At 44.2% G+C, this 116741-nt stretch overlaps 3 protein-coding genes and 2 long non-coding RNA genes across 9 annotated transcripts; 3 read left to right on the top strand and 2 right to left on the bottom strand.

The window, feature by feature from the left end:
• Window positions 1-302: 302 nt before the first annotated feature.
• Window positions 303-21114, top strand: MAPK13 (mitogen-activated protein kinase 13). The gene is made up of 12 exons (XM_081194608.1): window positions 303-734; window positions 7032-7161; window positions 8497-8555; window positions 9038-9146; window positions 9836-9865; window positions 12891-12938; window positions 13814-13928; window positions 15079-15150; window positions 16329-16408; window positions 17073-17151; window positions 19343-19519; window positions 20803-21114. The coding sequence occupies exons 1-12, from the start codon at window positions 616-618 to the stop codon at window positions 20880-20882; spliced, it is 1098 nt and encodes a 365-aa protein (XP_081050734.1). The 5' UTR covers window positions 303-615; the 3' UTR covers window positions 20883-21114.
• Window positions 21115-26293: 5179 nt separating this feature from the next.
• Window positions 26294-61796, top strand: BRPF3 (bromodomain and PHD finger containing 3). Of its 4 annotated transcripts, none has more exons than XM_081194590.1 (13): window positions 26294-26550; window positions 35551-36918; window positions 37577-37733; window positions 38985-39116; window positions 42612-42740; window positions 43139-43451; window positions 44421-44690; window positions 48863-49363; window positions 53310-53406; window positions 54703-54800; window positions 56565-56662; window positions 58746-58900; window positions 59306-61796. In XM_081194590.1, the coding sequence occupies exons 2-13, from the start codon at window positions 35570-35572 to the stop codon at window positions 59487-59489; spliced, it is 3483 nt and encodes a 1160-aa protein (XP_081050716.1). In that variant the 5' UTR covers window positions 26294-26550; window positions 35551-35569; the 3' UTR covers window positions 59490-61796. The 4 variants fall into 4 exon arrangements, with proteins under 4 accessions (XP_081050716.1, XP_081050714.1, XP_081050717.1 ...); XM_081194588.1 differs by having other exon boundaries at window positions 48860-49363; XM_081194589.1 differs by lacking the exon at window positions 26294-26550 and adding an exon at window positions 27193-27413 and having other exon boundaries at window positions 48860-49363.
• A 2268-nt stretch (window positions 61797-64064) lies between these two features.
• LOC308587611 (armadillo repeat-containing protein 12-like) lies at window positions 64065-71521 on the bottom strand. 2 transcript variants are annotated; one of them, XM_081195281.1, is made up of 6 exons: window positions 71311-71520; window positions 69983-70131; window positions 68258-68392; window positions 67643-67816; window positions 67321-67392; window positions 64065-64469 (listed from the first exon to the last, which is right to left on the bottom strand). In XM_081195281.1, the coding sequence occupies exons 1-6, from the start codon at window positions 71447-71449 to the stop codon at window positions 64110-64112; spliced, it is 1029 nt and encodes a 342-aa protein (XP_081051407.1). In that variant the 5' UTR covers window positions 71450-71520; the 3' UTR covers window positions 64065-64109. The 2 variants fall into 2 exon arrangements, with proteins under 2 accessions (XP_081051407.1, XP_081051408.1); XM_081195282.1 differs by lacking the exon at window positions 68258-68392 and having other exon boundaries at window positions 71311-71521.
• A 9053-nt stretch (window positions 71522-80574) lies between these two features.
• LOC308587224 lies at window positions 80575-82417 on the bottom strand. The gene is made up of 2 exons (XR_014008293.1): window positions 82272-82417; window positions 80575-81055 (listed from the first exon to the last, which is right to left on the bottom strand). It is a non-coding gene; the product is annotated as an uncharacterized lncRNA (long non-coding RNA).
• Window positions 82418-83133: 716 nt separating this feature from the next.
• LOC308587223 lies at window positions 83134-93589 on the top strand. The gene is made up of 3 exons (XR_014008292.1): window positions 83134-83239; window positions 84993-85050; window positions 93354-93589. It is a non-coding gene; the product is annotated as an uncharacterized lncRNA (long non-coding RNA).
• Window positions 93590-116741: the final 23152 nt, after the last annotated feature.

The following is a 116741-nucleotide window of genomic DNA, read 5'->3' as shown; positions in this document are numbered from 1 at the left end:
TCAGTTTTAATTGTGTGTAAGTGTTCATTTTATTGTTGTAACCCACTCTGTGCTCTTATTGTGAAGGGCAGTTAAGAAATACACGCTCCTCCCTCCATTTTATATAAATGGCAGCTGGAGTCAAGCAGCTGGAATTTTGACGGCTGTTCTAAGATCTGATTATTCCTTTGCATCAATAATTTTCCAGCCAAGGACAAAGTCTAATCTACACCATGCCTTCTCTAGCTCTTTCTCTCCCTCCCTTTTATCCTTTATGGAAACTGGCAATCAGGGACACGAGGGAAGTGTTTAATTGTAGCAGTAAAAGCCTAATAGCCAAAAATGGTTGTTGTCTCTGCTGCTGGCTACCTTTAAGGTAGAAAAGGTGAGTCCTCTGAAAGTACCGGGAAAGAGGTGTGTCTAATTTGAAACCTGATGCCTCCTTCCTGGGCTGGTGTGTGGGCAGAGGAGGAGGGAAATGTAGCTCATTGAGCACAACAATAGCAGCTGAGACGGAAACCCACAGGTATTCCTTTTCCTAGAGGAGCTTTCAAGGTGGGGAGATTCCGGATTTGGCTCTCAATCTCCTCTTGGGGGCCCTGAGCACTGGAGGGTTCCACTCCAGACACACAGGAGATGAGCTTCCCCAGGAGAAGAGGCTTCTACAAGCAAGAAATAAACAAGACCGTCTGGGAGCTTCCTAGGAGATATACTTCTCTCAGCCCCGTGGGCTCTGGAGCTTATGGCTCTGTCTGGTGAGTGGCTTTTTTATGGATCCCAGGGCCCTTGGCAGATGGCGGCAGGGGGTGGGGTGGAAGAGGGAGAGAGGCTGGGGTACAGGACACTGGAAGCCTGGATTCTTGGGAGGAGTCAAGAGGAGGTCCTTCACTCTCCTCCATTATGGAGTGAAAGCGATTTGCATTTTGGTAAAGGTGCCTTGCTTCCTTCCGGCCATAGCCTGCGTCATTCCAAGTGTCAACAGATCAGCTCGAACGAGCTAGACATGTGGGGAAGGCTGCTTAATGTTCCATTGCTTCACTTCCTGCAAGGCCCCTTGTTGTTAATATTTCAGCTGTTTGGTGCCTTGGTTCATAAAGCACCAGTGCAAACTCTGAGTTTCCACATCGGAGGAAGATCTTTCAGATATGGCAGGTACAGACGCATTTAGACTGCCAGCAGCTTTGCCAGTAGGGATGCATAGCCAATGACCAAGGCTGGTCCAAAGACATTTTGCTGCCTGAGGGGAAACAGCAAATGGTGCCCACTTGCCCACCCAGCACCACCTTCAAGGTGCATAGCGCCCCTGAGCAGACACAGAACTGGCATGTTTTATTTCAGACCAGGAAGTAGACCAAATATAGTCGACCAAATGTAATCTACATCAGCCTATACAGTGACTGATTGTTCTCCAGATACTTTGGACAGCAACACACATGCTGCCCAGTGGTTAGGAATGATGGGAGTTGTAGCCCAAAAGTGCTAGAGGGAATCCAGTTATCAAAGGCTGATCTACGTTGCTAGGCCACTCACCTCAAATTCTTATATGACCAAAAATATTCCACCCATTCCAAATACCAAAGAACTGAGACAGGGCCAAAACTACCAACTAAAATGGAATGGCAGGCAAAATTATTTGACTATGTAGAATTGGCAAAGATGTTAAACCAAAAGTTTAACAAAGAATGGGATATATGCAGATTATATTTAAAAGAACATTTTCCACATATGAAATCTTTGGCATGTTTTGATTAACTTTTGCAATGTCATATGCTACAAAGATCATAGATAATTTATAAGTTAAATGTGATACAATATGCAGTCAACAAGGAAACGAAGGACCCATGCCAAGGAAGACGGAAGTCTCAACGTATGGAAGAACTTTATTTTATATGTAACATTTTCTTTGTATTTGATATGTTTTGTTTTTTGTTTTTTGTTTTTTTGTAGTGAACGGATGCAATATTTAAAACCGATAAAGATTAAATTGGGGGGGGGGGCAGAAACTGAATATTTGTTTCAGGGCAGTTAGGTGACTAAAAGAGGATTAGACAAATTTATGGAGGATAAAGTCATCAGTGGCTACTAACCTTTATGGCTCTGTTCTCCCTCCACTGTCAGAGGCATCTTGCTGGCTACTGTGAGAACATCATGCAGGACAAGATGAGCCACTGGCCTGATGCAGTAGGCTCTTCTTACAGTCTTATGTACCGTATTTTTCGCTCTATAACACGCACCCGACCATAACACGCACGTAGTTTTTAGAGGAGGAAAATCCGTAGGCATGCCACTCGTAGGCATTCCCTCCATAACACACACAGACATTTCCCCTTACTTTTTAGGAGGAAAAAAGTGAGTGTTGTGGTGCAAAAAATACGGTATATGCTTATGTATGTTCATGTGTATGTATATGAATATATATACTACTAGTTTATGCATGCATTTTTGTGCTGCTGCCCTTGACCCTTTGTCATTTGAGGCAACTGCCTCACTTTGCCTAATGGTAGGGAGCATATTAAAAACCATGCCAGACAATTAGAATGCAGGCATTTTATGATGATTTACCCCCAGAACTTTGAGCAGGACAGAACTTGCAGTCAGTAAAGAATGGTGTAAAGTCAGACTCTTTCCATGTTACTTATTTGAAAGGTGGGCACATAAGATAGCCAGAGCATACAGAAAAATATAAAACAAATACAGTGGTACCTCGTGTTATGAACTTAATTCGTTCCAGAGGTCTGTCCTTAACCCGAAACCTTTCTTAACCTGAGGTGCACTTTCACGAATGGGGCCTTCCACTGTTGCTGTGCTACTGGTGCACAATTGCCGTTCTCATCCTGGGGCAAAGTTCGCAACCCGAGGTACTGCTTCCGGGTTAGTGGAGTTCATAACCCGAAGCGTTTGTAACCTAAGGTGTTTGTAACCCGAGGTACCACTGTACATGTTTGAAAATATGCATCGTGCAGGTTAGGGAGCCAGATTTGGTGGTGTCTTCAAGGCAAGCGTACCTCCCATACCCTTGAATGGGTCCTGAGACATAAATCCTCCATTAAGTTTTTAACCCTTGCTGGATCCAGGACCCCAAGAATCACAAGGGACTCAGACATCATGCAGGCTAGCCCCCAAACTCACAACTATATTGTTGCCATCAGCAAATTGGGGAAGGGATTTTTTAAAAAAATTAGACTGAAAAGGTTTAGGCACTAAAAGGAATACAAGATGTGTCTGCTGGATGGCCCATGTAGCCTAACATTCTGTTGTCCCAATGGCCCATGTAGCCTAGCATCCTGTTGTCACAGTGGCTGACCAGATGCCTGTGGCGAAACCACATGCAGGACCAAACACAAGAGCACTCTGTCAAAGCAGCTGGTATCCAAAGGCACAATGGCTTTGACAGCAGAGGCAGAACATGTTTAAAATATCAGAGCAGGCTGCTGAAAAGGACAGATTTCTTGGAGCTCAGCTGCTGCTACAACTTCCTAGAGCCCAAGAATGCCTGCAAAGGGCAGCCATCCTTTTATCACATATACTCATCAGGTGGAATGAATTTGTGTGTGGTATTTTTGCATTTCTGCTGTGTTGGTTAATAAGCAGGCTATAACCAAGGGTGGATTCATGGTATTTGCATAACGATAGCAATTGCCACATGATAACCTAGTAATCGTGTGCTGACTTGCTCTGAGCAACGTCTGGTGTGATATTTTGCAGGCACAGGACAATTCTACAGGCTGCGTACATACAAAAAAGCATTGAATGTATAGACTCAGATTGCTTATAGGCGATTGTCTGTGCTGATTAAAAATTAAAAGGGAGTGATATTAAAACCTTTGTAACTCAGGTTCCAAGTCTACTTAGACATGAGGATTGCTGAGTACAAAATGGATGAGTCCCAAGTAGCATTTCTACTGTGAGGGCTGAGCAATCCAAACTGAATGAAATAGCACAACTCCCAGGCCACCTTATTCTGGAGAGGATCACCCCCCCCCTGCCTCGCTCTGGAGTATCTTTTGGGGGATGGACTGGCAGCAGTGGCTATGGAACTGTAGCCTCAACCAAGTGACTTTACTCTAGCACTTAGCTGCAAGATTGCGAAAAGTATGACATCAGCCTTCAGGAATGGTTTATTAAATGAAGAATGAGTTTATTGCATAGGATAGAGCACGACTGGCTCATTGGCTGATTGAATCCTTCCTGCATTTGGGGCACAATAATTAGTTGACATAGGGACGCGGGTGGTGCTGTGGGTTAAACCACAGAGCCTAGGACTTGCCGATCAGAAGGTCGGCGGTTCAAATCCCCGCGACGGGGTGAGCTCCCGTTGCTCGGTCCCTGCTCCTGCCCTCCTAGCAGTTTGAAAGCACGTCAAAGTGCAAGTAGATAAATAAGTATCGCTCCAGCGGGAAGGTAAATGGCATTTCCGTGTGCTGCTCTGGTTCGCCAGAAGCGGCTTAGTCATTCTGGCCACATGACCTGGAAGCTGTCTGCGGACAAACGCTAGCTCCCTCGGCCAATAAAGCGAGATGAGCGCTGCAACCCCAGAGTCGGTCACGACTGGACCTTACTACCGTATTTTTCGCACCATAGGACGCACTTTTTCCCTCCTAAAAAGCAAGGGAAAATGTGTGTGCGTCCTATGGAGCGAATGCAGGCTTTCGCTGAAGCCTGGAGAGTGAGAGGGGTCGGTGCGCACCGACTCCTCTCGCTCTCCAGGCTTCAGGAAGCTATCTGCTAGCAGAGGGAGACCCAGCTCTCCCACCGCTAGCGGAGCGCTGCATTAATCCCGAAGCTTGGGGCGTGCGGAGCTCAGCACGCCCCAAGCTTCTGGGTGCCGGCAAGGTCTCCGCTAGCCCTGGGAGAGCCCCGCGACGTCGCGCGGCTCTCCCAGGGCTAGCGGACCACTGCGCTAATCCCGAAGTTTGGGGCGTGCGGAGCTGAGCGCGCCCCAAGCTTCTGGGTGCCGGCAAGGTCTCCGCTAGCCCTGGGAGAGCCCCGCGACGTCGCGCGGCTCTCCCAGGGCTAGCGGACCACTGCGCTAATCCCGAAGCTTGGGGCGTGCGGAGCTCAGCACGCCCCAAGCTTCTGGGTGCCGGCAAGGTCTCCGCTAGCCCTGGGAGAGCCCCGCGACGTCGCGCGGCTCTCCCAGGGCTAGCGGACCACTGCGCTAATCCCGAAGCTTGGGGCGTGCGGAGCTCAGCACGCCCCAAGCTTCTGGGTGCCGGCAAGGTCTCCGCTAGCCCTGGGAGAGCCCCGCGACGTCGCGTGGCTCTCCCAGGGCTAGCGGACCACTGCGCTAATCCCGAAGTTTGGGGCGTGCGGAGCTGAGCGCGCCCCAAGCTTCTGGGTGCTGGCAAGGTCTCCGCTAGCCCTGGGAGAGCCCCGCGACGTCGCACGGCTCTCCCAGGGCTAGCGGACCACTGCGCTAATCCCGAAGCTTGGGGCGTGCGGAGCTCAGCGCGCCCTAAGCTTCTGGGTGCTGGCAAGGTCTCCGCTAGCCCTGGGAGAGCCCCGCGACGTCGCGGGGCTCTCCCAGGGCTAGCGGAGACCTTGCCGGCGCCCAGAAGCTTGGGGCACGCTGAGCTCCGCACGCCCCAAGCTTCGGGATTAGCGCTCCGCTAGCCGTGTCTAGGCTGCGGATAGCAGCCTGCTTCCCGGAGCGTCGGGCGCCCTGAAAGCAGAGCTCCCGGCGCTTTGGGAACACATCCGCAGCATGGGGACCCTTGCAGGAGCTCCCCGCAAGCTTCCCCACGCTGCGGATAGCAGCCTGCCGCCCGGCGGGTGGGGCACCCTGAAGCAGAGCGCCCCTCGCGCCAGGCATACATCCGCAGCGTGGGGAGCCCTGCAGCAGTTCCCCACAAGGCTCCCCAAGCTGCGGATAGCAGCCTGCCGCCCGGCGGGTAGGGCGCCCTGAAGCAGAGCGCCCCGCGCGCTAGGCAGACATCAGCCAGCCCCACAAGCTCGGGGGACAGCAGGGAGGCGCAGCGCCACTATCCCGCTGTTCCTCGACCTGGTTCGGTTTCCCTGACCTGCTTTTGGGGGGGAAATAAAGGGAAATTTTTTTTCCTTTATTTCCCCCCCAAAAAACTAGGCGCGTCCTATGGTCCGGTGCGTCCAATCGTGCGAAAAATACGGTAATTAGTTGACATGGAACATTGTTGGAATATCTCTTTTTCCCATACTCATTCACATATTGCTTTGTTTAAAAAACACTTTTCAGTCTTTTTCTTAAAATTCTTAAAATTTCTTAAAATTGTATCCCAACCTTTCTACTGATAGATTGCCAAGATAGTTAATGATAATAGATGATTATGATAAATAAAGATACAGAATAACAATAAAAACATTGGAACCAGAGCAGAGGATACAAACACTTCAATAAAAATGCACATACAATGTGCACATGAACTTTCAGAGACAAAGATGGGTTACTTTGTTATATTGAAAACAGAAAAAGTGTCCCATGGCATCTGACAGACCAGCAGATTTATTGTGGCATAAGCTTTTGAGATGCATGAAATGTTATCCTCAGCTGGCAGATACAGGCACATAATCCTAAACCCACTTTATAGAGATTGGGAAGAAAATTGAGGTGGTTTGCGTAATAATGCAAATCTACTTAAAATCCACACTTCTTGCAGCAATACTCAAAGCTGAAATGCAGCTGTTCTTCAAAATTCACACTTCTGTAAATTTTAGAGTGTGGTCCTCTAACCAAAGAAAGCGTACAAAAATGCATGTTTTAGTGAAAATAAAATAAAATATGTACTAGAGAAAATTGTTTGCACAAAAGTTTGTGATCGTGGCAATGGCTTACAAAAATGTGTTTAATATGAGAAATGTCCACTAAATTGCTGGTGAATTTTTATGAGGACTTAAAAAAACCCACCAAAATTTCAGACTAATGCTGAACTGAAGAAATGAACTAAAGTTAAGTCTGGGAAAATGAGAAACCAGTACTGATGGATTTGCCCTTCCATACTTTCAAGTAAACATGCAGAAGCTCTCATAGCACTCCACCTTCATATCCTTCTGGATTTCTCCTGCCTTATTTGCCACAGCTCAGCAATAGATAAGAAGACAGGTGAGAAAGTGGCAATCAAGAAGCTCTGCCGCCCATTCCAGTCTGAGATCTTTGCCAAGCGAGCATATCGTGAACTGACACTGCTGAAGCACATGCAGCATGAGAATGTGAGTAACTCCTTCCCTTTGCTTGCTTACACACAGTTGTCTATGCCTTTCATGCACAGCCCTGGATAGAAGATGGAATTGAATATTGGAATCTATCTCCACCCAAGTTTTGATAGTCAAAACAAAATCTGACCAAGTATGCAGTGTCAGAATTTGCATGCCCACCAGATTTCAGCCACATTCACACCACGCATGTAAAGCAGTATCATGCTGCTTTGGACAGTCGTGGATTCCCCAAAAGAATTCTGGGAGCTGTAGTTTCTCAAGGGTGCTGAGAGTTGTTAGGAGTCCCCTATTCACCAGCCAGAGCTACAATTCTCAAGAGTGGTTTAACCATCAGTCCCTCTTCACAGGGAACTCTGGACAGCCACAAATTCTTCATCCCTGTATTAAACTTTGCTGCTCTACTAACCACGTTACTAGTTGGCAAAATCTTCATGCAGAGGCTCATAAACTGATATGCCCTAGTCCTTATAGACAATGATGATGGTAGAAGAGCAAGAGCTGATGATAGGTGACATCTAATAATTCTCCACCCCTGAGCCCTTTTCCCCCTGCTTCTCTTCCACATGTCTGATGCACTTAGTTCAAGTGGACAAAAAAGAGGAGCATGGCCTGTGCCAGTTAAATGCATTCTTCAGATCTGCTTAGGATCTCTAGTACAGTTGTACCTTGGTTGACGAACGCCTTAGCAGTCAAATGTTTTGGCTCCTGAACGCTGCAAACCCAGAAATGAGTGTTCCAAACGTTCTTTTGGAAGGCTTCCGCAGCTTCTGATTGGCTGCAGGAAGTCGAATGTTTTGAAAGTCGAAGAGACTTCCGGAACGGATTCCATTTGGCTTCCAATGAACGACTGTATACCAAATGAAGAGGACAGGGAAATTGCAATATTCCACTGCATACAATGCAGAGATGAAAATCCGCTTTCCTTCAGAATTCACACTCTGGTGCGGGCACGGTGCAAGTTCATACTCTGTTTCCCAAAATGGTAAACATTGGCAATCAGCTATGCTGGTGATATTCTAATAATGTGAGTAACTCCTGTTTTCTCAGCTTCAGGAAAGTTTTGGCTGTTGGGCATGTTCCAATCTCTTTTGCAAGTTTTGCAGTATTAGTATTCTAGCATCTGAAAACACACATTCTTTACTATTCCTGGCGTTAGTCCCTAGATTTGGGACTTGCATAAATACTGTACAGCATATAGTATAAAATCTGGGTTTCCACCCAATGCATTAACTGCCATTGAACCATGGCTTTGCTTCTGGTGGGGCACAGAACTCCTCTTCTACAGTGTGTCCTTAATAACATTAAATTCCGTTTCCCCCTTTACTGCAGGTCATTGGGTTACTTGATGTCTTCACTTCAGCTATGACCTTTGACGGATTCCAAGACTTGTAAGTTTGTACTTCCTTCCATAAAATGCTGCAAAGTTCTACTGTAGGATTTGCTTCTGGTACAGTGTGTTAGTCTGTTGCCTGGTACTACAAAAATCAGCTGAATTCAGCCTGATTCCATTCCTCCTGAAGTCAGCGACTGAATCTAAACTATTGCTTGTGTATACTCTGAAAAGAAGCCAATGTGTACTAATTTCCATAGTTTATATACAAGTTGCAGAATTCAGCCTTTTCTGGGTGCAGAATGTTATTTCTTCATTGCTGTTTTTATTTTATTTAAAAGCATATATAAACCACTTAATGTTTTAAAAATACTAAAGTAGTATTAAAAATAGAATATGTGGCACTCCTGTCTTTCTCACTGTGATCAATGTTGCCATTTCTGATCCTGAAATAGAGGATAGTTCTCAGAAATGCAAAGTCTTAGTATGTCAGTGACAGTCTTCCTTTGAGATTCAGGGAATTGTTTTACTGTCTTCTAGCTACCTGGTGATGCCATACATGCGGACAGATTTACAAAAGATAATGGGACATCAGTTCAGTGAAGAGAAGATTCAGTATCTAATCTACCAGGTGTTGAAAGGGTTGAAGGTAAGCATTTGGAAAAAACAGAGTAGGAATTTGATCCTGCTGAATTTTCCTTCATGTCTGTCTTCTGGTCTAAAAAGTAGATTCTGATATACTGGACAAACTAGCTTGCAAGTTCCTACATTTATAAAATGAATGCCTTTACAAGTCTGCTCAGTATAAGAGTTCATAACCTTTCAGTCTCCCCATGTTCTAGCTGATATCTTAGCAAGTGGAATAAGGTACATGGGTTATTGTTTTTTAGGACATAGAGGTTGGTAGTATGTGTGATTATAAGAGGCTTAGTGGAAGTCTAGTATATAGCAGCTGAGTTTCTTAGCTTTTTAGCTCACCATTTCAGTTTGGCAGAAACTATGCAGACTGCTTTGATTTTTCTCAGAGCCACTGGGGGCAACTTAATTCTCATCTAAATTGTAAGTCAGCGATGGAAAACTTGTGGCCATCTAAATGTTGCTGGGCTACAACTCCCATCCTTCCAGACTCTGATCACTGGTCATGCTGGTTAAGGCTGATGTCCAAATAACCTATGGAGACCGACTTGGTTGGCCATCACTGTTATACGAGTACAGCAAGGGACATTTTCCATTACACAAGATCCTGACAGATGATTGACTGTTGGGGGTTGGGTGGGAAAATACTTGTTCACAAATGACCAAACAGACGTTTGTGTGTTTTCTCTTTTTTAATTGCAGTATATTCATTCCGCTGGAATCATTCACAGGGTATGTGTCCCTTAACTTTCTTTAAAGCTGTTTCCCTTACAACTTACAGTGCATTCTCCTGCACATGATACCTTTTCTGCCCTCAACCTTTTCAAATTCTCTTTTGATCTATGTTCTTGCTCAAAACACCAGCGAGTCCCTATTCATACGCCAAAGACTACCAAATGATACCTAATGATATCTGCCTGCCTCTACCAGGGACATTATCCTCTGTCCATAGAAGTTTCTTAGCTATGTGGAAAAGACTGTTGCTGGTTCTGCCCCAGCAGTGTGTTGCAATAAACCCGGAGCCAATACTATCATCCAGTCTGGCCACATTTGAGGTGCCACTATTCTGCCTTAGGGTGGCCTAAGGGATCGCTTCAGTCCATATATCGCTGCCTAGCAACTGTACTCCTCAGATGGGGCAGTACTAAGTGCATCACATGCCCCAGAGCTGATCTTTGCTTGTACTAGAAATTGGGCTTTTAGTGTTGCAGCTCCAGCTCACTGGAATCAGTTGCCAGCCCAGATTAGACAGGCACTTCACTTCGTGACATTTAGGCACCTGCTGAGGTCACTGTTGTTTAAGGAGGCTTTCCCTGAGGTGTGACCCAGTCATTTATGGAATATTAATTGCATATCTGTCAGAATGATTTTATTGTTTTGCTTTGATGGCTTCAGGCTGTGAAGTGCTCAGCACATTTGTAAAATAAAAAAAAGAGAATGCCAGGTTCCTCCACCTTTATAAGAGTTGTGGAGAAGAGGAAACCACAGCAGGCGTGGCTTGTTGTTTAAGCTCCTCCCACTGTGCCGCCTGAAGCAGGTTGCTCGCTTCGCCCTGCTGTGTTGCAGGGTGGCATTTTTCTGCCACTTAGCTGCACTTTCTTCAGCTCTTACCTCACATACTCCCAAGGGCAAGTCCTGGACACAGAGCTGTGAGGGCCTCTAGTTCCTCCCTCGAAAAATATTTTGGAAACTGCCTGAGGAAAATGCATTGCACATCACCTGAAAATACATCACTACACAGAGCCTCTTCCACACCCTGACGCCAGCTTTCAACACAGAACGTTTTTGAAGACAGCATCCCAAAATGCAGAGAAAAAGCAGGCCTAAATTAGAGGGAAGGAGAGCCTTCTGTCACATTAAACAAGGCTAGATACCTGTCTAGTTTTAAGTGTAGAACATAATCTTTTACCTCCCCCAAACCACAAAAGTACCTATGTGTCCCACATCTGGGGAGCATTTACTGAGAACATTAATAAGAGAGTGTAGGGACAGGTTTTCCATCCTTGAAAAAAAGCGAGACAGATTTTTTGTTATTAAATTTTATACAGTGGTACCTCGGGTTACAGACGCTTCAGGTTGCAGACTCTGCTAACCCAGAAATAGTACCTCAGGTTAAGAACTTTGCTTCAGGATGAGAACAGAAATTGTGCAGCGGTGGCGCAGTGACAGTGGGAGGCCCCATTAGCTAAAGTGGTGTCTCAGGTTAAGAACAGTTTCAGGTTAAGAACAGACCTCCAAAATGAATTAAGTTCTTAACCCAAGGTACCACTGTATATATTTTCAAGGATTAAACAGTTTTTTACAGCACAATCCTTTCCATGTTTACTCAGAGCAGAGTGGGACTAACTTCTAGGTCAGTGCATACAGGCTTGCAGCCTTATAGAGCAAACCTATACTCACATTTGGCCAGAGACCAGATATATGCTTCCCCCATACGGTGGAACAGCTGCTATATCCAAAGGGTGCTCAACATGGGAATGGAGTGGGAAAAGGCACCACACAGAAAATATGAAAAGGGATGTAAAGTGATTTACAGGTTTCCATAGAACATGAAAAATGGAACAACAAACATCCTTTTAAATCTGTATCAGCTCATAAGTAAGAAAATTCTATAAAGCGAACATTATGCTGCTACCTGACCCCTGTAAAGTTAAATAGGATCGACTCTTCCATCTCAGATGTGGCCAAAAGAGGACTTATTTCTTATCAGGTGGTCCTGTTCAGAGATCTACCTTTTTTTAGACATAAGCCTTCAATAAAACTAGAGTGATAACACAACAATCACTAAACCATTTCCCACAAATTAGCCTCATTAAATATTTTTGATGATTCAATGAGAAAAATCTTTTGCCCAGAGACTGATAATCTTACTATCAACAGCAGCTACATTAACATGAACAAAATAATTGGAAAAAGTCCCATTTGAATTTATTGTAAGTTTGTTACCAAGAAATCTGGTCAACTGCTTTGATGGAAAAATTAACACGTAAAACGAAAACATTAAGAAAAGCAAAAGAGTCAAGAGAAATATGGTATTGTTTTATTGAATTCGCTTCTAGCAAAAAAAACCTAATTTATTTCACCTTGAACTCATGGTAAATTATGGATAACTGACCTTGGCTGATGGTATTTTCTTCTTTCAGTCTGATTCTCTTCTTCTTTAACTTTCCCTTCTTTGCTGTTGTTGTCCTGATGGTAATTTAACCTGTGTTCTTGACCTTGCATTAATTGTATGGTAACTTATCTGCAGTCTGTTATTGCTCCATTACATTGTTAGCCCATAAAACACAATACATACACTTTAAAAAGGACCTCAGGAGGAAACTGGATACACAGTACGTATAGCTGCTGTGTTCACATTCAGCTGCAACAAGTCAGATCTCTTTTTTCATGCACACAATGAGAGATGGGTTGGGGCAGTTGGGTCTATTTACTTTTCACAACCTGACATTTCCCATGTTATTCTTGGTTTTGTCGCTTATCTGAAAAAGCTGTTACTATTGTAAACTGAAACATTGTATCTTGATTTTTGAAAGTGCCTAATTCATTGATTTTTATTTAAAGACAAGGGATGCCACCAACATGCCTGGAGACTCTGTCTGAGCCCAAAAATCAAGAGTCATGACAATGGGGAGACCAACATGTGGCATGGATGGAGGGAGGTGTTGCAAATCTGCATGTGCCAAGCTGGGTGGGTTTGCGGGTGTCTGTCACATTGACTTGCAGGCTTATTTCCTGGCCTTTCCGTGTTTTGCAGGATCTGAAGCCTGGTAACTTGGCAGTCAATGAAGACTGTGAACTAAAGGTAGGAATACTTTTCAAAAGCAAGAGGCATGTAGCATGTAAGATTGGTTTGATGGCGCTTTTTCTGAATCAGCAACCACATCAGATGTGTGGTTAGTTGGAAGTACATCTGACTGATTTCAGTGGAACTTACCCCAAATATTATATAAAATCGCAGATTAGATAAAGACCCAGTTTTGAATATTTGTTTATGTATGCTGCTGAATTTGAAGCAAGAGGTTCAGAGTGCAAATCCAGGGAGATTCTGATGTAGTTTCATTTATATTCAATCTTTATTGGTTTATAATCAACATAGATATACAAAGAAAACTTAGAAAAAGAAAAACACAGCACATCATGTACAAATAAAATAATAAAGAAGAAAATAGTACAGTACATTGCAAATGCACAAAAATATTTCAGCCCCCAGTTTTAGAGTTGCACAATGGCACCTAAAATTATTCTCCATCATTGGTACTCTCTTTCACTGACAGATGGCTTTGGGATGGTAACAGGGACTTACCATGGTCCATGTCCCTGATTCATATCAGCTAGGTTTGAAAACCATTTGGAATATAGATACTGACTCAGCAAGATACTTGAGAAATATATTTGATCTGGTTTTATGCTGCCAGCTTAAAAAAGAAATCCTGTTAATTCTTATGTGTGATGGAGAAGATGTTTATTATCAATAGGAATAGATTGCTTCTAGTGCAGACAGAGCTTTGTGTCCAAATGACGATGCAAGGTGTTCTGGTAATGCAGAATAGTCCTAGAAAGGTAGAAGTCTTCCCTTTCCTGAAGGGTGAAGGGTGGTCTGTTCTGTGGTTCCTTCATTTTATCTCACTGTGTGTGTGTGTGTGTGTGTGTGTGTGTGTGTGTGTGTGTGTGCTGTAGATCTTGGACTTTGGCTTGGCAAGGCATACAGACTCTGAGATGACAGGCTATGTTGTGACCCGCTGGTACAGAGCCCCAGAAGTGATACTGAACTGGATGCATTACAATCAGACTGGTGGGTGAAATAATTTCCTTGTTTGGCGGCTGGGGGAACTTTTCTCATAGGAATGTGGGTGTTCTTAGACGGCTTTTCATGCTCTTACGATTTCAGTAATAATAATGCCACCTGATAAACAAGTACAATATATTTCCTTTAAACCTCCTCTCAGTGCTTTCTTTTTCTAAAAAAAATGTTTAAGGGGTACTCCCATTTTGACTCAAGAAAATCACCATTTTATAGTTCAAATCAGGAAAAATAAATACAATAAATGGACAAAAGGCCACCATCAGGGGTAGCAACGGAACTAATGATTTACCGTGCTAGAGAAGAAACAATTTTTTTATTTTTTAAAGTTTCTTCTCCCGTTATATTCGCAAAATGTTTAGGGGTATGCGTACCCCCGCGTACCCCCAGGGAAAAAAGCACTGCCTCCTCTGGTTCAAAGATGCATCTGTTTAAAATGTGTACAAACCAGATAGCACAACCCTATATTACCTTGTGAACCGCTCTGAGACCTGTGGGCAAAGGGTAGTATACAAATTTAATAAATAAAATAATAAATAATACTGTACATGTTTACTTAGAAGTCAGCCCCACTCTGTCCAATGGTGCACATTCCTGAATAAATGTGCATAGGATTGCAGCTTGAACTGATTTTCTCCCCTTATATAGCCCATGAGCTAGTGTTCTGGACCTGGAAGAGGGCAGAACAAGAGCGGAACAGGCCATAAAAGGGCCGTAATGGGGAGAGGCGGGTTCATTCGTGCTCCCCAGAGGCACGCAGAGGCCAGGAATGCAACCCACGCACAACTCGGGGGTTGACTGTGTGCCGCTATGCACTGTATTCTCAGAGAAGCTAACAAGAGTGAGTAGCTTCTTAGCCTGAGATATGGCACATAAGCACAGGTGTTTCTGATGCAGCTGCTTCCGCTGCTAATGCTATTAGAAAAAGCTTGTGTTGCATTAATGTGCACTACTCATTGTCTGCAATCGTCCCTGCACACACTCCACTATTTCCTTCAAGAGAGAGGAAGTGAAAATATTCAGTAAGACCCCAGAGGAGGAATATGACATACAAAACATTGTTGCGGGGAATTATTTATTTAAAATAAGGGTTTTTTTGAGCCATTCAGTCTCCTCCTCCTGCGTTTCTTCTCCTCAACAGTGGACATCTGGTCTGTTGGCTGTATCATGGCAGAAATGTTGACTGGGAAAACTCTGTTTAAGGGTAAAGACTGTATCCTTCTCTAACTATGACCTGTAGGGGTGGGTTAAATGTGTTTGTTGAGGGTGTGATGGAGGCTGATACTCTCGGTGTATGGACTAAAAATATAAATAATGGGAAATAGGAATCCCTGCGGCAGGAGGTACAGGCAACTCCCCATTTACGTGAAATCTATTTGAGCGCAACCATGCACACACACAGTGCCGAGACCCTCGAAGTGGGACCCGGAAATGGGGAGCACCCTGGAAAGTTCTCCTGGCCTGCGAGGAGATCTGTCGCAGAGCCTGAAAAGGACATCCTCCTTGGCCTCCAGGGAAGGTCTCATGAGCCAGAGGCATCGAGGGGCTTTGCTGAGGCTGCTCAGTCTTCCCACCTAACAGCTGACATGCAGGGTAGCACAGCCACCACTGCTGCTTCCCTGCACCTGAGCAGCCTCAACAAAGCTCCGCTGCCCCTCCGGCTCATGAGGTGACCCTCCCCAGAGCGCGAACAGAATGTCCACTTCATGCTCTGGGGAGGGTCTCCGCACAATCCGGAGGCTTGGTGGGGCTGCTCAGCTGATATGCAGGAAAGCTTCCCTGCATGTCAGCTGAACATACCCCACTGCCCCTCCAGCTCCTCCGAATCCCACTGCTGGAGGAAGCTGATTATGTGGGGATGGGAGACAGAGCCTTCTCGGTGGTGGCACTACATTAGTGGAATTCCCTCCCTTAGGGAGGCAAGAAGCACAATCCTATTCATGTCTACTCATTTCTGAGTAGTCTCATTGAGTTCAGTCGGGCTTATAATGCATATAGCATTGTAATCAAAGTTGTGTGCTATTACTGTTATTGTTGGTGTCACTGTAAGCACCCCAAAGTAGCCATTGTACAAAAGATAATGCACGATAATGCGGGGGGGAGGGTGTGTGTGTGTGTGGAATTGGGTATTTCAGATATAAGTTGAGGCTCTGAAACTCAACATATTACCCAAATGTTGTAGACTGTAGCCACCGTTACCACTATGAATCAGTAAATGGGAAAGTCTCACCATCTGTTAGTCTAGCAAGGATAAAATCAGGGTGGTGGAGGCGAACCTCTATGGAGAAAGAAAATAGACATAGATACATAAATGTAATTTGTGCAGGTGCTTTGACATTAAGTTCCAAAGTTTGAGCCTTTGTTTTAATAAGCCTTAACTTAGCCTGCCAGATTTAGATCAGCTGACTCAGATCTTGAAAGTGACAGGAAGCCCCGGAGAAGAATTTGTGCAAAAGCTGGAAGACAAAGCGGTAAGAAAATTGCATCAGATGCTTCACTCACTTTTGTGCTTGGCCTCGCCCACTATTGGCATACGGTCCTCAGAATGTGGGGCTTGCTCTGTTCGCCCCCATGTGGACTGGATTTTGTGCTCTCAGAGTTGCAAAGGAACTTACAGAAGACACATGCAAAGATGAAAATGCTTTATTGGAAGATCTCTACACCTGTTTAGGATGCAGTGAAACAAAGATTGGCAACCAGAACTCCTTGGGCTAATCATTTGCTGTGTGACTTAGAACACATTGTATTTCTGTACTTAAGTTTACCTAACAGTGCAGCCCTTTGCATCTTTCTTCAGAGTCTCACTACGTACAGTGTGGCTTACTCCCTCGTAAGCATGTTTAGAACTGCACCAAATTACTTGCTTGAAGAAGGGAAAGATAAACAGGCAATTATTGCATAAAGGGAGCTGCTGGAATTAAGAGCAAAATAGAGGAGGCGTTAATAACTAGTAGAATTACTACTGTGTCCTATTTACAGATATGTTGGCCATTGTAAACTACTGCTCAAGTTAAAAGCTGACTGCATGTGTGAGTCTTTGGTTCCCCGACAATATATCAACTATTTAATATTGCTCCTTACACTTTCCGGTTGTGGGACATTTGTATGCCTGTCTGAAAGTCTTGTTTCTTTCAGGCAAAAAGCTACATCCAGTCGCTTCCCAAGATCCCTAAAATGGATTTATCTCTCCTTTTCCCCAAAGCTAATCCTTTGGGTAAGTAGACACATTTTCCCTGACTCCACAGAACCTGCATTTAATACTTCACTTTTAGTAAGGCTGGCCGAGCAAACATTTTTTTGCAATAGAGGCAATGCAACTCTGCAGTGTCTTCCAGAGAGCTGGAGTAATCATCATTTTCTGTAGTGTTTTGATGGTGATGACAAATGAAGGGGGGAAATCCCTTAAAATAGGGTGGTGGGATGCCAAGGACGACAGTTGTGTTGGATGGGGAAGTTCAGCAGCCAGACCATGTCATGCAAGCTACACCTTCAAAATGCAAGTTAGCGATTGCTCCAAATTGCTCTGTGCGACAAAGGCATCTTATTGTATTCCTGTCATGATTTGGGGGGCAGGATTCTACTAACAGGCTCTGCCAGCACAAGGACTTTCACTAGTGCTGCAGGGCTTCCCCCCCTTGCCTACACACTGCCATTGACTATGGAGTGGTGCCATGAGAACCCCGGAACCAGAGGCGGAGCTAGCTGCTCTGTCATGCACATCCTGTGCACCCGGGGGGCGGGGCTAGCTGCCCCCAGGGGCGGGGCAAGCATCCCAGGTGGGTGCAGCAAGTGGAGTGTCCCAGGGGGACAGCGTGGCGATGTCACTCCCCCTCAGGGATGGCACCCAGGACGGGCCACACCCACCACACACCCCTTCCTGGAACAGCACCTGGGCGAGAAGAGGGCAGGTTGTTCCATCAGGCAACCAGAAATGCTTGCACTAACAGAGCAGTCTGCTTAGCACCACATTGAATTCCTCCCATAATATCAAGACAAGGAAATATTTGTGTACGTAGCTGTGAACTGGAGCTTTTGAACTCTGGAAGAGACGTGTGCGAATTGTCCTTGTTGAATTCCCCCCACTCCTTCTATGTAGGTTGCAGATGAGAAGCAGCACTGCGCTTCGAAAACGGGCTGAAAAGTAAAACTGAGAAGGAAACTGTCTTGACAGATTGGTTAACTTCTGGGTTTCCTGCCTTCCTGTTTTCCAAGCCTAGTGTAGTTTAGCTGTCTTTTTCTGCGTGCAGTTTACCTCTTTTCTGCACAATTTGAGATGAGTGAGGCTGAGAGGGAATTTAAAATGTGTAATAACTCCCTGCTGTAACGTTTTGATTATTTACCTTAACTCTCCCCACTGGTTATGTCTCCCCACCCCCACCCCATTATGCAACACTCCCCAGATATGTGATCACATGGAGAAATATCACACATGATCCAGTGGATCACAGATATAGTCAGCAGAAGAGATGGGGGAGAAATTTATTCTGTTTGCGTTTAGAGGCAAACTTACTTACTCCTCACTTTCCAAAACAATACACTAACTGAAACACAGCAATTTGTCAATACTCACACTTCTCCAAATTTTGAGTGACCGTGAACCAGTCACTGCCTCTCAGCCTCACAGCGTTGGAGATAAATAAATCACCCCACTTCACCTAAATTAAATATGGAGTAAAATGCAAGCATGATTTTTGGGGGGGTGGGGTGGGGGTTGTTTGATCCAAACTACTTGGTGATGCTGTAAATCTCAGAATAGGCTGGGGGCGGGACTGATGCAGTTTCATCACTGAAACTACGTATGTCTGGGACTGTGCAATACTTTGAAGAAGAGAAGACTGAGAGCAGATATGATAGGCAAGTTGTCATATCTGAAGGGCTGTCACGTAGAAATGGCATCAAGCTTGTTTTTTCTACTCTGGGGTAGGACCTGAACCAAGGGGTTCAAATTACAAGAAATGAGATTCTGAATGTTAAGAGTTGTACAACAGTGGAACAGAAGGTTGTGGACTTCCCTTCATTGGAAGCTTTTAAACAGAGGTTGGGTGGCCCTCAGCCAGGGATTCTTTAGCTGCAATTCCTGTGTTATAGGGGGCTGCGGTCCTTTCCTACTCTGCAATTCTGTGAGTCTGTGGATGGGCTACCTCTTTTGGAATATGCATTTTCTCTCCTTTCAGTGATGTATGTGACCACCATCTTCTGTGCTACTTCAGTGGGGGGTGAGATTCAATATAATAATGAAAACAATTTTTGGCTCTGTCTGATGAGCTGATGCAATCAGCCATGGGAAAGTGCCTCAGAGCCCAAGCATCCCTTTTGGTTTTCGGCACATTACTCTCTCGGGCTCATCCTAGTCTTAAGCATTATTGCCCTAATTTACCTAGCCCCGTTTCCCTCCTTTCTTGCAGCAGTGGACTTGCTTGACAAAATGTTGCAGCTGGATGTGGGAAAGCGTCTGACGGCCACCCAAGCTCTGGCTCACACTTACTTTGACCCATACAGAGACATTGAGGAAGAGACAGAGGCGCAGCACTCCTATGATGACTCCACAGAGGGCGAAAAGCTTTCAATCAATGAATGGAGAAGTAAGTTCAGCTCGATAGCTTTGCAACCATGAGTGCAAGAAGTCTCTTGGGGAAAGGTAGGCACCTTCTCCACCCTCACTTGCTATCTGGAGACATCCAGCTGCCATGGAAGTCCAGCAAGCCAGACTCCCCCTCATTTATTTCACGTCCGCCTTTCAACGGGCCTCTGACTCCTTAAACAAGAGGAACCTCCGAAGTTTCTGCTTAGCTTCAGACACAGGCAACAATGACAGCCAACTGCATCTCCTCATCACTGTGAGGCAGAATTCATCTCATCCACCCTTTTGTCCTTCTAGGCCTAAGGTTGTAGTATGAGGAATCAGATTGGCATGAGGGAGGAGAGTGATCCTTGGGCTGTTGTGTCCAAAGGACACAGTCAAAATCCAAGTTCCAAATTAGAAAAGGAAGAAAGAAAAGGCAAATAGCAGGAAATAAACAGCCTAGCCAGACTGTTAAGTTGTGGGTGAACATATCAGACGACACAGCGATTCTTCAAACAGCTCTTGTTTATTCACAGGCCAGAACAGAACTGAACTGAAGGGTTCAGCCAGCCTACTTATATAGAGCTCCACTAGAATGCAACAGTAACCATTTTCTGTAACTATCCAATCACTGAATGTCACTTTCAATCCCTTATTTGCATATGTGGACCTGAGTGAAAACTATCTACAGTATCCCCTTGCTGGCCCAGGGTGAGAACTTCAGTACATAACACAGACCAAAGAATATCAAAAAGGGATTATATGCCATAAACAGAATGGGTCTCTCATATACATCAGACAATAGTTTTCTACAGCATCCTATTGAACTTTAAAATTATTTGAGCCAGGGCATGGGGGCGGGTGCTGGCCATGGGGAGCTCGATATGCCTGTTTGGCATCTTGTGGCATAGTGTGTTCAGCATGTAGGTCAGAAAACCAGAAAAATGTCCAACAGGATTGCAGCCTTAATGAATTTGCTATGCCAAACATGCCTGACTCCATTCACCTATGCTTTTATGCCTTTTATCATCTTTGCAGCTATTTTCATAACACTCAAATGAATTTTTTTCCTGTTCTAAAGCAGAATTTTGAAATGCATCATTCCACATGTTCTCAGGCCTCAAGATTTATGAAAATGCCCCATTATAGAGTCTTGTATACATCTGAGTTTCTTTTATAGTCACCTTCCCTGAGAATCTCAGAGTTTTATGTTGTAAAGTAATGCACTAAGTAACCATTAAAACGTTTTGGTGTACATAGATTGATCACAAATGCAAACATGTCTTTTGCTTCTCTTTCAAGGGCATATTTACAATGATATACTGGCATTCAGTCCAATCGCACGGAAGGACTCCAAGAGGAGAAGTGGTATGACATTGTAAGCTCTGTCCTATCTGATGCTGAGACACCTTTCCTATGAGAAAATGTACATCAATATTTTGACCCCACTAAAGAAAAAATGTCAATCAGCATGGAAAAGCCTGTGTGCGTAGAACACAAGGACAATGAGTGTATAAGGGGAGTTCCAGCTTAGCCGGAAGGCCAAAACTGCACCAGGAACATCTTTCAGTGCCAAAAGTTAATATGCTTCTCATTAAAGCTCTTTGTGATAAATGGTGAGTTGCACATTTCTCTCTTTTCTTATGCATTCTGTAACTGGTTCTTCACTTGATTAAAAATGCATCTGTGGATTCCATTATTCTTTTTCATTACACCTTCTGGAGTCTTCTCAACACCCCGTTGAAAACTCTTCAGCTTCCAGCAAAACTGACAAGGGGTGGTATTCAGTACTAGTCCTACTCAGAATAGACCACTGAAGTTAATGAACACAGATAACTCTGGCTCATTGATTTCAATGGGTCTACTCTGAGTATGACTTAGTAGAAACCATCCCAATGTTTCTAGAAATAAAATAAGGCTTATGTAAGATAGTGACAATTTTTTCCTACTTCTTTGAGGGCACCACAAGGAATACAGGTGAAATATTTTGGAGCTGGAAGTGATTTCTGATTTAGGACACCTCAATTCTCATTTGCCTGATATGAAACCACATTATTAAATGCAATGTGTCAACATATTAAAGTGCTAACATAACATAGAAATAATGTTGTAAGTGTTAACTACATTATGACCATTCTGAACTAGGGGAGGGCTTAGGTCAGAGGTAGAGCATCTCTTTTGTATGCAGAAAGTCCCAGGTTTAATACTTGACATCTTGAGCATCTAGCAATTAGTATCCCAGCCTTTCCACTGCATTTCCATTTCCTCCTCCTTCAGGGGGGGGGTGGATTTATCATGTAAGAGCCCAAATTCACTTCAATTGTGCAATTATATGGCATGTGGCGAAATCCCACCTGCAGAAAAGCAAGTCTGGAAGTTCCCTGAGTCTCTTAGATTTTTCCATGCACATTGGATTCCGATTGCTGTCTATTCATGGGAACTAAGGTAAAGGTAAAGGTACCCCTGCCCGTACGGGCCAGTCTTGCCAGACTCTAGGGTTGTGCGCCCATCTCACTCAAGAGGCCGGGGGCCAGCGCTGTCCGAAGACACTTCCGGGTCACGTGGCCAGCGTGACATCGCTGCTCTGGCGAACCAGGGCCGCACACGGAAACGCTGTTTACCTTCCCGCTTGTAAGCGGTCCCTATTTATCTACTTGCACCCGGGGGTGCTTTCGAACTGCTAGGTTGGCAGGCGCTGGGACCGAATGACGGGAGCGCACCCCGCCGCAGGGATTCGAACCGCCGACCTTTCGATCGGCAAGCCCTAGGCGCTGAGGCTTTTACCCACAGCGCCACCTGCGTCCCTCATGGGAACTAAGAGAGGTGCAAACTCTAGGGAAAATTTTCCTTCTTTGCTAGACAGGACAAAAACATAGGGTATTCAGGAAAGAAAAACAAACCAGTATTGGTTTGCTTTGGGAATCATAGACAAAGGTAACCTGTGGCAGAGAATTCTGGAGAATTCAACCTGTGGGGAATTCTGGGAAAAAGGACATTATGGAAACCCAGAAAAAAGGGGGGATTGTAATCTCTTTCATTCCAGACCCATCATAACCAGTACACAATCTTTTGTCAGAACTTAGCTACTTCCCTCTTCCCTTGACTAACTTAATGCAATGTGAGAAACTGAACTTTAACAGATACTTTTAAAGGGGTGGATGGAAATGACCACAGCCAGCTACCATAACAGATCATCAGTGACTTCCAAAACAGAACAGGCTTTCCTCACGATTCCTCTACCCTGAGAATGGCCCCCTGACACACAGGCATTGAACTGCAACCAATCACTAAGGATGGCTTCCCAGCTCCTCTACCTCCGGAATGGCCCCTGGACATAGGGATTGAATTGCAACAACATTCAAGTTCCTGCACTGGCTAAGTGACCCTTAGAATACCACACAATAAAACAAAATAAAATGTGCTAGCAGCTTTCTGTGCCAGGATGGGCTTTGGTCAGCAGTGAAATATTAGGAATGGCCATAGTGTGTTGGTGCTGCCAACACACACTGGCAGTAGAGCATCAGTCAGATCGAGCACTTACTGTACAAATTCCATTCTTATCTATTGTTCAGAAGACCCCATCATAAGGAATGGAAATATGCGACTTTCCGAAAGCCAAATTGATGTGGCAATAAAAGGAGGCATCTCATTTGCAAGCAGGAGTGTTTGTTTTGAAAATGTCATCTGTTTCCTGTCAGTATCTGACTGAGTCATTTTATCTGCTTATTCCACATAGCTTTTGCCTGCAATGCCACCGTTGCTTTTAGCGCTCCAAAAATCATTTTGATGTGCATTTCCCTCTTCCATTGTTCAATATACTGTTATTTCCAATCCTAGTTTCATGCTGCAAGTTGTGGTACCTTTTCACTCTTTTATATAGGCATGCTGTTAAACCAGCACTTATTCCCATTTGCTGTCCATCAGCAAAGCCCTGCTGTCAGTGAAAATTAAATGCTATGACAGCAATGAATTGAATTGTTGGATGATTAATATGAAAAGTTGGGTACCCTATATTACTTTACTGCTGGCTAACTCAGATGTCTATTCAGGAGCCTATTTTAAAAAAATGATTTTTGGAGGGGTGGGGAAGGATTGCTCTTTTTGAATCTGCAGCTTGTTGTAGTATGAGTGGGACCACCATGCAGCCAGATTATAGGCATATAATCTGCCTATGACAGCTCTAGTTCTAATATTATTTTGCCTTCTAAAAATCCCATTTGCCAACATCCATGATGTAAGAGGGATGTTACCAGAGACACCAACAAACTCAACCCCAGCTTGATTTCACTGCAGTAGTGGTCAGTAAAGCAAGCATGGGTGGGATTTTTCAGGCATCCAGACACCACAGGCCACTGCCACTTACCACAAAGGGGACAAGTGAGGTGCAGAGTTTCCTACCCCACCCCCCCAGTAACAGCCAATGTGACTTGCAGTATTGGAAAGTGACTTGTCCCCTTCATCCCACCCCATACTGTCGACAGAAGGAGCCCTGCATTTTAGTATCACATCCCATAGCAACAGAAGTGCAGTAGAGGGGAGTGAAGGGTAGACAGTGGCAGTGACAGCAGGAGCGTGGGAAGACTTGCAAAGCCCATCTACACTGATCCTTTCAATCTCAGACATCTGAGGTTAGACATCCAAGGTGTGATTATTACTAACTGAAAACGTATTGCTAATTGAAAACCTTTGTGAAATAGGATGCTGTGGTCAGTACAGTACAGTATACAGCAGCCACTAGAATGGAAGTACGGTAATTTCAATCTCAGATATCAGAAGTGCTAGTTGATTTACATGCATCATTTACGGCATGTAGATGCTAGGCGTACATGTAGGTATACACCTTTCAAACACTCTCCATAAACAAAATGAAACTTTTTAATATGAGGTGCCCAACAACTACAGTTCTGAAGTTAGTATAGCTTGCTAGCATTGGAGAATAAGAGTTCTTCAACTGTGTACAGTGGTGCCTCGCAAGACGAAAAGAATCCGTTCTGTGATTCTCTTCGTCTAGCGGTTTTTTCGTCTTGCGAAGCAAGCCCATTGACGGATTAGCGGTTTATCTGCTGATCGGATCACCTGATAAGCGGCTTAGCGGCTTAGAAAAGGGGGGGGGGGAGGAAAAAACCCAGCAGGAACTCGCAAGACATTGTCGTTTTGCGAAGCAAGCCCATAGGAAATTCGTTTTGCGAAGCACCTCCAAAACGGAAAACTCTTTCGTCTAGCGAGTTTTCCGTCTTGCGGGGCACCACTGTATCTGGAAAGGTCACAGTCCCAGGATCCTCCATCAGTGACTTCAGTGTATTTGCTAGGTGCCTTGCTGTAGGTAGTTGTAACTCAGTGACAACTAAAGTTGTGCAAACCAAATAGTATGCCTATTGTTCTTTACTAGGGTAGGATTTGGAATATATAAATATGCCATGTTGGCATAAAGAACAAAAATACACGTCTTTATCTGGCTGTGCTCATACACAGTATGAAAGCGTCACCTATCAGATTACTCAATTTTATACACTAGGGAGAGGTTATAACCCTTAATCTGCTTTCATGCAGTAAATGGTATTACTTTCTCTCCTATTTACTGCCTTGAAATCATAAAGCGGAGCACCCCATTAAGCTGGTAACATTGACAACCAAGTTTTCCTCATAAGGCAGGGACACCCCCTTGGAATAAGATTATTTGAAGGATTACAAAATATTTCATAGTTACATATACTCAGCTGGATACACCACAGAGAGAATAAGACTGGGTGTTTGTACAAAGCCATTTCTCCTACTCTTAGTTAAGCACTTTAGTATGAAACTAGAAACAGGCTGTTACCTGAAAAACATAGCATGTCATGAACCTGCATCACAAGGACTGTACTTCTAATACTGTCCAACTTTTTGTACGGTATCACTTTACTCAAATTTGTTATGTGGTAGCACACAGTTATAGTTTGTGAATTGTTTGCTGCAGCAAAGGAAAACAAAGCTCTCTGCATGTGTGCAATCTATGAAATCGAATAAACCAGCGGCTAAAACAGAAAGCCTGTATTTGGAATGTACTATGTGCGTACAAATATTTTCTTGGCCAGGGTTCCAACCTGAGTCTTCAATAGCAGTGGTACAGTCCGAACATAGTCTCACCACCTCATGTGCTTTTTGGAACTAGGCCTACTTTAGGACTGCTTCACACAAGAGGAGAGCAACTCTGTAACAGGAACCAGCGAAAACACCATGCGATACCCAAACAGTTGTCACTTGCTGACCAGGTTCCCAAAGCCTGCAGCAACTATACACGTGTTAAAAGCTCAACATGCAGCAGTGGGATTCATCTATGCATGCCTACGGGGAAGTGACTTCCTGTAGGAATTTGATCATGGGTGGAAAAAGCCATTAGGACTCTGCACCAGGAGGAACCCATGTAGCCTATGAGCTCGATCGACGTGGGCACCTTTTCCCCATGCCCCCCAGCCTGCTGATCGGTCCCCGAAGTGCTCCCCACAGGGGCCTCCCCCAGGGTCGCCCCCACCCCTAATGCAACCTAGCGAGCCTGGGAGTACTAACCCGCGAAGCTCTGCCCGCCACAGCGGGAAGGCGAGTGGCGACGGCGCTCATTAGCCTATCTCGGTGCCCCCCCAACCTCGCTCCTGACCGCTGTCGCCGGACCTCCACGCTTTGTGTCCAGGGAGGAAAACGCAAGGGGGGGGCGGTCCCTGACCGGGGGGGAGAGAGAAAGAGCGGAGCGCGGTAGCAGCCCCCTCCCTCGCCGCCTCCTTTCCTCCCCCCCCCCTTCTCCCTCTCTCCATCGCTTGGCCGGGCTGCGCTCCTGTCGCCGCCGCCTCCATCTTGCCTTCCCTCGCTCCCTTCCCCCCACCCCGCAACAGGAGCCGGAGCCGCGGCGGAGGAGCTGAAGCGAGCGGGCGGCGGGTCCGAGGCAGGTCGGGAGCCGCGGCTATGAAGGGGAGGCGCTGAGGGGAAGCGCGCCGAGCCGACATCTTGTCTCCCCTCCCCGACGGCGTGAGCCCGTCCGTCCCGCAGAAGACCCGGCGCCGCCACGGAGGAGGACAGGCAAGTAGACCGTAGGACGCGCCCGCCCTCGCCACCACTGCCGCCCGCTTGCCTGCAGCCCCGTTCCTCCCTCCCTCAGCGGCGCCCCCAGGGTCGCGGGAAGGTGACCGGACTAGGCGGTGAGGGGGTGGCGGGACTGAGGAGGCCTCGCGCCCTCCGAGCTGCGGAGCGGGGCTTTCTCCACATCGCTTTATACCGAGGCTGAGAAGGGAGAGAGAGTGGGTGAGAACGCGGGGGGAAAGAGAGGGAAACCGATGCCCGCCATCTTGTTCGCCCTCATAACCGGGACACCATTAGCCACGCCCACCTTCCCCTTCTTCATTGGCTCAGGTAGGGACACGTCGCTCTCGCCAGCGCGCTGTGTGCTGCTATTGGCCGCAGTTCAGGAAGATGGACAGCCATCGTATCCAATGGGAGGGTGATTACAGCTGTTTCCTTTCCCTGCCGTGTAATTAGTCGAGGGATTTCCCCCCTCGGAGGGGCTTGTAGATGTTCGCAAATTTATAGTCAACATTTCCCACCCCCCTCCCGCCGCCTGCGACTTTAATCTTGCTGTGGATGGAAGGAGGGCCGCTAGCATCTGGCAGAGCGAGATTGCTGCGCGCTCTTGTCACGTGGAAAGGGCCTGGATTCTGACACAGCCCAGGCTGCCCCGTCCCCAAGGGAAAGGGTTTCTGCTGTGAGGCCTGGTGTGTTTTTGTTTCCTTGTGCACACTGAAAAGTTACCTGAGAGAGTTTGCATGTGGACTCAAACCTCCTTCAGCGGTCTGCTACTAGAACCCTTTAGTTGCATGGACCACCCTTCCCTAAAAGGCCAAAACACAGTTCAAAGGCAGATTAAAATGTTGTCTGCTGCTGAGAGGGTTACTGAGAGATGTTTTGTTAGTTTATACTGATTGCATGTGATCCATAGACTAGGAGCAAGAAAGTAGTCCACTGGGAACTTATTCCAGTCTTTAAGTTCATAGTGGCAACAGGGTCGTTTTCCCTGAGGCATAAGATACAACTCTTGAACAGGGGCCTCCTCCACTGAAGGATACAAGTTTGTTCACCTTAATGCAAGACATTCCCTTCATTGGCTGTACTTTTCCATTGCTTAGGCTGCTGCTGCTGAAGTGGGAGAAGAGCACAGTACAACAAAGTGCATTTCCCTCTATTATTTTTTGTCTATTGCAGGATGTCCCTGCCCCAGAACTGAAGAGTTAATGTCCAACTTACTGAATATAAACTATAAGTCCACAGCCAAAGAACTGGTTGATTTGTTCAAATCAGTATTGGCAGTTCAGCCCAATTGCTCCCCCCCCTTAATTTTTAAAATTTCCACATCAAGCTGTATTACAAAAGTAAATATAAATATAAACCTAGATTACATCCAACTCCCATGAACACTATTTTGAGATTAGATTACGTTTCTTTAAAACCTAATATATTCTCCAAGAAAGAGTAAGAACCTCCCGTTTAACAGAATATTTTATCTACTGTAATGTTTAATATATTTTTTTCCATTAACAGCATTCATTGATCTCTATAATTGATAATCAAAAGAAATGTCTCCATTAATTAGATCCACATTTTATTTTTCTTAATTCATCTATCAATTCTTTACTTGCCTATTTACCACACTACTTGTTGCTTATTTCTCCCCTCCATTAGGGTTGCCAGATCACAATATTCCATTAACAGTAGAAATCACAACTGGAGGAACCCCCCTGTTAGGCTATAAACCTTGCATTTAACTACTCAATAGTCAAAGACTACAGTATCAGGATTTCCATGAAGGTGAGTGAGTGGCATGGGACATATCACTCTCTCCTTCTTCTGCCAGTCTACCTGGTAGAAAGCACATTTTAAAATAACCCACCAGGAAGCCAATAGCGCTTGTTTTCATATTGGCTTGGGAGGACCTTCCTTCATGGCTACAGCTAACATGGAACTACAGTACTGTACAGGTTTTGAATTTGTTAGCAAGCTAGTAACTTTGTAGACTTATTTATATGGTTCTCCAGGCTCAGCAACCCCATGCCTCCTTAGTTCCTCTCATGCCTGGCCACTTTATTCCAGCTAAGGGAGTACTGCTTCTTCTGCATCTTAGTTCTATGTGTAGTTTTGCCCTAATCTTGTTTTTTCCATGGCTCTGCCTTCTCTTCAGCCAATTGTTTCATCAGGTCCCTGCTTTTCAGCCCAGTTCCTCCTTTGTGCAATTTAATTTAGCTTCCCTGCTTTTTGACCAGCCTTCTTAACACTCCTTTCTCTTTCTTTCTTCTGATAATAAGCACTGTGAATTTTTTTCATAGCTCACTTTTCTGATTAGTCTGTTCCGTTCTTGCCTCATTTCTCTGTCTCATCTGCCCTTTGCCCTCAAGGCTCATTCATTTAGCTTTCCATCATATTCCTATTTCTCCATCTATTGCCTGCCCTTATTGTTTAGATTTCCTATGTTCCTGGCCTTCTCTGTGATCCTCAGTCAACCTGTTTGAAGTCTTAATCCTAGCCAAACTGACAGCTACCTATCCCTTCCCAAAATCTATTCAGCAAACAGTTGGGTTTCTTGAGCAACTGAACATTCTGGGTTATCATACCAGCTTAGCTGTCAGAAGCACAAACTATTATAGATAATGGTGCAATAATCTGTTGAATATAATGATGCTAGTTAAATTTCACTCATCAACATGTGGCCAGAGCTTTGGCATAGTTTTCATTGGATCATGTGTAATGAATTCTTTGTCTTTAATTCAGCATATGCATGATAGGAATAAGGAATAATGGCATGTGGGAAGAGAGGAATTTAGTGTTTTATGAATTGGGGGAAGATTATTGTATTACTGAAACTAGAAAAGACTAACTTGAAGACAAATAGCAAAAGAAATTTGGCAAGATTTCAGCATAAAAATGACATGCATTGTTGTTTAGGGACATTTGGAGATGGTGGCTAGCATGCACAGAAACATGGGTTCCATCTATTTACACTTTAAGCAGTATCATAGCACTTTCATGGCTTCCTCCCAAAAATCCTGATGCTAAGTGTTCTTAGCCTCATGGAGCTACACTTCCCAGAGTCCTCTCAGAAGACAGGTTTATTGTTAAACCACTCCGCAAACTGTAGCTCTGTGAGTAGAATAGGGGTCTCCTAACAACTCTCAGCACACTTAACAACTACAGTGTCCAGGATACTTGAGGGGAGCCATGACTGCTTAAAGTGGCATGATACTGCTTTAAATGTATAGTGCAGATTGGGGCCTTGGTGAAAGTGCTAAAGGAGTCTAGTCTGTTGATAAGTGGCAAATGTTAGCAATAGGCAAGGGTGAAGTCTTGAAAAGTGTGGAGGAAAGGTAAAGCTGTTTTAGGAAGGTGAGATGTTGGATGTACCTTGCGAAGGAAGACACTGCTAGAGTATCATAGAGGGACAGGGGTGGCAACTTGAACAAAATATTTGGGGGCAAGCCCTGCCCCACATAATCGATCACATGACACAGCACACATGCACCATTTGAATGGCCATACCCATCAAGCTTGGGAGTACCAGCCCCCTCAAATATTTTCTTTGGGGTGGGGGCTGAAAGGACCTCAACCCCTAGGAGTTGGCTCCTGTGCAGAGGAATTTGTATTAAGTCCACAAAGTTTATTGCTATAATGTGGCCCTGTAAGAAGAGTGACATAGCATCAGAGGAGAGAGGTGCAAGAAAGAAAATGAAACGATAAAGGGTCTGAAAACCAAGCCTTATGAGGAACGGTTGATGAAAATGGGTATGTTTAGCCTGGTAAGAAGATGATAGCCATCTTCAAATATCTAAAGGGCTGTCACATGGAGGATGGAGCAAGCTTGTTTTCTCCTGCTCCAGTGGCTGGGACCCAAACCAATGGATTTAAGTTACAAGAAAGTAGATCCAACAAAATGCCAAGAAAAAAATTCCTGACAGTAAGAGTTGTTCAGTGAGAGGTGGTGGGCTCTCCTTCCTTGCAGGTTTTGTAGCAGAGATTGACTGGCCATCTGTCATGTGTGATCTAGTAGAGATTCCTGTATTGCAGATGCTTGGACTAGGTGACCCTTGCGGCCCCTTCCAAATCTACAATTCTATGATTCTATGAAATAATTGGTTTATGGTTGTAAACAGTGACTAACATTTATAACAAATCGGGGCGGGGGGGGGGGAATCCAGCAAGTGCTAATTTAGCATAAGGGTTGAATAATTTGAATACTGAAAAGCAAGGGACTGTAAAATAAAGTGGTTTCTGTCTTCTGTAACCAGCTGGCATCTATAGTGTTTTAACATGAGAATAGAAAATATGTCTTCATAGGCAATCCACTAAGCTAAATTTTGCATGGCTAAATTTTGTATTCATTGCGGAGGAGGCACTTTTACAACACAACGGCCTTCTTACAAATATGCAAGTGGAACATAATGGAAGCAGAACATTATGGCATAATACTATGACTTGAGAATCATAGGACATAGTAATAGTAATAATTTTATTATTTATACCCCTCCCATCTGGCTGGGTTTCCCCAGCCGCTCTGGGTGGCTCACAGCATATCTAAAAACATAATAAAAACAACAAACATAAAAAAATCTCCTGATACAGGGCTGCCTTCTGCTTTGCCATTTTAAGGCTGTGCCAATAGAAATAGCACTGGTGCAGTTTCACACCAGCATACTTGAACTGCCAGCAGAACTTTACCAGTGGATTCACCAAAATGGGCCAAGGTTGAGTGCATGACAGAAGAGAATCAGATATACACAAAATGCTATGCTGCTAACTCCAACACACTGTTCTAATGTTACACTGATGTCTGAAGTGGTGTAAGTAAAAAACAGTAATTGAACCCCAAAATCATTGGCTACCCACCCTGTGTCCTCTGCCACGGTGGAGCGTAGTATTCAATCAAACTTTGTACCTAATCACAGTTGTATAGAAACAGTATATAAATCCCTGGGAGGGAGAGTATAACTCAGATGATAAGGGATGCACTATGGGACTATGTCTCTGCCATGCCATTAATTGATTTAATGTGTATAGTTTTGCCTTTCAAAGTAATAGTTTCAGGGGGCCCTGAGGAGGATTGGGAACATGTCAACTGGAGAAGGAGAGTTTAATTATCCCCTCCTCCCTCCACTTTTATGGTCCTGATTAAAATCACCCACAAATGTACTGTTAGCCCTAATAGGGAAATGTCCCCCTGAGGCTAATAGCAGCTTTGGGGGTGGAAATTTTTAACTTGACCCTGGTGAGAGGAATGATTCCCCCCTCCCATTCTAGCTCGCTGCAGTCCCACTTCTGCTTGTGTTTGTTTCTGTAGATGTTACTTTGAAAGGCAAAACCATATGCTAAGTCCACTCTGAACACACAGGGCGAAGCTTAGGAGATCAGAAGCATTGAGAAATGAAATGTTTCATAAAAAGGGGCAATTAAAGCAAGCTATTTAAGGGGCAATTAGCAGGCCCTTTATAACTTGTTTCCCAGCTGGGATCAACAGGAAGCAATAAAACTAGCAGAAACAACAAGCAATAAACTTTGAACTGAAGTTGTCAGGGACCTTTGTTTTAAATAGAACTTAATTGTGATGGAACATAGGAGAATTTGGTTATGGGGAAGGCCATTGCTTGGTAATATAGTGCTATATGCAAGCTCTGTATGGACACTCTGCTTTAATTCCTTTTCCAGCTAATTAGAGGAAACTGTGCACCTAAGGGCTCTAGGGTGAAAGCAGCCCTGAAAAGCAACATGGACTGGGACCTTATTTTCCTTTCACAGATTCCTCATCCCCATTTCCTCCCTCCCCACTCTCTTTCCCTTCCTATTGTCCCTCAAAAAACTCCACATAGACTTGATTCTTTTAAGGAAACTTTCTCCAGGAAACTATCATTGGCCTTCCCTGCTCAAAAAACAATGCTCAGAGTCCTTCAAATCCCTCCATCCCATATAAATGGAATGCTTGCTCCATCCCCTGGAGAAAATAGTGATTTCTCAAGACACATTTCTTTAAAAGGGAAGATGGGATAAATGCATTAGTCAATATTAATACATCATGATGTTGACTGATACATATATTCCATCTCCCCCTTTTCATATGCTAATGCACTTTTTCAATCTAAAATTGGTTCTGCGCAGTATGAAAAAATCTACTGACATGATGATAATAATAATAATATCATGACTATTATTAACTTGTTGATCACTTGTTACTGAAGATCTTCAAGCAGCTTACAATACATTTAAAACATAAATACGTATACCATAACAACAGAGCAAAACAGCCCACATAACAACCACAAGGAGCTTTGATGGCACACTACTTTATATTTATATAATAATTATTTTTATTTTATATTTATATAATAAATGTTTATATTTTTATTTCTATAGAGCAGTGCAGGCCATGTGTACACTACACAACTGAACCAGTGGGCTAGAAGCAGATTGTGGAGTAGCCACATTGACTATTATAATTTGTTTCAATGTTCTTCTATATGTTTGTTTATTTAAAAGTTATTTTTCCAGCCACCTGTCAGTAAACTATCAGAGTCAAACACCGAGAACTTCTTTCTCTTTCTACATGAACTGATTCATTCTCATTAGCATTTTCAAAAGATGATATATGTAGCATTATTTCTCCCGCTAATGTAGCATTGCTCTGTGTTTAAAAGTATTAGGCTCGAACATAAGACTCCAATATTCAAATACAGTATATGCTCAGCTATGAAGCTTACTGGGTAGCCCTAAGCAAGTCACTACCACTTATCCCACTGGTCACCAACATTCAGGGACCAGTGGAGGCATTGGGAGTTTTGAGAAAGTGCAATGCACTAGTCAATAAATGGCTGCCTTGGGGTGGGATATAACAATAAGTGACTGTTGTGATGCATAGCTTAACAAAAAAATAGCTGCCATGTTTAAAGGAGCGGAAGACACAGGACCACAAAATGGTATTGGCATGGCTTCCATTGGCCCCCCATCAATGGAAAAAGGCCACCTACATCAGCCACCACTGTAGTTACAGAGAGAACCTCTTTGTACCTTTTCTCTGTTCAGAACAGAAGACATGGACAATATCCCATCCTCGCATCCAATGAAATCTGGGCATGATTAAGGGTGCTTATTCATTGGAGGAAAGGACCAAACAATGCAAACGGGAACTGAGCAGGAGCGCAACAGTCTCTCTTTTCCCCAGGTTTTAAAAAAAGTAGTTTTAAAGTTGCTTCATCCATGAAGTAGCCTCTCTGACTTAAGTTACATCATCTTAGAACAAGTAGTTTTCGAATTCTCATCCTTCTCAAATGATAGCCTTTGGAAAAAATGTAGCAGATGCAGTCTGAAGGGTCATATTTTGTAACCAAAGGGGAATTGTAGATTCTCAATTATGTCTTTAAGAATACATGTTTATCTTAACTCAAGTATTGTTACTTTGTTCTATGCCACTAAGACCTATACAATAGGTATGAATTTCAATTGTTGCATTTCCATGTTTGGAAAACTGCCATTTGTTAAATTTATTCCTGGCATACAGTTACACAAAGGGCCTAGGAGAAAGGGCCTGGCTTTTTCTCCTTTCTTTAAATGCATTTTTATTGAATGTTTCAAAAATAATTACACAATAGGAGTAAATGTAAAACATTGTCACAGTTTAAGAAGAATATGCAAATGTAGGAAATATAGAGAAAGTTGACCATTGAAGGCATGCATTATAATAGTTATTGGGTTGGGGGGGGGTTAAAAGAATCATGCCAAAAAGAAAATTGGGTGATGGGAGGGCAAAAGGTTTTGTCTTTCGTATTTGCACACATAATACATGTTTGCCTTTTCAAACATTTCCCTCAACTGTAAGTTAAATTCTGTTCAAGAGTGCAATTCCAAATCAATGGTTGGTTTGTACACACTTAGTATCTCACAATCATGTGCCCCCTCCCTCCATGATGTGACTGCAAGGAAACTATGGAAGCTTTTGATTCCATTTTAGGTTAACGTTATGCAGTGACCAATTTCCCTCACTAGAGCTACAGTGTTTCCTGGGGAGAGGGGCCGCTTGTTAAACCACTCTGGGAATTGTAGCTCTGTGAGGGGAATAGGGCTCTCCTAACACCTCTCAGCACCCTTAACATGCTTCACTTCCCAGGATTCTCAGAGGGAAAGCCATGCCTGTTTAAAGTGGTGTGATACAGCTTTAAATGTAAAGTGCAGATGGAGCAGAATGGCTTACAGCAAATTAGGTATCCACTAATTTAAAGTTTCACACACCCAAAAGTGCACTAAGAGATAAGGCTCCAGCCCAAATTTATCTTTTTAGTTTGCATTCATGTGCTGCTTTGCATTCTGTGTTTCAGAATCTTAGTTCATTAGAAGAGACAGGCTGATATTTAGAGCCTTCATTTTAATTCTTTGCTCGGGTTTGAGTTTCCTAATTAAATTCTTCTTTTGATCCACTTCTTCATTTTCAACCTCCTTGTTTGTTATTGTATTTTCTTTGCTTCCAGGTTCTCTTCTACAAGTCTTCTGTGTCCAGCCTTCCTAGCTGCTTGCTTATGATATCTTTGTCTTGTTGGTTCTGTGAATGACTCCTATAATGCTAAAACATTCTAAGACACTTTAGTAGAAAGAGGAAAAGAATCTAAGATTCATATTCAGGATAGCCTAATGTTTAGGGCTAACTATTTCTTAAAGAATTTGTACTTGGTTACAATTTGTTTTTTAACAGAGCAATCAATTCAGTTTAAATACTTTTCAGAATGAACATTACCTAGGTTACCTCAGGATAGGTGCCTTTTTGAGAAACTGAAGTGTGAGATCAGCCAAATCTGTCTACCACTCATTGTTAAAAGGCTTTATTTTCTTTCTTTTTTATTCTCACTAAAAAAGTAGTTGCCAAATAAACAGGTATGCTCTTGTTTCTCAGCCCTTTTAGTTAAAATTAACATTAACCAATTAATCAGTTGAAGTTAGACCTTGTTGCCCTGAAATTTATGCTGCTCATGTTTATGCTATTTTTTCTTTTGGACTATTCTGCAGGGTTTTTTGAGTTGCTGCTATGAGGAAACCTCGGAGGAGGTCCCGACAGACTCTAGAAGGGAGACGTTCTCCTTCACCGTACAGCTTGAAATGCTCACCCACGCGAGAGACTCTGACCTATGCCCAGGCCCAGCGGATAGTCGAAGTTGATATTGATGGGCGTCTCCATCGCATCAGCATTTATGATCCTCTAAAGATCATCACAGAGGATGAGCTGACTGCCCAGGACATCACAGAATGCAACAGTAACAAAGAAAACAGTGAGCAGCCACTGTTTCCTTCAAAATCAAAGAAAACTCAGTGTAAAGGCAAAAAAAGGGAAACATGCACAAAACACGCTCCTGGGACATCATTCCACTTACCACAGCCCAGCTTTCGGATGATTGATTCCTTGAGCCAACCAGATGCTCCAGCCCTGCCTTCCGCATACTATCAGTACATTGAGAAGCCACCTGAGGATGTTGATGCTGAAGTGGAGTATGATATGGATGAGGAAGATTTGGCGTGGCTTGACATGATCAATGAGAAAAGGAAGAACGATGGCTATGGGTCAGTTTCTGCTGAGACTTTTGAGTTGCTAGTAGATCGGTTGGAGAAGGAGTCATACCTGGAGAGCCGCAACAATGGGGCCCAGCAGACTCTAATAGATGAAGATGCCGTTTGCTGTGTTTGCATGGATGATGAATGCCATAACAGCAACGTCATTTTGTTTTGTGACATTTGTAACTTGGCTGTACACCAAGAATGCTATGGAGTGCCCTACATCCCTGAGGGGCAATGGCTTTGTCGCTGCTGCCTACAGTCCCCTTCCCGCCCAGTTGATTGTGTTTTGTGCCCAAACAAGGGTGGAGCCTTCAAGCAGACCAGTGATGGTCACTGGGCCCATGTTGTTTGTGCCATCTGGATCCCAGAAGTCTGTTTTGCAAACACTGTGTTTCTGGAGCCCATTGAGGGGATAGAAAATATCCCACCAGCTCGCTGGAAGCTCACTTGCTACATCTGCAAGCAGAAGGGCATGGGAGCAGCCATCCAGTGTCACAAGGTGAACTGCTACACAGCCTTCCATGTCACCTGTGCCCAGAGGGCTGGTCTCTTCATGAAGATTGAGCCCATGAGGGAGACCAGCCTCAATGGCACAACGTTTACTGTGCGCAAGACTGCTTATTGCGAGTCCCATTCCCCTCCTGGCACAGTGAAGAAGGGGCGCACAACTACTGTTCACAAGGGAGAGGAGGAGGTTTCAAGGAACGAGACAGTAGATGGGGGCACTCCCAAGAGCAAGAACAAAGTGAAATTGAAGCAGAAGGTAAAGAAGGAAGCCTGTTCTTCTGCCCCTTTGCTGATGGTTGCACAGATCCCTTCATACCGGTGAGTGGTGAAACCATTCTAGCATTTGTTTCCATGTTGATCAGTGAACTAGCCCAGCGTTTTTCTCCTGTTTTCCAATTGGGTGGCATCTTTTATGCCCTGCGGCTGTTTCGCCAAATGCTTTGTTTAATTACGTTAGGAAATGAAGTGCAGGCACAAATTATTGAAGGTGGAAAACGAAGAAAATTTGCAATTTATGGTCCGAGTTTAGGCTTATCCCATTGACTTCAATGGGATTGTGACAGTTTAACTTGGAGCGGGATTGTAACCTCTATCTACAGTTGTGTTTGTTGCCTAGTGTTTATATTAGTAATGTGTTTAAGTGATTATATGAAAGTGACTGGAGTAATCACTTATGCTAAACCTCTGAATTAATTTGGTCCATTTGAGCTAAGCTGATGGCTGGGTGTTGCCCATTTTGCTGTTGCTATTGCTTAATTGGAGCTGTAGAGCTGTTTCTTACAGAGCAGCAATTTCACAGTTGAAAAGCCTCTGATGAACTTGAGTTACTTATATAATTCCTAACATGTAATGTGATGTTAGAAAATTAGGCACTGTTTTGCTAAAGTGAGGGTTTCCATGTGTTACACTGGTCTTCCAGAATCTGAAGTTGGGTTTAATATGTGATGAAATCGCTTGATGCTTTTGTTTTCCCTAGACTAAATAAAATCTGCAGTGGTCTCGCCTTCCAGAGAAAGAATCAGTTTATGCAGCGACTGCACAACTACTGGCTTTTAAAGCGTCAGTCAAGAAACGGTGTTCCTCTTATACGGCGTCTGCACTCTCATCTACAGTCCCAAAGAAATGCAGAACAGGTATGATTGTGGCATCATTGACATTTTACTAAACCCTGAAATACCATGAGAGAATAGTGTTACATGAACTAATTAGGGAAGCTTCTGGGATACATGGATGGAAAATGTCCTTGGATGGAGTAGCTACTGCTAGCTAAAAAAAGCAGGAGGGTAGTTCATTTTGGGAATTTCTTATGAAGTATAGAAATGGAACTTCAAAATCTTCCTTTAGTAGTGTTGTCCATGAATAATAACTATTGTGATTGTAATAGAGGTTTTGCAGCATGCAATTTTTGTATTATGCCACAGCGTAAAGCCATGATCTATGCCTCACTCCTGAAAATTCTCTTAACAGTTCCTTCCTTTGAAACCACATCCCATTGTTTTTATCTTGTAGTGTTTTACACAGGAAAGAAAAACAATGTGGATAAAATCCATTAATAACCATCTACATCTGTCTTTACCTTAGAAACAATCAGCACTATGGAGACCACTTTTCCTTAGTTGTCAGGGCCAAAGACTGTACCCACTGATTTACTGTTTGTGGTCTAGTCCTTTTGAGCTAGGCATACACTTTACTATTTTCTTTACACAGAATTGGTATTTGACATTTGCTGTGCCCCATAACTTTTTTTGAGTGACTTTGCTAGAGAGCTGCAGCAGTGTGCGAGTTGGGGGGGGGAGGGGAGAGCAGCAGTGATGCCCTCCTGGTGGTGGTGCCACTGTGTTCACTAGGACAAAGATGGGGTGGGGGCAAGGTCGAGGGAGCACTCTGTTGGCGTCATCATTGTTGTGTATATGTGTCTGCACCAGAGACATGCTTCTGCCATCAACCTGTAGCTCTCCACCCCATAAGTCCTGGTGAACACAGTCCTGGTGAGCACAGTGCTGCCACCACCAGGAGGGTGTCACTGCCATTCTGTGCCTCCTGTGCCACTGATGACACAGTGCAATCCTTTGTCAAAAGGCCAAAAACAATGGAGCCTCGCTCTCAGTTATACCACAGGTATGAAGTTGCAACACATATTTGAGAAGTTAAAGAATGTCAGTGGGTAGGGTTAAAACATTTCCAGAACATACTCAGAACGTTGGTTGGACTTCTTTAGATAGTCAATCTATGCTTAGGACTCATAAGGTGCTTAGATTCTATGATCTAGTTAAAGACTGACTGTGAATAACTGTAAATATGAAGAGATTGGTGAATCAGGAGAGATATGAAGAGAGATCAGGTACCATTAAAAAAGAAAGAAAGAAAAATCTCCCATTTTACAGAAAGAGCATGATGAGAAGACTGGTGCAGTAAAGGAGGAACTGAAGTACTGGCAAAAACTGCGGCATGACTTGGAAAGGGCACGGCTGCTCATTGAATTAATTCGTAAGCGTGAAAAACTCAAACGTGAGCAGGTTGGTATGAGCATGACCTGATGATCTGTACAGCTGTTTACACTCCCAATGAGATGGACATTATTTAATGCCTTTGATTAGAGCTGCTAAGGTGGCCTGGATGTGGAGTGATTGCCATTTTAGTGTTAAAACAAAACAACACACACACACAAACACATTCACTGGCACTTTAAAATTAAATGGCAGCTTTTCCCTGCCCCCTTTCCCCCTAGTGCTGGAGTGAAGTTGAGGGGGAAATGCTATCTCTTAGTATTAAAGAGCTGGAAGACAACTTTCTCTGATTTCAGTGCTGTGGTGCTTAGCACTGCGATTGGAGCTCAAATATTTCTCTGACTGCCAGATTAAACTTTATCTCCATATCTGTATCTAAGATCACAGAGCTAAAGTGCTTAGTGTTGAGATCAGAGAAGAAAGATCCCTTTGCTTGCTCTTTAGAGAAGATCTCTTTAGAAGAGGTCTCTAAAAAGCAGTCAAAGGGATTTTATATTCTGATGAGTAGATATCACATTTATCTCCACTTTAGAGATTACTGTGTAAAGAACAGACAGGGATATTTATCTCCTGACCAGACGTGGGCAATTTTCTATGGCTTGGTGGGCCGTATCTGGCCTGTTGGCCTCAAGTTAGCCATCTCAACTGCAAATGCTACAATTAAACTGCATTCCTATATAGATCAGGTCAGTTTTCTTCATTTCATAACCATTTTTAAAACACATGAATAAATACGGCTGGAGCATTAAAAGAATATATATATATATATATATATATATATATATATATATATATATATATATATGCTTTCGTAGATTTTCACGGGTACAGGAATGTAGGTTTTGGTGTCTTCGGGTGTCTTCCCGTGTAAGAGTTGGGGTGTCTAGGCGACGTTTCGACGAGGTCTCGTCGAAACGTCGCCTAGACACCCCAACTCTTACACGGGAAGACACCCGAAGACACCAAAACCTACATATATATATATATATATATATATATATATATATATATATATATATTATCAAACTTGTAGTTTATCTGGCCCATGATATTGTTATTGAGACATTTGCCACTAGAAGTAATAGATTCAATAACACACTTATTTGTTGTTCATGACGTTCAAAATCATCTGTCTAGTTTTGCCTAATGGTAGGGCCAGCCCTGCTTGTTGTATATCCTGTTATCCTTTTAGCCTCTAGTTAGTTGGTTTTATCAAAACCAGCATTTATAGTTTCTGCAGTTTACAAGGTTTGCCTACAGGAAATGCTATTTTCTATCATTAGTATCTCTGAGGTGTGCTGCTTTTAGCTGTCATTCCTGCATTGCCCGCAGTTAATAATAATAATAATAATAATAATAATAATAATAATAATAATAAATTTTTATTTATATCCCGCCCTCCCCAGCCGAAGCTGGGCTCAGGGCGGCTAACAACAATCCAAATAATCCAACATTCTAAAAACATTCATTATAAAATTAATTAAAATCAAATTGATGGCAACCATTAAGCAAAATTCTGTGCAGATTGTCAGAGGAGGGGGTCAGGCTGCGCCCTGACCAAAGGCCTGGTGGAACAGCCCTGTCTTGCAGGCCCTGCGGAAAGATGTCAGGTCCCGCAGGGCCCTAGTCTCTTGTGACAGAGCGTTCCACCAGATTGGAGCCGCGGCTGAGAAAGCCCTGGCTCTAGTTGAGGCCAGCCTAACCTCTCTGTGGCCTGGGATCTTCAGGATGTTTTTATTTGCAGACCGTAAATTTCTCTGTGGGACATACCAGGAGAGGCGGTCCCGTAGGTACGAGGGTCCTAGGCCGTATAGGGCTTTAAAGGTTAAAACCAGCACCTTAAACCTGATCCTGTACTCCACCGTGAGCCAGTGCAGCTGGTATAGTACCGGATGAATATGATCTCGCAGCGAAGACCCCATAAGGAGTCTCGCCGCTGGAGTTTCTGGGTCAGTCTCAAGGGCAGCCCCACATAGAGCGAGTTACAATAATCCAGTCTGGAGGTGATCGTCGCGTGGATCACAGTGGCTAGGTCAGGGCGAGAGAGATAAGGAGCCAACTGCTTAGCTTGGCAGAGATGAAAAAATGCCGCCTTTGTTATAGCTGTAATCTGCGCCTCCATAGAGAGGGAGGTATCGAAGATTACACCCAAACTCTTAACGGACGATGCTGGCACTAATTGCACCCCCGCAAGAGATGGGAGTTGGCCCCTCAATCCCATATCGCTCCGTCCCAGCCAGAGGACCTCTGTCTTCGAAGGATTTAACTTCAACCGGCTCCCACGTAACCATCCAGCCACAGCTTCCAGACATCTGGTCAGTGTGTCTGGGGCCGAGTCAGGATGGCAATCCATCAACAGATAGAGTTGGGTGTCATCGGCATACTGATGGAAACCCAGCCCAAAACTTTGGACAAGCTGGGCGAGGAGGCGCATAAAGATGTTAAAAAGCATCGGGGAGAGAATCGCACCCTGAGGCACTAGACACACACCAAGGAGTGGCGCGATGACAATTCCCCCCCAAGCGCCACCCTCTGTCCCCGACCAGAGAGAAACGAGCGCTGCTATTGAAGGACTGTGCCCTGGATCCTCACGTCAGCAAGGCGGTGGTCCAGGAGTTCGTGATCGACCATGTCGAAGGCTGCTGACAGGTCTAGAAGAATCAGAAGCCCCGACCCGCCTCGATCCAGCTGCCTGCGGAGATCATCTGTTAGGGCGACCAGAGCCGTCTCGGTCCCATGACCAGCGTGGAAGCCGGACTGGAATGGATCGAGAGCTGATGTTTCATCCAGAAACCTACCAAGCTGTTCAGCAACCGCTCTCTCTATCACCTTACCCAGGAATGGAAGATTCGAAACCTGGCGGTAATTGGATAGATCTAACGGATCTAATGATGTTTTCTTTAAGAGCGGGCGCACCACTGCCTCCTTCAGTTCCCCTGGGAATATCCCGGTGCCAAGGGACAAATTGATGATATCACCCAGGGGGCCCCGCACCTCGTCTGGACACGCTCTAATCAGCCAAGACGGGCACAGGTCAAGAGGACAGGTGGTGGGCTTTCCAGCTCGGAGGAGTCTGTCCACATCGGCTGGGGATATCCGGTCAAAGTGGTCCAATACTGGACCCGAGGACAGTCGAGGGGCCTCCAGTTCCTTTATTGTATCCAAATTGGCAGGGAGGTCATGGCAGAGCAACAGGACGTTCTCCGCAAAAAAGCTCGCAAATGCCTCACAGCTGTGTGTCAAATTGTTACTTAAATTTGGCTGTCCTTCAAGGGACGTTAAAGACCTAATTATACTAAATAATTGCGCCGGGCAAGAGCTAGCGGAGGCAATGGAGGCCGAGAAGTAGGACTTCTTAGCGGCCTTCACTGCCATCTCGTAGGTTTTCATAAAAACCCTATAAGATGTTCTTGAGGCTCCGTCACGGGCACCCCGCCATACTCACATCTAGTTGAATTAGATGACCCTTGGGATCCGTTCCAACTCTGATTCTGTGATTTTCAGGTAAAGGTTCAGCAAGCTGCTATGGAGTTGCAGCTCACACCTTTCAACGTGCTGCTGCGGACAACACTGGATCTTCTACAGGAAAAGGATCCAGCCCAGATCTTTGCAGAACCTGTAAAGCTGAGTGAGGCAAGTACTTTACCTAGAAGTGTAGTTAGATTTGACCTAAAGAACTGCTCATTTGAATGCCTGCAAAATGTAACTCTCAGAAAGCAAGACCAGTCTGGACTGTTCAAGGCATACTTGCTCTGTTCTTGTATAAATTAAGGACTTCCTCTAAGCTTCTTATACAGAGGATTCCCCAACCAGGTAGCCTAGAGCACTTTTTCTGAGGGAGTTTGCTTTTGCTTCTCAGCAGGGTTATTTATTTGCTGGGGCTGAATGGGATAGGACTTAACCGGATGAAATCACTGTGCATTTGTGCACTGCCCCAGTGCCAGTGAGAGGGCATTTAGAGTGCTTGTGATGGATATGCCCTGGTTGGCTAGTAAATGATTTTTGTAATTGTACAGGTTTTATATGTTTAGGTTCCAGATTACCTGGAATTCATTTCCAAGCCAATGGATTTTTCTACCATGAGGCGGAAGCTGGAGTCCCACCAGTACCGGACACTGGATGAGTTTGAGGAGGACTTTAACCTTATTCTTACCAACTGCATGAGGTATAATTCTAAAGACACCATTTTCCATCGAGCGGCTGTCCGGCTGAGAGACCTCGGAGGGGCAATATTGCGCCATGCACGGCGGCAAGCTGAGACTATTGGCTATGATCCCCAAGTGGGGATTCACTTGCCTGAATCGCCAAAGACAGAAGATTTTTATCGTTTTTCTTGGGAGGATGGTGAGTTTCCATTAGGAATTTTTGTATTTAAAAATAAAATACCATTAAGGAGAAAGAAGATTAAAAACCTCCATATGTGCAAAGAAAGACAATAATTTAAGAAACTGCTCTGGAGGCAGTATCTCCTACAATATTTTCTTTTAATTTTTTTTGTTAATATAGACCTCCATTTCCCATTGATCCTATGGAGCAATCCCATTTTGCATCTTCCCCCACTCCCCATCTGACTGATGCTGTAAACAGCTGAGGAGCATGCTAATCAGTGTGTCTATCAGCCAGGGAGGTGCATGCTGTTTGCTGTTTTGCCACTCCTGTCTTCCCTTGCATTTGTTCTTTCATTGCCGTGCTGGGTTCAGTACTGACCTAACCTCCGTACTGTGTCTTCTGCTTCCTGGCCAGATGATCATAGATGCCAACTTGGTGCTGTACCCTGCACTTTCTATATTTGTCTACCAGGAAGCAGGAAATAGTGGGCAGGAGATGTCTGCAGTAAATTTGAGGCCAATGCTGTTTGTGGGAATAGTCAGCATGGGGGACAACTGGAGGAGTGGGCCATACAGGACAACAGTGAGGGGTACATGTGTTCCACGGCCACAGGTTGCCTATGTGTGCTGTGGAGCATGTGATCTCTCTCTCTTTCTCATTGGCTCTGTGGTGTGTTTTTCCTACATATTATTGACATTTCATTTGAAGAATCCTTATGTCCTGTTTATTATATGAAGTTCAAAAACAGGTTTATTAATTGCCTGCCCTTCGCTCAAAAGTTGTAGGATGAGTTACAACAATTAAAACACAATATTCACAACAGTTCAAAACAACTTAAAATTACAGAAATAAGGTATGTTCTAAAAATAACCATCTCAGATGTCAAAAGTGAGAGTGAAGAGGTGCCACAAGCTGTATAATGAAGATGTTAGTCGACGTGAGACCTAAATGGTGGGTTAGTCACATTCTTGCTTCTCATTGCAGTTGATAACCTTCTCCTCCCTGAGAACCGGGCTCACCTTTCATTGGAGGTACAGCTGAAGGAGCTACTGGAAAAGCTGGATATGGTGAGCACAATGAGGTCAAGTGGTGCCCGAACTCGCCGCATTCGACTCTTGAGACGCGAAATCAACTCTATCCGGCAAAAGCTGGCCCAGCAACAGAATAAAACCTTGCCAAATGGAGATCCAGCTCCATGGGAGGAAGGGCTGGAAAAGACGTTACAAGGAGAACATGATGAAGATGGGGAGAAAGGTGAGTTTTTTTCACTAGGTCTCTGAAGGAAGCAGTTCTGGTTGTACTGTAAAGGGCTAGGTAAATGTGAAGACTCAAGGGGATCTGTGCACATTAATTCTACGCAAGTCTGGTAGGCAGAAGTCACTATGTAATTACTGCCTTTGACAACAAACTCAAAAATCATCTTGAGAAATGGAGAGCATCAAGAACAGCCTTTGGTAAACCTTTGGTAAACAGCATTTGGTAAACCTGTACATTTTTGTAACAAGTGCTGAAAAGTTTTGGGGCCGAGAAAGAAGGAGTCAGTGGTAACAAGGGTTGCCATTCTCAAAGCTTTATGGTGATAAGGCAGCCTTAGAGAAATGTGTTTGACAATATTATCCCAGTTTCTAGAGGTCTGCATCACAAAGACACCTACACTTGGAAGTGCTAATTTACCTCCTTGGCAATCTCATCAGGAAGAGGTTAAAAGACTGAGAAGACTGTCAGTCTCATGTCCTACATGTGTCTTCATCTGTAGATACATAGTTGCAACAGTGGGCTGTGAATGTAATAGCAGGAAGGAGATGTGACATAGATTGATCCAAAGGATAGTGGACAAACTTGGGCAAGGAACCTTGGGTTGTGATCCCACCCATGGTCATCTGTGAATCAAAGGTAGTAGAGACACTTACAGAATAGTGCACAAGTGGCTGCAGCCAACCATGATCCTAGTTTGCTATTGAGTAAGTGGCTCTATTTCTTTCTATTTTTTCTTAAAAAGCATCATTTAGTTAGAAAGTTAGCTGTCTAACTTTCCCTTAAAAACAAAATGAGAAGCCAGTAAAGATGGAAGCTGTAGTATATACAAAAAAATAACCATAGAAGCAGTCAGGGTTGGCCTTTACTGTAGGGTGGGTCAGTTCCCCTGGCAGGGAAAAGCGGTTCAACGCTGCCTTGCCTGGTCTTCTAAAAGGCTCAAAATAGTCAGCTGACAGCAGTTTAATGCCATTAATTGTTACTGATAAAAACAGTGTTAGCATGGTCCTGCCATCGTATTCTCAGAAAACGTGCCTGCGTTAACAAGCACTTCTGTTCTCCCCTATACTGTTTCAAAGCTGCAACCATGCTGAATTGTTAAGGAAAACTCTTTTCTCAACTCCTGCATGTTTGCAGAGCTTTACATGCAGCCACAGAGCAGCAAGCCTCACTCAATTCAGAAAGAATAGTGGATGCTGGTGCCACATGGCTGGAAAGTTCAAAGACAGGCAAAAACACGTGGAGTGTGAAGTGGGGCCCATGAGGGGTGTGGCCAAACAGAGTGGTCTGTAGGGGCATGAGGTTCCTCAGCCCTTCTGTACGGTTACACATCCATTCTGAAATCAACCAAATCCTTGCAAAAGTGCAACTTCAGTCATTACCTTTGTATACCACCCTTCATCCAAAGATCACAGGGCAGTTCACAACATTTTGTTAGAATTACTGGAGCAGCATAGTCCTCCACCTATGGGTGGCAGTAGTCCATTGTTGATTGGATAGATATGGTTTGGGTGCTACTCTAGCTACTCAGCCTGTGTCATGCTGTGAGGAAGGAGGGGCCAGCCTTGTTTGAGCATCCAGGAAATGGGGAAGGCTGTTAAGGTGGAACAAATAGTAATTTCCCCTCTCTCTGCTGCTTCTGAGAGTCTGTGAACTGTTGTGTATATATAGATATACACACATGTGTACACACACCCACACACGGGTCCTTTCATTGGACTTCATTTGTGACCTTTTGGTATATAGGTTGCTAAAAGTATATTAAAATCCTTACCCTCCACCCACTGTAAAAATTGAATTAAACACTAATTTTTCAAAATGTAGGTTGAGATTTTGAAACTTTTGTTACACACCTCACTGTTTGGTGCTTTTAGAGCTCTCTAAAAAGAGACAATAGCTGTGAAATCCAAAATTTGTTGACTAACACCAAGTCCTAAGGCTGGAGAGCTATATGGGCCAGTTAATGGTAAGGTCATGGTTCGAGACATAGCATTTCCAGAAAGTTTGAAGCCATGAGGTGTGTGTGAATATATATATATATATATATACACATACATACACAGAGATGAGAAAGAGATCACATTTTCAGTTTAATTACAATTTGAATTTACTTTTTACTTTTTTTGCTGTTGTTTTTTTTTAAGTTACAAATGAAAGTACAAGCTGGTGAGCAGTAAGGAATCTCTTTGGTTTTGCCAGTTTATGAGGACCAGGCAAATGCTAATAATAAAAAGAAGAAGAAGCAATTAATATTTGTGAAACAAAGAACATTATTATGTCTCCTCCAGTTCTCCATTGTGAAATTTAATGTCTCATTTTCTGAGCTATTGCTATGAATTTCAGTTCCTGCGTCTTCTGCTTCTTCATATTTGTCATCACCATACTTATAATGAACTTCTAAAATCTGAAGGTTTGCTTGTATTGAAACAAACATCTCTACCCTTTCACAAGCAAATGAGGCACTGAAATCATCTTCCTTCTCTTGTGACAATAGCAGTGCCCTCAGAGGCAGAAATGCATCTTGCTGTTGCATTTGAGAGTTGAAGTCTCAGTTTATAACTCAGGACTTGATTGTCCTCAATGTACAGGAATTGTAATCGTCTGATACTGCACATAGTCTTAACATAAAAGTCTTCCCATTACATAATTATTAGAAATCATTTGCGGGGAGTAAATATATGAGCACTTTATCTTAAACATTGTATTTGTCATTCAAACATAATCTATTTTTTTGAACAAAACAAAAAGCTTTTTGGGGGGAGGAATGATTGGGAGGGATTCACCCTTGAAAAGTTTCTGGCTTTTCCTAGGCCATCACATCTTTTGTCATGGTTGCAGCAGATGAGAATCTGTTTTGACTTTTGCTGAATGGATCTCAGAAATCTTAATTTCTCTTCTGGATTGCTTTCAGGAATATTTAAAGGGACGTTTTGAAAAGTTCCTTGAGACACCCCCTCTCCTGATGACATACAAATAGGGTACACCAATGGTCTGCTGTCTCTTGGTGGGGGATTAAAGTATTCTCAACTAGTGGCCAAAAAACTTAAAAGGATATCAGTATTCCCAATTGAGATTTAGGGAAGAGCTTCAGTATGAACAAATTACCTCATGATTATTGTTTTAGTTAAATCTACAATAATCTTTAGTTTATAAGCGTACCAGTCTCTGATTTTGAACCGCACTAAATAGGACAAAAGGCTTCTTAATATACTTTGAATTCAGAGATGCTCTGTGCTCTATTTATGAGGTTCTTACGAAATTCCTGAATGGTGACATTCCTTCTTAAGGAGTTGTAGTCATCTTAGCAGCCATGCTTTCCCACAGTGCTTGCAATCCATGCAGTTTAGCTAGTCGAGGGAATAACTTGTTTTCCCCTGCTGACAACCAGAACGTTGCACAGATAGCAAATAGTGCTTGAACAGGAACAGAACCTTAAAAGGGGGAAGAATGAGTGCTAATATGTGACCTCATTGCATCATGAATTGTAATGAAATGCTTAGACACAGAATTTAAGAGGAAGGAAGGCTCACTGGAGAGAAAGCTGAGCTTGGATTTGGTAGTTTAATGATCTCTGGGTGTTTTTGGTGACCTTAGTACACGGGACAATGACGTAGTTTAAAAGGAAAAGAATACACATTTGACTGTTTTCCATTATTTGCAATATGATTGAGGTCCTTAAGAGACTTTTTTGCATTTGAAACTCCTCCTTTGATGTTTTCTAGTTCTCCCATATCTCTTTACCCTCTTAGGTTAAACATGGCTATGTAGAGTTTAAAATACCTGAGGAATGAGGGTCTGAAAAAAAGAGTTAAGAAGGTTGGGGAGTTAAGCGTCATGCAGCCTGAACTTCAGCATGTAAACTTATAAGCAAATTCCATTAAATTCAGTGGGATTTGCATGCTTGTAACGATGCATAGAACTGTCACCATAAATAACATTGTTGGTTAAATGACAAGCGTGTTGACTGGCTCTCAAGAGGGTGAATATTTTTTCTGCAGAGTGCCATAGTTATTATTTTTTTCACCTCTGAGTGTCTTTCTTTAGGCTATTCAACAAAAGTTAGTTACTACCTGCCACTTACTTTCAAGCATAGAAAGGGGCAGAAAGGTGTGATCCGTACTTTGGGAAATACTTTCTAAAATGTTCAAGCAGATTCTCTTTCTCTTTAGCAGATGACACCAAGCCCCCACTTCCCCCCACCCTGGAGCCCACAGGACCTGCACCCCCCCTATCGGAGCTGGACTCTCTGCAGGACCCTCCAACTCTCAAACCCATTAGCGAAAGCAAGTCCTTGAACAGACTACATAAGCGGCTGAAGTCCGAGGGCGAGCTCTTTGATAAGAAGACACTGCAGAGGGAGAGCCACGCCTTCCAGCGCTTGCTCAGCGACAACGGCCTGAACGGATTGGCCCTTCAGGCCACAGGCACCTCTGCCAGCCCCCCGTTTAGTGGAGTGGGCAGGCGGACATCTGTCCTTTTTAAAAAAGCCAAGAACGGGGTGAAACTGCAAAGAGGTCTGGACTGCCCCCTTGAGAATGGAGAGGACCACAGCCAGAGTGGGCAGCTTTCCCCCTCCAGCATAGAGGGTGAGCGGCCAACCCGGAAACGGCCACAGAGTGGGAGCTGCAGCGAGAGCGATGGCGAGAAATCCCCCAGGCAGGCAGGAGTGACAGGTGACTCCCCTGAGCTTTCATTCCTCTGATGTCTTGGAAAGCCAGAGATCCCCAGAGTAGAGGTGTCTTGTAGCTGCGCTGCTTGCCTGCTGGCAAGAAGTCTCCACGCCTTCGCAGCATTTCTCTGAGTCCCTTTGGGAATTGAGTTCTGCCAAATGTCTGTTGCATGAATCCCAAAACTAGCATCCAGTTTTATTGTACTAAAGGATGAGAGGAAGCTATGGGCTCTGGAGCAGAAAAGAATTTTATATTGCAGAGGAAGGCATATTAACCAGCCTATAAATCTGTGACTAATTTGGGAGTTTTCTTCCCTGATGCCTTTACCATGCTAGGCTGCTTTTGGGAGAAGTGTAATACCTGATTGTTTGAGTTGCAGGGGAAGAGTAGGTCTCTCTCTTTTTCTTTGCACCTTTTTCAACCTTCAGCTGAATCAGATACACATCTCTCTCCATTTTTAATGTATGTATGTGTGAACTATTTATAGTGTAGTGAACCTTAACACTATTGAGAATTTTTCAGTGAAATCAAGTGATGTGAAAAGCTTACACCATATTCTTCTCCACTGTTTCTTGTTCCTGGATCTTGTGCAGTCATGTGCCAGAATTGGACAAATGGATATGCAGAGGGATAGTAATGGTTCTGTGGTGACTTATAGGTCTGGAGGATCTGGAAGGAAGCAGACAGTGTTAGGGAGACTTTTTATAAAGGCAAGCAGCAGGGTCATAGTATTGATCTGAATGTGTCCCTGAGCTCAGGCTGCTTTGCACATGCTTACACATCATTGGAATAATCTTCACACGATTACTCACAAGTGAATATGTGATTTGATGCTATTGAAAAGCATACTGTTATGTTGATTTATTTATCAAAATTATGTCCCATCTTTCCATCAAATGTTGCTCAAGGCAGCTAACAGACATAATAAAAATACCATAGCATGTAATTAAAGGCAATAGAATAAGTTTTAAAATATGTAAAGACAAAGCAAGTGTGCTCGCTTCTGCTTTCTTCTTTCAGAGTAAGCAACTAGCACATATCTTTTCTTAGTCATTAAAAACAGGCCCAGTTCTGAAGCTCTTTAGAGCAATCGGATGGGATTTTTGAGCCATTCTCAAAAAGTTGAATGAGTAACTATTTCTAAAGCAGTATTTGTGCATGTGCTCATAGTGATCCTGTGATTTATCTTTGAAAGGGGCACAGAGAATCAAGGAAGTGTTTGGTAAAATAGTGCCGTGTAATCTTATACTGAGCACCTGTCAGAGGTATGCAACACCTTTTTAGCTAGCAGTTACTGATGTTAAAGTAGTAGGTGGAATCATCCACTTAGCTACAACCCAAACTTAGGAATGCATGCTAGCTTACACTTCTCTATTTTATGGTTTGTGTGCTTCACACTGTTTCATTTATTTAACTTTATATAACAAAGACTGATAGTGGGTTACAATTTTAAAAATAAAAGCATGAAGTCCAAATGCAAATCCTAATAAAAACATCTCCACAGGCCTTAACACTTTTGGAAGAGTCTCATGCTGAGCCTTAGCACATCCATAGGGGGAGACAAGTTCATAAGTTTGGAACCACCACTGATAAACCTTATTGTATGCAGTTTGCTCACAGAGGAAATGAGGGTGCTCCTTAGTTTATTACAGAGCTGGTGATGGGGTAGAAGAAATAAGACTGTCTCTTTGATTTCTCAGGTGCCTTTATAGGTCAAGTGTAGCACCTTGAAGTCTCTTGTATAGGGACCCAGTGCATGCTATGGAATACAGGTTTAACGTGCTCCCAGGGACCAAATTGTACAGCAGTATTAAGGCTTAGGTTACACTGATAATAGTTGATTCTTTGTTGGCTAAAATGCCTTTAAGATGGGCTGTGAAGGTGAGTTGTCCCCACTAGCTCCCCTCTCTACTTTATTCTGTGCTATGCAGCAGCTTTGTGTGGTATCGCTTAACTTGTGTGTTACCAGTTATGAGAGTGATAACCTATTCTGTTGGGATACTGCTGTGTCCTAGTTGGCTTGTGATGCTAGTACAGCTTGATAAGGTGCAACAGTCATTGCTCCCCATCTTAAACACTTGTTTGACAGCTCAGTGACTTGTGAACTGAGCTACAGGATGGGTAAAAGAGATGTAGGTGAAATTAGAGGAAATTCATTACCAAATGTTTCTAATAGTTGTTGTTTTTTCAATTTGATTTTCCACTGATAGTGTACATTAGTCAGCAGGGGACCCATGGATGGAATATTATACAGCTTTCTCACCTGCTTCCAAATCTCATATATCATATTCTCTAAGTCTGGGGCTACAGTGAATTTTACCTGTGCCTGGGTTAAACTTCATTGGTGGAGTAAAGGATTTTTTCCATAACCAATATGTGGAAACTCAAGTCAAAAAATTAAGAGATATCTACACATGCAGCCCTTGTTTCATCACTTATTATTTCTCTTTGTCTCTCCTTGTCCTCTGATATTGTAATACTTTTATGTATGTACTTTCTCCTCCCAGAGTTGAGGCCTGCTCTTTAATTTCTTTATTTCTAAATCCAGTGTCACTTGAATATGGAAAGGCTGTTAAGCAGATTGCACTCTTGCCATGAGTGAGGGCATTAAAAAAAAATCAAATAAGGAAGGAGAACAGACCTCTGTGGGTGACCAAACTTTCTGGGATTATGCAAGAGCAGAAACAAACACATTCACACATCCCCAAAGGAAAGTAATGAGGTCTCTAGGGGATTGCTGTGTAGTGGATATGAGCCCAGTCTGTGTTTAAAACAAACAGTTAAAAAGAAAAAAAGGAGTTCGTTGTGAAGTCTTGAGCTGATGACTGGGATGAGGGGCATTCCCAATGCTAGCATACCTGACCATAAGGGACAATGCATGAAAAGTAGTACTTCTTTCACAAGGCACTAATGCCAAACGCCCCCCCCCCCCAAAGCACTAATCAGGAACATCTCATTATATGAAAAACTTGGCATGCCCAAAGCTCAAGTTTCCTTCCTATCAATAATCATAACCAGGTTGCAGATGACATGCAGAATCAAATCCAGGCTAACTATACATTTAAGTGCAGACCTCTGGAATTGAAAATGGTTTTTAGAGTGCAGGGGGAGAAGCTTGGCAGATATACAGATGGAAAATGTGTCTTGTGAACATTTGTTCAGGCTGAATTTTGACTTTGTAGACAAGGCAGTGCTTACCATAATTCGCCAGTTATCAGTGGGGTTAAGGAGGTAGCAGTTTCTGGACTAAAGGGAGGTGGATGAGGAACATTTCCTTGCTAATGGGTAAGAGTTGGTAAGGACTGTTCTACGAACATAAGAACATGGTGGGGGAGAACTCGCTTTGAACAAGTTCTTTGAACATAGTTGTTGCAAGATGCCTCTTGACTCCAACTGTGCACAGACATTGGGAATGAGAATTTAATGCATTCTTTAAACTCTTAAATGCATTTTTTCCTAACAAAATTTTGACATGATTCAAATAGTCTTGTTAGCTGCATTGTAGAATTGTGGTGTATGTAGTCTGGTTTCTTTCATAAGTGTCTAAAGTGGGGACGGGGAGCAAGTTGGCCAAGTTGGATATTTTTTTACCTGCGTGTTAAATCACACAGGTAAAAAAGTGGGTTCAGCACTTTTCTAGCAGCAACTGTTCAACTGATAGTTGGTGTTTAGGAAGCACTGTGCAAGGGGCTTTGCAGGCACTCTCAATCAGCTGGTTGGGGGTACCTCCAAAGCTTTGCCCAAGCGTCACCTTTACCTGCCCTACACCTTATGCCAGATGTAGGGCAGATAGAAGTGACTTGGCTGTAATGGCCTCACAGACCAAATGGGGAGGCGTAGTGGGCCTAATTAGGTCTGCGGGCTGGACGTTCCACATCTGTGGTCTAAGGAACTTTTAAAATAGCATTGTATATACAGTTAGACTCATTCTCACATGCATTCTTCTCAGCACCAGTGACAAATGGCTTCAGGAAGCATATGGAAAGCGGGTCTGACTCAGAGTGCAGTTCTGGCCTCGGAAGTGGTCTCTCATCTGACATCTGCAGGTAAGTCTTCTTCCAGGTGCTTTCACCCAGAAAAAACATTATTCTCTTGGTAATTTTCCAGTCTTTTCTTTCCATTTATACTTTTAGGTGCCTCTTACATCCATATCAGAGGCCAGCGGTTTTTTAATAAAAAAATCAGCATTCCAGAGGAATTATGGCTCTAATCTTGATTTAGCTGCATGTGTGCTGTTTAGCACGTGGCAGCTGAGGGGTGATAAGTTCCAACCCTTGTATTCTAGGCAGTATAATTCTAAGCAGTATATTGTAAATTGGTGACACTGATGCCTGCATTATTTTTTCATTCTTTAGCATAAGTGTTTTCTATTATTTTGTGTTTTGTTACCAGTCTATTGATGAGATAAGCTACCTTTTGATCCCAAGATGGCTATAGGGTCAAGAGTAGACCCCAGTCCCTTAATAATAATTAAGTAGTCCCTAATACTTAGCACAGGGACGCAGGTGGCACTTTGGGTTAAACCACAGAGCCTAGGACTTGCCGATCAGAAGGTCGGCGGTTCGAATCTCTGCGATGGGGTGAGTTCCCGTTGCTCGGTCCCTACTCCTGCCAACCTAGCAGTTCGAAAGCACGTCAAAGTTCAAGTAGATAAATAGGTACCACTCTGGCGGGAAGGTAAACGGCATTTCTGTGCGCTGCTCTGGTTCGCCAGAAGTGGCTTAGTCATGCTGGCCACATGACTGGAAACTGTACGCCGGCTCCCTTGGCCAATAAAGTGAGATGAGCGCCGCAACCCCAGAATCAGTCACGACTGGACCTAATGGTCAGGGGTCCCTTTATCTTTACCTTTAATACTTAGCACAGTCTTGCCATTAGCTTGCCTATCTCAAGTGAGCATCACTGCCAATACCATTCTCCCTCTGGCTTTACATCCGAACTTTTGTCTGCAGAACAGTTGATTGAGAACCAGCTTCCTTGCAATGTTGGTTTGCTTCTGCCCTATCACATCCTGCTTCCAATGTCCGCAGCAATGCACAGCCTGCCTGAATTAGCTTGTTTCCCATCTTCCCTGTCCTTTGCATCAGATCCAACTCTCCTAGGAGCAGCTGATCAGATCTATGATTCATATGAATTTCTGCCTTTCACAGTAAGGTTTTAATTGCTGCTCTGGCTGCCCACTTCTGCTTATTTACCAAAAGAAAGGCTGCAGAAGTCCCTTATCAGGTCCAGATGTTATTGCCTACAACGGCATTCTATCCACTCCTCTTCCTTCACTCCATGAAGCTCAAGCTGTATTTTGGAGCTAAGCATTGTTTTATCACTTGGCTCTCTTTTCACAGTGGTCTGACTCCGCACAAACGTAGCCGAGGAAAGCCTGCTCTTGCACGGGTCCCTTTTTTGGATGGTGTAAATGGAGACTTAGAATACAGTAGCTCAGGTAAGAAAAACAGTGTTGGTGTTTCTTAAGCACAACGTGTAGCTATAATTTGTACAGCTAGGTTATGGGTGTTATTTTTCCCTGTGGATTGTGCCAAAGGAGACTAAGGTTGCAATTCTTCCAACGCAGGCAAAATAAGCATTGTTTAACTCTGAAACATATTTCCAAGTAAGCATGCATAGGATAAGTTTCTAAGCATGCTCTTTACATTTGTTGCCAGTCTTATAGCTTGCCATTTCTATAACTTAAGAAATGGCAGGGTCAGTTCCGCTGTAAAGATGTAGGTAAAAGAGTTTGGGCAAGTTCTATAATGAGGCTTTCATTTCCCCCCCCCCCCCGCCCCCAAGATGTTATAGCTGTAGAGAGAACCTTGAAAATGTGTTGTCAATATATGGAGAAGGCTCAGACCACAGAGTGGGGCTAATCAGGGGTTAAATCGAAGGAGCAATATGCATTTGCCATGATTAGTGTTATGGTTCCCTGCTTCCTAGTCCTTCTCCAGCTGACAGTCAAGTCTCCAAGCCTACTTCCTAAATGACCTGTGTCAATCAAGTTTTAGCATTCTAAATTGAAGTGTGTGTGATAAGGGGAAGTTCATAATTTGGGGAATAGAATAAATTTGGCAATGTTGCCTAAAATATATTTTCAGATTTAATTTCCATAATTTATTCTGGGCACAGAAATATTTTTGCATGTTTCAGAATTCAGTCTTTGTGGAAGTAGCTTAGTATGGCAACAGTCAATGGTAGATTTTACCTGTATTTTTCTCTGTGGTTGGGTCTTGAACCTTGTTCCAGAAAGTCTATGTATGCTCTCATCAGTCCCCTAAACAATGTATACATTGCCTAATTACAATTGCCTCCAAGTGGTATAGAAGAATACTATGTTGCTGCATGTGGTGTTCATAAAACAGGGATTGTGAGGAGCATAAGGGAATTTCAGCCTTTGCCTGGCCCTGGGGGGATGACTGGGCACTGACCTCAGTGGGATTGTTGTTGGCTTTGCCATTGATGGCATGGGAGTGTTAGGGTGGCAGCTTGCATATGATGTGTATTGTGATGCAGGGGCTGTGTTCCCATTGTTATAAGTCTATTGGTTCCTCCTTTATGTGTGTGGCATGGCATGCACAGTCCCCATTAGGTGAGTATTCCCCTTGCTTCTAGAATGTTGTGGGCATGTCTGTTTTTACGCTGTTTGGGGATTTTCTTGTGTGTTTTTCTCCTTGTGAGCTGAGCACACATTGGATGTGGCAGCTATTCTCCTGACATAATGGTAGCTTGCCTTTGGTACTGGGTCAATGTGAGTATAAGATTGCACTGCCTGGTGTGCAATGTATTGCCTTTATACCAGATCCATTCTTACAAAACATTTTATCTACTTATAAAAGGAGGATGGTAGGATAAGTCTTTGCCAACCTGGCATCTTCCAGGTTTTCTGGACTGCAGCTCCCATCAGCTATGCTAGCAGAGGTTGATGGGAGTTGCAGTCCAAAGCTTCCTGAGGGCACCAGGTTGGCAAAGGTTGCCTTAGATATTGTTTTCTTATGTGAAATAGTTGCTTGTTTTTTATTAACATGTTTGGCCTGATTTCATTTTTCAACCTGCAAGTTTTATCAGAAGTGATATTTAAGATGCAGGATATGTTTCCTCAACTTCGTATTCATAAGAGCAGCCTTCATCTATAGCTCTGCAATTGCTTTCAATGAAAAATGTTATTGTCATGGTAGACTATGATTCTAAGGCAGTTCATATTGCGATTCCTTAGGTACAAACCTACTGATGCCCTTTGAGGAGCACACAGAACTAGAACCTCTGGAACTTGTATGGGCAAAATGTCGTGGCTACCCTTCTTACCCGGCGTTGGTATGTATACCTGGTTCAGTGCTACCTTCTTTCCATGGAGGACATCTTGGTGGCGTATAATACAGTGCTAAGTTTGAAATGTAGTTTCAGCTGAGGAGGGAGGAGAAGATGTCCTCTGGAAGAACCCTACACAACACTGAAGCTTTCGTCGTGAAAACGTGGGGGCCTCTGAGCTTATTGTTTCATGGCTAGCCATATTGTTACTTTGTTCCTTCTAATAATCTTTAATGTTCTTTATGCATGCTCCATATTCTTTTTGTTAGCTGCCTTCCAGTGCTTTGGTGGAAAATAAATATACAAATAAATGACTCAGAATAGGTAGTAATCAACAATCCTCTATCACCATATGTTTAGCCATATGCCTAGTAACATCCACATTTCGAAACATGGAAGGATAAACAGTGATAAAAATATAATAAACAATTTTAACTAGAAAGATGCCATCTCGGTGCTAGGAAACCTGGGATGATTTCTTCTTAACAAAAAAGAAACAGACACCATAAATAGCATTATTGTTAAATATTTAAAAACACCTGTGCAATATAAATACTTCATATGCCTACACAGTAGAAAGCCTCACTGATTTCAGTGGGACTGATTCCCAGGTACAGGTGTGTAGCAGAGGTGGGGAACTGGATCTTCCTAGCAGGCCAGATCATTATCTCCCTCACCCTCAGTGGGCCAAATTTGACAGGTGGGTGGGGAGCCCATCTGCCAATCACCTGATGTCACTGTAATGTAAGGTGACTCTCTTTTGCCTTCACGGTTTTGAATCATACTGTGTAGGCAAATGCACAACTCACAAAGCACCTTTCAGAGTGCTCCTCAGGAATGAATAAAAGCCCACTGCAAAGTGCTCACAATATCGTCGTGTCTTGGATTTGTGTGTGTGTGCACAACTTTGCAGATGCTTTCAGTCAGCTGATCGGGGGTGTTTACAAACCCCTTTCAGCTGAGCCGGGTCTTTATCTGCTGCACACCTGAAGTCAGGGGCAGGGCAGGGTGAGTGTAGCTTGGCTGAAATGTCCTGTGGGCCAAATGGGGAGGCTTTGCAGACTTAATTGGGGCCGCAGGCCTGAGAGTCCCCACCACTGTTAAAAGCTAATAACAAAATCCACTTAGAATAAAACATTCAAAAATTAGGTTTCAAGTTAGTTGAATGAGATGTAAGGCACACAACCCACATAAGTGTGATAGGCATCATGTGTATGAATATATAACAAGTAACTTGCTTGTGCTTTACAATAGTCATAATTTAAAATATCAAAAAAAGTTAAGGAGCACATATAGCATACAGCACAGTCATTCTGTAAACATGTATTTATGCAACAGAAAACTCAAGTGAAAACTCCAACAATGAATCCCCCACCTATGCCCAAATGTCAACAATGCTGAGTCTAATTATCAGCCAATAAAAGCAAATTAACTGATAGCCAGCTTGAATCAATAGACTTGTACCATAATGAAACTGGTGTGAGTGAGAGTAAACTGGGACAGCTGGATATTGGGTCAGCAGGGATGGTGTACCGTCTCTTGAATAAAGTTATTTAGAAATCTAATTTGCCAAAAATTACACAAGTTTCTGCTTACTTGTTCACCTATCGAATTCTTTGGTACGGAATAAGAGAGAAACGCTTACTAAGTTTTCTCTAGACTGGAAAGCGTAGATGAATGGTGGTTATTCATCTTGCATTAAAGTACTTAATTCTGACCAATTGAAATACAGAGTGAAAATAAGCTGTGTTTTCTGAACCTTTTAGCTAAAACAGCTTCCAGCCTTATCACCTCTAGGCTCTGCCCTGCTTCACATAATTCTTTGCCCTTGCTAACTTCTTCTTCACAATTTTCTTGGATCCATGCTGCTTCCACCTAAATGCTCAGATGGTTGTGAAGCTTGTTCCTTTAATTGCAATCAAGAATTCACGTTCAACTACCATAGATGAGATTTCTTCACTACCCACTCATCCTTTCCCTGGTTTCCTTGGGTGCTACAGAAGAGGGCTTTTATCTTCAGGCAGAATTTCTAAGCTCGGTGATGAGTTTCCGTAATATAAGCTGTGTATTTTGCTTTGTGTGTTTTTAGATAATTGACCCTGACATGCCTCGTGAGGGCCTCCTTCACAATGGAGTCCCAATTCCCGTCCCTCCTCTGGAGGTGTTGAAGTTAGGGGAGCAGAGGCAAGCAGAAGTTGGAGAAAAGCTTTTCCTTGTCCTTTTCTTTGACAACAAGAGGACATGGTGAGTAAATGTAAACAGGTTAAGAAAAGAACATTTTTTTGACTGCAGAGTATCAAGAAGTTATACTGATGAATTTGCAGCTTAAAATTTAAGCACCCAGAAGGTAGAAGGGAAGACCTGCCATTTCTTCCTTCCTCTTTTGGCACCAAGCAGAGTCGTTACACATCTTCCTTCTTTTGGAGGGTGTACATGTCACAATGTTATTCATCAGACTTAGTTGACATTCCTTGAGGGTTTTGTTTCCAGTTAAAATGAACAGCAACAAACATGTCTGTAAATTTGGAAATAAATCTTTGCAGTCTGGGAGAAAACTAAGGCTCAGGATCATTGGAAATAGATTTCCTTGTGTTTTCTTATGCGTTCTCATCCATAATTTTTGCCTCTTTATGTGCTCTTGAACTGCAGGCAGTGGCTTCCACAGGAAAAAGTTATTCCTCTTGGAGTAGATGACACAGTGGATAAACTTAAAATGATGGAGGGACGAAAAACCAGCATCCGCAAGTCTGTCCAGGTGGCATATGACCGGGCCATGATCCATATGAGTCGAGTTCGGGGAGACCACCCTTTTGTCACACCAAATTATCTGTAGGGACTGAAAGAGCCTGCTCTGCCCGTCCTGCTCTTTCTGGAAATAATGCCTGCATCTATAGGCACAGTGGGTCTCGGGTCACTGATCAGTAGGGGATTCTCCCCTGCTTGGAGGACGGTGTGAATGCTGTGTCTGTTTGCGTTCATAACAGAGATGCACTATTCCTAGTAGTAGGGAAAGCAGCTGTAAAGTATGTGATATGTGCCATAAAACCTGTCTGGATTCTTTCTGAATCTGTCTCAATGAAGAGCCAGCAGGAAATGAAGTGATGTAATAGTCTGACTAGGAAGAGGATGTCAGGAGCAGCTGCACTGTCCTGCTGTGGCCTTGGTTATAGGGCAAGGGAGAAGCTGAACTCATTTGGCGGTTGGACTGCAAGTCTCACGAGTCTCTTGTGTTTCATTCTTCAGCTAGTCCCGAGTTCAGCTAACGAAGAATTATCTGGAGCCTGCCACTGCTATAAATAATCCTTTATCCTTTAGATGACTCTTGTGTGCCAAATTTAATATTCAACATACTTTTTCATGTTATTTTAAAAAGCACTGGTTTGCCCCACTGCATTTATACATTTAAAGGCTAGTCTAGAAGCCTCATGCCTAGGTTTATATAGCCTTTTATGTTAGATCTTACTGACAGGAAGGATAGAGATAATATTTTGGTGGGTTTTCCCTCCTCCCTCATGCACATTTAAATGCACAGAGCTTTAAATATGAAGATGAAATCACTTGTGAAATATTTTGTGTGATTACGTTTATGAAGTAGTTCTTACATTTCAACTTCAGGTTAATAACATGTTTGAAATGGGGCAAAACAGTGTTTTAAATCTTCTTTTGGGAAGCACCTAGTCCGCTGGAGCAATGCTGTCAAGTACCAAGATTTACTAGGACACGACAAAAAAAGAACCTTGTTGGTTTTAAAAACTTCTAGCACATAGCTTCATTTTAGGGGCGCCGCATACAGAAGTTCTGTCCGAGTAAGAGCTGCCTCATTCGCTTCTGTACATCATCACCCTGACCCATAAAGCCGCATGATTGCTGGATGTCTATAGAGGAGGTTGGCTGTATGCAGAAACAGGTTTCCATGTGGCCATTGTGCACCTTGTGGCAGATGCAGAGATTTCTCCCCCTTTAAATGGTGCAGTACCTGCTTGCATAGAGTGCCATGTGTGTATTGCCGTGTGGAGCTTTGGGTCAGGGCATTAGTGTCAAACTGCAGTTCCCCTTTGCCCTCAAAATTCCCCCCATCTTATTTTGGGTTGAATTTGGAATGGTGTCTGTTTTCTTGCTCACCAGAACACCTTGCAGTTTCACCCTTAGCTTCCCCCATAAATATTTCTTTCGCTATGAACCTTCATTACTGGAATCCGTTAAAGTCAAGTGTGCAACTCCTCCGAGAATCCTAGCTTTTAACTTGCATGCGCTGGAAAAACAGGGAAAGCTGAAGTTTGCAAGTTGACAAAGCATTTCACATTTGAATTCTGATTTGTCTAGATTTCTCTATGTCTTTTTAAGCGTTACAAACCAAAGGTGCAAAGCAAGATTGTAATTTTAAAATATAATTGTTTCTTTTCTTTTTAACTCAGTATTTTTTATTATTTTAATTTTTCTTCATACTAAAGAGATTGTGGAACAAAATGTTAATAATAAGGGGGAAATCACTGCCATTTCTATGTGGTCTACTTTTTTATGACGTACCACATCTTATATATTGGGGACATAAAACCACACTTTATGGAAAATATCTGTAACATATAAAGAATAAGAATAGGATTTTTAAAAAATAAGTTGATAATGCCTAAAGAGTGTGGCTGTGGAAGGAACTTCTGTACATAGTTGTAAAATACCATTCTAAATTATTCAGGCCGATTGTTACCATTCTTGAAGTCCTCGGTTGTGTTGCTGGGTCTTTTGTATGCACACAGTGTAATTAATTTAAAGCAACATACACTTTTCCCAGGTTGTAGCTCAGCTGTGGACTTGTGACTTATGTATAACTGTTTTAAGATCTTGCATTTTACTTTTTTCATTTTTTAAAAATTACATTTTAAGGATTTGAATTGGCTAATATCCTGCTGTTGCTATGGGACCTAAACGTGACTTGTCAGTCTGCTGTAAAGCACAGATGGCTCTATTTATTATAGAAAGTGAGTTTATTTGCTTTCTAGAACTGTTTATATCAGATGGTATAAAAGAGGTAATAAAATTCTATGCTTGTAAAGAAAAAAAATATGCTAATTTTACCTACTATAATCTGACTGTCTGAAGCTATATTTTCTCTCTGAGAAATAAATGTTCTAATGTAAAATAACTAATTGAATTGTCTTGGGAAATCCTTGACCTGACATCTGGACTTCGAAATATAATGTGAATTTTCCTAAGTCCCAAGCATTCAGCAGTTTTCACATACAGTACCTCCTTTCCTGGAAACCTGTGTGCTCCCAAAGCTTTTCCTCAATTATATTTAAGTGTCAGATTTCGTAGAATGTTGAAAAGTTGACAAGTATTCATTTCTTTAAGGAAAATGTGGACCATTTTCAAGAAAAAAACTTCCCAAAATGACATGTCAAAAACACATCTGTAAAACAGCACAAAAATCTCAAAACAGGATTTGAAATCTTTACCAAAAGCCATGAGGATCAGCACTAATCCAGCATAAATATCAAAACTGGGCAAAAAATTGGTAGTAGTATCAGGAAATGGGAAGGTTTAAAATGCGAGGACACTAAACACATAAACCTGGAAAATACCTAAAAGGTGATGTTTTTAGCTGTCACATGTGTAGTTTGTCCCCACTCCAGCCCTGCCAGTCCCAAACTTTCATGATTTTAGGCTTGCAAGGAAGAGCTCTCAGGCTACTGTGGTAAATTGAACTTATCGGTAAGCAGCTTGTGCAATGTTATCCACAACAAATCTTTTTCCAGCCATGGAAGCATATTTCCAATGCTTGTGGAGTATATGCTGCAGCAATCTCATGGTGATTTTCTGCCCGTTGCAAATGCTGTGTGAATCCACATAACACATAATCAGTGTGTCAAACTGGATTGTATGAATTGGTTTACAGAACTGGGAACAGGCCACTTTATGGCATAGAATTAAATTAGTTCAGCAGTGGCTTTTGTCATTGGGTCTGCTCATATGAGAAGGACTTTGGAGAGATGTTTCTCCTCTGGTTCTTGGAGGGCATTCTGGATTATCCATGGTAGAAATTCCTCTTGCCGAGAGGGAAGTGACTCATGTTTCTTGACATAGCTCCTTTAAGGAGGGACATCTCTCCTTTCCCCAGCTACCCTACCTAGTGGCAGATTAATTATTGGGGCTTGTATCCCTTTGTGACCAGTTGGTTTTAACAAGGCAGCACAACCCCAAAGAAACATGTGGACCAATGAAAGCCATTCATCAAGGCTTTATTGAATCCTGGATGCATAATCAGAGAGATCAAGTGATAATAGCAATATTTCTCTTTGGTTTGGTCCCAACAGAATGAAGAGTTTGATCACATAGCCAGCTCATATTCTGGTAGCTCCCATGAAGGAGCATCTTTCTCACTCCATGCTCAGTACTTGGCTGGCACAGACCATAGTCTGCTGTAGGGACTGGGTGCCATTCCACCCATCCATGTACAAAACAAGAGTTTAGATGGAAGAATCTGAAGTTTGTATTGATTGATTCTGTGTTTGTAGAGCAGTGGCTAATAATCAAGTTTCACGAACATCCAAAATATTGTGACAGAAGTGAAGAAAGGAGCCTGATTGCTTCATAGGGCACATTTGGTAATTGGGTGTTAAGTATTTTATTTGTGATTTGATGTCTTGAAGTCATGCAGGAAGCAAAAGAGAAAGTCAACAAGTTCACGCCTTGTTAATTTGATTTATCCTCCATTGTCCCTTCCCCCACTTACCACCTTCTCAGTCCACTTGGTGCATCTGTTGCCTATGAAAAATCAGACTATAATATGCCATTTAAGGGTACAAGCCTGTATTTAGGCCTATACTGGCTGGGAAGCCAAAAGGTATAAGGTGGGAGTGGAAAAATGCCGGATACAACTCAACCAGTGAACATACGCCAGCACAACTTTGTGGATATGCCAGTGGAACTCCATGCAACTCTGCACTGCCAGGACAACACTGCTGGTGGAATGACCAAAAAGGAGTAAAGACATGGGAGTGTTGAATGAGTAGAAAGATGACAGCTCCTGTACTATCAACCCTACTAACATCAGCACAATACCATTTCCAGAACTCAGTAAGGACTGGCTCCTTGTATGGCTGGCTGAGATTATGTCAGCCCATGATTGGTCGGTACCAGTAGTGTTGCCATGGGCACTGGGGGTGTTGCTGTTGCTCCATTCCATGTTACTTGCTCCTCAAATTTGTGCTGGGCTTTGCTAGATACTGTCGATAAGTTACCCCAAGCTTGTGGTGGTGCAACAAGACTAAGATTGCACTCTGCTTGTTTCTTAGGAGCACAACAGTAGTCTGCCGCAGACTTCACCTCACAGCTGTTTCTCTGAGAACAGCTTAGGCAGGTCACACCTCACCACATCACTTCTCCCCCAAACCATTACTTCGCTCCATGGTTTCTGTTTAAAATAATTTAATTATCTCTTAAATCCTACAAGGAATTAACAGCCCGATTTAATGAGTGAGCTGCCAATTTTGGAGTCAGAAAAAAAGGTAGAATCATAGTTGTGGAGGAAAGCCATCTCCCCTTCCTCGTTGAGCTGGAGCTTCAGGATGACCCTGCAGGCCTGGATCTGCACCTCTTCCTCGGGGTGAATGATGAGCGAGAGGAGGCGGTCAGCTAGGCGGGAATCGTCCCCAAAAAGGACCTCATGAAGGGACGACTCATTGTACTGCCAGCTCACTGACTGGTACTGGGGAGTCAGGCGACCCTCACAAAGCCGTTCCACAAATACCAGCAGCTCAAAGAGAAGGTTTCCAGGTCGTGAAGGTTGGAAGAGGTGGAGGAAATCTGGATGGACCTTTAAAAAAGAAGAGCATAAGGTCAGCCAAGAGCATAAGGTCAAACAGATTCCTCACTGGCCTTGCAGACAACTTCATTGTCCAGAAAGTGGGAGAAGCAACAAGAGGAACAGCCATTTTAGATCTGGTCCTAAGCAATGTTGATGACCTGGTTAGTGGGGTAGAAGTGGAAGGATCATTAGGCGCGAGTGATCATGCTCTTCTGAAGTTTACTATACAGCGGAAAGGAGCAGCCAAGCATACCAGGACTCAATTTCTTGACTTTAAGAAAGCCGACTTCATAAAACTTAGGGAAGTGCTGGGTGAGATCCCATGGACAGTAATACTAAAAGGAAAGGGAGTTCATGATGGCTGGGAGTTTGTTAAGAGGGAGATAGTAAAAGCAGAACTTCAGGCAATACCAATGAGACGGAAACATGGAAGGTGCCTAAAGAAGCCAGGGTGGCTATCTAAAGAACTTTTAACTGAGTTAAGATTAAAAAAGGATGTGTACAAAAAATGGAAAAGGGGGGAAACCACCAAAGAGGAATTCAAACAAATAGCCAGCACATGTAGACACAAAGTCAGAAAAGCTAAAGCACAGAATGAACTCAGGCTTGCTAGAGAGGTTAAAAGCAACAAAAAAGGCTTTTATGGGTATGTCCGTAGCAAAAGGAAGAACAAAGAAACAGTGGGGTTACTCAGAGGAGAAGATGGTGAAATGCAAACAGGGGACACAGAAAGGGCTGAACTCCTCAATGCCTTCTTTGCCTCAGTCTTCTCCGATAAAGAAAACAATGCCCGACCTGAAGAATTTGGAGCAAATGGTTCAGCAGAGAAAACACAGCCCAGAATAACTAAGGAGATAGTACAAGAATACTTGGCTAGTTTAGATGTATTCAAGTCTCCAGGGCCAGATGAACTGCATCCAAGAGTATTAAAAGAACTGGCAGATGTGATCTCAGAACCACTGGCAGTCATCTTTGAGAATTCCTGGAGAACAGGCGAAGTCCCGGCAGACTGGAGGAGGGCAAATGTTGTCCCTATTTTCAAAAAGGGGAAAAGAGAGGACCCAAATAATTATCGCCCAGTCAGTCTGACATCAATACCAGGGAAGATTCTGGAGCAGATCATTAAGCAAACAGTCTGCGAGCACCTAGAAAGGAATGCTGTGATCACCAATAGTCAGCATGGATTTCTGAAAAATAAGTCATGTCAGACTAACCTGATCTCGTTTTTTGACAGAATTACAAGCCTGGTAGATGAAGGGAACGCAGTGGATGTAGCCTACCTTGATTTCAGCAAGGCATTTGACAAGGTGCCCCATGATATTCTTGTAAATAAGCTGGTAAAATGCGGTCTTGACTATGCTACCACTCAGTGGATTTGTAACTGGCTGACTGACCGAACCCAAAGGGTGCTCATCAATGGTTCCTTTTCATCCTGGAGAAGAGTGACCAGTGGGGTGCCACAGGGTTCTGTCTTGGGCCCGGTCTTATTCAACATCTTTATCAACGACTTGGATGATGGACTTAAGGGCATCCTGATCAAATTTGCAGATGACACCAAACTGGGAGGGGTGGCTAACACCCCAGAGGACAGGATCACACTTCAAAACAACCTTGACAGATTAGAGAACTGGGCCAAAACAAACAAGATGAACTTTAACAGGGAGAAATGTAAAGTATTGCACTTGGGCAAAAAAAATGAGAGGCACAAATACAAGATGGGTGACACCTGGCTTGAGAGCAGTACATGTGAAAAGGATCTAGGAGTCTTGGTTGACCACAAACTTGACATGAGCCAACAGTGTGACGCGGCAGCTAAAAAAGCCAATGCAATTCTGGGCTGCATCAATAGGAGTATAGCATCTAGATCAAGGGAAGTAATAGTGCCACTGTATTCTGCTCTGGTCAGACCTGACCTGGAGTACTGTGTCCAGTTCTGGGCACCACAGTTCAAGAAGGACACTGACAAACTGGAACGTGTCTAGAGGAGGGCAACCAAAATAGTCAAAGGCCTGGAAACGATGCCTTATGAGGAACGGCTAAGGGAGCTGGGCATGTTTAGCCTGGAGAAGAGGAGGTTAAGGGGTGATATGATAGCCATGTTCAAATATATAAAAGGATGTCATATAGAGGAGGGAGAAAGGTTGTTTTCTGCTGCTCCAGAGAAGCGGACACGGAGCAATGGATCCAAACTACAAGAAAGAAGATTCCACCTAAACATTAGGAAGAACTTCCTGACAGTAAGAGCTGTTCGACAGTGGAATTTGCTGCCAAGGAGTGTGGTGGAGTCTCCTTCTTTGGAGGTCTTTAAGCAGAGGCTTGACAACCATATGTCAGGAGTGCTCTGATGGTGTTTCCTGCTTGGCAGGGGGTTGGACTCGATGGCCGTTGTGGTCTATTCCAACTCTATGATTCTATGATTCAGACCAGGTTGATTTTGTCTTAAAGGACAAGGCTTGGGCCTGCAGGTCCTACCCATCTGGATGACTAACTCCAGATTCTTGAGGCGGAAACTAGATGCCACCCTCCAGATCTTTCTATCTGGCCCTTTGAACTCCCCCTGGGCCACACCCTCCCCAGCCACATTCTGCCCATTTTTGCCTCCGACTCCACTCACTGCTGGTATGTGGTTCTCAGTAGGTTGCCCAGAAAGGAAGGCAGCCCTCAGGCTAAAAATGACTGTATCCCTGTTCTACTAGGAAAACATCCCAGGCAGCAGGAAGGCAATGCACTTTTCTCTGCTCTGTTAATGCCGCTGCATTAAGCTGCAGCAGACATGGAAGTCTAGGATTGCTGCCTTCTGGCACCTTTTGCTTCCTTCCTCTCCCAGGTTTCCCAACAAAGACAGGACTGAAATCCTTACCTGGCAGTTCATGATGTCAAATAACAGAGCTTCCTTTTGGGCTAGCGTGCCAAGGAATTTTAGAACCTGCACCTGAAAAAGACAGTTGCAAGTATATCAACAGGTGAAGTGTCTCACTCTTGTTTTATGGCTTCCACTTAATGCCCTCACAGGATTTAGGACAGGGATGAGGGACCTGTGGTTGTCCAGATGTTTTTTGAGCTACAACTTCCATCATCCCTTGATGATTGGCCATGTTGGCTGGGGCTGTTTGGAGTCCCACAACATCAGGAGTTCTCCATCCCTGATTTAGGAGTTGGGTACAAGGGATAAGACTTGGTACCTGACACAAAGTGTTTCCCATCTGCAGAATTTCCATGAAGGCCGGCATAAGCTTCTTCACCAGTGGAAATGTGTGATCTGACAATGGCAGCCCATTCAGCAGCCTCAGTCCAGCAGCATGTAAGTCGTGGTCCCAGATGCTGGCGACCATTTCCAGAACCTTGGGGAAAAACTCCTGCAGAAAACATAGTGATTTATGGTTATTGTGGGTTACTTTCCGTGACTGAATTGTCCCCTCTAGTGATGCATAAATTCCTCTTCCTTGCAGTTGTACGCTGAAGCAAGAAGACCACCCATTTTCTTCTTCTTATGGAATGATGTGGTAGGAAACATACTTAACAGATCAGATGGCCACAGCTAACAACATTCAAATGTGCTGTTCATAGCTCAAGTACTGTCATGGATCTAACCCCATGAGCAGAGTTTTCATAGGACTTTCCATTACTTTAGATTCTTTCATAGCTTCTCAAAGAAGTCCGTTCACTTGTTCAAACCACAAACCATAGAATGATGAGACACCGAATGATGTCAAATGGCAAGCATTCTTGTGGGAATCAGTCGAGATCCACTGCATGTAGCCTGATACAGAAAAGCACTGTGGGGTACAAGCAATCACCTGAATCCTAATTCTAAACTTCCAAATGCCAGTGAATGCCTTGAGGGCATGCAGAGTCTGAATCTTGATGCCAATGTCTGGATCATCTAGGAAGGAGGCCACCAGTTTGATATCCTCATATGTACAGGCAGAAGCCTGGAAAAATAGAGCACGCAAAGTCAGAGGGATGTTAGGTTAGGTTTATTACATTTATCTGTTGCTTCCCACTAAATAAAGTTCTAAGCCAGGCTTCCTCAACCTCGGCCCTCCAGATGTTTTGAGACTACAATTCCCATCACCCCTGACCACTGGTCCTGCTAACTAGGGATCATGGGAGTTGTAGGCCAAAACATGTAGAGGGCCAAGGCTGAGGAAGCCTGTTCTATGCAATTTACATCCCAGGTAAAAAAATGCCCTAATAAAATCACATATGAATTGAAAACATATTTAACAATACAATAACACAATAACACTCAGGCAAACAAAAGCACATTTGCTACTGAAAAATGAGAAGGTTAGTTCCAGGCAGGCCTTCTTGGAGAGGCTCTGTGGGGTGGGGTGGGGGGCTACTATGGAGAAGGCCCATCTCTCATTGCCACCCTCTTAACTGTCCTCAGAGGGGGCACACAGAGAAGGGCCTCATGTGATGGTCTCAGGATCCAGACAGGTTCGTAAAGGTAAAGGGACCCTGACCATTAGGTCCAGTCGTGACTGACTCTGGGGTTGCGGCGCTCATCTCACTTGGACAAAACCATTCATTCATTCATTCATTCATTCATTCATTCATTCTTTCATTCTTTCATTCATAGCACTTATACTCCACCTTTGTAGCTCCAGGCCAAAACCACTCAAGGCAGCTAATGGGAGATAATTGAAAAGACCATCGCAAGAAACAGCAAAATGCAAGCAAACAAGTGGCAGATAAAATTAACAAAAGAAAAGAAAAATATGGGGAGAGGAAAGGAAAAGAACCAAAACAAAAAAGAAGCGAGCCAGCAGAATTAACCCACATTCACACCAAAGGCCCACCAAAATTCCAGGTAGCAGCCAAAGGAGCCAGGTGGATTTCTTGAGGCAGGGAGTTTCATAGGGTTGGTGAAACAACTGAGACATCCCTTTTACATTCTAAGTCCCCCCAAAATGTGCATTCTTCTGAGGGATTTGCCTCTCACTTTGCAGCAGCTAGCCAGAAGGCAAGACTGTTGGCCAAAATATGCCACCTTTGAATATGGCTTTGCCCCAATCAGTCGAAAAATAGGTGGGTGGGTGTAAAACTCTCCCCCATCACCATTTCTCCCCTTGTAATCCACTATCCTCTCTCTCTCACACAGCTCTTTTTGCCTTAAAGCAGACTCCAGTAATGAGAGTCCTGCTGGGAGATAAGTGGCTGGTGGGAGGGATTGCCAGTGGAGGATAGGAGGAGAGTTTAAATCAAAGACCCATTTTTAGATGCACAGGCTGCCATCATCAGGTGTAGCTTTAGTCATGAACAGTGGCGGACTTTGGGCTCTCAAATTTCAGCAGCACCATGTGTGATGCTAAAGTTCGGTGCCCCCTCACCTCTCCACTCCATTCTACAGCATTGCTGTGGTGCCCAGTGCACCCCAACCGGTTGTGCTACCTTAAAACTGCCTCTGTCCTGAACTTGGTTACATGGGTGAAACCTGGCTGGCCAACCCTCACTTGATTTCCTTGGACTTGCTCTTCCACCACTGTACTTTACATCATGCAGTTCTGGAGTCTCACCTCATTGTCCAGTAGATAAACACACCGGGTGATGCCATGGAGTAGCATATTCTTGGAGTAGTCATCTAGCTTTGGATTGAGGGTGTTCAGGAGTCCCCTGAGTTCTCCAGAGTCCAGCACAGTTTGACTCTGGTGCTCTATAGCGAGTTCTAAACACAGGAAAGGGGGCAAGGAGGCAAAAAAGCAGCGATAGGTGAGCTGAATGGAGCATGTCGTACTAAATGGAATAACGTGTTTCGACATGGGAAGCATCAGAGCTCAGTGGGAGAGCATCTGCTTTTCTGGTGGGCAGGTTCCAGGGTCAACCCTTGATATGTCCAGGTAGGGGTGGGGAAAACCCATGTTTGAAATGCTGGATGGCCGCTGCCCAACATTATGGACAACACTGAGCTAAACAGACCAAATACTGTCAGTATATGGCAGCTTCTGACAGTGTGTTGTCTTCTTCAAAGGTCATATGTTTATGCTATCTCCTATTTCAGCAAAGTCCTCTCTCAGAGCTGTCCTCCTCAGGAGGAGGATGTTGCCATTGCAAGGAGCGCAGCCAGTCAGAGGGACCTGATATTTAATTCATGGCAGTTCACATTTCATTAAGCAGATTGCTTCAGCCCAGAGAGATGCACAAAGCTAAGATGTCTACAACCGGCACTTGCAAGGTGGGGATTAGAAGACAACACAGACCCAAAAGAAGCAACTCTACAAGTATTTCTAAATCAGAGATGCAAATTTAAGAGCAAATATATTCCTTTGCTGCACGCTTTCAGAGATCATGTATGAGATTTAAATTTTAAAAACTGTGCCCAATCTGGCTGGGAGAAAGGCCTTGGGTGTGGCCTTTCTGCCTGAACTCTATTGGCCATTGGTAGATATCTGAGAGCCTGTTTTATGGCTGGTTAGCAGAACATGGCACCATGCAATAGTGCATATGGCATTTGTTTCAGCAAATGTCTATACCATTCTCACATATTCAGCGGGAGCCTATCCAAAAGACCAATTCCCTCCATACTGTTTGCTTGGAGAGCCAGTGTGGTGTAGTGGTTAGAGCATTGGACTAGGACCCGGGAAACCAGAGTTTGAATCCCTACTCAGCCATGAAGCTCACTGGGTGAATTTCGGCCAGTCACTGCCTCTCATCCTAACCTACCTCATAGGGTTGTTGTAGGGATTAAAAATGGGGTGGGCGGGGGGTGGGGGAGAGAATCATGTACGCTACTTGGAACTCCAAGAATAGCTGGGATATAAATGTGATAGATAGATAGGCAAATGGTTGTTGAGAGTTAAACCAGGGCTTGTGAAAACTGCCATGCTGGGAGCATTACATAACTCACTGGCTAAGGTAAGTGGCTCTGGGTTGTAGGGAGGGCTCTTGATCCCTGCCATGATGGTCTTGGCCATTAGGAAGATAGCTCCAGCTCCTGTTGCCGCAGATACCACGTTTTTTGTTGTCACCAGCTCAAAATACTTCATCTCCTTTCCTCGAACTCCCAGGGATGTAGATAGAGCCCTGGGCGCTGACCTCAAGCAGGCCCACCAATGGAAATACTAGATTGCTCTTGCCATGGTTTGTGATGTCACCAGATTCCACCAGGACATCTGTGACACACCGTCCGAGAAGGTGCAGGAAGCAGGTCCCCCCAGGTTCTCCGATATCAGTGCAGGAGGACATGGAAGCCTGTGCTGAGCTATGCAAAGGGAGCTGCATAATAATAATAATAATAATAATAATAATAATAATAATAATAATAATTAATAATTGTATCCCTACTATCTGGCTGGATTGCTCTAGCTAGCCACTCTGGGCTGCTTCCAGCATATTCAAAAACATAATAGAACATTAAACATTAAAAATGTACCTATACAGGGCTGCCTTCAGATGTCTTTTAAAGGTTGTATAGTTACTTATCTCCTTGACATCTGATGAGAGGGCATTCACAGGGCAGGTGCCACTAGTGAGAAGGCCCTCTGCCTGATTCCCTGCAACCTCACTTCTCACATTGAAGGAACCACCAGAAGGCTCTCAGAGCTGGACCTCAGCATCTAGGCTGAATGGCAGGGGTGGCTGGTGAATGTTTCCCCACTGAATTTTATAGACCAAGTTGTCATAGGGGCCACAGCAGGGGAGGAGGGAACCTGCCCCAGTTCCAGACAGCGGGGTCAGCAAGGACAGGGGACTTTGCTCCCTCCTCAACAGCGTCCCCAAGTCCACCCCTTTATTTTTCTCCCACAGAAGTGAATGGTAGTGGAGTGAGGGAAGTGCACCACTTGAAAACAACTCTTCAGCCCAACTGATGCCCTCCCCCAAAAAAGAGATCCCATAGGAGGAGTACAATAAATCAGTCAATCTGAGACTTCTGTTCTTAGAGACACCTTGCAGCCCCTGCAGTTTATAGGCTCACCTTCCCATCCTATCGATGGCCAATCATGGATGCAAATGGCAATATGCCAACTTTTCTGTACATGTTGTCGTGATGCCACTGCTTTCCCACACCCCACCACCCCTCCATCAGTTGCTCACAATCACTCACAGAGAGAAGCCCTTTGCACCTCTCCTCACCTCAGCAGAGAAAGGAGGGTGACCAACCACTCCTCACATCTAATGAAATGTGGGCATGGCTGAGGAGTTGGAGAGGCAGAGCCAGTAGAAAGAGGAACTGAGCAGGAACAGAAATATATGGGAGGACCCAATGATAAGCCCACATTTCCCCTATTTTTTATGGCCTCAAAGGCCAGAAACAAACCTTTATGTGCAATGTAATGATAGGTAAAGGGACCCCTGACCATTAGGTCCAGTCGTGGCCGACTCTGGGGTTGCGGCGCTCATCTCGCTTTACTGGCCGAGGGAGCCGGCGTACAGCTTCCGGGTCATGTGGCCAGCATGACTAAGCCACTTTTGGCAAACCAGAGCAGCGCACGGAAACGCCATTTTCCTTCCCGCCGGAGCAGTACCTATTTATCTACTTGCAATTTGACGTGCTTTCAAACTGCTAGGTTGGCAGGAGAAGGGACCGAGCAACGGGAGCTCACCACGTCGCAGGGATTCAAACCGCTGACCTTCTGATTGGCAAGTCCTAGACTCTGTGGTTTAACCCACAGTGCCACCCACGTCCCAATGTAATGATAGGGACATGTTTATTTATGTTAAGTGTTGTATCTTCAATTCTTCTAGTTTTGCCCTGCTCCTACTCCCAGGCTGTCTTCTTTTCTTATTTCTTGGGATGAAACTTCTCTTTTTCCTGTTCTGACCCCACAGCCTGAGTGTGCTGGAGTTTTCTGACAGATCCTGCAGCTTATAGGCTCACAGGGCAACAGATCAAATCATGCTCACATCTCTGCCTAAAAGAGATCTCAGGCAAGTATGGTGGGGACCCAGTTTTTGCCTTACTTCTGCTGGAGTAACTGAACTGAACTCAAAGGGTATAGATCTGACGTGGAACGAGAACGAATAAAAGGAGAATGTGAACATCTTGGGTTATGCTTATGTTGCTGGGTGAACAACAGGACTTCCTGCCAGAAGATGGCGACAGCAACCAAATATTATGTGGCTTTATTCCTTAGCACTGGAACTCTACCAGCAGTGTGGGCCAAGTATTGCCTATGTCAAACTTACCAGGTAGATATGAGCATCAAAGGCTTGATTTCCTTTCTGTACTTTCTTTGTTTTTAGTTCAGGGTAAGCTAGGCTTCAGGCTTGCAGGAACTATTTTGTTGCATTTTTTACTAGATCCCCCAAAGGCTCTCAACTGGAGCCAGTTGCCAAACAGTGGTGGGAGAAGGGGGGGGCAACATATCCAGAATTAAGGAGCAGAGCGTCTCTGAAGACATGCCCAGGGATTTGTTTTCAGTACTCACAGGCCTGTCACACCAAAACCCACTCCTGCTTATCCCCACCTCCCAGCTTTCCTTATCCCAGCAGCCTAATAAATCAATCCTTCTTGAACTACTGCAGGGATGGTGAACCTTCTGGAGGCTGTTGGACTCCATTTCCCGTCTGCCGCAGCCAGCATGGTCAATGGTCAAGGATTATGGGAGTTGTAGTCCAGCAACATTCAAAGGTCCATGGGTTCCCCAACCCTCACCACCTGCAAATCACTTAGAGATCTACCAGTAGTTCCCAATCTACCTTCTGCTCATCTCTGATTTAGAACACATGTTTTAGTAATTCTCTCTTTTTTTGCCCAGGGAACCTTATTAATTTACTTTATGGAAGATTTTGATGCTTTCAGATAATAAAAAAGCCTTGCATTCTGCTTGCCAAGAGATATGGGCATGTAGGTCTGGAGATGCTTCAAAACCACCTGTGTGATGCTAGGTACACACACACACACACACACACACAGAGAGAGAGAGAGAGAGAGAGAGAGAGAGAGAGAGAGAGAGAGAGAGAGAGATGTGTGTATACAAATTTCAAAAAGTTAAATGATCTTGGAAAAAGCAAACTGGAGAAATTCTCATGATGATACTTTAGTTAGTCAAATGAATAGCCCCACACTAGCCCAAAGGCACAAACTGGTAAGAAAACATTACAAATCAAATATAAATTATATAGTTGAAACTCATTTAAGCAGATAATGCTTCACAAAACCTTTTCAGAAACACACACTCACACACTCCAACACACCCACCCACACAACACTGTATTCACTTGGGTACCCAAAGCCAGACATATAGAAATTCTGGCATATCTCCGGGGGGGGGGGGATGGGAGTTCTATAGAGAATGCTTTTTTGCGTGGTGAAGCTGTTCTCGTTTGATGCAAGGACAGTAGCCTCAAGGGGGCACTCTCTTTCAAAGTTAGAAATCACAAGAGGGCATTACAGAAGAGGCAGGTACGTTGGGCTAAGCTGTACAGTGCCTGGAATTGTTCCTGAAAGAATATGAGGAATAATGCAGACGCTGCAACATTGGGGTAACATGCTCCCAGCTGCGCTTTGCTCCAGGGCCGGCCATCTGTCTTGCTGGCACAGCAGGCAGGAAGACCAAAAAATGCACAATACAGACTTGCCTAATGTATCGTATCCTGCCCGATGGGGACAAACGCCTCCCCATGCCTCTTATGTTTAGGGGCAGATCTTCATCTGGTGGCTGGTGCAATGGAAATATGTTTGCATTCACAGAGCAGACCTTTTGTGACATATATGTACATGCACTACACATCAGGTCACAATTCCCCAAGTGAAGTGAAGACTCCGTGTGTGCTGCTGCTTTCTGTAACGCAGTTGTAAAAATGTACATTGGTGGAAAACGCACAGTTTGCAGTGTCATCTGCATGTTTTTTGCCCTGACAAGAATTGAAAGAGAGAGAAATAGTCAAGAGAGCCTCAAATGTGTTTTCCCCCAATGTTTCACATTAAACTGTGCAGCCATGACAGGTGATGCCTACAGACTGAATGGGCTGAAGGGTTCCAGTTGTACAGCCACAGGTAGCAACTCTGCACACCTGCATAAAGAGCAAGCAACCAAGCAACTGAAGGGGAAAAAATCAAACCAAGTTAAAAGTAACGCAGACCAGCCTTACAGCTGAAATTAAGTAAAGGTAAATCGTACTCGTCGGAAGGGATAAATCTGTCCATTTCAGTTGTTTCTGTTTATCACTTTCAAATTAAATCCAGTTACAGATAGGTAGCCGTGTTGGTCTGCCATAGTCAAAATAATGTCAAAATGTATCTGAAGAAGTGTGCATGCACACGAAAGCTCATACCAAGAACTAACTTAGTTGGTCTTTAAGGTGCTACTGGAAGGAATTTTTTTAAATTAAATCCAGTTCTCCACATTTCTGCAGCAATTTGTGAATTAAAAACACAAAATCGTTGCAAAACTTAAATCGGCATTTTAGTGTGAATTTCTTCTAATAAACACATTTTTGTATGTAGTTTTGATTAACACACACTGTTTTGCAAGCAGCTATCCCTAATTTAATGCATGGTTGTAAGTTATTTCCATGACGCGTTCATTTTTATGCCTATTTTCTTTGGAGAATTTCATCACAAAATTTAGTTAAGTGCAAACTTCAAAGGGTAGCTATGTTTTGGTTTGTGTATTGGTTCACAAAGTGTGAAATGGGTCATTTCTCATTAAGATGCAAGCAAAATAGAGTTAGTTCCCCATCCCTATATGCTTGTGTAGTGAGATATAAGAGTTTTAGCAGCAATACCAATAGGTGTTTCCCCACTTCTGACCTCTACAAGTGCGCTGGCATCAAGAGCACACCAGTGTGCAGCAAGATGACTTCAAGTGTGCCATGAAAAAGGAAACCATCAAGGTGGAAGCATCCAACACTTTATGCCTGTCACAGTGGGTAAACCCCTGGTAGTATTGATTCCCCTTTTAGCTCATATATGGGCAGTGATGTCACATACCCTCCAACATGTCCAGGCTCAAAACCAGGCCGTGAGTCTTCCAGGGTGATTTATTTGATCTGCGCAGTGCCAGATTACCAAATAGGCTGAGTAGGCACCGGTTTAAGGGCCCCATGCCTTTTAGGTTTTTTGGTTTCTATGGAAGCCGCCCAGAGTGGCTGGGGAAACCCAGCCAGATGGGCGGGGTACAAATAATAAATTATTATTATTATTATCAAAATAATATTGTGTAACAAATAATAAATTATTATTATTATTATTATTATCAAAATAATATTGTGTAATAAAATTGGTTTATTAGAATTGTCGATTGGTAAAATCAAGAACGTATTAGGAGATAACGTGTGTGGGGGGGGAGCCCTTGAGATTTCGACTGCCTAGGGGTCTCCACAGGGTTTAATCTGGCACTGGAGCTACCTTTTCAGGGTGAGGTTGTGGCATCCAAAATGGCCGCTGTGCTCTTGCATGGTAAAACAGGATGTCCTGGTTTACCCGGGACAGTTGAGAGGCATGACATCATCTCAGGGAGGGAGTAACAGAGGATCAAAGTATTGCCACTGAAAAGTGTGGGGAATTCCAGACACACCCCATTGTCTGGAAAGCATGGGTCCCATCCTTGTGAACTCTGACTCAGAGGCGATATTAGCGCAGCAATCTTACAGTTGTGAGGAAGATGCCAGCCCATTGTTCTGGGAGCTGGCTGTGGAAATATATGTATAATGTTTTGGAGTTCAGGAGTGAAGTGAGCCCATTTCAATGCCTCAAACCCTGTGGCCTGGATATTAAAGGTTTAGGAAACACTGCATCAAGGTGAGGGACCAGGACTAAAACATGGGACTCAAGCACAAACCTTGCACACCCTCTGATTCGACTGCTGCCCTTACCATTCCAGGTCTCCCTGACAGACAGTAAACAAGCTCTGCTTCCTACCCCCTTTCTTTGAAATCACCTCCCTTTGTCCCTCTTATCTGTTACTTCCACAGCTTCCCAGCCCTCTCATCAGAGAGCAAGGAGCCTCCTTCTCTGGGTTCCCACAGCTGTCAGTCTGATTCGTGAAGAAGCCTAATTTCTGGTAATCTGCCTTCCTTGATGGCCCTTCTGCTGTTGTGCTTCTTGATCCTCAACTCAAACTGCTGATAAAATACCCTGTAATTAAATTCCTGTTCCTCCTAATGGACTTGTCCTTTTTTGGATGGCACTGCATCTCATTTGAAGCATCTGCAGGTGGTTTCGGTTTGAGGGCGGAGGTGGGAGCTGCCTGTTGCAGGAATCAATTTGGCTTTCATTGACGAGCACTTTTGTCAGAAGGATACCTCGCTTCTTTATTGCACCTTTTGGAAGTGAGGAAAGTGACGCGATGTCATGGGGAGTTTCTCCCCGTGTGGAGTTTGATTAATGCCAACGCCAGAGAGCCTCGTCCATCTCCTGGCACAGAAACTCATCTCCCCATGCACAGCCCTTTGGGCTCAAAACTGCCTTGTTGGAATGATAATAGCTGAATATAAACATACTAGCAGTAAAATCATCCTTTTTACCTACCAGAGCTGAATGTGATAAGACATCCCAGCCCAGCTGTCATTAAATGGGCAGCCTGTCCATTTTCATTCACTTGTACTGTACATGTTAAATGCTCTGCTCTGGGGAGAAGGATTGCTAAAGAGGTCTTTGTTCTCCTGTATTCTGAAGACTCTGAGCGACAGCCATATGTTTGAAAAAGGGAAATTGTACACCAACTGACCCAAATTCAGCACTGAGAAAAGTGGGAGTCTCTTAATTGTATACAATGCATTATGCCAGGGTGCGTTATAGTCTGCAAAATTTATTTTGCTGCTGCTGATCATGGGAGGTCTGTCAAAGGAATAAACTGAAGCTTTAGAGTTCTTCAGAACTGTTCAGGAGGCTAGATGGTAAACAAAAGGGGGAGGATGTGGTGCGGGGTGGGGGGAAGAGTGAGTGACGTAATCTGAGGCTGCATCTGGTATGAGTGTTAAGGTCGAACATCAAATGCTGCCTTATACTGAGTCAGAGCATTGGGCCCTTGTTAATGGGCATCTAGGTCAGTCCTGCACTGATTTTCAGCATCCCTGCAGGGTTTTAGACAAGGGACCTTTCCAGTCCTATCTGCAGATGTGACATTCAAATGAGACTATTTAGGTGCTATGCAGGTTTCTGGTTGCACTGAGATGAGAAGGAGAAACATACAATAGCATACTCTCCAACCGTCCCTATTTTTATTTTTTTAAAAAACATATTTTTATTAATGATTTCTTGGTTTACAAAAGTATGTGCAATGTCTGTTTTTTCAAGTTACATTTTCTACAGATCAGTTTCATTTCTTGAGACATTAGTGTTACCTTCATAGCTGTCAACTTACAGATTTGAAAATAAGGGACCAGCAGCCTTGAAAATGAGGGACCAGCAGCCAAAATAAGGGACCTGCAGCTTCACCTGTTCCAGGCACTCCAGTCTTCCTGGCCTCCTGCAGTCTGGTCAAACTCATGCTGGTAGCTTTGAGAACACTGTCCAACCAACTTTGTAACCAGAGGTTCAACTGAATAGAATCTGAATCACATGCACCACAAGGCCTATGCAGCCTTAACTTAAGATGTCTCCCCGGCCTGGCTTTGCACTGCAAAGTTTGCAGCAGCACGTGCAACAAAATGGCATCCAGCATTCAAAAACCTCCTCAGCTTGCATTAACTAGCCACACACAAGGCATGCAAGCTCCACCCCCCAGTCGTTCTTAGACTTCTTATTGGGTGAGCAACACAGCCAAGCAACACAGTTGGAGCCTCCCTCCTCCCTGGCCGACAGGGAGGGAGGGAGAGGAGCTGCTTCCTTTGAAATTTAAGGGACATCATTTAAGGGACATCCATCAATAAGGGACAGCAGGGGGACATGGCGCTGGAATAAGGGACTGTCCCTTCAAATAAGGGACACGTGACAGCTATGGTTACCTTAGGAAGAAAAGGGGGGGGGAAGAGGTGGAGGGGGGCATGGTGAGTGGGGTTGGGGTCGGGTGGCAATGCTTCTATTCTGCTTAATGTATATGTGGGGTTTTGTGTCACTGTCGCTTGTGCAGGTTCTCTTTACTATTCGCTTGTGTTCCTTTGGTGGTGAGAGAGGTTGGGGTTGGCCTAGGGTGTGGTTGGTTGTCTTTGATTGGCTGTAGTGAACTTTGTTTTCATGTGTGAGTGGAGTGGGTGGGTGTTTTTGTATCAGGTTAGCCATATTGATTCATATGCTGTCTGCGGATGCTTGTCGTTGTCTTGTTGGGCTGTGTATGTGATAAAGGGGAGGTGTCTTCTTCTATTTGTCCCCGTGTCAGTTTCAGTTTGTTGGTTAGTTTTTCTAATAAGGCTGTTTCCCATACTATTTGGTACCATTGGTCAACCGTCCCTATTTTACTGGGACATTCCCAGAATTACAGAAGCCATCTTGGCTTCTGATTTGATCCCAGAATGTCTTTGGAATGAGCCGGTGACCACAGCTGATGCTGTCCTCTCACGCGAGTCAGATGATTTGGGTGAGAGTGCAGTGCCAAAAGACACACATCTCCTGGTGTCGCACAAGTAAACTGACTCACACAACAGCATGGTAACAAAAAATGTGTGTCTTTTGATGCCACGCTCTCGTGTCCCGATTTTCACCAGGGGAATGTTGCAGCTGATTCCATGTTGTCAGTTTTTGTATTTCCGCAGATGGGGAATAAGTCGCTGTATATTTCTCCTTCCCCCACAGGGTAGTGGAGAGTGTAAAGCACTATGATAGTGTCTCTGCTAAATTTTTATCTGAAAATAGGTAGTTTGCAATACACTTTGTTTCTCTCCAAACTGGGGTGTTTCCATGAAACTGAATCTGAAAGTGTGAAGTCAGAAGGGACTGCTGAGCTAATGGGTTATTCAGCACTCAAATGGTACCACTCAGTGCCAGTTGGTTTCCAGAACTCTTACTTAAAAATACTCCCTCTTGCCTGGAGGCTCCCTTCCTTTGGCAGAGGAAGTTTGGCCTGAGTGCTTCCTGGGGGAGAAGAACAGGAGTGTTTCTAGAACCACAGTCCCGACTAGCGTGAGTGATGATTATACACTCAAACGTGGCCAGATTTGGCTATAGACTGAGCACTGATTACATAAATACATATTTAAAACCAGAATCTTACAGCAGTGAATCTAATTGTCCGTAGACTCGTATATGTGTGCCTAATTAGCATCACATAAATAAATCAACAGTGGATAATTATACAGTGAATCAGCATTTATTTTAGCAAGCACTGCAGCTAACGGCAAAGTTGTGCCTCCGCTGTTGTGAGTTCCTGTTGTGTTATATAAGAAAGGCTCTGAACACAAGCACCTGCTGCCCCCGAAGGATGGCAAAGCCTTGGAGGAAGGCAGAGGAGAGGCCCTTGCCAGGAGCTGCAGCCAATCATCTGCAGCAGAAGCAGCCAAACAGGTTTCCCTCAGCTGCATGACGATGTTTCCATGCTGCCTTTTGAATTGCAAGGCTTGGGTGGATGGTTTGACACAGTGGCAGCAGCAGCAGCATCGTCTGCTCACTCGCCCACTGCATCCAGTTGGAGTCCTGGAGAGGAGGATGACCTGTGGGTCAGTTGGTCTGCTGTGTAGTGGCGGCAGGCTTTAAGCTTTCTGGCCAGGTGTCTTCTGTTGTGCACACACACACATTTGCACAATGGCCCTTCCAAGCTGTCCTAGCCGTCCACCTGAATAGAAGAGGACGAGGGAGGCAAAGCTGCATTTATTTGACCTGTACCAGAAACAGGGATGATCCCCAAACCAGCTAGGGAGACAACTTACCGTAGCTTTTAGCATCTCCGTGTGTGGTTGAACATGGCTGTTGTCAAACCAGCATCTGTTCTGGGCTGCCCCAAGTAGCCCTGTAACTTACTGTAACAACAATAGGTGAGTTCCGTCGCCTATTTTTCTGGGGGAAAGGCACCGACTATGGCAATCTGCAAAGAGTCGAAGGAGGAGGATCGCTCTCATCCCCCACTGTCTTCCACATGTGAAGAACACTCATTGCTATTCCTATGGCACCCTGCCTCTAAGAATGCTTCCACTTCTTTGTCACCCAGCACTGATTTAATAGCCATAAATTCTTCAGGATTTTCTTACCTGAAGGCCCCTGTTGAACATCAATCTTGGGGAATTCCACAATATGGTCCCCAGCCGTGGCCCATTGAGATGGACTGACCTCAGGCTCATCTGCCCGTGACAAAATAAGAGAGCGCAGTGCAGAATGAGCACTTTACGGGCAGATGGATAGCAGGTGACAAAACTTAATGGTGCTTGCTGTTGGGATAAGGATTAACTCCTCATTCCTGATGATGTGCAATTGTGGCTTGCTGCCATCTCAAGGCCTCCCGTCACCGAATGACCTCCATAATGTGCAGGTGCCAGGCTGAAATGCCACCTCTATTGTCGGGTCAAGCAAGAAGCCCAGGTCTTAAGAAATCCAAGAAAACAATGATGTGTTGTTGTTGTTAGAAGCGCAAAGGGAATAACAGAATGGTGGAATCTGTGGAAAGGATTTTCCCTCTCTGCGGAAATTGGATGTGGGTTTACGCCCCAGTAATTCTGCCCCCAACAAGCAGATATGCCAGGGGTCAGCAAACTTTTTCAGCTGGGGGCCAGTCCACTGTCCTTCAGACCTTGTGGGAGGGCCGGACTATATTTTGAAAAAAAATAATGAACGAATTCCTATGCCCCACAAATAACCCAGAGATGCATTTTAAATAAAAGGACACATTCTACTCATGTGAAAACACACTGATTCCTGGACTGTCCATGGGCTGGATTTAGAAGGCAATTGGGCCGGATCCAGCCCCCAGGCCTTAGTTTGCCTACCCATGAGATATGCTGTGCTGAAAATACTCCAGATTCAGGGGGGTGAGGAGAGAGCAATATTGAGCTCCTTACTGAGTAGGAAAGGAGTAGGACTTAGTTTCTTGCTGAGCGATGCAGCAACAGACTGGTTTCCAGTACTCCTGTTTGCTGTCCCCCCACCATGGATCCACAGGTTGGTTGCACCAGATGTCACAAAGAGATTGATGCTACCCTGTATGAACCTGCCTGAACTCTGTGCTCTGCTCTGGAGGATCAGCTCTCAGGTCCATCAATATGAGAACTTAGACTGACAGGTATTAGGAACAGGGCCTTTTCAGTGGTGACCCCATACTTATGGAATATGATCCCCTATGAAGTACATATGGCCCCCTCATTGCTGGCATTAAAAAAACAACCCTCAAAGCATTTTTAGTTCAATCTGCTTTTTAGTAATAATTTTAATTCCCATGCCTTGTTGGTGTTTCTTCTGCCAGTTTCAAAGGGGTGCAATTGGAGATTATAAATGGCTGATTTATATGCTTTGCGACTGATATTGTACACTATCTTGTGAGGACACTTGTCATATAAATCTTTTACTGATTAAAAAAATAATAATTTATTTTGCCAGCAAAATTATTTTACTATTGATGGGGGTCATCACGAGAGGTTTGACTATATGTATGGTTGCTTTTTCTGCATGTTCCCAGTATTAACGCAGCAGATTTCTGCATCCCCCTCAGAGTTCTGCATTAAATATACATTCCCTCCAAATAAGAACAAGTGGGGCTTTCTCCTTCTGCTTTCTGTTTTAAATATGCCGTGCTGTAATACTGTAATCGTGCTTCTAATGATGTTCCCTGGGCTATGGACATGGAATGTTTCTTTGTTGATGCTCTTGGATTTCTTAGCAACTGGGGTGCGGGGGAGGACTCTGCAGTAATTCTGGCCCTATCTAGGGGTAGATTCCAGAAAGTGGTGCAGATCCTCCCCTTGGCCTTCTGCTTGTGGAGTGTCACAGGATTCAATCGGGTCTTGACACTGCTGGTGGAAGTCATCCAGAGGTGCTGTTGTGCTGGTGACAGCCAACTCTCTCTCCCTCTCTCTGCCACCCATTTCCCACCAAGGCAGTGAATGTTCTGAACTGGGGCTTGGAGACATTTATTCTGATTTGCTTGCACAAAACTTGCACAGTGGTTAGAATATGTCCGGTCTTTATTGAGTATTTGTTTGTATTCATTCATGGGTTGATTATATAACAAGGATCATTCATCCTGATAGGCTTTGTTTGCACATGTTCCTCTTCATCATTTGTTCCTCCCACACTTTTCAGTGAACTTCCCAGTCACTTTCCAAACTGCAAAAAGGTTATTTAAAAAACACACACGAAGCGGATTTGTTGCACTAGGGCTACAGAGTGCTTTAAACTGCTTGAATTGCACAAACCTAATGTTCTGTTAGGGACGTGGGTGGCACTGTGTATTAAACCACAGAGCCTAGGACTTGCAGATCAGAAGGTTGGCGGTTCAAATCCCCGTGATGGGGTGAGCTCCCATTGCTCGGTCCCAGCTCCTGCCAACCTACCAGTTCAAAAGCACGTCAAAGTGCAAGTAGATAAATAGGTACCACTCCAGCAGGAAGGTAAACAGTGTTTCCGTGTGCTGCTCAGGTTCACCAGAAGTGGCTTAGTCATGCTGGCCACATGACCCGGAAGCTGTATGCCGGCTCCCTCGGCCAATAAAGCGAGATGAGCGCCGCAACCCCAGAGTCGGCCATGACTGGACCTAATGGTCAGGCGTCCCTTTACCTTTGCCTAATGTTCTGGTAAGCAACTGAATCCCTCCTGCAAAATAGTGACAATCAGGAGGCACCCAATGATGATAAGAGTGATCAAAACAATGCTTAATCAAGACATAGGGAGGTCCTGTTGCTTGAAGGTATCTCTGATCTAGAGATAGGTATATAACTGGTGGTAGACCGGGTGGCTTAGGCTTTTTCTTGGAGAGGAATGGCCCAGCCAAGTGATGCCTCACTTGTACTACTATAAAGAGCTGCACACGACTGCTTTCAAAAAGTGCTTATAAACCACAGCTGCTTCAGAATGCAGCTCTTAGGATTTTGAGTGGAGCAGTCCACGGAGGCCTGTAATGCCATATTTACAGCAACTTTACTGACTTACAGTTAGTTTCTGATCCCAACTGAAAGGTCACGCACAGCCTTAAATCTACTGGGTCCAGGATATATTTTTAGGGCCACCTGATATTGTATAAGCTTACTTTGAAGTCCTCCTCTGCATGCTCCTGATCATTTGAAATTGTGTGTGTGTGTGTGTGTGTGTGTGTGTGTGTGTGTGTGTGTGTGTAAAATAGGAAACACACATGCACACAGTGCTTTTTTCTAAAAAATTGTTTAGGGGTACTCTCATTCCACCTGAGACTCAGGAAACACTGTGACAGGAAATGAGGTCGCCATAGGGGGTAGCAATGGAACTGACAATTCACCGTGCTACAGAAGAAACGATTTTTTTTAAAAAAAAGTTTCTTCTTCCGTTAGATTCACAAAATATTTAGGGGTATGCGTCCCCCCAGAAAAAAGGATTGTAGATAGATAGAGTGTGTGTGTGTTTTTATTGAAAGTTTTCAGCATACAATAAAAAATAAACTAATTTAAATGAAAAAGAAAGAAAGAAAACAGAGAAAATAGAAGGAAAAAGAAAGAGAGAGAAATAAAATACAGAACCCTCTTAACCATTATCTTACAAAAAAAGGGGGTGGACCCTCCCAGCTCTCAGCTGGAAACTTCCATTTTTTCTTCCAGCCTCCCACCCTGGGAGTTCTTCCCTTGCCTGCCTCCATCAGTCCTCCATCACCTTCCTGTGAGTATCCTCATCAACCAGAATAGGACCTTCTCAGTGATGATTCCAAAGTTATAGAACTCCCTTCCTAGGCCAAGTTGGGGTATTCTGAATTTTTATGAGAACTGTATGCTGCCTCCCCGCCCCCTTGTTTCTGCTATTTGATGTTTCTTTTGGGTTTTATTGCATTTCCTCTTCTGCACTGTGTTACCCTCACTCTGAATGGGTGTCCAGGGATTGGGGAGATGGGGAAAGCACCAAAGGATGCTGGGAAGGAAAGCACAGGTGTTGGCTATGCTGGTGCTTTCCTGCCTATTGTGCTATGATAATTGGATGGTCTTGGTTGGGAAGCCCGACATATTGCTTCCCCACCTCCTGGTAGATTCTGCCCCTGGACACTTTGGCACCTCGGGGTGGTGGGAAATCACACCAAAAAGGATGGGTGCTTTTTAGATCAGGTGAAAGGGTTCGCACACAGTCACAAACACTTGTGGTTTCTGCTCAGATGTACATGAAATGCTTTGTCCTTGAGATGACTGCTGTATTGCAACACTCTTCATGCTTCAGGGGTCATTAATAGCACCATGGCAGCACTTGGTGACAAAACAGAGCATTAACCTGATTAGCTCATATTTGAGCACATCCTTTGCAAACAGCCTGGTCTTCCTTAGGATGAGACAAATGTCTCCAGTTTTGTGGAATGAGACTATATATGGGTTTTTACACAAGCACACCTGGGGGGAAGGCTGGGAGACTTCATGTCAGGGACATGAACTGGAAAAGAACCTACTTCACAATGTGGTTTGGAGGGATTCCCAACCATGGCGGCTTGCATCCAAATATGCAGGGACCAAGGATACAGATAATGGGTTGTGGGTGTGAGATCATGTGGGTCTTTGATAGTTTAATTTGTTCCCAGGTTATTTCTCAGCTAGAAATCAATGTAGTCATCCAGTGGCTTGGGATACTTGAGAGAAAAATGAGTTCTGGAGTCATCATTACTGTGGGATGAAGGAGTCATGGCGAAACAACACTAAATACATTTGTAACTTGACAAGGTTTGAAATGCTTAGGAGGGGTACAGTTGCACTGGGCTTCAAGTTTCACAAACAGCTGCTGAAGTGAAATGGGCATAGGAGATTCCATGGCAACAAATGGGACCCATGTAGTATCGCTATAGCCCTAGTCCAAAGGAGAGGAAACGCCATCCTTTGGGCAAATCTTGCTCTGCCAGGAGTTCCAACCTGGAAGGCCATTTTTCACCTGTCAATCATCTAACAATCTGTTGAGCAGAGGAGTAAATCCTGCTCATTTGGGTAGGGTTCAATGCAAAACTGTTCCCAATCAGGGGACTTGGGCACTTCAGAGCACCAAGTCACTTGTTGGCCACCAACTTGGATGGCTTTCAAAGAGGACAAATTCATGAAGGATAAAGCTATCCCTGTCTGCTAGCCATGGGGTGACTCTGTCTTGCATCCCCTGTTGGAGGCAGTGTCCTTCTGCATGTCAGTTGTTGGGAATGACAAGTGGAGAGAGTGCTGCTGTCCTCAGGCCCTTCCTTCAGGCTTCCCACAGGTTGTTCGTTGTGAGAAGAGGATGCTGAAGTAATTGGGCCTTTGGCCTGATCCAGCAGGACTCTTCTGCTCAAGCAAAATCTTACTGGCAAAACGGAACGATCCTTCTCCTGACTCTAAGAACTACTGTCACGTTGCCACTTTCTAACAGCAAAGACAATGCCAATTTCTTAAACTAATCTCTGGAGCAAAGAGGCACTTGCAGGAGCAGCCCAATGCTGCGGTAGTTCGTTTACTGCTCTGCTGCTTGCAATGGGATGAAAATGGAGCCCTGCTTAAACTTCATTGATGGTAGGTGGCAGAAATTCTTCAGGAGAAGCCAGCAGGTGACAGCTGTACTGTATGTGGCACTGCCATGTTGCCCTACAGGATGCCATTTTGTGAGTTCCAGCTGCAGCCTTGGAATGGCTCCTCCTAGTGGTGATGAGGGCAAGTGGGGTGTATTTGTGGTCCACACACCATCCAGTTCCCCTGTTGCTGACACTCTGCCTGCGTTGCTATCTCTCGCAGAGGGAACCTCCCCCCCTGCTGTCTGTGCCTCGACAATAGTGTCAGCAGGCTCAAAGTAAATAGTTATTTTATAATCTTATGTTTCTATCAGTCAACTAATGGGCTCTCTCAAACACCAGGGCTGCAGGAGTTCTGTGCCATTAAGCTGTATAATGCCATATTTCTCAGCTGACAGTCCTGTGCTCTCATCAGCATTGCTTACAGTGGCAGAATCATAATCAAAGCAGGTGGAAAGAAAAGAGGAACAGCAGACTCCTTTACAGAGCAGTGTGATGTGAAGGGCAGGCTGGATGCCTTGGGGAAGGAGCTTGGGGGCAACTGCTGGACCAGCAGCTTAAATCCCAGTAGCATTTCAGAGGGAGAATTCAGGCAACGCAGCATATTTGGCTCCCAGATGCTCAATCCCCACAGCATCTCTCTGCAGCCTGCTTGACCTTCCTTGCAATGCAAGATGTCAGCCTCAGATGCTTTGCCTTTAGGAGTCACTACATGCCAGGGTGGACCTGCCCTAAAAGCTGGCTTGAATGCAGACAGACTCCATGGAAAGGGAGTCTACAAATCATCTTCTTCTTCTTCTTCTTCTTCTTCTTCTTCTTCTTCTTCTTCTTCTTCTTCTCCTCCTCCTCCTCCTCCTCCTCCTCCTCCTCCTCCTCCTTCTCCTCCTCACCACTCGTAGCCGAGTAAGATTGTCTTCCATAAACACGGTTTTAACAATGAGTCCTTAAGTGACTGTGGAGGCCAACTCTGGATCCACACGTCCTTCCACAGTGGGGACATTGGTTTCCTGGCAGGAGTTGATAACAGAGTGGATTTGCCAAGCGTGCCTTCCTCTTAGCATGTTTCTCCCTTGCTTCCTGAGTTTGAGTGTCTTCAAAGCCCATGACACCTTTGGTAAAGGCTGTTCTCCAATTGGAGTGCTCACAGGCAAGTGTTTCCCAGTTGTCAGTGCTTATACTACATTATTTTAGATTTGCCTTGAGACAGTCTTTAAACCTCTTTTGTTGACCACCAGCATTACGCTTTCCATTTTTAAGTTCGGAATAGAGTAGTTGCTTTGGAAGACGATCATCAGGCATCCGCACAACATGACTAGTCCAATGAAGTTGTTGTTGAAGAATCATTGCTTCAACACTGGTGATCTTTGTTTGTTCCAGTACACTGGTATTAGTTCACCTGTCTTCCCAAGTGATGTGTAAATTTTTTTGGAGACACCATTGATGGAATCTTTCGAGGAGCTGGAGCTGGCGTTTATAAGTAGTCCATGTTTCACAAGCATACAGTAAGGTTGGTAGTACAATAGCTTTGTAAACAAGCATTTTGGTTTCCCTGCAAATGTCCTGGTCCTCAAGCACTCTGCACTTCAATCAGGAGAAAGCTGCAGTCACAGAGCTCAGGTGATGCTGGATTTTGGCATCAGTGTCGGCTCTTGTGGAAAGATAACCAGGTAGGAGAAATGCTTGACATTTTCCAACATTACATCATTGAGTTGGATTTGTGGCACTGCAGATGGGTTATTTTGTACTTGGTTTCATTTGGGAGTTCCAACAGTATCTGAATGGCCACTGATTCCCCATTCCAGCTTTAGGGAAGCAATAGGGGGAGCTTTTTGCTGAACCACGGGAGTGGAGTGAGAGTGGCACTGCAAAAAACTATGAGAGGGAAAACCAGAGCATTGTAGAGTGGGGACAGAGATTCTTTATATCAATGACTGTAGCTTCTATGCAGCAGCAGCAGCAGCAGACTTCTCCTTCAAGGGTATGGCTAACTAGGGGAAAAATATCAGTTTGTAATTTATGATTATCATATGCAATTTGTGCAATCAGGAGCTGATACTGGAAGGAAAGAGATGAACTGCAAAAGAGGGTCAAGCAAATCAGAGCTCTGAGCGGCCAATAGCAGCAGGCTTATTTTGGGTGATGGTGCTTCAAAGGCATCAGTGTGAGCCAATCAAGATAACATGCAGGCAGAAGTGGTGGTGAATGAGTCATATGCTGCTTCCTTGGTCTCTTGATGGGTCCCAAAAGTGGTGCATGCTGCAATTTCTGGCTACCACCACTGAGTAAAAGGCATCTAATTTGACATCTTCACAGCTGCCTTGCAGACGTGCTTGTAGACCAGTGGCTCCAGCTACATAGTTGGTGCAATTGTGAGGCTCGGGTCTTTGGCAGTGCTGTTGCAGGCTTGTCCTTCTTTCAGAGCTATGCCAATCCCTTCAGATGTACCATAATTAAATGCAATGGCAAGAACGGGAGCCCCAAACAATACAGAGAAGGGATGCCATTTGCAGCCACACAAAACCATTAAGCATGAATCAAGCAGAGAGCTTTGTGTTTTTGCTTAGTGGTGCAAGGTGTTGGGATGCATCTTCAAAAGCAGGATCCCATCATTCCCAAAGCAGAAGAAGAGATGGCTGCCTGGAAAGGGAAAGGCTGGTCATGCTATTTGCTGCTGCTCCACACATCCCCTCTTTGCTGTGCTCGTGGCTTTCCAGCTCATCCGTCATACAGCAACGACAGTCAGCGTGTGACTAATTTACCCGTAGCTGACTTTAATAAATCATCAGGAAAGCACCGGCTCGGGCACAAATGAAAAATTACTTAATTTTAATTAAGACTGCACAATTAATTTGCAGGACTCCTGCCAGGAGCTGGGGGGTCACTCCGTTCCTGAGCCAGTGCAGTTGGCTTGCGTTGCAGATGGTAATAGAAATCCAGGCTGTTTGGCTGAAATCTGTGTGGGATGAGATGAGGGCAGGAAGCCTGCAGGGCTGGCAGGCACCTGCCTGTTTGGAAACAAGCAAAGCCTTCAGACAGCATTAAGAGGAATGCAAGGCAGTAATAGATACAGTGGTACCTCAGGTTACAGACGCTTCAGGTTACAAACTCCGCTAACCCAGAAATAGTACCTCAGGTTAAGAACTTTACCTCAGGATGAGAATAGAAATTGTGTTCTGGCGGTGCGGCGGCAGTGGGAGGCCCCATTAGCTAAAGTGGCACCTCAGGTTAAGAACAGTTTCAGGTTAAGAACGGACCTCCAGAACAAATTAAGTTCTTAACCAGAGGTACCACTGTACGTAGGTTGGATACATGAGGTTGGATCCCATGAGTTGCTTTGGATTTGAGCATTTCTAGAAGGGTTTCCTGGCTCTTTTCGGTAAACAGCAGAGCTCCCCATGCACCCATCCCATATACCACAGCACAAATTCCTTCTGAAAGTCACCTCGGCCTCAAAAGCAGTTTGCCACCTATACCAGGAGAAGTTCCCGTTCAAGAGACACAACAGGCAATGCCCCTTTGCATATGGGTCAGGCCAATGACCCATCTGGCCCAGCACCCTGTTCTCACAGTGCCCCCCCCCGCCAGATGCCTGTGGGAAACCCTCAAGCAGAACCTAAGCCCCAAAGCACTCCCCGCCCCCATGGTTTCCAGAAGCACTGGAGAGATGCATGATTCTGATCATAGCTAATATTGACACTGAAGGTGTCCAAACATAGGAAGAGCCCTGCTGGGTCATATTAAAGGCCCATCTAGTCCGGCTTCAAATTTCCCACCATGGCCAAATAGATGCCTATGGGGAGCTCACAAGCAGGGCATGAGGACAATGGCTCTCTCCCACTATTGTTCCCCAAAGACTGGCATTCAGATCCATACCTCCTTTGGTGCAGGGAGCAGCCATGATGACTAGCAATCTTTCACAACCTTGTCCTCCATGAATTTGTGTACTCCCCTTCCTCTATTATTATTATTTTTAAAAATCTGAATAGCACTATAAACATATATATATATATAAATAAATAAGCTCTGTACTGTATACACAAGGACTATGCAATGGTGGTGACATGAGGGGCAGGGGACAGGTGACAATGAGCATTCACCGAAGAGTCGCTACCTTGCCTCTTGTGTTACCGGCACACCAATATGCTCCCGCTGTGAGCTCTGACAATGTGATTACTCTCCTGGGTTCCAAGACTATCTTAAGGCACAGTTGAAAACAGATCAGACATCAAGGTTGCAATTGTAATGGCGACTGTCATATAAAATGATTAGATGAAGTACGGATAGAACTGTTGGGAGATGCAAGCTGATGATCAGAAGTGCAGTTCTGTTCTGAGCCGGTGTGTTTTGGCTGCCAGGTGCCATGGGTCAGCACCGGGGGGATGGGGGTGGGATGCTGCTATTGCCCATGCTTCTTTGTGGCTTTTAACCGGGCTTGATTGATAGGGCAGGATGCAGAGGCAGAAGGAAGAGTGTATAAAGCAGCCTGGCCATTCCTGTGTTTTTAACCTGAACCTACTAATATATAACCAATTCTACTGGAATCAATAAGGCCATCAAAAAGTAAATGGATTGAGGATTGTGGAGCGTTTCATCTTATGCAGAAGAGGAAAATAATGCGGGAAAGGAAAGGGAAGCTCTTTCCAAACATATGGTTGCTTTCCCCCCCCCCTTTCGTGTTACCAGCAGTTTGATGGATGCTGCTACACTGTGAAATAGCCTGTAATTACTCAGTGGGACAGTGTGGATTCATCAAGCAGTGATCAATATTCACAGCATCCAATCAGGTGAAAGTCTTCAGTCCTGGTCTTTGGGCATAAAGAAGCTCTAAGCTGATGGATAGATGCTGTTTACGTGACAAGTCACATTACAGGATTCTCACAGTAATGCAACACACACACACACACACACACACACACACACACACACCTTCAGCTATTTATTGTATACATGGGGGGGGGTGGAGAGCAAAATGTGGGAGAGGGAGGAAAGTGGGTGGAAAAGATTGGGGGGAGTTGCCTGCCCACCATTGGCTGTGACCTCATACACCACCAGCAAGTGACCTCCAACAGATTACTCTGAGGGAATGTGACTCTTGAAAGGGAAAAGGAAGGTTCTGCACCCATGTTCTATTGGATCATTCACACAGGGCATTAAAGGGAAGCAACACCATCCCTCCCTTCCACGACAATGTCATTTTGTGTACCTTTTTGTTGTTGTTGTTGTTGTTGTTTTAAAAAAAATCAATGCTGAGTGTTAGTCAAGTGTTGGGGGGCCACCATCTAGCTCTTGAGTGGAGCTGATCCCAACACAATTAGGAGTTCCCTCTAAGGCTCATCTGCCACCGTGGCATCATTCTGCATCAGCGGCAAGGATTGTACCACGCCTCTCCAGTGCAATGGTGGAGAGGTGTGGTATAGTCCTTGCCACTGATGCAGAATGAATGCACATCTCTCCTGATTATTTAGGGGAGAAGGAGACTATCAATTTCACTTCAGGGTTCCCAATAGTGAAACCAGCAAGCATCCATTTCCTTTCCTTTTACATCTTTTAATCTTATTTTGTTGATCATTTTAATATACAGAAAAAGACAGAAAGGGTAAAATTGTGAAAAACAAATAAGCTGATGTCCAGCTTAAAAAAAACAGATTGCAGATTTCCATATCATAACCAAGCAGAGTCAATTAAAATCATAAAGGTCCAAATAATATAAACAGATCTGCAGTCTTGAACCTTCTTACTCCAGTACCTTATAAAAGCACCCAATTTTTCTACCCTTTTTTTTATCTCGTTATCTGCCTTCTCAGACTCCTACCATAACATCCTTTTTCAGGGGAGCAAAAAGAGAGCTGTGAACTATTTGCCCAAGGGAGAGAATACACCTGGAGTATGCTTTCCATGGGCATGTGACAAAGATTTGACCTTAAGTATGCATGTTTGGAAGTAAACTATGTTGATGCCAGTGGAACTTATTTTTGAGTAAACATGGTTGAGATCAATATTCAAGCCCATCATTTTCAGAAGAGGTAATTGTATTTGCAGTGGTTCACTGAGAGGCAATCTCCTTCTGCAAATTTAGCTCCAACTCCCTGGTGAAATCCTTGCAAGTAGTCATCGGGGTTTGCTTGGAGATGATAGTTGCTGTGAGTGCAAGAGGGCATCATGTTTCCATGCCACCAAGCTGTGATCAGAAAACATAGCCTTTTTGGCTGGTCAGAAGGGGATGGAGAGGAGGTGGCAGTCAATGGGAATTAATCTGGATTATTATTTTTAAAAGAGGAAGTACCATCTCACTGCAAGCAAGGCGACAAGATGAAGTCAACGAATGCCTGTGTTTGGTAGATACCTGACCCCCTCCTTTCTCCTTTTCTGACCCCAGGAGTACATTTGCTTAGCAACCTGCCTTCCACTCTCTTTCAAAATTCTACTGAGGGAAGGTTTTACTTCTTCAATTTTGTTCCATTAGAAGTAATGAAAAGGATCTGTCAGCATGAACATCTGGAATTTCTATTGGGGAAAACTAACTTTCAGCCGAGGAGCTGACTCCTGCTGCAAGACAACAAGCCCCTGGATACATCAGCAACAGGCAGGAGGTCTTTTAATGCTTGCCTTGCCCTCAAGCGGCTCTTGCAGCTTTCAAGTGTTCCACCAGGAGGACCACTGTCTCTGGCGAAATCTGACTAAATGGGTGCATTGATTTAATGCTAAGCAGATGCTGTCAAGTAATTAAGACTCTCCACTTGGAGGAGTTGCATTGGGAAAGGATGAGAAGACACACACACAGCCCAAAGATGACTAGGCTTCTTTTATCATTGTTTAAGATGGTATGGGTGGGTGGATGGATGGATGGATGGGTAGATAATAAATGAATGAATGAAATAATGAATGAATGAATGGAGGTATTTTGCTGTGGTGTGCCTGGAAAATGGAAGTCGCTAAGCAGGCACATGACAAATGGAGAGAGAGAAAGAGAATCTGAGACAGATAGCAAAGAGAGATCTCTGATGTGGCCTGCTCTGGCCTTAGGGGCCTTTTCAGATGATGAAAGAAATGGCCTTTTTTGTTTGTTCAATGGGGAAGGGTCATGAGTCTTGCATATGGAAGGTCCCACATTCGGTCCCTTGCATATCCAGGTAGAGCTGGGAGAAGACTTGCTGTCTGAATCCCTGGAGAGCTGCTGCCAGTCAGCATAGATGATACTGAGCTAGATAGACCAATGGCAGCTTCCTATGTTCCTATGTCCGCCTTCCCCAACCTGGTGCCATGCTGGCTGGTACTGATGGAAGCTGTAGTCAAAGTATCTGGTGCCATGCTGGCTTAAACATCATGATGGCAGGCTTTGTAATCTGACCCACAGGAGGTAGGTGCCCACAGTTTGCAAGAACATTTGTCTTGCATGAACAAAGATGACACACAGGGAGGGAAAAAAGCCAAATGTTATAGGTCTTAAACCCCAGAAGAATGTGTTTATTATTCCTGCTCCAACATTAAGTAATAGGATTGCATCTGCTCAAATGGAACATGCTGGAGTCTAAGCTTTATTCTAATCCGGATGTATCAGTGGAAAGGAAAAGGAACTCTGCATAGGCTCCAAAATATATTTTTGCTTAACGTGTACTAAGGCTGAGCATGGGTCTTGCAAACGGGTTCCAGGGGCTGGTTCTGATGGGACACATTTTAAGCCATTTCTATATAATTTTATTGTAAGAGCATTGGCCATGTGATCCTACGCATATTTGCTTGGGAGTAGATTCCCCTATGTTATTGGGCTTATTTGTGTGCTTAGGATTGCAGCCTGAAACCTGTGGAGGCAAGCCTTAATTCTAGCATTATATTTGCATGGGACAAAGTAATGCCTTCTTTACAGAAATGGTACCAGCCCAAGATCCATGCATTGCCTCTGTGTTGCTTATAATAAGACTTGTATTAAAACTAAAGAGGGTTTGGTTGATGGATATCCTGCCTTTGAAGTTATCAATTAAATTTAAACAAATTTTCATGTCACCAGAACCTTTTGGGCTATTGAAAGGACTATTAAGATAACTTAACAATTTAATAAAGAAAAGCTGCAACGCGTTGTGAGAAGGAAAGGCCCCACTTATTATATTATAATTCGTTTTTCATTTCCTATTGCAGTAACACAATACCATTACCAAACCAAAATAGTCTCAGTATATAAACTCGGGTGCCCTAAAACTCCAAGCTTTGCCCATTAAGATTTGCCTCTGCCAATTAATCAGCTAAAGCTTTAGCTGATTAATGTAGTATAAGAAGCTCGCAGCCTTCATTAAATCTTGCAGTGCCTTTCCGACAAAGCCATCGCTTCTCAGCAGGACTTTCCATGCATGTACCCCATGCGTATCTCTTCACTTGTGACAAATCTGCCCATTTTGCCATATTTTCACATGGCGAACATAGAAATGCATGTTTGTGGGAGTTCCCACATTGCCTCTGCAAGTTGTGCATCACAAACTGGCCATGTGGAAATGGTTAGGATAATTTCTGGATGCTGGGCCAGCAGGCTGCGTGGGGGTGGTGGGGGTGGTTGTGACCAGCGGGGGGTGGAGGCGAGAGAGAATCTCACTGTTCTGTACTAGCTCCCAAGCCTGTCAGAGGCACCAGCTGGAGTTTCACCCAGGTGTCAGGCACAGGCAGGTGGAATATGATTCTCATTTCACAGAATCATTAATCTTCTTTTGGCAGCCTTGCCGAGGAGATGGGCTCATGTGAGATGTGGCCTCCTCACCCCCATTCTTTTGGCAGAGGGAGTGCCTGTCCCAAGACGTCTTGCTCCCTCCACACGACATAAACAGGAATGTCAGTGCAAGAGAGAAAAGGGGCTTCTGCTCTGTCTAGAGGCCCTGGGCACAAAGTTTAGTCACTGGGAAGGTTTGATCTGCATGGGCAGTCAGCCCTAAGCTGACGCGGCATTGCACAGGGCCTGGGCTGTGGGGAGGAAAAGCTGCCAGGGAGAAAGAGGAGGCCTGCAGAAGATCCCATTGAGCCGTGGCACCATCTGGTCAGGACTTCAGGGCAGGAGTCCGGAGCCTCACTTGGCAGATGAACGGGGAGGGGGGGAGACTCTGCAAATGCACCTACTAGGGGGGGAGAGGCTGCCCCAGAGGATGCAACATGCTGGGGCATGGGTGGGAATGAGGCAGTTACTGACACCAGATCTTCTGCTGCTGTTACCACAAACTGAGGGGGGACGACATGATTCAAATGCGTCTGTAGCAAATGTTGAACAAAAATGTGATTTTAGTAAAGAAAATACAAGAGATCTTCAAAAGTGAAAATGAATGTAACTACAGAGCAAAAGAAAAATATTTCAACACCCTTGTTTCATATGGAAGAGCACTTGAAGCCCATTGTCCCTTTGCCTCAATCTCCCAGATTTTCATTAAACAACCGTTTGAGCAGTGTTTTTTTTTCTGGGGGTATTCAAGGGTATGCACCTTTTTTTCTAGAAGAAAAGCACTGGTTAGAAAGCACTGGTATTCACCAGAGCAGAGATGAGGCGTCTATGGTCCTGCAGACATCATTGGATGCCTATCATGATGGGTGCTGCAACGGAGCAGCACCTGGAGCCTTGCACAGGTTCCCCATTCCTGGACCAGAGCAACTTGTAGGTCAATTTCTCTTCCTTTAAAATGGAAGCCAAGCTGTTCAAAAAAGTGAAAGGCAAACTGCTGGAAAGTTGTCATCATTGTGTGTTCCCTTGTAAGAGTCACCTTGGAGGAGTCAGAAGGTGTAAATCACTTGACTTTGTTTTGATGTGAGGTTAATTCCCAGCAGCTGATGGATCTGGCTCAGAGCCAGCATGGTAGAGCCAATGGAAGAAGCCTTGGGTAAAGGTAAAGGGCCCTTGAATGGTTAAGGCCAGTCAAAGGCGACCATGGGGGTGCAGCGAACATCTTGCTTCTGACCGAGGGAGCCGGTGTTTGTCCGCAGACAGCTTTACAGATCATGTGGCCAGCATGACTAAATCGCTTCTGGTGCAATGGGACACCGTGATGAGTGCTAGAGCGCACAGAAATGCCATTTCCCTTCCTGCCACAGCGGTACCTATTTATCTACTCGCACTGCTATGCTTCCGAACTGCTAGGTTGGGAGGAGCTGGGACAGAGCAATGGGAGCTCACCCCTTCATGTGGACTCAAACTGCCAACCTTCTGATCAGCAAGCCCAAGAGGCTCAGTGGTTTAGACCACAGCACCACACACTCCCTTTGCTGCCTCTGCAACCTCAGCTCACTTGATGCTGGTCCATTATACTCCATTTTGCTCTTCAGCTGAAGCTGATGTGACTGGTCCCTGACCAAAGTGGGGTGGTGAATCTTAGTCCACTTTTTTCCATGCCAGTATCAGCTCTGATAGGGAGGCATGATTGAAGTCATAGCTCTCCCCACCCCCATCCCACTCCCAGAAGCCTCTTCCAGCAGCAAAACACAGACCGGATTATGCAGAAAGAATGTCCTTCAAGGTTAGTTTGCTTCTCATTTCTGCTCCCTGAGATGAGAAACCTGCTGAAAGTTTGAGAAATCTGAAATAAGTTTCCAGGGCATTACAGTCCCTTATTACTGCTGTTTGTTTCTGAGACCAGAGGGATTATCTGAATCAGTGAACTGAGAAATTCTATCATTCTTGCAAAAATGGGTTGAAACAGAGGTGGCTTGAGGCACGAGGGAGCAATTAGAGTGACCTTGAAGGCCCAAGAAGAGCAGCTCTTCAGCAGGACGGACACCTCAATCAGGATTGCTGCGGGTGACCAGAGGAAGGGGTGGGAAGGTGGGAGATGACCGGCAGCAGCCCAGCAGGTGGCCTCAGGGCCAGAGCTAGAAAACAGCAGCACCTTTACTCTCCCTTCTTCCCCTGGAAAATACAAAACAAAAAGAGGTTACAAATTGGAAGCATGCCTCTTTGGGTGCCTCCAGACTGCCAGTATTTTGTGGGAGAGGTTTAGGTGAATCCTGAAAAACTAAGTTTGTACAATTAAAGTGGATTAAACTTCTCTGTTGCCCATGCACAACAAATCCATTCTTAAAAAAGGACTTTCATGGTAAGGAAAGTGATGGGGAAATGCATTGAAAAATGTGGGTGAATGAACAATTAATGAGAAGACATGCAGTGTGCAAATTAGGATGCATGCTCATTGTCATATAACCAGTCCATTAATGAATCAGAATGAATGCTCAATAAAGACTGAATCCAATCTAACCTTTACAACTGTGCCTCGTACCTTTTGAGTATGTGCTGGTTCGGGGATGGGAAACTGGTGGGCCATGATGGGTATAAAAAAAGGAAAGTGGAGAAGGTATAGACAGAAGGATGAGTTTCTTGTTTGAAGGATTAGTTTGACTTCACCTCAGGGGCTCTGGGTACCCTAGCACCCACAACAATTTTGTTGTGGGTGCTCATCAGTCACACCCCAGGACCCCCAACACAACTTCCAGTGCCTTGCGAAGCACCAGAAGTCATGTTTGAGGCCTTGCGTGACCTCGAAACCCGACTTCTGGTACCACTGGAAGTGAGGTTCTGAGGCTGGGTGTGTGTGTGATGTCATGATGTCACATTGCAATATGATGTCACGATGTCACACACACTGGGGCCCAGGTTGATTCCCCTGCTTCACCTAGACTCAGTGTTATTTTTCTAGAAAAAGAGGTGCTGGAACTCACCATGAACACCTCTCTCGTTCTCTTAGAATGGCAATGGTACTCACCTGAGAGGTGCCATAACTGAGTTCTAATGAGTTCTGGCTGAAAAAAAGTCCTGCCTAGACTGCTGTCTGATTTTGGGTGCTGTAATCTTGGAAGCGTGGCTGCAATCCTACCCCAGAGTGAACCCCATTATTTCAATAGGACTTCACTGAATAGATATGGATGGGTTTGTGTACGCACTCTCTCTCTACATATATAGGCAAAGTGGAAAACAAGTCCCATAAGAAAAAGTTGAAGGAAGTGAGAAGAGAAGATTGTGGGGGACTAAGAGAGAGCTGCGTTCAGTGTTTGAGGTGCTCCCTAATCCCAAGTCTGGCTTGGCTGTCAAGGGCTCCTGACATGTGTCACAGCAGGGGTTTTTAAAAAAATCTAGACATTTGACAAGGACAAAAAAGTGGCAAATGCATCAACAAGGCTAGCTGCTGTTCTTGCAGTAATATCTTGACACTTCATTCATCATCATCATCATCATCATCATCATCATCATCATCATCATCATCATATTTTTAGCTCTCTGAAGGCTGGCATGCACATGAAACCAATGGAGCTATCAGACTCTTAGTCCATCTACCAGCTAGATTCTAGCTCATCAGTAGGTGCCGTAGCTATCACTCAAATACTAGTCCCCTGATTCTGTCAGCAACATTCTCCTACGTTTCACAGATGAAAATAGGAACGTCCTTGTAGCATTCCATTCTGCCTTGTTCAGGCTGTGCACAGTATGGCAGGTTAGTGCTGTGCCATCCTCTGAATGACTGTATCCTAGAGAAAAGCAGTGTTTACCTTCTAGAGTCTCAGGGGAGAAAGCAAAACCCAGAATAATGACAGTGTTAGCATAAAGAGTATTAACAAGGCATCCTCCAAGACAGGACCAAGGAGAAGAACCGTAAAATAGAATCCTAGAATTGTAGAGTTGGAAGGGACCCCAAGGGCCATCTAGTCCAACCAAATAACAACCAAAAGGGACACCCTGAGATTGTGTGCATCGGTTGGTAAAATTGTGCTGGGCACAACCATGCCCAGCTCACTTCTTTGCTGCTGCCCACCAGTAAGCAGAGTGCTGCCTCTGCCTCTGCCTCTGCCTCCTCTATTATCAGGTGGCCCCAGCAGCAGCAGCAGCAGCAGGCACCCATGGAATGGCTCAGGCAGGCAGGCAAGCAAACTCCACACCCAGTTGTGCCAAGGGGAGAGGACAGAAGGACCACATGCAATACTGGCTGCAGCAACAGGGGTGCCAGCCTTTCTCTCTCTCTCTCTCTCTCTCTCTCTCTCTCTCTCTCTCTCTCTCTGCCTCTTAATGCCTTAGATGGCTTCTCATCAGTTTACAAAACAGGGCAACCCATTGCACGGCATGGTTTAAAATGCAGAACAATTTAAAACCCGCCACGATTGAAATGCTCAATAAAGCAATCTTATTAAAGCATGAAAATATAAGCACCCACAATTAAAACACGCCATGAAGCACAGCAACTGAAATGGAACGCCTCGGGTGAAGGAGATCCAAGGTGCATCAGCTGCTTCTGGAACCTGGCTGCTGCTGCTGCTATGCACACCCTGCAGCACGTGAACCCAGGCCCTCTTGGGTGGATTGGCGGTGGCAGCAGTCAGGCAGGTCTGTGGACTACCCTCCTGACCCACTAGGGACCTGAGCAGGCAAGCAGATGTGCAGGTAGCAGCCTGACACCTGACCCTTGTTGGTAACCAGGCAAGTACACTGGGGGTACACACACACACAAAGCACGGCCATGGGAATAATAATAATAATAATAATAATAATAATAATAATAATAATAATAATAATAAATTTATTATTTATACCCTGCCCATCTGGCTGGGTTTCCCCAGCCACTCTGGGCGGCTTCCAACTAAATATTAAAAACAGTACAGCATCAAACATTAAAAACTTCCCTAAAGAGGGCTGCCTTCAGATGACTTTTAAAAGTAAAATAGTTGTTTATTGCTTTGACATCTGCTGGGAGGGCATTCCACAGGGCAGGCGCCACTACCGAGAAGGCCCTCTGCCTGGTTCCCTGTAACCTTACTTCTCGCAATGAGGGAACCGCCAGAAGGCCCTCGGCGCTGGATCTCAGTGTCCGGGCTGAACGATGGGGGTGGAGACGCTCCTTCAGGTGGACAGGACCGAGGCCGTTTAGGGCTTTAAAGGTCAGCACCAACACTTTGAATTGTGCTCGGAAACGTACTGGGCGCCAATGCAGATCTCTCAGAATCGGTGTTATGTGGTCCCGGCGGCCACTCCCAGTCACCAGTCTCCTACCAGGGATGGTAGGAGAACCTCCTTGTATAGAGTAATCTGTCTAGATAGGGGATCAAAGATTTTCCGACACCCCCCAGGAACTCCCTTCCTTTATGGCACAGACAGCAACAAGCCCCAGGCCAGCCTCTTTTTGTCGTTTGAGAATCAGGTCATGTCGTTTAGCTTTGGCTGCTCTCCAGGAGGCAATGAGCATTAGAGAAGTGAGAGCAAATGGCTTGGGGGCTGTTAATTCCAAGGGTACAAAGTGAATAACTAGGCTCCACAAGGTGAGATCTATTCACTTGGACTCTGTAATGCCAGCTTCAAGGCAAAATGTGTATGTGGAGGGGCAGGGTAAAGGGGGGGGGAGCGTTCTTTCTCACACTAAATAAAGGCTGCATGTCTATTACCATTCACCAGCTAAGTCCCATTGAACTCAGTGGGGCTTGCTTCTGAGTAGACCTCTAGAAGGTTGCACAATTGGGTTGCAATCCTAAACACGGCTCAGGACCGCTATACCTCATGGATCACCTCTCCATATATGAACCCACCTGGACCCTGTGATCATCATCTGAGGCCCTTCTTTGCGTGCTTCCTCCATGAGAGGTCCACAGGGTGGCAACATGAGAACGAGCCTTTTCTGTAATGCAGGCTTCCTCAAACTTGGTCCTCCAGATGTTTTGAGACTACAGTTGCCATCACCCCTGACCACTGGTCCTGCTAGCTTGGCATCATGGGAGTTGTAGGCCAAAAAAATATCTGGAGGGCTGAGTTTGAGGAAGCCTGCTGTAGGGGCTCCTTGCTTGTGAAATGCTCTCCTCAAGGAGGCTCGCCTGGTGCCTTCATTACATAAATTTATGTGCCAGGCAAAAACACCCCTCTCCTCCCAGGCCTTTGGCTAATTAAAGAAACTATGGCCTTTTAAGCACTCTCTGGGGTGGGTGTGTTATTGTCTTTGCTTGTTACCACATTGTGCATTTTTGTGTTTTTATTTTGTAAACCATGCTGATGAAGGGTATTATAGAAATTTAATAAATAGTAGCAATAATAAATACACTAAGTGCCAACCAAGGCATGTTACTCATAAGCAGGTCCCACTGATTTCGCTTGGGTTTATTTCCGGGTACAGATGGAGAGCAGGGGTGAACAGGCTTGATGGATCTACTTTGCTTTTTAGAATAACCAACTTTACGATCCACCAGTGAGGGTTAGATACAAAATTATGTCACAGGAGACTTTATGTAAATGTATAATTAAGGACCGGGGGCCTCTGAGCAGTTGCTCAGCCCCATAATTTGTTTTAGGGAGCAGATCTAATCTCACAGTCTTCTCACACACAAATCAGTCCTGCTTTCTCCTCTGCCGCATTTCATTTCGCACTCTCCTCTTTCTTCACTTCAGAAACCATGTGGTGTTTTTTTAAGGGGGTGGTGCTATTGTTAAACCACTGGGTGCCAGAAATGCTTGTCAATCTACTACTAATCATGTCGAGATCTCCCATTAGATTCTGATTGGCCTATTGCCCACTCCTAATGTGTAAGACTGCAGTCTAAGTTCAGTGATTAGACCTGTGTAGGAACTTGCTTAAACATTTTTTACTTGCTGGGGAGGGGACTGACAAAATTGGTGTGTGTGTGATGGAGATATATAAAATTATGAGCAGTGCAGAAATAGTGAATAGACAGATTACCACCCACCCACCCCCAGTAATTCAATAGAGTTATTTGGCAGCAAATTCAGAACAAGCAAATGGTTGCATTTCTTTCCATAGCACTGAACTAACTTATTGCATTCCTTAGCATGAGATGTAATGATGACCAGCATATTCAATAGCACTGAAAACATATAGACAACTTCATGGAGGAAACACTGTTGGTGGATATCTGCCATAAGAACTGAATGGAGCCTCCATGTTATAGGTTGTATACATCAGAGCCAGTTTATACACTGCTGAATTGCTCCATGTGGTTATGTGTGCACAAAGAAGCATGAAGAAAACAAGTCATGTGAACTGGGTTGCACCTGAAATGAGCTGGCAGCCATATTGGCGATTGTGGTCGCACTTTATCTAGCCATCTTTCCCAGCATCTGGATGGGAAACTACCTTGTGTCCTGATCCATGGAGATGCCTAGTACTGCAGATAGGTGACTGTTCAAGCAAAGGGGTGGTCAATAGTTCCAGGAATGGCAAGGCAAGATCAGCACCTTGGAGTGTGGTTTTCAGGACCATGGCCAGTGATGCTATAGCTGAGGAAGAAAATACAAGTTGACTTAGCAACCTCCTGGTACAACTAGCAGGTATTTATAGCCTGGGCTAGGTATTCATTGAGTAGAGGCCACACTTCCCAAAGTCTGACCAGTTAAAGTGCCACTGCCTTCTTCTGCTTTTTCCACACCACAATATTTCAGACTCTCCTGATCCTTTGAGGAATCTGTGAACCAGTCAACAGAGTCTAGTGGCAGAGTTGTCACCCTGAGGTTCTGGGGAGGAGTTTTAGGCTCCACATGGGGACGGACCAGGGAGTGGATTCATCTCCTCCTCAGGACTGCCATTGTTGGAGGGCTCTGGTTCTGAGTATTCCTGGTCTGGGGCCATGACATTTGGTAATCACAAATGTGTCATTTTGATCTGCTCAGAAAAAGACTAGGATAAGAAGCAGCAGCAGCAACATAACCCACAAACTCACTCTGTATCACATGCCAACTTTCAAACTTATGCGCTTGACCTATGGATGTTTGGCAGGGAGTCGACTGTTCGAGGTTACTCAGGAAACAACATGTTTGTTTTGCAATATCTTTATTCCTAACACCATCTCATTCTGGTGTCTTTTGCCATAGATCTAGTCCCTCCATAAAGCTTATCGGGATAGAAAAATGATTTGATTTACAAATTGGTGTGCTAACAGAAATTCTTCTCTGGTAATTTCCCACTTATAATTAAATATGAGAGGACTTCATTTGTGTCTTTTCTAAAAAGTTGACATTTCTACTGAGATGCTAACCATCCTGAAAGCTCAATGCTTTGATTGATAAAATCACCAGCCCATGACATTTCCATGCAGCTTCTTCCATCTCATCATTGATTCAGGGCAGAAACCTATTCTAGCATATGCAATGTGCATAGATTTATTGCTGTCTTCATGGTGAACAGGATACAGAAAAACTATCATGCAAGGAGTATCATACTTTTCCCTAATTGCATGGTTTAGAGTCTAAATGTTCTTGGTTAATCATTAGCCTGCCAAAAAGCTGCTAAAATCTTCCTAACATGGGGGATATAGCGAATTTAGATTTTGGAGAGCTGGATAACTAATGTTCAGAAACATAGGAAGCCATTGAAAAGTGGGTGGATGTACACCACACAGAAGAGGCTGGCTCCAGAGTGCAGCAAGGGTAGGCATTTGCTGGGGAACTATGACAAATGGCCCATCCAACCCCAAGTGGGTCATTCATCTCATTTGGCAAAGTGCATCCAAGACAGTTGACAGTATTGTAAGAAAATTCTTGGATGATGTGCTCTGCCTCTAGTAGGTTTAAGATGGGCATGGGTCAACATCTGCAAAGGCAAAAGATCCCCCACATCTTGTTTAAGAGTGTATATCGCCAAAATATGGCCTCCGAAATCCTGATGCCTGTATAGATTACAGTCTGGTGCTAATCTGAGTTGGTATCCTGAATTTTCAATATGATCATCTGCTTTATTCAAACACATTCTGCATGTTTTGTTTCATTTCTGCAGAAGCGAATGTTCAAACCAAGTGCAGCTGTGCATTTTAAGGAGAATCCACCTTCTCTCCCAAGGCATGCACACATGGGCACAGTCCTCATTTTGTGGGCTGAAGCTAACAATAATTCCATAGATGGCCTGAAAACAGCTCCTTAATAAAAGGGCACTGAGCAGCTGTCATTCTACTGTGCCAGCATCTGTCAGATACAATGATTATCTATCATTAGGTGTAGCTGAAATAAGGGGATTGTGATAGAATGTGATAAAATGGGAAATGTCTTGGTTCTGTCTGGAATTTATGTGGCTGAAAGAGAGCATTAGCATGAGACATTGTTCTGTTCTACTGGCATTACCTCTTAATACATTCCTAATACTCATCATTATAGCGTATAGCCCCCGCTTCGTTCCACGCAGCCAGCCAGAAATGTCCTCCAATCAGTCAGCTGTCACTATTCATAGATCAAGATTCATGATCATAACACATTCAGCACACTGTCCACGTGGCAAGCTGCCTTCAAACTGTGCTGCCATCCATCATGCGCAGTGACCTCTGGCACAGGATGGAGAAGCTGAAGCAAAGGGCTGGATGACAGCTCCAGAAGGAATGGCGAGTAACAGGCGGCAACTGGACCTTGCTGGAACCAAAGCTGGATCTTTGCCGCAAGCACACTTAAACCTGTTTATTTGCTGGGCTTCCTGTCTTGTAGGGATTCAGAGCCTGGGATGTAGTTTTATGAAGGTGCTAAGGTTTCTCAACTACAGGTCCTTGGACTCATCAGAATGACCTTTTCCTTTGAGGTCATGTTACCCATCAAGGGATTTTTGTACCCTGGGCATTTTTCAACTTTTACATTCAAGGGTGAAAGACATATTTGGGGTAAAAGACATGGGGCAAGGGCTACTGATGAAATGAGGCAGGGATTGGGATGAACAACAACAGACACCTCTCTTCCTGCTTTCCTGAGAGTCAGGCATGGATCTCTATTTTAGAAGCCAAGAGGCTGCGGAAGCATCACACATGTCCTTCTTCTGGAAGCCCCATTCCTCCTCCTTTGGAAGTGTCTAAACAGACAGTATGATTTGAGAGCTGCTTCCAAGATCCATCCCCCTACCCTCCACTGCACTGGTCCCCAGGGAACAGCTAGTGCAGTAAAGTCTCGTTTTGGAACATGCAAAAGGAAAATAATGGCTTCAAAGTTTATTTACTTTTTAACAGCAGACTGTGCATTAGTTCTATCTTACTTGTCTCCATTGCAGAATTGTACAATTGCCCTTAATGCTGCCCATTCCTAATAATGCTACCGTGCGTGTGGCTATGACAGTTAAGCAATCTTTTATTAGACCAGCTTGCCTTTAGAAGAAGAAAAAAATACTGCACGTGCCTTGTGCTATATGAAATGCAGATATTTTAAAATGCATTTGGACGTTTATACCCTGCCTTTCTATGCTAGAAATCACACTCAAGGTGTCTTACGTATAGGGATATGTTAATCACCAATGTTAATCTCTGTCAATCCAATTCAAGCTGTAGGGGGCATTCATATTTGCATATCTACACTGCACATCTCCCAGGGGGCACCACTAAGGGTGCAGGAGATAAGAGATTGGAAACATACAGGTACATGTAGCAAACATGAGGCACGCCTTGTAAACACAGGGATCTGTGCTGTAGATGCACAATCGACTCTGACTACCAGGAAGGTGTTGCTCATATTTTTGCAAACATGCCCTCTACTCACTATGAGCCCTGTTTGCTTCTGCAAACTCCAGATTAACTCCACCAAAGTCATTGTATGAACAGAACAGCTTCCACTCACACAACTGAACTTCTCCTGTCTCCATCCCTAAATCTGCTCTGAAGGTTTGGGAGAATCTCCAGAGATTGGAACCCCCATAAAAGTACAATGACTAGATGCAAGAGGAGCTCTGTACAAAATGTTGCGGTGTGTATGTTACTTGAGCTTGAGGCTGAGCGGGTTGGAAAAAACAAGATAGGCCATTCGAGACAGGAGTCTTGTTTTACTTTGTTTTCTATTGTTTTGAGCATTTAAAAGGGGGAAGGTGGTTTGCAAGTCAGTGGAGTTCAAAGCTCCTATTAGTAGTTAAGGTTTATTTGGGCCGGGAGGAGGTCTAAGGGTCAGTTTAGGTAGCTCCCCCTCTGGCCTGTGGCTGCAATACTGGACTACATTGCAAGGCTGTTGTAAGCTACTGTCTCAGCACAGCTTTCCAACTTGCAATAGGAACAGAACAGTGAACTAAGTGATTTTTGTATCCTACTCTCTCAGTCCAATCTATAATACAAAGGGGGGGGGAGCAGCAAATAACACTGCAGTGCTGTTGAAATCTACTCTCTCAGCTTCTGCTCAACCGGCAGCCTGCAAAGAAGGAGCAAATACTCTTGGGCAATATTGCAGGGTTGTTGTAAACCACTCAGAGCCTGATCTGAAGTATTCTGCGTGAATGACACTGCAGTACCATCATAAGCCCCAGTTTGGGGGCAGTGAACTGCATTTGCTTTGGAATCTGCATTAGCAAGGCTGTTTTTTAAAAGCGTCACACTAAATAAGAACTGAGTCTTTCTGAGGAGGGACTATTGGCTTCTGAGTTTATTGTTTGGGTTGGGGCTGGTTGGCTGGGTGGACCCACAGGCGGTGCCCAATCCCAACTACATTAAAAATATTGATTTCTGTGGGCAGGTCTTTCAGAAATAGGTTCTCACGGTGAACCAGTGTGGCCAATCCACAAAGGGGTCAACCCAGACAACCCAGACTCTTTCTGCTAGGACTTGTGAGTGAGTGTATGCGTCTTCTCCTGTTGCAGGCACTCTGTTTCCCCAACCCAGGACTCTGTCCCTGGCCCCCTCCATCAGCCAGAATCCCATGCCATTGAGCTAATATGGGGCTGTATGGGGTTTCCTTGTCTATAGAGAGCCTGTGTGGCTGGGGCTCTGGTCCCCACTCAGCCATGAAGCTCAGTGGTTGATTTTGGATCAGTCACTGTCTTTCAGCTTAACCTACCTCACAGGGTTGTTGTGAGGATAAAATGGGGAGACAGAGAACCATGCATGCCACCTTGAGCTCCTTGGAGGAAAGAGTGGGATATAAAGGTTATAAATAAAATATATAAATAAGGATTGTCTTGCATATCTGCCTCTTTCTTTCTTTCTTTCTTTCTTTCTTTCTTTCTTTCTTTCTTTCATTTGATGTGGTTTTGACTCCAGCTGCTCAAGCATGGGAAGACTCAAATTAGTGTTAATACATGATGGTGATGGTGATGATTCCATCCAAGGCTGTTTGATGCTTAGCATTTCAGTGGTCAGTCAGTAGCAGCCAAATATATATTTCCCAGATACCTCTTTTAAAAACACAATTGGCAAGGTTCATTCTTCCTAACGTGGTGGGGTAGACCCCTCTGGCAGATTAGCAGGATACAGTCACATTTTACAGTCATTCTTCAAGGTCTAGGTACACACACACACACACACACACACAGAGAGAGAGAGAGAGAGAGAGAGAGAGAATGAGAGTGAATATCTATGAATACAAAGCAAGTTTAACGAATGCACAAAATATGTAACAAAATGCAGAGAGCCAGGGAAAAAGGCTCAGAACTTCCTCATCCGTTTCAGTGTGTGCTTGTTCAGTAGCTGGCTATTTAAATTCCTTTCCCCTCCCTAAAGAACAGAGATTGCTGCTCCCCAAGATTGTAAAAGAAGAATAAAATGGCAGCAGCCAGAGTGGCAAGAAAAGCTACTAAAGAAAAGGCATGATCCAGATCCCTGCAAGTCCCTGTTCATTCCAAGGAAACGTGCACAGGATCTTCCACAGGGAAGCGAATCCTAAAATAGTTAAGATAAACACCGCAGCCATCTGTTTTATTATGAATGAATTCCCACACAGTGCTGGCTGGTGATGATGGGCATTGTAGTCCAAAAACATTTGGAGGGTGCCGAGTTGGCAAAGGCTAATTTGGGATGTTGTATCAGATGTATGGCAACTCGGCTTCTCTCTTGAAATTCCTTCTGGGGTGTCTTGAAGGTTGTTTCACAGCTTAAGGGTTTAAATTCGCCTGTTTACTTTGTAACTGATCAGAAAAGAAATGAAATTGTCATGCTAATATATTTTAATTGACCCATTAGAATTGCTAAATAAAATAAATTTTCACCGGCAGATGCATCCAGCGAAGCGTGAACTTTCATTTCTCATTCTTGGTTAGCACAAAGCAAATTATTATTATTTTTTGTACCTTCCAAGAAGATTTAGATTACAATTCATTGTCTGACAACCAGTTTCAACCCTCAATACACGTTATTCTTCCATATACATATACACAATCATGTATTTTCCTTACCTAAGTTTTGTGCGTGGGTAGGTGGGTGTGTAATAGAATATTAGAATTTTAGAACTGGAAGGGACCTCAGAGGCCATCTCTATGGGTGGGGGAGAAGTGCAATTCAGGTCATATATAAAGGGGAATGTACCAAATTCCCACCTCCTGAAACAATATTTGAAACAAAACACAGCCTTCCTTCAAATTTCATACTTTTCTGAATATTGAACTCCAGTTCTCCAGCTGTGCAATGTGTGCAAAAATGCATATATTAGGGGAAATAACATGAAAAATGCTGCATAGTAGGGAAAGTGCTTGTCAAACTGTATATTCATTCAAAACTGTGCTTATTAGGAGAAATTTGCACTGAATGGCTGAGGAATTTTCATATGGATTAAAAAAAATAAATGCAAATTGCTGCACCTATGTAGAGAACTGAATCTAAGAACGGAAAGTGAGAAATGAAGAGAATGGACATAGCCATCTAACGTAGTCTCCAGCTCAGCGCAGTATCTGCAGTGGAGGATGCAATTGCTATAGCACCCTTGCCTTTGCTTAAAGACCTCCCGTGAAGGAGAGCCCACTGCCTCCCATGGCAATCTGCTCAACTGTCTTAGGAAGCTTCACCTAAGGTTTAGTGAAAATCTGCTCTTCTGCAATTTCAACCCATCGGTGCTTGTCTTGCCCTCTGGAGCAACAGAGACCAAAGTTGCTCCTTGTTCTGCATGGCAGCCCTTCAGAACTCAGAGTCGCTTTTACTCGATGTGTTACATTTTGTGAAGAGAACACTAGACACATAAGAAGAGCCTGGTGGCCTCAGACCAAAGGCCCATCAGGCCCAGCATCCTGTTTCTCCACAGTGGCCAAACAGAGAGGCTTCTGGGAAGCTGTTGTGACCCGGAAGCCAGTTCCCCTATGATCAAGCAAAGGTTCTGAGGACTCTGCGGAGGGTGAAGATCAAATTATCCTCTGAATCGGCACACCCTGAGAGAGACAGGGGAAGAGAAGAATCCTGCATATGTCCCTTAAATCCTTGGAGGAACAGTAGGACATATACATAACTAAAAATAAGAATGAAATATCAGAAGCCAGAAGACAGCACTCTGCCAGAAGCCTCTGTGTGAGAAGAACCCCTAGGACCTTTTGCACTGGCACCTCCATGGCCTGAGGACAGCCAGTGCTTGATGAAGAGGGCATGGCCCCTTTAAGAACAGGAATTTCCATCCCTGTCCTGGCATGAAGGGAGGACCATTTCTCCCTCCCTGGTGCTTCATGGTGGGGAGAAAAACCACTCCATTCAGGTGATGGAGGGCAGTTTTCTTCCTGATTGTGGCACACAGGAAGGGAGGGGGTTAACCATCCTTCTCTTTTTTATATAATTTTTTAAATTAGATTTTCACATTTTATAAAGACATCCCACACACAAAAAAGACAAAGACAAAAACATGTATAATTTCAAAACCTTACTTTCTTAACCTTGTTCCTTGACTTCCCCCCACCCCCCCTTCATACATCCCAATTCCCATAATTAAGTCAGCAAGTTGTTATTTCTCCTCCTTACCATATTAATATTACATCTCTTATGAAAATTAAGTTCTTTCCTAAGGTGGACCCAAGTTCCCTTCCATCGATTTCCCATTCTTATATTAAATATGGATCATACTAGCTAAGCCCAAAAGTCATAAACATTTTTAAGATTCTGTTTTCCCCTCCCTCCCATCCCCGGTTTCCGTCCCTCCCAAATACGTGTCCACAATAACAGTTCTTAGCCTGGATTCCTCACGTCCGAGGCCTTCAAGTCTCTTTCAGTCCCTCTCTGCCGATTTTGTTGGTAGACCTTTGTGTTGGTCGTCGAATCTCGAAGGAATTCTATCCCAATCAAACCAGGTTTTCTTCCCACAAGAATACTTGATGACAGCTGCTGCAAAAGTTCCACCAAACCTTCATATTCAGAGTGGAGGCCCCAATCATATTTCTTCTTTCTTTTAAGTTCCTGTATTCCAAGTACTCCAGGGGCCTCCTCCTTCATCTTTCGCATCTTTCGCAGATTTGTAATCCATGTAGTCCAAGGGTCTTCTTCCTTATAATCCACTAGTGTAGGCTTCTGGTTGGTACTTTCCATCTGTACTTTCTCCATTCCTTGCTTGCTCTCCTTCAGTTCTTGAGATATCTCTTCTAATTCAGCTGCAGATCTTTTCTCAATCAAGTCCTTAGTGCATTCAGCAGAGCTACTTGTTCCAGAAGTCAAGGTCGTAAGTTGTTTGTTCATAGCCAGACTCTGCTCTTGTAAAATTCCCATGAGGAGAAACATTCTTTCTATCTCTGCTAGTAATTTTCCATCTGCAGCCATTGTAATGTCTCAGAATTCCCCCTAGAGGGATTCTGGTTACTTAGTAGTCTTTTTCCAACAGTCCTTTACCTCCTTGTTTGTTTCTTTGTTTCCAACAACTTTAATTCAATTATAACACATTTAGTCCAGAGAGATCTTAAGTAACAAGTTTTTTAACTATAAACTGCCCGTTTGACAGCTTTGACAGCTGTCAAACTCCTTATTCCTCTTCAACAGACTCAGACACAGGACGCTCCCGCATCCGGGAGGGGGGGGTTGCACAAAATTTTTTTTAAAAAAAAACTTCTAAAGTTCCGCTCTCACACTCCAGCACAAAATTTCTTTTATCAAATCGTGGAAGTTAATATCTTTTATCTCGCACCGAGAAGGGTGGACTCTCCACCTTAGTTCTCCTGTTCTTGCTTTAGATCATTTGTAGGAGGGGGGGTGCGGACTTCCCTTTAACACATCCCCCGGTCGTGCCGAATTCAAAAATAAGCATTTTAAAGTCCGAATTCCGTTCTACTCACGGGTTGTTTCTTTTCAGGTCCAAATTTAGGGGAAAAAGTCAGCGCTCTCCGGCCATGGCTCGCGGCTTTGCTCCACTGAAGTAGCGGTCTACTCCCAGCACCGCGCCACTCTCCGTACCCTCTCCAAAGCCTTTAAAAAGGCTCTTCGTGGGTCGGGGGGGCGCTTAAGGTGCCCACCGAGTCACCAAGTCCGCAGGCTTCAGCGCCTGTGGTTTCTAAGGGTCTCCGCGTTGCCGTCGCGGCAAGACCCGTCTCCAGCAGAGCCGATTCCCTCCCGAGCTCGGAGGGAATCCGCCATTAGCTGATCGCGCTAACCCGGAAGTCTTAACCCTCCTTCTCAGTGCACAGAGATTGGGATGATAAATAGGCTCTCCTCAATAAACTGAGAAGCAGCTGAGGAACTGGTGGAGGGAGCCTGGGTTGAGCGGGGTGCTGGGGGTTGGATGAAGAGGTCCAGCAGCCTGGATTAGACCATGCCTGCACTATCAGTTTCCTCAATGATGGGGTGGAGTTAGGTACACCAAACTAGACAGTAGGGTTCATGGGTGCCAGGGGTGAATAAAATATTGGGGGGATCAGGCAAGCCCCACCCCACATAATCAATCACAAGGCACAGTGCATGCACATCATTTGAATGGCAATGCTCATGAACTCAGGGGGGTAGCCTCCTCAAATATTTAATGGGGTGATGGTGAAGGGACCTAGGCCCCTAGGATTTGGCTCCCAAGGTAGGGTTATTTCAACTCTCAATTGCCATGTCCAAGGGACATGGAAAAGAGTTAAGAGCCTCGGACATAAGATCACCAGGTTGATGGACTAGATGGAACAGACAGAAAGGACTGACAGAACCCGAGACCAGGAAGAAGAGATGGTGGATGAAGATTGGCAGGAAGTTTAAAAATTCATTTAGAGAAATATTGCAAAATTAATGACTGTTAGGAAAATCTTGGAATGAAACTATTAGGCTTTAGTAGAAATGTTATAAGGAGTTATGTATAAATAAGTTTTTAAGTTCTAAGGTTTTTTCTTTTTTTATGGTAAGATAAGGCTAAAATAAATTAAGACAACTAAAGGACAGAATACAGTGAAAGATGGAAAAGATTTGCTGAGATAATTAATAATTAGAATACAAAAAAGGGAGGTGTGAGGAGGTCGATGAAACAAGTTAATGAAGATAAGGATATGGGAATATTGGATTTGTTTTTAAATTTATTCTTTTGCTCTTGTTTTTGATTTTAGTGTATTGTATGTTTTGTACTTTTTATTCTCTTTTTACTGATTTGTATTGTTTAATCTCTTTTTTCTTGCTTTTTCTTTTTCTTTTTTTATGTAACTTTAAATTCCCAATAAATATCATTAAAAAAACCTCTCAATTGCCTCTGTCTCCCTGCTGGAGTAACATCCTGGTCTGCTACTGTTGGGTGTTTGTATCCATCCTGGACTTTGGCCAGCCTCACTTAGAGCTGTCCATAGTTTTCCTTCCCTGTCTAAACTCTCGCTTCTCTCTCCTAGTCCTCTCTCTGGATTTGCTAAACTTTGGTGTGGTCTAATGTTGGATTTCTGAAACAACATGGTTTGGGCAGAGTCTTGAAGAACAGTTAGAGATGCTTGGATTGTAACACCCAGTCCCTCATCCTTGTCCAAACATTTGCAGTGGCAAACATTACAAGATCTGTGTGAAATTCTTGCTCATGGAGCCTCAGATCTTTATGCACAAAACAGGCTGGTTGGAAGGAATAGCAGTGAATTGCCTTGCACTAAAGCAGGCACACCCAGCCTCGGCCCTCCAGCTGTTTTGGGACTACAACTCCCATCATCCCTAGCTAACAGGACCAGTGGTCAGGAATGATGGGAACTGTAGTCCCAAAACAGCTGGAGGGCTGAGTTGGGAGATGCCTGCACTAAAGGAACATATGTGATTTGAACACTTTAAATATGAGATACCAATGCTACATATGCATTTAAAATATTTTAGGCCACCCTTCATTACCATGAGTTCAGGGGAGGGCACATCAATAAAAATATTAAAATACAATCCCATACTGTTACAATATAATGTGAACACTTAATACAGAATAATAGAATTATAGAATTGAAAGGGACTCCCAGGGTCATTTAGTCCAACCCCCTGTGATGCAGGAATCACAAGTAAAGAATCCCTGCAGATAGCCATTCAACCTCTGCTTTAAAACCTCCAGTGAAGAAGGGGGGGGGCAGGAGAATAATGTACATCCTTCCTGTTGCTGTGAAACATGAGGAGCTGTTTGCTATATTATTAGCAGCTGTTCTACAGTCAAGAAAAGGCATCTCTGCAGCTGCTACCATCAGATGTGCCTCCTCCTGTCACTACATGGGTGACTTGAAGAAGAGGCAAGGAAGAAGTGGAGTTATTATGTTGCTCCAGCTGTGTCAATGACTGTAGCTGGTTGATAGGTGAGCAAAGAGGGAGGTACACCTTTTAACCAAGAATAAGAAGGGTGCAGAACATCCCCCCTCTTACAAACATTTCCCAGTCTCCATAACTGTGTGATACTGTCACTTGGTGAAGCAGATTTTTTTCTCACCTGCTCCTGGTTCTGAGAAGAGCAGGTAAATCTCCCTTGCTGATGCCCAGACTAGGTGCCTTGCAAGGTGGAATTGATTACCTGCATTGGACAGGAGTCTTGTCTGCCAATGAGAGGGATTTTTCTGCTCCCCTCCTGGCTTAAAGGTGGGAAAGGTGGGGGTGAAAATGTGAAAAGTATCTGAGTGAAATCTACTTCCACTAATGGGTCCATTTGAGCATGTGAATTGGTCTAACACTTTGGGATGAGAGAGAGAAAAACTCAGCTGCTCTTTGCCTACAGCTCCTCATTCATCAAGGCTGCCCTTAGAGGTCAGGAGCCACCTCTGCTTATCTCCTGGTCCAAAGCCCTTTGCTTCAGCTAGGATGCATTACTGCCTTCCATGTGATGGATTGCCAGTGTGGCCTTGCTTGCTTCCAGGTGCACAGTGTGTGGCATTGTTATTATCCAATCAATCCCATCATCAGGAAGCCAACAGCTGAGTGATCTGACAGGCTGACATGGGAAGGCATTAAGGAGGCTGCCAACAAATAGCTGGCAACATCACTGAACAACAGAGCCACCTTCCACTCCAGCCGGTGACTGGAGACTTGGCAGTTGTGCCCAGAAGGAGAGACTGAATAATGAACACTTGCCAGTAAGTAACACCTGCAGCCAGAAGGGCACCGGAGAGCCAGTTACACCTGCAGCCAGAAGGACAGGCACTGCCAAAGCAACAGAGTGGGCAATAACAGCAAGATCAGAGATAGGAAGAGCAAGATGGCAGTGCCCAGAAATGCTATTGTATATTCTGCTGCCCGGTGTGTGGACAGTGCCTTGAGTTGCTGGAGAGCAGCTCCGCCATGCCTGCTACACTTGTTGCAGTACAAGTTTTCTTTAATGAAAACCTTGAAAGCATCAGAGATGGGCAGGTTTCATTCTGTGCACAGAGCTCATCAGAAGGGAGCAGAGCATTTCTAAATGGAAGACAGAGATTGGGCTCAATGTATATGTAGTCTAGGCATTAAGGAGCAAGCTAAAAGGAGCATGAAGATGTCCAAGAAATGACTCAAACCTTCTACACCAGGGATAGCCAGCATTGTGCCCTCCAGATATTGTTGGACTAGTTTCCATCAGCCCCAGGGAGCATGGCCAATGGACAGGGATGATGGGACCCATAGCCCAATATCTGGGGGCCACCATGTTGGCTTCCCCAGTTCTACAGTATAGCACCAGCAGAGAAGACTTGGTTCATATCTGCTCAACCTGGTGAATATTTGGCTTGTAGTCAGCTAACTCTAACTCAGTGGACCCACTGGAATCAATGACTATGATTAATTTCAATGAATCTATCCCAAGTAAAAGTTAGTTAAATATAATCCTTTATTTATTTCTCTCTTATCAAAGTATTTAGATGTTGTGCTGACCATCACCTGTTTTGGTAAGCACTTTTTCACCCTGCATTATATCCCACCTTTGCTCCAAATTGCTCAAGGTGTCATTCATGATTCCATGTACTGGGAGTGGGGGGCAGAGGGAAGGTTAGTATTGCTAATGTCGTAAAACAAAGCTTGGATGAAATATGTGCTGCTGTAAGAATAGTGCAAAGGCTTAAAAATGCACCCGGGACATGCTTTTAAGCATGCTTTGATGGTTGATGGGGTGGGAGAACCTCTGTAGCTCAGCAGTAGGACACAGGAGTGGGAAGGAGCTCTGCTGGCGATCTTGGAAGTTGAGCCATTGGACAAGGTTGAAAGTGTTGAGCCAGATGATCCATTGATCTGTCATGTGTTCCTGTTATGGAAAATACTTCCATTACCTCAGCTCGCTTTGTCACTGGAAATACGAGCATTTGCCCACTCAAGGCTTTTTAAGGAGTCACTGAAGAGCTTTGGGCTAAAAGGTTAGGTTGAGTACTAGTTCCTTGGGACACCAAGAGGAACTTGCGGTTGATGAATGTGACACTCATTTCAAGTTTCTTGGGCTCTTTCCCCGCCATCGTCACAGTTTCTCCTGGCCCTCAACTTGACCCCTTCTGCTGTGATAAACACAGGGGGATTATGTTTCTTGTGGGTTTCACTTTATTGGATTTATCACCTGCAATTCCTTCTTTGGATAAATATGTTGCACTAAAACACTTTACCTCTTTGGATTGTCATGCTAACCCACAGAACACAAACACCTAAAGGTGAATCTTACGAAACCTAACTTAAAGGGTGTTTGGGTGGTGGACCCCATAAGGTGGTGGATGACCACAGATGGCTTCACTGTCTACTTCTGACTTTACTGGAAAGGAAGCTAAGTAGCAAAGACTGTTCTAAGATAGCTGACAGAAAGGCAGCCATTTCCTTATGTGTTTGAAAAAGGACTCATGGGAGCACTGGGACTGCAAGCGGTATTCTCTGCAGACGAGGGACCTTTCTA

Source organism: Podarcis bocagei (assembly GCF_964188305.1).
Source record: "Podarcis bocagei genome assembly, chromosome: 5".
Lineage (NCBI taxonomy): Eukaryota > Metazoa > Chordata > Lepidosauria > Squamata > Lacertidae > Podarcis > Podarcis bocagei.
Note: the sequence above shows the minus strand (reverse complement) of the source record. Positions and strands in the feature narration are given on the sequence as shown.

Coding starts and splice junctions, on each gene's coding strand:
- MAPK13 (XM_081194608.1), top strand. CDS start 616: ATGAGCTTCCCCAGGAGAAGAGGCTTCTACAAGCAAGAAATAAACAAG. Junction 7,162..8,496: donor AGCACATGCAGCATGAGAAT/GTGAGTAACTCC, acceptor CCTTTACTGCAG/GTCATTGGGTTACTTGATGT. Junction 12,939..13,813: donor ATGAAGACTGTGAACTAAAG/GTAGGAATACTT, acceptor TGTGTGCTGTAG/ATCTTGGACTTTGGCTTGGC.
- BRPF3 (XM_081194588.1), top strand. CDS start 35,570: ATGAGGAAACCTCGGAGGAGGTCCCGACAGACTCTAGAAGGGAGACGT. Junction 36,919..37,576: donor GCACAGATCCCTTCATACCG/GTGAGTGGTGAA, acceptor TGTTTTCCCTAG/ACTAAATAAAATCTGCAGTG. Junction 37,734..38,984: donor CCCAAAGAAATGCAGAACAG/GTATGATTGTGG, acceptor CCCATTTTACAG/AAAGAGCATGATGAGAAGAC.
- LOC308587611 (XM_081195281.1), bottom strand. CDS start 71,449: ATGAAGTATTTTGAGCTGGTGACAACAAAAAACGTGGTATCTGCGGCA. Junction 70,132..71,310: donor AGAGCCACTTACCTTAGCCA/GTGAGTTATGTA, acceptor TCCTGTGTTTAG/AACTCGCTATAGAGCACCAG. Junction 67,393..67,642: donor TGGGAAACACTTTGTGTCAG/GTACCAAGTCTT, acceptor TGTCTTTTTCAG/GTGCAGGTTCTAAAATTCCT.